This window comes from Caloenas nicobarica, chromosome 1 (assembly GCF_036013445.1).
Source record: "Caloenas nicobarica isolate bCalNic1 chromosome 1, bCalNic1.hap1, whole genome shotgun sequence".
In the NCBI taxonomy this organism is placed as follows: domain Eukaryota; kingdom Metazoa; phylum Chordata; class Aves; order Columbiformes; family Columbidae; genus Caloenas; species Caloenas nicobarica.
In genome coordinates, this window is record NC_088245.1 from 116,695,726 (window position 1) to 116,817,621 (window position 121,896).

At 42.2% G+C, this 121,896-nt stretch overlaps 2 protein-coding genes across 3 annotated transcripts; one reads left to right on the forward strand and one right to left on the reverse strand.

Moving 5' to 3' along the window:
- Positions 1-43,979: 43,979 nt before the first annotated feature.
- ATP6AP2 (ATPase H+ transporting accessory protein 2) lies at positions 43,980-57,205 on the forward strand. The gene is made up of 9 exons (XM_065637715.1): positions 43,980-44,148; positions 46,868-46,998; positions 49,041-49,169; positions 51,482-51,577; positions 51,775-51,912; positions 52,250-52,303; positions 53,707-53,856; positions 54,926-55,042; positions 55,852-57,205. The coding sequence occupies exons 1-9, from the start codon at positions 44,079-44,081 to the stop codon at positions 56,044-56,046; spliced, it is 1,080 nt and encodes a 359-aa protein (XP_065493787.1). The 5' UTR covers positions 43,980-44,078; the 3' UTR covers positions 56,047-57,205.
- A 23,914-nt stretch (positions 57,206-81,119) lies between these two features.
- Positions 81,120-120,834, reverse strand: MED14 (mediator complex subunit 14). Of its 2 annotated transcripts, XM_065646174.1 has the most exons (31): positions 120,439-120,834; positions 118,533-118,559; positions 111,055-111,160; positions 110,211-110,384; positions 109,314-109,443; positions 107,481-107,609; positions 107,009-107,116; positions 106,006-106,138; positions 105,302-105,452; positions 102,224-102,335; positions 101,465-101,590; positions 100,525-100,603; positions 98,806-98,965; positions 98,218-98,412; positions 97,502-97,636; positions 96,998-97,074; positions 94,902-95,062; positions 94,478-94,624; positions 94,300-94,391; positions 93,013-93,165; positions 92,525-92,794; positions 91,060-91,215; positions 90,385-90,496; positions 89,607-89,738; positions 88,385-88,567; positions 87,475-87,710; positions 86,822-87,001; positions 86,514-86,621; positions 85,946-86,071; positions 85,148-85,337; positions 81,120-81,631 (listed from the first exon to the last, which is right to left on the reverse strand). In XM_065646174.1, exons 1-31 carry the CDS (start codon positions 120,618-120,620, stop codon positions 81,558-81,560), a joined length of 4,344 nt encoding a protein of 1,447 aa, XP_065502246.1. In that variant the 5' UTR covers positions 120,621-120,834; the 3' UTR covers positions 81,120-81,557. The 2 variants fall into 2 exon arrangements, with proteins under 2 accessions (XP_065502246.1, XP_065502254.1); XM_065646182.1 differs by lacking the exon at positions 110,211-110,384.
- Between the last annotated feature and the right edge of the window lie 1,062 nt (positions 120,835-121,896).

Consider the following 121,896-nt stretch of genomic DNA (forward strand, 5'->3'; position numbering starts at 1 on the left):
GCCTGGTGTATTTACAAGTAGATGACAGCAACAGAGCAAGAGGTGCAAACCTCAAACGAAAAAGGTAAAGAGGAGTTGTTACTTCTTTAACAGTTACCAAAACGCATAGTGAAATACAGAAAAAGAAACAATTTCCCTGCTGATGCGGGTTTTGCCATTAAATCTACATGAGATCCAAAGGCAACCATAAGGAGTTTCTTCAGAGGATCATTGTCCATGTTTCCAACACAACAACAATGTCATGAAACTCAAGATGAGTCCACCATTGAGCATGTGGAAACCATTTGGCATATTAGTGCCGGTTTGTTTTTTGTTTGTTTGTTTTGTTTTTAAAATGAAAATTTTTCATTTACAAGATCTCCTCTGTGTACGAGTCCACTGTGAAAGTGTGATATAAAAAAATTAAACAAGGTACTACTGGACTTCCAAATGGGTGATGGATAACATGTCTCTGCGCTTGCAGAAGATTTTAACTACAGATCAGTACAAAATTTCTAATTTTCTCAGAGTCCACCAGACATTGCTTTTTATGAACATCCTATGTAAAAATGTGGTAATGGGGTTTGGTTGTGCACGGCATCATCAACAGCAACAGTCTGTCTACTTCAGTTTGGGGGACCATGGACTTACATAAAAACTGCTGGTATCTGAGACAAATTCTTGTAAGATATGTGTCCAATATCTCTTCCATGAGAATTCAGCTTCCCTCCTGCATATGTAACTTCTCTGGCTTCACTTTCCCTTCTGCTGTAGGCTGTAGCAGTATCAGAGAAGTCATATGAAGATTTTGAAATCCCCAAGAGTGTTTTTAAATGCATTGAGCTGGTGGAGGTGGGAGACTGGATCATCATGCAGGCAATTATGTGCAGCCAGCTGCCAAAGAACAGCATTCCCAGAGACCTGGTGGCCTGCAGCCCCTCCACAGGAGTGGCACAAGGCACTGGACAGGGAACATTTTGTCTTATGATCTCTCTGCAATATACAGCACCCAATAGTGAGCCAGATCCAGGCTGTCAGAGCCTGGCTTGGAACCTCTGCCAAAAAAGACAGTGAGCCATGCTGTTCTCCTAGATCAGCCTACAAATTGGAAGGAAAAAAAAAAAAATTGATCTGAGGATTGTCAGCTCAGACAGGCAAGCAATTGGACTGGAGAGAACAACACTGGGCAACTCTTTCCAGTGTGCTGGGAACAAGAAAGAACCATTTTTCCAAATCCTTTTCAAAATAAGGTAGACCTGGTGTCTGCTTTTCACTCTTGCTTAGCAGGTATCTGCATCACTCATCTTCTACCCCAGCATGGGACTTTGGAGGTGGTTCAGAGCATGTCTGCAACACTTTTTCCAGCACCCATCTGTGCGTAACTAGCCTCCTCTGAATTCTTTTTGACATGTGTTTGGATCAAGCCAGTCAATCTCTGGTCTGGGAGTGAGTCAGCTCTGCTGTTTTGTTCCTTTGAGGAGCACTGCTCTCAGCTCAGGGACAAGGGGGATGCCTGCAGACACTACACCTCAGATGAAATAAGCAGTCTCTGTGCAGCCCACAGAATATTCTGTATCAAATACAAAATATGTTTAACTTTTCTGAGCTTTATGACTAGATCGATATATGCTAGCTATAGACAGTGTTGTTGCATCATCAGAAATGGTTTAACAGACTGAGATGTGTTCTGCTGGTTGGTGAGGAAGAATCACAGAATCACAGAATCACAGAATGTTAGGGATTGGAAGGGACCTCAAAAGATCATCTAGTCCAATCCCCCTGCCAGAGCAGGAAAACTTAGGTGAGGTTACACAGGAAGGCGTCCAGGCGGGTTTTGAATGTCTCCAGAGAAGGAGAATCCACAACCCCCCTGGGCAGCCTGTTCCAGTGTTCTGTCACCCTCACTGAGAAGAAGTTTCTTCTCACATTTAAGTGGAACCTCTTGTGTTCCAGCTTGAACCCATTACCCCTTGTCTTACTGTTGGTTGTCACCGAGAAGAGCCTAGCTCCATCCTCGTGACACCCACCCTTTATATATTTATAAACATTAATGAGGTCACCCCTCAGTCTCCTCTTCTCCAAGCTAAAGAGACCCAGCTCCCTCAGCCTTTCCTCATAAGGGAGATGCTCCACTCCCTTAATCATCTTTGTGGCCCTGCGCTGGACTCTCTCCAGCAGTTCCCTGTCCTTTTTGAACTGAGGGGCCCAGAACTGGACACAATATTCCAGATGAGGTCTCACCAGGGCAGAGTAGAGGGGAAGGAGAACCTCTCTGGACCTACTAACCACCCCCCTTCTAATACACCCCAGGATGCCATTGGCCTTCTTGGCCACAAGGGCACAGTGCTGGCTCATGGTCATCCTGCTGTCCACCAGGACCCCCAGGTCTCTTTCCCCTACACTGCTCTCTAATAGGTCATTCCCCAACCTGTACTGGAACCTGGGGTTGTTCCTGCCCAGATGCAAGACTCTACATTTCCCCTTGTTATATTTCATTAAATTTTTCCCCGCCCAACTCTCTAGCCTGTCCAGATCTCGCTGGATGGCAGCACAGCCTTCTGGCGTGTCAGCCACTCCTCCCAGCTTGGTGTCATCAGCAAACTTGCTGATGGTACACTCAATTCCCTCATCCAAGTCATTGATGAATATATTGAACAGTATTGGTCCCAGAACTGACCCTTGAGGCACTCCACTAGATACAGGCCTCCAACCAGACTCCGCCCCATTGACCACGACTCTCTGGCTTCTCTCCTTCAGCCAGTTTGCAGTCCACCTCACTACCCGATCATCCAGTCCACACTTCCTCAGTTTTGCCGTGAGGATGCTGTGGGAGACGGTGTCAAACGCTTTGCTGAAGTCAAGGTAGACCACATCCACTGCTCTGCCATCGTCAATCCACCTTGTTACGTCTTCATAAAAGGCTATGAGGTTGGTCAAACACGACTTCCCCTTGGTGAAGAAGAGGGTGTGAGCACCAGTTATGGCCTGTTAATGGTAGCTGCTGGGGCCATATTGTCATTGGGATTATATACGTATGGGGCTAGTTGTCAAGGTACATTATGATTGGTCCTGAGTTCGGAGGTGGCTGGTTGCTGAGCATATTTTGGTTGCCTAGTGGTCCCAGTTGCAATGTTTTCCAGTAAATAACAGAGCAGGATTTCCAGGGGAATGGAGGACACACTGACTGCGAACACCAAGTAGCCAAGCACTGGTGCAAGTGCTATGGTTAGATCCCTTCCCCCTTCGAGGACTATAGTGGGCCTGGGGCAAGCCCTGTCTCCATAGGAGGGCAGCTGCAGTTTCCCACAAGTAGGAATTTGTTGGATTCCTCTCTGGTTCTGCATCCTGACAGCTGGTGGGACAACAGGGTCTGATCACAGCATGAGAGAGCCAGAGGCCCTGTGCGTGCTGCAGAGCTCTGCAAAGGTGCACTGTGGCTTGGGGAATGAGAACGTGGGCCACGTGGAAGCCCACGTTGTGCTTGCAGGTCCTGTAGATGAATGTCAAGGGCATCCTACAAGATCTGGACAGCCTGAACATTTTGGTCTTGGCACTCTCCTATTACTGAGGATGCCTAAGGTACTACCCATGGCCACTGGCTGAGAAGGTACTGAGGGCATCAGCAGAGTGCTTTTAACCTCACAGAGTAGGTCTAGCCAGCAAGCATGAAATGGACAAAATATCTCAAAAGGCCACATGTGTCTTCAGGCTGCTGTACTGTTTTCCTCTTTATCCTTTTCACACACTGGCATTCTCATTTAACCCGAATGATAAGGTAATATAAATTAACATTGACTTCCACTAGCAACAACCCTTTGCTTTGACATAATTCCCATTTGAGGTTGTCTAAACCAGCCCTGAAAGCTGGGCTTACTAGGACCCATCCACACAAGGATGGGTACAGACCCAGCTAGAACCTAGCTTCTTACAAATAAGAGTGATGGGGACAAAAATTTTGATTTTTGCACTGTTTGTGGCTAGTATAAAATCAGAGCTCTTCCATAGCAACATTATGGAATTTAATCTCACAGTGAGTTATATGCAGAATCTGTGCATGCCAAAATTAGAATATGCACATGTAAGGTTTTGAATCCAGCTTACCTCAGGCAGAAGAGACTAGATTTTACAGTGGAGTTCAGGGTGTGTTGTGTCTATCAGCTGCAATGCACCACTCAAAATTGTGATAAATAAATGACAGGTGAAGAGCCAAAATACGAAGTGTTTTTCCAACAAAGATGTAGCATGTCCTTTTCTTCTACCTATATATTGTCTGCTCTACAAACAACTCAGTCTTGATTAAACCTGTTCAGATCATCTCCTTTCTTTCAGCAAAGACACTTGTTCAGAGAGGCACATCACTCCTCATCTTCCTTTTGACTTGTCTCAAAGGAGTTTTCTGCTCATGTTGTAATGCTTCCAGGCCCATCCAACAGCGAAGCAGACAGATGGTATAAGTGGGAATCTTGCTCAGCAACCCCTGTCTAGAACATAATAGCTGCCTGCTAAGTGACTTTCTACTAGTCAATGTGAAGAACTGTCCATGTTCTCATATCCAGTTAGGAAGAGGTGTAAAACAACCTGCAAATGGGTGGAAAAGGTAAAGCGAAAAAACCTTGGAGTGAAGAGGTGAGCCACTTCATCTGTACCCTGCCAGCCTCTTTACTGATGAAGAAGCCTTTCTCAGTACATTTGATCAATGCTAAGATGGAGAAATAAAGGTTTCTAGATGCAAATACAGCAGATTTTCATAATAAAAGCACATTTATTACCTTTCATTCTTGTCTTAAACACCTAGAGCAGATGCAGAATACTGTTGATTCATACTACCCACTTAAGCAATAACAACTGAGTCACAGGACATTTCCTAGGGATTAATGAGTAGCTGGGAGAGTTGACGGCCCAGAGCAAACTGGAGGGCCATTGATCCCAGCCAACCATTAATTCCCTGGGAAATGCCCTGTGCCTCAACTGTTATTTGCTGCTATGATCTCCACCCTCTTCTTTATACTGTTATACAGAGGAGAAACAGATCTTGAGCAGGGGCAATGCCAGATGCCGCTCCTGCCGGAGACGGGTATTTCTTAGCTTGGGGAATTCCTGGCCTGGCCAGGAGATACTAGTGGCACATTGTGCTGAGTTTTGTTCATGTGCTGTAGCTTCCAGTAGTGAAATACTTCTCTAGATCTTTGCTGAAAAAGTGCTTGTCTGTCCAAAATACACAGATAGCAATGGAGTAAATTCTTCTGTTTTGAAAGATAAGCTTATGTGGTACAAGGAGTGCAGCGGCTAGTGCTCTAACAGCTGGGCAAAGACTCCAGAGCCCACCTCATCAGAAGGGCAACAACGAGCTTTCCAGAAGAGAGCCCTTAGAATTAGTTCTTGTTTTTCCTTTTTGGAGGTGCCATGTATGCGTCCCACATTTGGAGTCTGAGAAGGAGCAAGGAGATGGGGACACCTTCCTGCTCCAAAGCTGAATGCAGCAGCAATGGCAGCAGAAGAGATGCACAGCATCTTCCCTGTTGTGTGGTACAGAATACACACCACACTAGGTAATATGAGCTGGAAGACAACTGCTCCTATAGGGCATGTAATGCTATGGATCATATGGTAGCCTGCTGCACATTGCATTAATTCAGAGCAGAGCAGCTTCTGCCCTCCCCTTTAAGCCCCGTGCTCCTCCTGAAACACCACTCTGGAACAGAAAAATCCTTAGGCTGAAAATCTCTCAGAGCAGCTGTAGCTGGTTCCCTTCCCCTGTAAGTGCTGGAGCACAAAGTACCCTCCTCCTTCTGGAGAATGAGGTTTCCAGGTCATTTTAATGCAGATTGTTGTTTTGCAGAGCACAAACTTTGTGCCAATTCACAATGTGCATAACTTGAGTTAACTTAGTGAAGCTACCCAGAACACAAGCCACTGCCTTTTCTACCCTCCCTGGTAGCTGACACAGCAGGCAAAAAACCTCATCATTTAAAAACTAAACAACATTACGTGAAATAAACACTTAAAAAAATAAACTTATTTAAATGAAATGTGAAATTCACATCAAGGCATAAAATGGTATCATTTATTAAAATAACATTCAGCAACATATTGCTGCTGCTGAAGTTCTGGTCAGTTGAACTAGGTGGGTTTCTTGGGACAAACATTTGCTGAAGTAGAAAACCAGATTTGGAAGCAGTAGCCTCTTTGCACATATGGAGTGTTTAATCACTTCTTTTTATTCTGTTAGTTCCATTCATCAGGTTGAGAAACAATAGAGAAGTTAAAAAGAGGGGAGGACTTGTTTTTTCCTTCTCCAATCTATAAATAAAAATCTGTGTAATAAGTCTGGAATTTTTCTGGCTGTGATTTACTTCAATGACTAATAACTTAATTATTAATAGTGATAAACCAGCTAGTTACTTTCAACTTAGAAAAGCATATATTTGTGTGCATGTGGGGTTTTTTTTAAGTTTCTTGGGAGATACCACTTAAGGTAGTTTATTTAAGTAACAAAGGGAGTATTAGGCTATTTTTGGAAATTCTGATTGAATTCTAGTTTTCATTCAAACATAGATTCATAAAAACAAGAAAAAAAATCTGTAAATAAATGAACCATGCTTCATTTTCCAATTAAAACTATGACAAAATTATGAATCTGCTAAAGTGATTCTTAACTTATCATCATAATAAATGTGTGTAGAAAAATACTTGCGGTTAACAAGAAGAAAGACCTTACTAGGTACTATCTCTTGTTCTAAAACAAGGTACTCTAACGGTTATCAATCCATGAAATGTAACTTTTCTTTAAAAAAATAACTAGCATAACTTACAAGTGCAAAACCAGATAAAATGTATTGCTTAACCAAGATTTCCTGCTTTGTGAATTAAATCTTGATTTAAAGCAGTTCACTGTGGGTGTTGGAATTGTCTTACAGCCTTCAAATAATTGTAGGGAAGAAAGGAAACTCTGCTTAAACACATGCTATAAATGTAATATTTTCTGGTATCTGAGACTGCAGTGACTTCTTTACATTCTGAAACTCTGCATTATTGGCATTAGAAGACTGGGTGATGCCTTCGAATTGTACTAAAATAAGTGATTGAGGCTAAGGAAAGCCACAGCAATCGATACTTGACTATTTTAACATTGATCCAAAATGGTACATATAGCTTTTGAACACTGTTTAACAATTAATCTGTTGGCCAGTTACTTTCCAAATTCATCTTTCAGTATAGGACAGATCCTGTGATCCTGAAGTTTCACGGGCAGCAGATGTAATCTCAAATCATAGGACCAGCACACATTAGAATTGCTGCAGGGCAGCAAGATGAAAAGAAGCAGAACCATATACCATAAAAGAAAAATATGGCTACAGGCACAGACAGAGAAACCTGCAAAGTGACAGCTCATAAACCATATATATAGGGACTGAAAACTGGCACTGGTAAAGTAAGGTGGTGTAATCTGTGCCTTCCCATTTTCTTCAGTTCCTGTTGAGCTGACTCCAGAGAACAGTATTTGCTTCTCTCTTGGCCATGTCAGCGGTCTCCAAGTCCATACAGACAGCACCATGCCTACCGTTGGTGTGCATGCTCAGAAACAGCTTCTCAGTTTATCCACTTGCTTGAGTGCTTAGCCTAATGCTTTGGGCACTCACTTTTAAGTGGTGTAAGACCAGCTGCGATTTACCACTTGCATGGGTTTAAAAGGGATACAACATCAATACTACCAGTGTAGTGCTTAATATCAGTCTTGTGATGGTGAAAGGCTTTGCCACTGCACAATGCTTCCCCTTGCTTCCCAGTTTCCCCCAGTTAATGTAAGAGACCTGTCAATCTTGTTGGTAGTCAGATGTGGTTTGTTCTGGTAGAGATGTTCCCTTAGGGGATGAGGAACAACTATGCCACTTATTATTTAACTACAACTACATCTACAATGGTATTTTTTACAGATACGACAGCGCCGGTGAAAAGTCACCCTCACAACTGACACAGTTACTTCTGTGCAACTTTTTAGCTCTGATGAGGGCGAAAAAATGACCACATGCAGTCAAATACTAATTTAAACTAAAAAGTTAAATCAGTAATTTCAGGGGAAATGGAGAGAAAGATTTGGGCACTTTTGAGCGAAGTCCCTCCAATGAAGCAACCCTTTCCTCCTCCAGTAGTCTCCTGATCACTTAGGAAAAAACCTAGAGGAGTACGATGCTTGGATCGCAGTTTGTAAGCCAATAGTCAATAACAGGTGGGGAATACGGTATCTGTCAGAGAGCACTCTGTCTCACAAAACTAAATCCGCTTTTCTCAAAATTAGATGGCAATCTGACTGTGGCATGACCGAATGCCAGCCATATAGTAAGATTTGTATAGCTCCATTCACCATGGAAGGAGAGATAAACTCTTTCAGCCTTGCCATTATATTGAAGCTTTGACAACTGTGGCACAGAAGTGATAGCTTTTTTTGTGTAAAGAACTGGAATAACTATTGATACGCAGTTTAATCAAGAAAAGAACATTCTTTCTTTTTAAAGGTTCTTCGCTGCTTGTAGACATTTTATCAGTCCCACAAAACCATTCTCTGACGTGACTAAATATTATCCGTTTCACGAATGGGCACGCTCTGATACAGGAGGAGACTCAGTCACACAGTCGCTGGTGCTAGTCGACCTAAGAAACACTTCAGCTTTGACATGTGGGTATTACTATAGCCATTTGACAAGGCTACCATATTAGGAATGCAGAGCTACATTTGCAAAGGGTTTTGAAATTACAGCACTCACTTGACATCACAGCTGAAGCCAATGGGATTTCATTAAGGTCAATAAACCCCAGAGCATCTCTCAGGCTTCAGCCCATATTCATTGCTCTAGAGGTCCTAAGAAATGCAGGTGGACTGTGCGTGAGGAACAGATCTCACTTTTCATGTTTGCAGGAGGACTCAGTGGAATGGCCAAACATGCTACCGTTCGCTGGGATCCATTTGGCTTGAAAAGACTCCCTTTTCCCAAAGGAAAATGCTCCTTTCCTCTTTATAGCAATCTGCCTTGGCTCCGAACGTCTGGAGGAGGCTGCCTATGGAGCTTCTCTATGCTGCTTCTTGAGTGCTGCACAGTGAAGGAAGCTTTCCAAGCCTTAGAGAACCATGCTGGGCAAAAGTCCTTTACCAGACACTCAGAGGCCAGGTGGCAGTGCTAACCCTCTGGGCCAGCTCTACAGCTTACCTGTTATTAAATTTCAGTTCCTCATTGTTTGTGATAAGATAGAAGCCAGAGAGTGGACGCACATTTCTGAGAGCCGTACTTGTGAGATAGTTTACTCTGTGGTGGCTTAATATCAGATCAGAATGAATGCTTAAATCAAAGCACAAACTTCTTTGTCCTCCGGGTAAGAAAAGCATTTTAAACATTGCTGGCCTCAAGGTACAAAACCAAATATTTGCTAAACTTGCAGACTTCAAAGAGCTGGCTTTTCTGAGGCAATGCCTTATTGCTGCTTCTCTGGGAGGCTTTTCCCTTTCTCCGCTTCCTGCCCTTCAGGAAGAACATAGACAAGGACTAGGAGCAGAGCCTCTGTCTCCAGCTCCCTCTGCTCCTGTGGGATGATCATCTCAGCTCCACAGGTGTCAGCCAACACTGAGAAGCAAAAGGAAAGCAAGATGAGAGAAATACCGTCCTCTGCCGATGGTTCAGAAATGGCTTGCGTTTTTCTCATGAACTACACAGACCTCAAGGAAACACTGATTTCATCACACCTACTGCAGGATCAGGAATCTTGCTGACAATATATGTACATTTTTCTGTGCTTGGCACAGCACGCCCTTGGTGTGCTCACACTTGGCGAGAGGGAATGTGTCTTTCAAGGTGTCAAGAGTGTAAAAATGTAATGAAACAAAGACCACCACCACCTTTCCTAGTTCCTAGGTCCAGTCAAACATGGGATGGGATTAGTCATGACACAGAAGTTGTCATTTTTTTTTTTTGGTCACCTTTTAGAACTTACTCTAGCCTTTCAAGTTAACCTCCCTCCATCCCCCTACATATTACACAAATGACCTGCTGGGAACTTACCCTGCCAGTGCAGTGTCAGGTCTTATTCTTGACAGCCACCTGGGCATGGTTTTAGGCATAAACTTAGCAGCAGACTGCCCATTAACTCACCATTTGACCCAGTCCCCTCATGGTTGGCAGTAAAGTCAGGGAGAAAAGGAAGCCCCTGCCATGGTTTGATGACCATTTCTTTCGGACTCAGTGCCAATGCAGGCAGCCTCCACACCTCGCTGCTCGCTCCTACATCTTGACTGTGCCAGAACAGCTGCTCATGGAGCCATGCTGTGAACCAGACCAAAGAACTGGTATGAGTTAAAAATAGCCAATGCAACAACAAAAAAATAGTAATTTTTAACCTACAATGGTTCCGTGACCCAGCTGGGCCACCACACATCAAACTGTTACAGGTTGGCCAGGCTACACCTTCCACATGGTAATGTGAGATGTGGTGTTGATTTTGCTCTGCAACAGAGAACAAGGCACTGCAAGGAGGTACAGACTGTCCCGCCAAGAGCCAAGCGGTTAACAGAGAATTCAAGCATCTGATACCTGAGACATGTCCCACTGGGCGCCACAGCTTTGCCACACACACTGAGATTAATGTCACAGTGAACCAAGTGGCAATGGGTCCTCTTCCTTTACCATGTGCAAACTCAGCATTTCAGATCAGGAATATCCAGACTTTTTGAGAGGAAGTTTTGAAAGTAAACACTTCACACTGAAATATTTTAGGACATTCTGTCCCACTGAGAAATTAATTTCAGTTCAGTTTTCATCCTGAGCCCAAGTGAAAACAGATTTTAAACATCTGAATAAAATGGAGCAAAGATTCTTATTTTCAGTGAAGTAAGGATTATATTTATACCAACTACAAATGACAACAGAGACAAGCAGGGTTTGCACAATATGTAATTCACAAAGAGGAAGAAAATCCAACAATTAAATAGGTATTATAATTTTTACACAAACCCTCTGTAAATATAATAAAATAACATAGCAAAATATAATAGGTTTAATAATTGTTATACAATATAATATGTCAGCATACCATATTGTCATACAGTACTGTTATACAAAGTACACATAACAATTTAAAAATTGCACATATGCATAAAGTGTTTACAACTTGCTCCTCTGATACTTCAGTATAATTCTATATTACTTTAACCATAGACATTCTGAAGTAGATTTAGAAGAAGTCTCCAGAATATTAGCAATGTTGAAGCAATAACTTAATTTCAAGAAAAGTATATGTTAAGGGATTGATTCTTTCAGTGGAAGGTAAAAAAGGATTTTGTTAATTTAGACTTTTAAATTTTTTTTTAACAGACAAGTGGATTAGAATTTTATTGTCAGTGATGGAAAATCTCAAATATTTTATTAAAAAAAAAAAAATCTCCACCAAAAGAAACACTTCCTTCTTCTGTAACACATCTTGCTATTGTATTAATCAAAGATCTTCTGCTCACAGATAGAAATGGTTTGTATCACAAGTATTAGTGCTATACAAGGTTTTCTAAAAATAAATCCATATCACTGTACAGATACAGTCACTATGCCAGTCAACAAGGTATTGGGGAAAATATAGGGAAAAAAGAAGTTACAACAGGTGAGAAGAAATTGAGAAGAATTTCTGTATTAATTATGGATTTTTAAAAAATAGGGCTGAGGAAAAGACCATGTGAGATCTCTACTTGGATCAGGAGGCAAAATTACCAACATTTCTGACATGTTTGTTTATTCTCTCTTTAAGACCTGCCTCCCTAAGTAATCTATTGTAATGCTTGCTGTTCTGACCTCTTACCATGTGACTGAGAGGTAGTCTGCTGCTACAATTTAAAACCCTTTCCTCCTGCCCACCCCAGCCCAGATTTGCTGAGCAAACTATTCCTTTTTCTTTTTGCAACAGACTTTTCCACAGGATTCAGGGAGTCATTTAAAGCTGAAAAGGAGGAAGTTATCATGGAGAGAAAAAAAGTTAAATGAGACAGAGCTTCGGGGAGAGACTAGCTGAATGTTATTTACCCAAAATAAACAAACTGACCTTGGAGGAAAAGCACTGTGAGTTACTGGAGAAATGAGCAGGGGGAAATAGCAAAGAATCAGAAAGAAATAAGATCCAAGATTTCATGAAACAACTTAAAAATGGATTATGCAAGGGCAGGTGAAGCAAGTACCTCCTGAGCGAGAACAGAGACACGATGCCATGTCGAAGCCTTTGCTGGAAGCGAGCTGTCCTTTACAACATTAATAACTGTTTTTCTCTTCAGTGTGCCTAGAATAAAAAAGACCTCAGATACATGCACGGCATCTTCTTCCCTCCGTTGTGCTCAGATGCAAAGGGAGAGCAAAGATTAACAAAAATCGATGCAAATGAGAGGCAAACACCTTAAAAGAACTCTGCCCACAGGCCTGGGTTTGGAAATCTCTGCACTTACTAGATCTGTGGGAATGATTCATTTTCATGGTAACTACTCAGCAATGTTCACTGGACAGTTTCTTACCTAAAACACACATGCCCAGAAAAACACTTTTTAATTAAAAAAACCTGCTTTAGCAGAGCCTGCAATAGGTAGGACTGCAATAAACTAAGTTAACAGTATACAGTCTCAGTAATAAATACTGACTTATGAAGGAGATGCCACACGTCTTATTTCTCAAGTTCTCTGAATTATGGATTTCTCTGTACTGTTTATAGAACTCCTGGAAACCAATTCTTGCATGGGAAGGACAATGTGAGGAACTCACACAGCACAGCTTTTTCACGCAGTCTTTTGCACTGGGAGGGTAATCCTTGCAAACTCTGAAGCTCAGAGCCTACAATCAATAACTTGCCACTGTTATTACTACCTTTTTATGATCTGCTCTGGGGAAACAGTGGTTCCTGCAGCACAGCTCCAGTGGTGCCCAAGTTTAGGTATACACAGGACTGTGGAGGCAAATAGAGAGATCGAACCCTGTCCAGGGCTCAGGACTGTTATTTTCAGTTGCCCGTTCTTCTCTTCACAGAGGTGTTTAATTCTCATAGAAGCTAAAAAAACTGAACTTGAGGAAACTACACCTCCACATTTGCCTGGATTTCCTCCTCTCTTCCTCTCTGTGGGCCTCACAAAAAGCTTAAAATAGCTTGTGACTTGCAGCACTTTTCCTATGCTATCTATTGCAGTTATCTGAAAAGAGAGGGAGGCTGAGATCTGTAATAGTATTTGTAAGTCTAGGGAAATCATTACAACAGTGCTAACCTAGCTCAGGACCAGCCACCTCTTGGACCCAGAGGCCGGAGTTGTAATTCCACAGCTTCTTGTGATTTTGCTGTTTCAGAAATGCATGTTGTGTTAAGAAATTAGGAAACTGGGTCTCCTTCTGTCTCAGTGATTTGGCTTTGTTCACCATTCTGGTAGCCCTCTGTGTTCTTCAAAGAATAGAACCCTCTCGTACCTGCCACTATTTTCAGTGTGTGTTTTTGAAGGAAGAACTCTATATCGAACAGATCCCTGTAGACAATCTCCAGAGCAGGCACATAGTGACATACAAAAATGAATGTAATGATCTGAATGTCGTGCCTCTGCTTCATAGGCAAATTCTTCAAACCTACCACGATTTGTTAGTCGTGAATGTTTACCTCGTCCTTAGACAGAGAACTGCAATTCCCCACTTTCCTGTGTCGACCCAGTGAAACACTAATTCTTAAGGAACATAATGTATCTTTGCTGATGTAAAAGGCTCCTGGCATGAAAAAAAAGCAGCTTTTCCTCTACCGCCATGCAGTGGGAAGCAGACTTTGCACAGCAAGGTGAGAAGTATTATTATACTTAGAGAAATCCACAAAATTCCTTCATGAGATTGAAATAAATTCTGTTTCATTTGTAACCATGTTCGCTGTTTTTGTTAAACTGCCCCTTCACAGGTCCTATCCCAAGAAGAAATCCTGTCAAGAGGATTATTTTTGGCCAATTGTCCTTCAAAGAGTCACGATCAATAATCTCTCTTACAGAATGCAACCTTCGGGAGCACAGTAAGGGATGTTAATGTTAGTTCCTGTGGACATCTCACTTTCTCTAAAGGCAACAAATGAAATATTAAAAACTAAGTAGCATTTAAACGAGTCACTCACCATGGAGTCTGTCTCAAAGCACACAGAGTAATCAAAACCAGAGCAACACAAGGGACCCTGGCTTTATAAAAATAATCTTTCCTCCTATATCATCAATTTCATAAAAGGCCTTCAAAATCCACAAGAGTAAAACTGATTCTCACTTAGAGAGAGGAAAAAAAAGAGTGTGCAAGCATTTCAGGCTTTTTAAAGGAAGTAATGTAGCAAATTGTAGCCGTATGTAATGCAGTTTAAGTAAGCCAAGTTAAATACATATGGACTACAAGGTTGTGAGGTGGGAATTTTGTACGCTCTAGAAATTCAGAAACATCGTAATCTACTTACTATCACCTGCAAGCAGGATATCACTCCATATTTTTTCAGCACTAAGTGGCTTATCAATACAGACTCTCAAAGAAGAGCTTCAGATTTTGTTACCTTGAAAACCTTCACTTTGAAACAACACGTGCTGCCTATCAGTGAGCACCATAACTATATATACAAATGCATGTATGTTTTTGTCGAGAAAGCATAAACTGAAACATCTGATAATATCTTTCTTGCCAATATCTGCCTATAAAATTATTATGAACCTTGCACAAATTCGGGTAGGTCTGTGATCTGTCAGGTACTAGAGGTGATAGTTGGGGTAGTTCGCCTCTGCAGCTGTAAGCAGATACAGAAGGAGGTGCTGGCGATGCTGGTTCTTGATAGTAAGGCCATATATAAGACCTGCTGCAGTAAAATGCCTTCTCCTCTCCTCATTCTCCCCTCACTACAGAGGGAAAATGCTGAGCTTCACTGAACCAGGAGCAAGCCTGCCTCTTCACTGCAGGAGTGAAGGCAAGATCTTTCCCGTTACAGTTGGTGCAGCATTGGCAGTCACACAATGCAGATCAACCAGAGCCAAATCTTGTTTCTCACTTGACAGTGAGGTACCACAGATCCTCCCCTCTTCTATCTCAAAGAGATGGTAATGCCTTTTCCTTCTTTCTCTTCCCCTTTGCTCCTGGCTGCCCTGTGTAGGTTTCTCTGCATATGACCTCTGTACTGGCCATGTTGTGTTGAGCTCACTAAAACTGCAGGGAGAAAAGCAAAGAACCACCCAAACAAGCAAAAATGATGGCAGTCTTCAGCAAAAGCCCCTCCCGTGCAGAACATCAAGTGCATCAAGTGCCAGAGAGACAGTGTTGCACTGCATTCATCAGCCAGAACAGGACTTTAAATACTCCAGACAGATTAACTCACACTACAGCAAGATACCGTTTCACTATAATGAGTGTTATATACATATATTCTGCAGTGCCATAGTTGTGAAAATTGTTCCTACGCCATGGTACTCTGGCACCTTTGTTTAGCTTGTTATTGTGCTTCTAGCTTTTTCATTGCAAGGACAGCTTAAAACCCATCAGCTGAACACAAACTGAGGCAGCATTGCTGCCAGAACCTGCAGGAAACGGCAGCCATCAGTCTGCAAGGCCTGACCTGCCCTACTCTCTGCCTTGGGGACTGTAGGACTGTGGCCCTTGGTGGCTGCCCTGGAGTCCAGCCCTGGGCAGAGCATGCTCTGCCTGCCTCTAGCTCTCCCCGTGTGTGGCTGCTTCTCAGGCAAGCCACAGAAGATGTGCAGAGCGCTGCAGGCAGCCCAAAGGCAGCCTGTTCAGGTGTGTGCACCTGGGGTTCCAGGATTCCAGCACCTGGGGGCATGGTACGGCAGGGCATGCTCCCACCCCTACAGGGGCTATGCTTCCAGCTTCACCTCAGTACTAACATGTGAGCCTGCACAGGGTCGCTTTCAAGAGGCAGCAAAGATACAGCCAGTGAGGCCAGAGGCCACGCAATGTGCAGCTTTCACAGTTTGGCACAGAGCTCACCACCCTGCTGGAGCTCCCTGCTGGGAGGCACTGGGGCTCTCTCTCTCCCTGCCCTGTCAGGCCCGCCTCGCAGCTCCCTCTCCGCCTCTGTTTGCGGGCACTGACTGCTTTGTGGCACATCCACTGCAAGGCTGTGCGGCCTCAAGCAAAAGAGTAGGGGTCCACTTTGCCACAAAGACCAAGAGCAGCCAAAAGCACGGGATGGCAAACTTTCTTGTCTTGAGGTTGGTGTGACAGCTCGCTGCCACTTGGAGAGCAGGGGAGACCGTTTCCTAAAGATGGCTGTGAGCTCCCCACTTTCCCAGCGTATGCGAGGAATTTGTGGAGAACATTTGACAAGCCCAAACCTGAAAGTCAGGGAGATGCATTGGTGAGAACAGGTACACATTCTCCCTTTTCAAGGCAGGGAGTTCTTCAGACAGGCACAGAGAACGAGTCCTCAGCCTCTCTACTGTTCCTGAAGGAGGGAAAGGGAAGCTTCTTCCCCCACACTCCAGCAAACAAACTAAATTACTGGACTCCTCTGTCACCTGTTGGAACTAGGAAAGAATTATTTGCCTAGGACACTCGACTGCAGAACTTCTATCCCTTTTAAACCTAAGCATGAAAATATCACGTTAATGTTCAAAGCAAAACTAATCAGCAGCAAATTCTTTGACATCAGCTCCTCGCTGACAAATTGTGACCAAGAGTTATTCACAGGAATCCTTCTGTTGGGACATTTTAATCAGAAACACTTCATATTTGATTATTTGACTTGAATGGAAGCAGACCTCATCCTTTCCATCCAACTAATTAAACAGGCCAAGAATGTATCAATCCTATCAAGAGCATGGGCACAAGGTTGGTTTTTAAAAAAAATTTTAAATAAACTCATCACTAGTAAGGATGTGGAAACAAAATGTTCTGTTAATACAAACATCAGAACATCAGAAGGAAATACAGAGTTAACATACAGCAAATATTCTAGTATAGCTTTCCAGGTCTAGTTTGAATGAGGTTGGAGATGATAGCAAATGGGCTGTGTCCCCCACGTATTTGTATATGTGTTCAAACAGTAAAGAAAGCAAGCAATTTGACTATATATTCTTTGATGGTACTAGACAGACTGGTTAATCATGGTAAAAACTCATTCATAGTCAGACATTTGAGTTGGTCTCAAGTCACTGCCTGCTGCAGAGATGTGCATGGCTCTTTAAGCATATATTGACCTTACTGCATACCTAACATTATGCACATTCTTAACTTTAAGCATGGGCATAATTCCTTTAATATGAAGTATTTCTGTGAGCATTTGCAGGATTGGATCCTAACTCTGAGCTGGTCTTCACAAAGATATTCAGACAAATTAATCCAAATTAGCTAAAGGCTTAATTTAAAGCAGATTAGTTAAAGTGCATTTAACCCTGTAAAGACTTTTCAAAATTAAAGTAGTCTTAATTCAGCTTTGTATAAAGCTTAATCCTTTTCAATTTATACTTTAAGTGAATTTGGACTAATTAAGTTGAATGTCCTATGTAAATGAGCCCAAGGCCCTAATTCACAACTGTGTCCAAACACTGGCATAAAACTATCTCTATTCAGAAAAGCATATCCTTGAAATGAGCTATTTTCAATAAGATGCATACAGGTACTTAAGTATTTCCCTGAATCACATGCTTAACTATTTTATATTCTTAAACCATTTGAAAATTATAGGTTGATGGTATGGAAAAATTATAGTGCAAATGGCCGAGAGGCAGATAAATATATTTAATTTACTGTCCTCCAGATGATACTAGTTTCTCCAGTGTGTGTACAAAAAAAATCTTCAATCATTGTTTTCCGTAAAAAATCTCTGATTGACACGAAATTAAAAACTGTTTCTTTGGGCTAGAATTTTTTTTTTCCTTAGAAGGGGAAAAGAAGATTTACCCTTAATTTTCTGGGAAGACTTAATAATGGGGTGCTGTTTTCTCAACCCAAACTAATAAAGTACCAAATCCATTCCCAATGGAAAAGGTGAATTTCAGCAATTATATTTATCTAGGATTTTACAGCTTAGATTTTGCAAACCTTTCAAAGCTCCCTTCCATGGAAGTGTACTTGAAGTGTTTGAATCTAGATTACTTTCTTACTGGACATGCAGCAGGAAAACGAGACAAAAAAAGTTTATAACAAGGTCTGAATAAGTACCCTACTTCACATGTAAGTTTAAATATTGAATATCAATTACACATGTGCTTAACTACTTCACTGAAGAGAGGTAAAACTGTACAATAGCATTATTGCTAGCAATGTATCATCAAAGGTGTAGTAAGTGGCAAGATTTCTGCTGGCTACCAGAAGTGAACTAAGAAAAAAACACCACCTCCAGAATAAAATTTGCCAGCTAAATTAGGCATGGAGCCAGAAAGGCTATTTACAGTCATGAAGCACAGGCAGACAGACGATGTCTGCTTACTCAGAGTGGGCTGGAGAAGTCAGCTCACATGTGATACAGCTCAGCTCCTGATCCATCCAACTTGTTGCCTAAAAGCAAATTCCCTCAGCTCTCCCTGGTACTTGAATAGTCATATTCACATAGCGCAACAGAGCATAGGATAGTAATCTCCAATATGCTAAACATGTTATGATGTTATGATGTATATATGATGTGCTATATCCTAACATAGATAGGATACGAAAGGCAGGTCCTGCTTGACTAACCTGATATCCTTCTATGACAGGGTGACCTGCTTGGTGGATGAGGGAAAGGCTGTAGATGCTGTGTTCTTAGACTTCAGTAAAGCCTTTGACATTATTTTCCACAGCATTCTCCTGGAGAAACTGGCAGCTTATGGCCTGGATGGGTATACTCTTTGATGGATAAAGAACTGCTGGATGGCGGGGCCCGAAGAGTTGTGGTGAATGGAGGCAAATCCAGTTGGTGGCCAGTCACAAGTGGTGTTTCCCAGGGCTCAGTATTGGGGCCAGTTCTGTTTAATCTCTTTATCAGTGATCTGGATGAGGGGATTGAGTGCAGCCTTAGTAAGTTTGCAGATGACACCTAGTTGGGTGGGAGTGTTGATCTGCTGGAGAGTAGAAAAGCCATACAGAGGGATCTGGACCAGCTGGATCACTGGGCTGAGGCCAGTTGTATGAGGTTTAACAAGGCCAAGTGCCATTTCCTGCCCTGGGGTCACAACAACCCCAGGCAGTGCTACAGGCTTGCGGAAGAATGGCTGGAAAGATGCCCAGAAGAAAAGGACCTGGCGGTGTTGATTGACATCCGGCTGAATATGAGCCAGCAGTGTGCCCAGGTGGCCAAGAAGGCCAACAGCATCCTGGCTTGTATCAGGAATAGTGTGGCCAGCAGGACTAGGGAAGTGATTGTGCCACTGTACTTTGCTCTGGTGAGGCTGCACCTTGGATCCTGTGTTCAGTTTTGGGCCCCTCATTATAAGAAAGACACTGAGGTGCTGGAGAGAGTTCAGAGGAGGGTGACAAGGCTGGTGAGGGGTCTGGAGCACAAGTCTGATGAGGAGCAGCTGAGGGATCTGGGGCTGTTCAGCCTGGAGAAAAGGAGGCTGAGGGGAGACCTGATCGCTGTCTGCAACTGCCTGAAAGGAGGTTGTAGCATGGAGGGGGTTGGTCTCTTCTCCTGAGCAGCAAATGACAGCACAAGAGGAAATAGCCTCAAGTTGTGCCAGGGAAGGTTTAGATTGGATATTAGGAAACTTTTCCTCATGGAAAGAGGGGGGCATTACTTGTAAATGGGGCTTCCTTTTAATTTCACTATCACCTTTTCCAGAATTTCCATGGCTCACTTTTAGTTGAAGAGATCTTTCTGCGGCACTGAGCTAAAAGTGCTTTTTAGACGTGTTTGAAGGCTGCTAGCCACCATCACATGCCAGCCATTGTCTCCTTGCCTTCTGTAGCTGCTTCACATCAAGCACTCAGTAGTCTCTGCACTTGCTGCTATCTCTTCTTGAACCAAAAGCTTTTACTATTCTTTGGTTTGTAGATGTGGTCCAGATGAGGACCAGTGCCTAGCTGAGGTGTGTACAATAAAATAATCACTCCAGACACAGAAAAGCAACTTCTCCCATGCACACATTAAGCTGGCAGCATTTAATTGGCACCTAGATAATAAGGACATCTACTTTACTTCAAAACATGGCCAGGACTCACTGATATGCAATGGACTTGATAGCCTTTAAATCCTCTTTTTCTGTGCTGGCTTACAGAGATGGCTTGGAGCCAATGTGGCAGCTCATTAACACTCAGTTAACACTTCTCTATATAGCACAGCATTGACTTTTACATTTTCTTATTTTCGGGGGAGCAATGCCTGTGGAATTAAAGAGAGGGGTAGTAGCTTAAGACACACAAAATACTAAGAAGAAATCAGTTTTCAAACCATTGAAATAAAAAAGCTACAACGTACTGAACATGCTATTTGTGAATATAGAGTCCAGGAGAAGCACTACTTTTACTTCACCAAGTTTCCAATGCATGTGATTTCTGAGAACCCCAACTTCAGGTACCAAAGACAGACACCTACAGAGGAGCAGTTCATTATCTGAGGAAGCATGCATCTAAATCAGCTTCTGTTTTCAACCTTACAGTAGCATCTGTTTTATTTAAAAAACCCTATAACTCACTTTTAACTGTTAGGCTGCAAAACCGGGTAGAGTGCAACTCACTTTCTTTGATGCTGCAGCCTTCAGCTCTGAAAGCCAGAATGATCTCTTCTTGCAAATAAAGCAGTAAAAGAGGAAGTGAAAATGTCAGACTGCATTTGATTGCCAGAAAACCGACTGCTTCGCATGATAAAAGAGAGTAATTCCCATGCGAAATGGGGATCTTGTCTACCAGTTGTCTCAGACCTCAGGCAGCGCAGTGATAGCCTGCGGGAGATTAATAGGCAGATTATCTTCCAGCCCTCTCCACTGCAATATCTGTCTGTGCTAACGACTGGCCTTGCACAGAATGTGCTGAAATCCCACTTAGGTTGCTCTCCATCCACATGAACCCTGGTCTAGCAGCCACCCAGAGTCTAACAAAAGGTCAGGAAGGAACAACCTGCAAAGCAACTGATGCCAGCTGAGGAGGAGGAGGGCATGCCCAAGGTGGCCAGTAGATACACTGACAGCCTCCACAGCTCCCCAGAGAAGCCCCCCTCTCCCTGCTGCAATGACTTTCATCCGACAACCTCTCCTGGAGTCCTCAGCAGAAACAAAAGCTGCTTCTCTCTGCACAGGACTTTGGCAGGCAGCATTTCCACTCTCCCTCCTGCCAGGTCGAGCCTTCCAGGAGAGAACTGAACTTTTCTGACAGAAGGAGGTATCCTTCATGTTCCTCATTACATGCAGAAGGTCATGGATCTTTTAAAGGTCCCTTTCTTGCTAATCCAGGCACTCTGTGGACACCAGGGCCCTGAGTGTGCTGCACAACACGATGCCCCACACAGCTACCAAACTAGTTTTAAGAGAGCTAGTGTGGCAGTAGGGACAGTACAGCTGCGTTGCTGCGAAGCTCCACCTGGTCCAATTAGCCCCACTGGAAACCACTTTGGGTGTCTCCGTGTGGCCTTATGCTGTGCCAAGTAAACAAATCCATCCAGCACATTTGCAAAGACAGTCTTTACAACTACGCCAGAAACGTTCGTGCACAGATTGAGTCATTAAGCAGATTTCAGCTGGATGGCCGCGCATGAACTCTGGTGTTTTGCACATGGAAGATGGCAAGCAACCACTGAAGAAGCAGCTCCTGGCCTCTGACAGGGGCCTGTCTCACAATGAAGAAGCAGTCCTACCCCTCGAAGCTAAAAGGCACTGAGCCTTCTTTTGGAAATGTGCTTGCCAATGGAGATGGAAAGCAGTAGAAGCAGCAGTGGGAGATGATGTATTCAGATAGAAATCTCTTATTTGGTACAATGCCCAAAAGGAGTGCCTCCATGTAATGCAACAAATTCTCTTTGGTGAGGGGGCAGATGGGACAAAGGCAAGCCTGATGCAACCCAGAGTTTGGCTCATATTTGCAAACAAAGCAGCTACAGTGTAAAGAGGACTTCTAACGACGTCCGGTCTTCCCTTTTCCTTTCTCCCCAGATCACCCTAAAAACATTCAGCTGCAGTCATCTTTCTAGTTGATCAGTCAATGCTGGGTCTCCTGAAGGTTTTCTTCCCATATATTTGATAAACTGCAATTCATCGTAATACCAACTTTAGTTTTATTTTTTCAGATCTATCACTAGTTCTGTGGGGTATATTCCATCCTTGAAACGCAGTAGAATCCTTCCTATTTTTAAACAATAAATATTAAACGACATCTTATTTTCAAATATTACATATATTCAAACACTCATTTAAAGTACTGATCCTTCTGTAAGTTAAAAATTTGACATCTCTATATTCTACATTCTCCTCTAATTCTCATCTACCTTATCTCCTGGACATTGGAAATGCAGAGTTTCCAGCAGAAAGAAAAAACATTTTACTTCCTCTAACCACAGAAAAGGCAAAGCAATTTCACAGAACATTTTACATGAAAAATTCAGCTTTGCATCTACTTTCACACTCCAGAACACCCCACATCAGAAATACAAACTATTGAGGGGCTCATAAGTTGGCCAGATATGACTCTCTGTTACAGCAAAATAAAAAAGTGAATCTTGCCACAGGAAGGATCTCTCCCATTTAATACTGTGTCCCTGTTATGGATGCACGGAGGCACTGAATTTCTTATATAAACTGAACATAAACTGTTTGACATGGGAAAAACAAGGTTTTATAGTCAGTCCCATTTTGAAAAATGGCTAAATTATTGTATATGAAACCTCATCATCCCTGTCTCCCTCCCACAAATAATTATAATCAGTGTAGGATATGTAGAATGGAATATTGTAGCCCCAACAGCTAAAGTTTGGTAAAAGGTCTGAAAAAAAGAGTTACAGTGGGAAGCGTTAGGTGATCTTAAGTGAAGGACTTACTACCTGCGTCACCTGTAATGTCTTCATTACTGGGGCCTTGGATATTATGGTGATAGCTGCTACTAAAACACCTCAGACAAATATCCCTATATTAATCTCTTTTGATGACATTGGAAAAACGCCTGTGAGGTAATAAGTGCTTAGCACATAGGAAGATCAGGTTTGATATAAGTGAACTATTTTTTCTGGGGCTTTGGCACTTAGCTACATACATAAGCAGAAAATAGGACAAAACTGACAAAGTAATAGGAAAGCACGTGATGGTGGTTTATTAAAAGACTTAGAGCTGAAGAATATGAATGCCGCCTTTTGTCTCTATACGTGATGTACCAGCTCCTCTCCCATAGCTCTTTGAAGGCAGAGAATCCAGAAGTAACAGCTGAATTTTCAAATCAAAAAGCCAATGAGCTGGAATATTCCCCCCAAAAGAGATGATGGTGGTCTTATTGAATTGACTCTCCAAGAAGTGGCTGGCTCCCAGAGTGTGGCTGGGGAGCCAGCAATCTTTTGGAATGGATCTGGCATAAATGAGGAATAATCCAAGGCAGTATCCATGCCAGGCCTCTTGTCAGCAGCTGACGGTGCTGCTGGGATGTTTGGTCTCAGGATCCCCAGCTCCAGGAACACAGGCTTTCCCTCAGCCAGTGGCTTCACTCGGTCTCATTCAGAATAAGGAATCAACAGTAGCACAACCAGGATTTTCAAGAAGGTACTTGGTGGGGCATAATGAAACAGAGCCTGAGCCTCAGGGAAGAGACTACAAGGCAGCATTTGCCAACTACTTCTGCTAGAAACAAAGCTCTTGTGATAGTATCTCCTCTGCCGGGAAGGAGCATGGATACCAGCCAAGCCTACATTCCAGTAGACTGCAAGGGTGTTTGAGCAAAAAAGCCATCAGATACCCTGAATGTAAGATCATTTTGCTCTTGCCAATTTGCCCTGACATAGGTGAGATGCTGTATTTACAGATGCCTTGGTTTGTAGAAAAATGAAATAACTACGAGTAACTGCAAAAGCCTCACCCCATTTACCCACTATAAATAAACTTGTAACAAAAGAAAAAAGAGCACTAGAAGAACCACATGTTTGTTTCCCCATACAGTATATACAACACAAACTTTGCATCCAAATCTAGCAATAAGTCTTTACTGCTTTCCGTCATGCAAATTGCCGGGTTGCACATCAACGATAGCTTTAGTTTCAGAAAAAGTTGCACACAAGAGGTGGAATTATTTGCAAAATAAGATGAAGTGTTGATGATCCTGTCCTCACCATACAATAAAAGGATATTTCACTAAGCTTCAGGATGCAGAGTAGCAGCATGGTCCCTCCTGTGATCTCACTCAGGGAAAGGTGAGGTAGCTAGAGAAATTATATTTACTTTTGGAGCATTCAGCTACATAAGGTACCAGCTGGGGAAAAAGCGTTGAATGACTCAGAGGGAGATGCTTCTACACTTCCAACATGAATTGAAGTTATGAAGTGTTAACAATGAGAAATGGTGGAAAATGGTTCAATCAACTGATCTGTTCCCCCTGTTCCAAAAAAGAAAGCCCAAATGTTCCCAAAGTATGGAGGATTCTCCAAAGCATTTAAAGCCATTCTCTATTTCACAGATGAAAAAGCGCATACATATCCATGCTACCATGGAGAAAACTATATCTTTGCTATCCTCTACATGCGGATTTCAGGCTTTGAACTTTAGATTAATACAGGTCATTTTTTACCTTCATCTGCCCTTCACCACAACACAGATGGTCCTGAAACTGGAAAGTAAAACCATTTACTAATGGACCCATAGGGTTTTATCCAAACCCCAAACATTACCCTACAATTCTCAAACCTTTGGTATATTTAAACCTAGCACTGCATTTTGCATGGTACATATTTTTCTAACACGTTTGATCAAATTCTGAAGCCTGACCACTTGGGCCAGATTCTGATATCTTTCACAATTAGCATTTTTTCCCTTGAAGACCCACAAACTAATAGAATTTGTATGAATAGAGACAGGAATGTGACACTTTCTAGCATTCAAAATCTGGATTCAAATTCATATTTTACAGGTTGGGTCTAGCCCACAATCCAACTCATTTGGCAACACTTATTCTCCTAATTTAGATATACAGTTCAGCATGAATGAAATACCTCCACAGTTAAAGACGACACTAAAAAGCCTTTTTCCAACAGTTTACTGAAATTAATTTCAAACTAGTAAAAGTCTGATTATAGAATGATGTCATTTGCATGGACTAACTCCACTCTAACACTAGGATAAGTCAAACGAACAAAGCTAATGAAGGTGACAAGAGTAGCAGTGTTTTTAGCCGAAATTAATACTTTCAGCACTCTATGTTAAAACAGGTAATAATCTCCTAATCTTTACTTTGATATGTGCTTTATTTCCACATACGCATTAGTGCCAGGAGATCAATTAATTAGTAAAATAAAAAGAAGGATCTCTAAGGCAATATTAATATTTAAAAATTCAAACATCATTGTTCCTGATGCTGTTCTCTTTAGTCTTAAGTTTCGCTCTTGGAAACTGAACCTAACTTCTCCAATGCATATATTGCTCAGGGTCCCCTGATGCTAATCTGACTGCTGTTCTGTATGGGTTTCAAAAAAGTGAGAACACTTCAAATATAAAAGTAGTACAGAAAAGAGACTAAGCAAAGATGATACTTTCTCACTCCTCATGCACCACAACGACAGAGCAAGGGAGCTTCACAGCTGAAGTGTCTACTGTGATTTCCCAGCTGCTCCCAAGAGACCTCTTGGAGAACACCATGAGTACATCCCTGCTCCATCACCCATGGAAGCCTGTGCTCACGCAGAGCTTAGGGAGGGAGGTAAGCTTCCATATCTCCCCTCCACATGTAGTCAAGCCATCACCAGGGTGCTCACTGAGAGCCAGAATTTAGGACTCACCCTTGGACTCACCCAGTTTGGATGTAGCCTTTATCTTATCCACCTTATAGACAGGAGCAGCTGTTCACCACTGCACCCCCAGCCCACTTGAGAAAACTCAGATCCGAGAAAATGAGCTAACTCCTATCCTGAGTCCTGCTTTATCAAGAACACGTTTTGTTAATAACATAAGGGCAGACAAGATCTCATGGGTCATTGAATTTGAGGTCCTTTATAATAGAAACTACATCACAAAATCTCTTTCATAAAATAATCAAGCACAGTCTAATAATAAGCTAAATTGTTTGCCACCACGACTCTTCCTGGGACACTTTTCCAGAACCTCACTATTTGGATGACTCGAAATCTCCCTCTATTTTCTAGCCTTAATTTATATACTCCTGGGGATTTTTACTATTAGCAATGATAAGCAAGCCAAAAAGAGCTTAGTTTAATTCTCAAAACCAGCATGAGCAAAGAAGGAAAGTCATTAGGAGAAGGTGCCTCTTGGGAAATAAGCAAGTTAAAATTCAAAGGCATAAGAGAAAATAAGCATCCACTGTTCTCATATTCACCACTGACAGCTCATAACTGAATTTTCTGGACCTACACAAACTTTCGTCTGGTTTGGTTTTATTACCAGGAACATGGCCCTGTTATTTAGAACTAGGGGAAGTTGTACCTCCAACTCTCCTCTCATTACGTAGCCAAGAACACACACTTCAGTGTTATGGATACCAAAGAACTAAATGATGTTTATGAGAACTATTACAGAAAATGTTAGATATAATCTAGCCTAGAAAATGTTTTGATTTAAAAAGTTTATTATTTATTTACAATAGAAAGGGGCACATGCTTTCATAGATGAAAACTGCCCTTTTCTAGCCAATTCTAGTTGCAAGCAGGAGAGGATATAAAATCTTGAATTTAAGTTTAATTTCTGAGTTTACAAGTGACTCAGCCTGTATTCTCACACCAGTCCCTGATCCTCTTTCTGTCTCCATTTCCTCATCTTTAAAATATGGGTAATAATACTGCTGCATCCCTTGAGTGTTTCTTAAGCTTAATTAATTCAATGCTTTACAAAGTGCTTTCTGATCCAGAGATGGGAGTGCTATGCATATCCAAAGGATTCTATTTTAGACCATTTGTAAATAAATAAAACTGTTCTTTCTAGATCTTATTTTTAATACAGAATAGGCATGACGTGGCTTCAAGCGATCTTCTCTCATGGAAAAGGCATTGGCCGCCAGGTCTGCAGCCAGCAGTCTCTCCCAGGTCAGTAGTCCTCCCTTGCCTGGGGAATGTGAGAACGTGGCTGCTGGCCAGGCCTCTTGTGCACAGAGGGAGGGAATTGGAGCACCAGGCCTCTGGTCAGCGCTTGCCAACCAAAGCTGCACTTTTCTCACAGAAAGAGAATGGGAAAATGCATCTGCACCCCAACGGGTCTTGCTTGGTTGAGAGCTCTGCAGCTGTCCTGCTAGGAAACGATGTGACATTGTACAAGAGCTCTGGGGCCCCTCGTACCTTGGAGGAAGGGGAAGCAGAGGTCAAAAACTTGGGCTAGTCTTGTACTTCGTTAGGACTACAGCTCCGCAAATCAGATTACTTAAGGTAGAACATGATTTTTGGAGCTGACACTCCACTGCAAGGCCAAAGATGGGAAGCCCAAGATGAGACCAAGGTTTGTCAACTAGGGTTAAAGTGTTTATGTGTATTTGGCTGCAAATGTGTATGGAGTAGGGAAGAACCAAGAATTATTTGCTTATTACTTCTTAGTCAGGTCTATTGTTCTTTAAACTGAAAGTAACCAGGTCAACTAGGATGCTTTACCTGCAATACATCTGTTAATGTTGATTTCGCTCCTACACATTATGGTGAAAGATAATCAGAAGGTGGCTTCTGGCTAGCTGTGATGTTTCTTCAAAGTGAATGAATGGCTTGTCATGGAAAAAGCATGGTCAAGTGGTTAAGCAGCAAGTTCGGACTCGGGGAGCCCAGGGCCCATTCCTTATCCTACCAGAGGCACGAGAGCGGTACTTGTATTTTCTGCAGATCTCCTCACTGGGGATGCAAAGTGCCTCGCACTATTTTAAGTCATCCCATCTCTGTGTCTCAGTCCCCCATGTGTAAAATGGGAGACAATAACAAAGAAGTCTCACAGGGACTGTGAGATGCTCAGATGCTAAAGAAAGAGAGGCCATATGTGTTCCTAAAATAAGTAACAGCGTGGATAGGGCTATTTTGGGATAATAGAGCTGTGCTAGCTTTGCGTGCAACTGCCTCCATCACAGCAGAAATCTATAGGAGTTTAAATAAAACCCATGTATACACATATACACACTCCTGTATGTCATGTTTCTAAGGTAAATGATTTTGGGTTTTAGACTGCTCAGGTGATAGCATTCAGAAATTCTGGCAGCTACTGAAGTCCACTTTTAAGTGGCATAGATAACACTGTGAGCTGGTGTCAGCTAGCTCAAGAGTCAGAGCATTACCAGTCAGTACTTTTAAGGGTGATGTCCAGGGAAGGGGTCAGTGGTTTGGTGACTGCCTGGTGTGTGCGATGTACCCTGGCTGCCCACACAGGCAGGGAGAGTGAGGAGAGTGGTGTGGTGAAGAAGCAGTGATGGTGGTAACACTGCCTCATTTCAGTAAGTCTCTGGCTGAGGCTTTAAATATCGGACTTAGTCAGCTAACATGCCTAGTGGTGGCTTATGCTCTCCTGCAGGTCTAACTTCTTATACCTGCCTCAGAATGATAAAAGATAAAAGTTTTGAAATAGCCATTAAATAAAGAGCATGTGGGGCACATATATAGCTTATGGCTGTTTGCCATAATTAAGGTCTACACAAACTCGCTTTTCCTTGTCAGGTACAGCCATGCCCCAGACTGTGCCACAATCCAAGTAGCAGGGAGAAAAGAGGAGACCAGATAGCCTCACTTGAACTTGTAAACAGACTTTCAGCAACTGGAGATGAGAGCAGGTCACAAGGGTTCCTGAGTGTACGTCTGGCACCAAGGTACCTCATCACTTAGAAATAGTTTAGGTATTTAATTAGATATGGACCTAGCAATTTGGCTTGTGTTCCACATAGAGAGTGAAGTCTGATTTGATCAAATATCCCAGAGTTTCACCTTATAAAGTGGTCTTTTATGTGTGTGTATTAACACATATACCCATATGATACATTTCTCATTGTTTTTAAATTAGAAATGTCACAGTGATTTTCACTGCCTTTTAAATCCAGGAACAGATGCAAAAACTAGAGGACTGTGAAAAATCAATGTTGAAAATTAGCCATGTTTGGCTAAATCTCAAAAATATTCACGTTTGTGTTAAACTGCTTTACATATTCTAATTTATTTGCTCTTATTTATAGGTAGTTCCCAGGCTTCTTTGCCAGTAAATAAAGTGCATAGATATGTGTACATGCAAGACAAATTATGAGACCAAATTGCTACAATCATCACAATTTTCTCTCAGGGCTTAGCCTCGAAGGGTGCTGAGCACCATAGCCAGACACACTTGAAGTCAAGAGAATGAATGCGCTCACAGAGATCAGCGTAATACACATTAAAGACAGAGATAATTGGGATGACTTGCTATATTGGGCATAATTGCAAGGTTTTGGTAGGAGATGGGGCTGCAGGGGAGACCTGTGTAGGAGGAGATGAGGGGCTGCCCTGTGCTGGTCACGGCCATTTCCAGCTGGCTCCGCGATGGACAACACTGACCCACTTGCGCACCAAGACCGAACCAATGAGAGCAGCATATGGTGCCTCTGCAAATACATATCTAAAAAAGGCAGTAAGCACTAAACAAGAAGAGATGCCATAGAAGGAGGGCTGCCAGAGCAGGCACAGAACAAGAAGAGGGGCACAAGCAGGGGCAAGAGAGACCACAGAGCAGGGGAGATGCTGAAGAAAAAGGAGGGACAAGAGGAGCCTGATCCAGGGCAAAGTAGGGGCAGAGCAAGAGGAGAGGCTCAAGCAGGGGTGACAAGTTGCCAGAGCAAGTACGCCTCAGAGGGGGACTGTGGCCTGTGGGGGAACCTCATCAGAGCATTTGAGTAAGAAACAAGGAGCAGTGAAAGAAAAGGAAAAACCATGCACTGACCACCTTCCCCTGGGATGCCCATCGTCTCATCAAAGGGACGAAGCATGATGTGCAGTGATGGGACTGGGGATGGGGAAGGAGAGGTTTCGCAGAGGGAAGTGGTATTTTCCCTAAGTGTTTGTCTTCTTTGTTTCTCAATACTGGAATAAAGAATTCAAAGTTTATATTAATTGCAATAAACTAAATTCTGTGCAATTCCCCTACTCAAGACTGCTTTTTTGTCCGTGACACTCAGATAACAAAAGTATCAACCAAAACTTCTCTTCCAAACCTGAAATAACTACCTACAGCTTAGCAAACACAAGAACCTTTTCCCTCTGCTGTATTTCTTCATGTTTTCACCATACTTAGCCCAGATCCAAACAGACCTGCATTTTATGAATTGGACAATGCCCAATAACTATGGGAATTAAAAGATAATAATGTGCTAAAGCACTGACTGCCAGAGCTAGGCAGACACAAGGGACAAGAAGAAATGTTTTTTCCTGAGTATCCAGCTGCTTTGAATTCAGCTGAAACATGGTCTTTCTCTGAGAAACCAAGGAAAAATGGCTTACACTCTGCAAAGCTGACCCGCCTGCTCACTCGGGAGGGACTCAGCCAACCCAGGACATGGAAGAAGTGACATGAGCTTTCTGAGGAGGGGGCCAGATTGCTCCCCGTGCCAAGATATGTTGAGCCCTGGAGAAAGGCTGGGATGCTAGGAAGCCTGTGCTGATTCTCGAACGATGCTGGCCCGCGCCCAGCCTCTCTCATCACGGGGCGCTTGAACTTGTGAGAACTGGACAGGGTCCCTACAGGGCTGGAGCCAGATAAGCGTCAAGATCTCCCTCTCTCCAGCTTCATTTCCCTTGGTGCGTTGACAATCCCCCATTGCCAGACTGACCAGCCCAAAAATGATGAGGAGTTTGAGAATGAGCCCCGATTGTCGTTTAGCACTCGCAACAGCTAGATAGACCTTGGAGTTTCCCACTTTTTCCATCCTAAATGCAGGAGTACTGCAAATGCTGAAGTTAAGGTAAACTCATATTTTAACCGCAGCCCCTGCAATTCTTGCCTACATACCCCATTTCTACCAAACAGGTTCAAACTTAAGTATTTTGTGGACAAAAAGGGCCAGGAACTTTGCAGAAAGCTCCTATGGATGATTTATAGGCAAACCATTGCTAATTCACAAAGGGTGTCCAATTTCTAAGTATGATTGCTTTTTCAGTCACTCCACACAGCTCCAGACAGAACAAAGGCTGGGATTAGCACTTTAGGGGATGCATAATCAACAATCAGCAAGGCTGAGGTATGCAGATACTATTTATCTCAATGAAACTCTTTTTCTGTTATGATGACCTGAATTTAATCCATCAGCTTCATCCATCAGATGACATGCAGTCTCTCCAGTTAGATTGTCTCTGAGAGCATTGAACATGCAGCATAACCAAAAAGACATCAGCCCTTAAATCATCTTCTCTAAAGCAGGGAAACACACTAGTTCTTTTAGGTAACAAAATATTTTTCTTTCTTTAGCAGAGCCTCTTTGTTAGGCATGTTGAGTCTAGTATACCCATGCCCTGTAAAACTTTACTGGCATATTTGTTTTGTGTAGAGTAGCACAACACAGCTGCTCTTTATGGACTGAAACTCTTACCTGGCAATGAAATGATCCTTGGCTTCATTTTATAAAGTTGTGGAAAACCTCAACCTGTGATTATTTTGTTAGCTTTAAAAATGACTTCTGTTTTCAAATGCCTTTAGTACTCTCTAATTGTGTTGGGGACTTAGTTGCATAATTTCCCTGTGTTGATTTGGAAACTATTCTTTCTGCCATAAGATCCATGTGTGTGTTTGTAGCATGGAAAGTTCCAGTTTGTGATTCAAAAGCTGCCATTCAATTAGATATGGACATTTCAACTTCAGTCTGGCAAAAACACTACAGTGATTTCCCAACATCACAGATGCTTTATCTGCACACAAACCCTCCAGATGCTCATGCTGTCACATACGTACTGTTGAAGGCTGTCCAACAATGCTCCAAGATCTTAAAAGCATTTACAAAATCAAGCTCAACTGCACTCACCAATGGAGAAATCACATTGAAATATCATGACAGGGAGAATATTGCAGTGAAAGCAACAACTACAATCAGCAGGCACCAGCAGGAGCTGAGCACCTCTGGACAATCAGCTCAGTGTGGAAAGGGACATCCAAAAGTCCCAGTTGTTATGTTCTTCTTCTTGACAACCAATCCATCACCTGAATTTAAAGGCAGGAAAGAACAGGTTCAAAGCATTTAGGGCCTGACTCAAAGGCTCCTGTCTTCAGAAAGAAAATGCTGTTGCTGTAGGGGTTGGTGGAATAGGTCTGTGATGCGTCTTTGCGAAAACATCAATTGAAAAATTATAGAACACAATAAATTGCCAAAGTTCATGTGGAAAACTGTTTTCTGAAGCTTTATTTTTCATATAAGGTTTAATTTTGCTTGTAGCCCTTTCTGTCCCTTAGAAATTTTGCTGCTTATAGCCATGACCTACACCTTACAGAATGGAGCACAATTATGCTCAGCTGCAAGGAACTTCTACCACAGACCCCAGCCTTGCCCAAATCCAACTCTGTGTTCCTCAAGCCCCTCAGAGAAAGACTGCAGCATCATCCTCATAAAGGAAGAAAGTGCTTGCCATCACGGTGACAAGGAAGATACAAGGAAGGAAAAAAAAAATTGCCTGAACCCATCCATGGGGAACAGGCAGTTTCTACTGGGGTTTCTCTGCAAGGAAAGTCACCACCGGTGCAGGATTTGCCCTGCAGCAACAGAAATAGCCCCCCAGTTCCCCCATTGAGACTGCACTGCTGTTAAAGTCATCTCCCAGCGGAGGAATGGAGCAGCCCATTGCCCCACTCAATACAGCTAGAGGGAGAGAAGAATTTTCACTCCTTATTTTCTGTTTCTGTCAGAGGAAAGGGCTCTGGAGCACTCTCCAAGCCATCACCAGGGGAAGGTGGGGTTTGCTGTGAAAAGGAAGTGCTGGGCAATCAAAAGCAGTCAAATCACATAAGAGCAGTCTTTGGAGGAGTTTGGGGAATAATGAGGGGTTTGTCTCAAAATTCATTTCAATACAATATGTTGAGAGAAATAATATCTGATGGAAACACCAGTTCAGCAAAACATTAAGTGGGTACTTACTGTAAAGTTAAATATAAAATCAACTGAAGGTAAGTATAATCCAAAAACTTCCCAAAAGTCTTTTCAGCTACTTTGCATGGATTTGATTACTTGACCCAAGAAACCACCATACTCAATTTATTTGCATTTTTCTCTTCTAGGAGTAGGCCAAAATACTTTTTTTCTTTCTCCCCCAGAAAATTACTTTAGTATAAAAGAAAGATTCCCCACCCTCTTGCTTATGGAGAAACTGTTGTGAAGTTATACCACAGACTTCAACAGATGCTCATAATTACACAAGTGTTTTCCTGAATCAGAGTTTGGAAGAGAAAACGGTATACAGCAGAATGCTAATTATAGCCTACTGAAGTCCCTGGAGAAGGCCTGGCACTACTGTGGCTGAATTTGGTTGGGCATGCACATATGTCAAGGGTTTGGTTTAAAAGCACAAGATTGCAGAATGTCAGAAGAACAAAATTAGTACACTCAGATATATTCTTGTCTCAGAACGCTGTGTGCAGGTTCTGCAGTAATGAGTTGATAAAATCCCTCAGGTTAATCTGTACCATCTCGTACTCTTTAGAGGCACAGGGGGAAATATCTTCCAAAGCAAGAGTAATACATTTTGGATCTGAAAAATATTTAGCTTCCAGGACAGTACCTGTGCATGCAGATATGAAGTAGAACTGAGAAGCGTTTAATCTGACCAACTTCATGTTAGTCCAAGGGTGGGAAACCCTTTCCTTGCTGAGGGTCAAAGAGACTCGTTTAGCCCCATTACCACTCACCTTATCTAAAAATGAAGAATCCCACAACATGAAATCAAGTCACAGGTCACAGCCAGCCAACAGCCAATATTTCCCATCCTTGCCCTAGACGAAGCTTTGTGGAGCATGAACCTTATCTTCTTATCTGTAACTGTAAAGCATAATGCACATATATATCACACTGTAAAAATTGCAGTTTCCATAGTGGAACACTATAGGTTCTGAAATGGCCCACACTTTGGTAAGTAGTGTTCTGTTCATAGCTTTGTTTATGGAATGTAATATGTAAAGGCTTTCTGCAGACTTAGAAACTAAAAAGAAAAAGCATGTCTTAAAGACTTAACTACTATACGCATTTCAGAATGAGGAAAGAATTGTTCCAGTCTTCTTGATGTAATTCCTTTATTTGCCTGATTTACAAAATAGGAAAAATAGTGCTCACTATTCCTTTCTACTTCAGTAGGCTGCTATGAAGACCATACATACAGTACACCGAATATGCAAAATAGTATTTAGCTGTGACATTTGATTTTGCATTCGGTAATCAGAAAAACATGTTTCTTTATATTCTATCTAGTTTTATTGGAAAATTATTTGCTTCAGAAAATTTGTTTCTGGCACTTTCAAAAACTGTATTGTACGATAACTTTGTTTTATTCTCATTTATTGGCTTGTTAAGCCATTTCATTTAGTGTTAATGATGCAAACCATCTTGTTTAATGCTTTGATGCTGCCCAGCATATTATTGCTTTGGTCTGCAGAATAGGGCACTTTTAATACCTCTCTTTTAAAAACCATTATCATTATTTAATTTTTATTACATAAGTTTTACAAAAAAGCCACCTCAGAACGAGTAATTTATAGATTAACTAATACCACAACAGCTTTAAAAAAAACGCTGCAGTGTTCCAGAGCATTGGCCTAAGACATCATCACAAGAATTTTATGAGCTCTTGTGTTTGGGACAAGTACTATGATTTATCCACACTACAAAGCCCCTTTTCAACAGCTGAACACAGTACAGTGCAATGCAGTGTCACCGCAGCATCAGTATGCTGGAATGCCATGTTTATTGACATGAGAATGTTCTAGACAGAAGTTTTCCAATGAAAGAGACAGTGTAGCTTTGGACGCAACCTTCACTTGAACAGAATTCCTTGTTCAATGTCAAAAGAAAGTGACTTTTCTGATTGTTAAGAGGCTGTTGACAGTAAAACACAGGCTGGAGCAAGCAGTAGTGGCAAGCTGAGCTGCTGCTTCAGGAAATAATGTGAAGCTCTTTTACAACTAGTACCAACCTGCTGGTGGGACATCAGTGGGACTACACTGAGATTTCAGCAACAGAATTGCTGAAGAATACAGCTCTCTTATTTGTTACTAGAGGCAAGACTAAGCTCTTGCAACCTTCCATGGGAGAAAGAAATGGGAATAGGTAGAAAATCTGGAATTCTTGCATGGTGGCATAGAAACAAAGCAGAGGTACTTTGCTTCCCTCTGTCCCCCAGCCACCCCTCACAACATCACCACTACCTGTATGTGAACTTTAACTAGAAATTTATTGTTACTTGAGTAGTTCTTCAACTTCAGCAGGTAACAGTAAAACCCCTTTGGCACAAGAATTGCTGTGATGTGCTTCAGACCCATTGTTCTGACCTCACTTATTCCTTTCAGGTAGGTGTCTGTGGCATCATGGACCGCCTGCCCTGGCTTAACATTGCTGCTGACATGTCCACCCTGTTCCTAATGGATGTAGCAGTACTTTGGGCTTCATTTATGTTTTGAACCATTTATAAGAACGTAAATATTTTACTGTCCTCCATGAACAGACAGCATAGCAATTCAAGAAAAAGAAAAAAAGACACTGAATTCTGCAAATGTACAACAGACATTCTCTGTTACGAGATTAGTATATATAAAAATAGTATCCAGTGCCTGTGTAGTAGGGTCCCCAGAAAAGTAACTTTCCATCAGCAAGGTCCTTGTTTTTATAGGTCTGACTGTGTCATTGTTTTTAAGAAACAGAATAAGCAAAATTTGATCAGAGTCAGTCTAAAGCATCTTTTACCCACCCCCAAAGTAGGTTGTATTTTTTTTATCTCTTTCCCCACTATTCGAGGTTACAACTTTTTCTTTTCCATTCCAATTGTTCCAGTAACTGAATTTTTACTTCAAGGCTCTATTTATTTCTGTACAATTCTCAGCTTCTGTTGCACCATTATATGAAAGGCATTTTTGTTTGACATTTCATAGAGCCTTATGAGAATAATATACTTCATGCATCACCTGTGTATTTCATTTCAAGCCCCTAGAAGGTAAACTTCATTCAACTCTGTTGAGGTTATCTGTCTTATCCCAAGTCCACACTGGCTAGAAGAGTTCTTTCACACAACTGCTCAGGCAAAGCCCTGAATATTCCATTGCTAAGGCTGCTTCCTCACCCACAGCTCAGAGCCCTTTTTATCTGTTTCCCTCTTTCGCTTTATGAACAGATATTTTTTCCTTTTTTAAACACAGGTGACCGCCACAACAGTTATTTTAAATGTGGCAACGGCTCTTCAATAACCCAATGACAGATAGAAAAACCATGAGATGGAAATCAGCTAAACAAGTCTACAATCAGTTAGGGAGACCACTAGCGAAAGCACCCCAAGCAAGCACCAAAACTTACTTATAGAAATTGTTAAATGAGACAAAGATATTGCAAGCTAGAAAAGCCTTTCTGTGGCTTGCAGTTGAAATACTGAATCCTTCTTTACCTTCCCAAATGTGTATGTAGCTACACCATGGTTTTAAATTCCAAGAGGTAAGATGCAACAGGAAAAGGATCATTTTCTCATATGCTATATTACCAAAACAATTCTCATCATCTCCCTTAAGTTCACTGTTTGGCCTTATGGTGTCAACCATCCCTTCAGCTCTCAAGCATGCTGTCTCCTCCCATGACAAGTATCAGCAACAAATGAGACCCAGGATGCAGCACAACTGTGTATGAGTAGAACTGGTATGATTTTCCCAAACATGAAGTTACTACTAAAGAAAGTGTGATTAACAGAAGAATGGTCAGCATGTCTGTGTTTAGGTGGCTCATTTGGAAACCTGATTTGAAGGGCACAGAAAAGAAAAATCTGGCTTAAAGCCATGGATTCATAGTCAATTCAGGTATGAATCCATACTGGTGCTTAGACAGTCCCACCTCCAGCCAGTGGCTCTTGCCTCACTACTTGCAGCAAAGCTGACGTCCATATGGCCACACCATGACCTAGCTGACAGACCTGATCTCACTGAGGAGTGACCCATCCCAGAGGAAGAAAAGCCCCCTCGACTTGGGCTCTAGCACAGGGCGACAACACAAACAAGGGGAGGGAACTGGGAATTTTTCTGGCAACTGCAGAGACTGGATTAAAATGACTGTTCAATCATGGTCCCTGAACTTAGATGTAAAGCCAAGAGGCACAATGCAGCTGGCACTAATCAAATGCTAATGGGGCACTGAAACAGGGAGGACTCCACTTCCCCCACTACTATCCATGTGCTCCTGCCTCTTCCCTTTGCCCTAGCTTTGATACTCATGTCGCTTCTCAACAAGGCAGCTCAGCTTCCTGAAGTTTAAGAAAACCAACTCCACAAAAGAGCTGGTGCAGAATGACCACACCATAAACCGAGACGAGACCCACAGTCAATGCGATACATAGCAGAGGATAACCAGACTTGAGGGAGAATAGAAACATCGCCCTTTTCAAAAGCAAGAAGTTATAAGCTTAGCTCAGCAATTTTCACACTAATGGTTGCAACGATTACCTTCAAAATATAGGACATCTCTAAAGCACCTGACTCTTCAACAAGAGCTTCTATTGAGCTCAGGAGATATCATGGAGATAACATAAAAGCTTAACGACAACAAATTATATTTTAAGTCTAAACTACTCCATCGTTAACCATTTTAGTAGAAACAGCAAGCTAAGGTGTTTATCTGCTAGTAGTGACTTCTCCCCTGGGTGAACTTCAATTAAATCTCTTCAAGCATAGGGAGAAGAATGTAAAATTTAACTCTGTCTCACCACATACTAAATCTTCTCAAACTGGAAGAAGAGGTGCATTTCCACAAAGGCTGAGCAGTCACAACAGGATATTAGGTTTGTGAGGCTGCAAAACATGAGGAGTCAGAGCAGAGAGGCCTCATTAACCAAAAGTATAAAAGACTGCATTTGTCCTTCTCAGTTGGAGAAGTGATAAAGGCAGATTTCAGAAGCCAGCTCTTACAACTGCTAGCTATGGAGAAAGTGTAAATTAGCTTTATTCTTCACCAAAACGGATCCAAAGCACTCTGCCCTGCTGCCACAGCTGTGTATGAGTACGCGCACAGGCAGCTACTGCTGACCTGCTGGAGAATCGCTCCCTATCTGTGTGACGAGTGGCTGACATGCCTACACCCACAAGCTCAGATTGGGTTTTGATGCTAATATTGGGTAGTTGGGTCAGAGAAAAGATAATGCCCTTGGTACTTTGTGTATATATATTCTGCATTTAGGACAGGATGGAGGAATGCCATTTTGTAGTATCTAAACCAGTCACTCAATGCCACAATGTCTCCTCCTTAGCCGGTTAGCCTTGAGGGTTTCTTGGAAATTGGGGGAAATTGTAGGAACAAAACCAAATATCAAAGTTGCAGGTGGGAGATCAAGTAGAGAAAGAAGTGGAGTAGGAGAGAGGCTTTTGGAGAGGACTGGCAGTGTGTCCCTATTGTGTATGACCAAGGCCTTTCTCTTGCTTTGTGGCTTTTCTCTCCAGAGCTCAGAGCCATGATTGAAAGGATGTAGGAAGAATTTAAGGCCTTTCTAGAAGGTGCTCAAGACCTCTAAAAATGGCTGTATGTCAAATAAAAACACAGTCTGACTTATTCTTCTAGCTTTGACCAAGGTACCAGCTTCAGTCTTTAACAAGAATTAGGAACAAAGATGATTTAAGTGTTGTCATCTAAAATGTGCTAAGCTCCCCGTGGTGCAGCTTATGAGATTTTGCAGATTGTAAAATTTATCCTGGCACTACTGAAGGCAAGTTCCTCTTAATGAGCTAATAAATCGTTGTGAATTACTTTCTTACCTCTTCAGAAAGCATGTAAGTTCAAACAGGTGGGTTAGAATAACTTAAATTCTCCGCTGATCTGGAAGGAAACAGTGAATGCCTATTTCACCCCAGTTCCCACAAAATTTTTGTGTTTTCTTGTTCTGACCCAATTTCTGTCATCCACTTCAGCGATGCTCTTAGGCACTGTTTACTAGAAAGGCTGGGTAGTGAGACAGAACAGGAACCTATAGAGAGAACACCAAATGAAGCGCCCCCGAGAGGCAACTTTTCATTTAACTTTCGGTTTGAGCGTGAGAATACACACCCAGGGAGGCTGCAGTCGTATTTTCAACCACCAGATGGTACCAAAAGTGCTCACAATCTAGGGATGCTCATTCAAAACACCTATCAAAGGCAGCTGTCAAGTCTTTGCTTTAAGTCCCTACTGCTAAAATTATCAAGAAAAGTTGAATAAAAATGTAATTAACAAATCAACGACAATTCATACGCATCACACACACACATATCTTAATTTCTCTCCACAACTTCAGGAAAAGACTGTGTTTCTTTCCCCTGGGCTTCACTCCTCAACACACAGAAATTACAAACCTTTAGTTATATCAAACATCCTTAAAATCATACTCTCCCCCTACTTTCAAGGCCATTAAAATAGCACATTAAAATTTTGTTTTGATTAAGCTGACTTAATTAAAAGATAGCGATTAATGTGACTTTGCAACTACTAAAATTAAGTGGATTACAGATGACCATCTTCCTTGGAACTGTTACATCAAAATGATATTCTTACCAGACTGCAGTGCCGTATACAGGGACAAAATGTTTGTAAAATACATTTCTAAAAGTCAGCTATGATCACTGAGGGCAGAGAGATCCCTCAGGGGCTGAGAGGGAAGGATCGGCTGAAGTGCAGACAAGAGGGGCAAGGTCCTCATCTGTTCCATTAATGTGTCACAGTCAGAAAGCACCACAAAAAATAGTGTCTTATCCTCTCAATTTTATTTTAAAAGCTTATGCTTAGCTTCTGTACATAAATTTTCCATGAGACTGTAAAGCCTGGTACCAAAGGGGATATTGCTCACCCCATGTGCTTCTGGACCTGATAACTCCAAATGGCACCTGGCACTGGGATCTCATTTTTTCCCATAGGATATGACTGGCCTGGTGTTTGCAGCAGCTAGGCAAATATTGTCCAGTTAAAGTGCCACTTTGGAAACAATGGTTGAGATAATTACTTCTGCTAACAACTACACTAGATTTAGTAGTGATACAATGAAACACACCAGTCCAGTACAGACAACTGGCTGGCTCTTTGATTTCGCCTTTTCCTCATATTCCCTCTTCCATCATAATTTCATCTTCAACGCTGTGAGCTCATAGAAGGCTCCAGGCATAGGCAGCATCCACACACCACATGAGCAATTCCTGCCGAAGACATTTTTGCATGGTACCTGACTAAAAGAGCCAGCGAATACTGGTATTTTGCCTAGAGCTGGCACTTCGATTTTGTGACTGCTACTAGCAATATATGGCTTCATAAAAATTATTTCTGACCTAATGTACATGTTGTTTCGGTTTTTTACTTGCTCTGAGTAGAAGCTCAGAATGAAATCAGCTTAATAGAATAATTTTACTGCGTGTAGATTTTGTCACAAGTATTGCTTACAGCTGGGATCTAAATTAAGCCTAGAGAAAATAGCTAGAACTCTGCCAGCCTGTAAAGTGATGGCATTATTCTCTTTTTCTGGGCTTCACTGACATACAGATATACCTAGTGGGCACTGAAAACCAGTGTACAGAGTTAGTGAGACTTGACTGTTTCATAATAAAATTTATTGCTTCTATTTATTATTTTCCCAAAGAAGAAACCAAGGTGAGAAAAGGAAAACATAAGATAAAAGACAAAATTCTTCACAAACCATATTTCTGTTGTGATTCAAGAAGAAAAGCAATTCAAGTAGCAGAGAAGGAATGTAAGAATATTCAAATGCAGAACTCTGATTTCTCTTCTATTTCTAGAATTAAATTATAATATTGCTAGCACCAGGAGTTCAGAAAAAAAGGGGAATGTGAACCCTAAAGTCTCAAAAATACAATTCCTTCTGCAAATACAAAAAACCAAGATGACACTCTATGGTTGTATCATGTCTTCCAGAGTGAACACTTTATGGAAAACAGTGTCAAGATAATAACAACAAAATTTGGAATGATTGCTAACATGCACGGGTATGAAACACAGAGATAGTAACTGGTGTAAGAGAAATGATGTCTTTAAAACAGACTTATTCACACTGCCCCCTTCTTTTACACATCATATTTGTAAGAAATCCTTGATTTAGATGAAGGGATAAACTTCTTCCTTCACATACTCCTTTGCCTGCTCTGCACTTTCTGTCACATTCCCATCTAAAACACCACCACACCCACCTAATGTCCTCTAGTAGTTTTGCAAACTTACTGCTTTGAGCCACAGTTCTTGCCTTATTTCTATGAACATTTTGGGTGTAGACCAAATCTGAAGGTGGCGGGGGAAGAATAAAGGGGATGATGATGCTAATGTGACAAGGCACCCAGTGTATACCCTTATTTGATGTCCTGTGATCACCTACTTCAGACTACAAGTACCTTGGTGCAGCAACCATATTTTCCCAGATAGGTAAAACTTTATGAAATGATGCTCAAATATACATAGTAAATAAGAGCCCACTCCACTTCCAAGCTGAAGCACCCAAGAACCAGTAAATGCCAAAAATAAGGTAACCCATATAACCTTAATCCAGAACTCATGGGAATACACGTTGTGATGTCATTGTCATTTTACAGCATAGCATATTTTTTAATATCAAGCTGCCTTGCTCAGTGCACAGAACAGGCTGGGCTCATTAAAAAAGCAATCATTCTGTACCTTTGTTGTTCAGTGATCCATACCTTGTCTCCTGTATACTCTTCTAATCCTATTCTGAAGGCAGAAGAGCCCATAAGGAAACAAATATTTTGATCATATTTTTGATCATATTTTGATCATATTTTGCTACAGTATCCAGGTAATCTCGCAAACATTCATTTTCATTTATTTTACAAAAGCTGTTACGTGGTGCTGTTTTTGTGATGCATGATACAGAGTAAAGAATAAATTAGTATTAATTTGAAGTGCTTATAACTTGCCCAGCTGCTGAGTTTGAGAGTACTCTACGCATTTGGCATGCTTTTCATATTCAAAGTATAGTTTCCCCCTGACAACAGCGGGAGCATTAGCTCCTCTTCAGTTACACAAATAACCTCACAGAGAAGGAATAGACTATTATTGCCACCTATGAAAAACAGGGTTTAAGTGATTTGCCCATTGTCATACACTATCACGTAGCAGATGCAGGGATACAGCTTTACTCTCTTAAATAGTGTTCAATTGTCGTACACACACTTTCCTTTTACTATCTGCCATTCCCCAAGTCATTCACCGATTCTTCTAGATATAGCCTCATTTTTGGTACAGAAATGTTGCTCGGGCAGATTTTCAAAGTATTTCTCTATTTGGCTGAAATTTCTAAAAACATATCAGAATAGCTCTGGTCAGATAGCTGTATGGCCAGTAATCTCTGGCATGTTCAGCACGTACAGACAGTCTTACCATGCGGATGTGACACCACCGCTATGTACCAGCAAAGCAGATAAAATACTCCCTAGCACTGATGGATTTCCTGTGAACATACACACATTGCTTTCCCAGGAATCCAGGAGAGAAATAAGACAATCTTTCTTACAGGATGTTCGCGACAATGAAACGGAGGTCTTAACCTCCTCAACTACATGACGATTCACCCTCAAAGCCTGGTTTTCTCTGCCTCACCCAGCAGAGAGTCTCATCACGACCTCTGAGCCTAATAGCGTACAAAGACCCCAAGAAATACTCACAAATTGATTGCTCATGGCCTATTGCTGTAATACTACCCATACACTGAACAGCATGTACCCAGCTGCCTGCTTCTATACGTAAGCACAGCTGAAGTGAGATAGCAGGGTTGGGGCAGCAAGTTCATGTTACTGTAACTGTTCTCAACAACAAACTTCCAGGGAGGGAAGCGGGCAGGGATTTTCCAGACACGCTTCATGTTGGCCCCGCGCCTTCATCGGCTTAATGGGCCAAATAAAGGCCTTGAAGGCAGCTTCACCCCTAAATATCCAAACCACAAACTATACATAGGCACCCACCTCACTGATTCAGCTCCTTTTCTTGCCTTTCAGGGGTGAAGTGCTGAGGCAGGTGGCAGGCATAAACACACAAACTTATTTATTGTTACTTCAAACGTCATTGAAGAGAGAAACAGAAAATAAAACCAAGAACTGCCACCATTCCTCCTACTGAAACAAGACCTCTCATTGAGAGACTAGCTCCCCACTTAACATGGATGCTTGTTCTCCCCTCTGTGCCTCCTCAGGTACACCAGGTGCACAGCCAGAGGGGCACAGGAGAAGAACAGGTAACACCCACCGCCAGAGCCCCCGCCTGCCCTCACACTCAAGGCCTCACAGCCACACAGTCCGCCCGACGCAGGACATCAGGCGCCCTTGCTCTCTGAATGGTGCATTTAAATGTCAATCAAAGCTCCCTCCCCCCGCGTCGAGGCAACCCGATCCAACCGCGGCTTCCCTCGCCGTTGTACCGATATGAGGTGGGAGGGGCGAGGCCCCGATCCCTCGCAATACGATTGGTCAAATCAGCCGTCAACTTATGCCGGCGGGGCTCCGCCTCCTCACCGTTCTCCTCTCGATTTACGGTGAGGGAAGGGAAGCGGTGCAGAGATCTCTCGCGATCTGATTAGACAAGTGGGAACGCCACTCAAGTTAAGACTCCGCCTCCCCGGCGGGACAGCGTCTCAGCTGATCGGTCAACCCCGTGACAGGGTGGGGGTGGGCGTCACTGGTGAATGGTCAGTTCCGTCAGTCACTCCTGGAGAATCCCGCCCAGCCGCCCCGAATCTCACCTCCAGATTGGCTGCGGCGGTAGTCCGCCAGCTTTCCCTAGGGGGCGGGGCGCTCGGCGTTTTCTGTCCGCCGGTGCGGCCTGGTGTCTTCCTACCGGCGCCTCGCTAGCGCGGCAGCCGACACCGCGGCGGACATGGCGCGGCGCGGCGGGGCTCCCTGGGCCCTGGAGGTGGCGTTACTGGTGACATCCGCTTTTTTCGCCGGTGAGCCAGCGGGGTCGAGCCAGCGTGCGGTAGCGCTGTCCCCGGCCAGCTGCCGCCGGGGGCGGGGAGGGCTGCGGAGCCGCTGCGGGGGTTGCGGGCGTTGCGGGGGAAGGGGCGTCCGCGCGCCTCAACGAGACCGGCCGCAACGGTTGGGAAAAGGGCGCGCGAGCGGTTGGGGAGGGGGAAGGGAGGCCGCGGGCCTTGTGGGGCGGGGGGGTGACCCGGGGAACCCGCGGCCCTGTGCCGCCTGGCGCACCCCGGCGGGGGAAGCCCCGCCCGGCCCGGGCCCCGCACACAACCCGTGGCTTGTCCCACCCGTGGGGCAGCGCTCGTGGGGTGTGTGTGTGTGTGCGTACGCCCACCAGCTTCGGGACTGAGAGGTGTGGGCGGAGGGCTGCTCCCCCGCCCCGAGCAGCGGCTGTCCCCTCGCTGCAGCTCCGTGCTCCGCTCCCCCCGCCCCGCCCAGCTCCGCTAGGGACTTTGCTGGGGCACTTCCCCCTCCCTTCCCAGCAAAGGGCCCTGCGGAGCGTTTTAGGGGTACCCATCGTTTTGTTACCTCGTGCGGATTTTCATGTTTCGCCGAGCTGTTTTTGTGGTCATTGGAGGTGGTCGTTCGTTGTGAGTCGGGCATGTGATGTGCGCTTAAGGCTTCCAGGCCCTGTAAATAGTTTTCACGCAGTACACCTTAGTTCCCCAGTCCAGGTTCACAAAGGCTTTTGAGAACTGAAGTTCAGCTGAGGTGCAACTTCTCTAAGGTAGAAGTTTAAGTTTTCTGTAGGTGGGTGAATAACAGTACACAGAATGAATTGTACCTTGGAATTCACTCTATAGACTTCACTGCATATGTGGCCCAGTGGGGTGTCATGGTCAAGCAATTACAGCACGTCTGAGGAAAAGGCTTATGTTCCCAAGTTTAAATTCACTTTTGCTCATTGAGACCTTGAACAAGTGTAGCAAGGCAAATTATGTTAAAGAGGGTAATGCTTTAATTTTATCCACCTAAGCAACCTTGTCCCAAGTAAGCCACCTTATCCTAATAACCTATGTGACTATTGTATAGTCTTGTGGAAAATTAAAGCAACATGCGAAATCCTGCACACAGAGCAAAAATGTTTGTAGCAATTTTGTAAATTCCTTCCTAAGCAAATTGGTCTGGAAACATTTCTTTTCTTCCAAATATGGGTTGATACACTGTTAAAATTGATAGCAGGTCATCCAATGAACACGTATCAATTTAAAACAAAAAATGCTTTCATCTGCTCCATGTACATCTGTTGGTTTGGCTTGTTTCCTTTCTTTTGCCACCCTTCCCCGACTTGCATCACAGTACTTTGTTCCTTTAGTATGTTTATCATAACATAGCTCAGATTTACTGTCAACATTTGTATGCATGGTCATGATCCAGGCTTTAAAACAGCATCTTCAAGGTCAGATTGGTTAAATTAATGTTAAGAAAGATTGTAGCTGTACAACACATCAATTTACTATTGCACTATTTTTGTAAATAGCCTTTAGATTTGCAGATGCTCTGCGAAACTATTTTATATAACTGCTTGGATTGGTAACTAATTTTCAGTGATCACATGAGTAAATATTTCTATTTATTTTTAAAGGTTATCTTATTCACGTAATTTTGGAGTCTGTAGTCAGACTGATTATATAATTACAACTCAAACTCAGATGGCCTACAAATATTAATTGTTCTCCTACTTGATTTTTCTCAAGTCTTGTGTCGGATGAGTTTTTTGGTAGAAACATATACAGATTGCTCTTGGGGCAATATGTCTGAATTTTTGCATTGGGCATGTTACTGTTTATATACAGTAAATACACAAACATTTATCTAAATAAATTTTTAAATGTACGCAGTATTGCAGTTATGCTTAAGTGACTTTAAAATAGGAAGCTAGGCTGAAATAAGGCCATCTCTTATTTCATGGAGCCCTCTTTGACTTTATTACACAATAAATTACTATCATCATACAACAGATTAGAAATAATGGTTTTAGCCAACTTTGCTATTCAAGGTAATGGGGAAGAGAGTGAAGAGGGGATCACAAATAAGTGAAAACCCAACGTGAGAAGCAGTGCAGATTGTGGCTTCACACAATCACCCTAGGTCCAGTACCTCATATGAGGAAGAAAAATGTCTCACGATGTCATGTGGCTGAGAAGGCAGAGCAGGGACACTGGAGCTGTTCTGCAGAAGCCAGGTTGTTCCTGGCAGTGCTCTGTTTAAGCCAGCACTGACTCTGCTGATCCTCCTGGCTCTGGGTTCAGTGGCTCAGGCTGTTGCCTGTGTGAAAAGAGGTGTTATGCCAAGCAGTGCTGGAAGCAAATAGAGCCCTGTTGTTGCATAGCTGCTTGTGAACTAGCAGGATTTTGGAGTCTACCTGGTTCTTCTGGGAGCTAACTCTACCAGGTCTGAGCTGTGACACTGCTCACAACCTGCCAGTGAGTATGCAGAAATATACTGTGCTGTTGTTTGAATAATTGTCCTACTTTTTTTAATGTGGATTTGTCCATCCTTAGTCATTGCTGTATAGAAACTTTATTTCGTATTCCAGAGCATTAAAATGATCGGTTCTTATTAGTCATCTTACATAAATTGATAGGTATGAGAACAAGGAATAAGGAATCTTATTAAGCTCCAATATGTTCTTTTTTTCTGTGATGTAAAGGAAAGATTGTATAAACTGACAGCTTTTTTTGGTTTTAGGTGTATGTGGTGATGAATTTAGCATCTTACGATCACCTCAATCAGTTGTTTTTCGAAATGGAAGTTGGCCCATTCCTGGTGAGCGGATCCCAGATGTAGCTGCATTATCCATGGGTTTTTCTGTTGAAGAGGTATGTTTAAGGTCTTGATTTTGGAATGCCTCCGAAACTACAGACCTGCTCACTTAACATGCAAATCTTCCTGTCATGTGCTGGCATATATAAAATATCATCGTGTTTGTCTTGAGGAATGTATGACCTGTCAGTGTGGTTTCCAAGCACAGAGCTACATCAGTCATATGAGCAGCAAAAGGCTGTGCTAGCTGGCTGATTTGAGTCATCAGCTACAGGAGGAAGCAAGCCCGTGGAGTCTTTACTGTGGTGTTCTTCAGTTCCTCTGAGACCCAACTACATGCTGTATCCCCCATCCGCAGTCACATACTGAGAATCTGTGGAAACGACTGTTACTTGCCTACAAGCTCTCCATAGCGCTCTGCTCTTGGATACTCTGAAGATTGTGAGAAACGTCTTGGCTAGGCAGGTGTGTTTTGTCAGGTCAGCAAGCTTGTCTGCTGGGCATAGTTAATAAGAACAAACAAACCAAACAGTTAGGAAGTAACCAAAAGACTCGAAAACCTAATTGGTGGTAGTGTTTCCCAAATTAGGTTTTTGAACACACTTTTACTCATGTTTAAAGTGAGGCACATGAATAGGAGCCCTTGAATTTTTTCCATCTTGCCTACTGGAGACTGTTTCCCATTTCTTCCATACTGCAGCTATGCAAGAGGTCTGATAAGGCTGGTTCTAGTGCAGGTCTGTTTAGCGTGTGTTTTGGAATTTATCTAAAAATATCTTGCTGTCAATTACTTACTTTTTTTGTCACTAAGCTAGTAACATATATAATACATCAGATGGTATTGTGTGCATTGCACATAAAGACACCCAGAAAAACAGTGGGGTTTTGCTCATTTTGAACACTTAACTGTTGGCATATTGGTTATCTGGAGGTGTAACGTGGTTATCATGGAAAAAAGTGGTTTAGTACTCACTCTGTGCCTTTGCCAAAGCTTGGAATTCATCTGCTGTGATGGGTCCGTAGCATCCTTTAGAAATAGTTCTCTATTAGTATTATGTCAAATCCTAAAAGCAGGCAGGGAAGGAAATATTTGCATTTCCCTATTCAGTTAAACCCTGAAACTGAAAGTTGTCAGCATTGTCACTAAGGCAGAAAGAACCCTGAGGCAGCTTCCAGCCGTGATGTGGAGTATAGTGCAGGGCCCAAACACTTGTTCTGCAGTTTACATCAAGGATATAGTCCAGGAACATAAACTGGCAGTGCAGTAGGCGCACTGTAGAGAATTTAGAATTCTTACTATTCTCAACAGCAGTGATTCAATATTCCTCTCCTGTTAAGGCAAGATAAAACTGAACCCCCTTTTTGTCCCTGATGATGCTTTAAAGTTTTTTCTTTTGTTTCTTTGAGGAGATACAGGCCATAACGTCGATGACATTTAATTATAAAATCCAAATTCCAAATAGATGAATTTGTATTTTGTACCTGAATAAACCAACCAGGTAGCCTTCACTGTGGTCTTACTGATACATAATTGTAGTAAACCACTAAAGAATCTTTTAATCTTTCTATGCAAATTTGTAAGTTTTAGATTAATAGGCTGTTGGTAGATTGACACCTGCTGCCCCCTTTTTCTCCTCCCCCGCCTCATTTCTTTCTGGTACTGAAAATATTAGGGTTTTGATATGCCTAAACCTGCTTCTCTGGTGTTTTGTGAAAGGGTTGTGGGGTTTTTGTTTTGTTTTGTTTTTTAATTTCATTTCAGCCTCCACCTATTAAATACAGACTATAATGTTTCTAATTTAATTATGGGAAATAGCTCCTGATATATGCAATGTGTATAATGCTTTCTCAGTGTGGACTTTACTTTGAAATTACTGGCAGCTAACAGTTCAAACTAACAGTTTCTTCATGGTTAACTTGCAACAGCATTATTCAAGATGAAAGCATTCTAGTGTTAACTTAGTTCCCCATGAAATTTCCAATAGGCTGTCCTGCACAGAGATATTAACGTGATAGTAAGTTATTTTGCTGTACTGGTGGGACAGGGCTCCTCTCTTTCTCCCTGTGAAATACAGGTTTTTTTACCATTTTGTAATAGGACCTTTCCTGGCCTGGTCTTGCTGTGGGTGATCTGTTTCACAGACCACGAGCTACTGTGCTGGTAACAGTGAAAGGTGTAGACCAACTGATGTTGCCTGCGAAAGGGATTTCTTACCCTATTGAGAATGTGAGTATCCACGTTAGGAACTGTTGCATGATTTCTGTGACTCTTGTGATTTAATGAGAATTACGTGACTCTCTACTGTAGTCCTTGACTTGTTTGTTACTTCACTTGAAGTTCACATACTCCCCTAGAGTGATGAATCAGGCTGTATAGATAAATAATCCAGTCAGGCTCCTGTACAATGTGAAAGGCCTTTAAGATCACCCAGGGCCTCCTCCTGTGTTGAGTTCAGTAACTTGTTTGACCGAAGCGTATTTTCCTCAAAAGGCATCTAGTTTTCATGTTTGTACTAAGAGGCAGAGAATCCACTGCTTCTCATGTTAACTTATTGATTCGTACTCAGAATTATTAACATTTTTTGCTTCTGCTGAGTGTATGTGAAATATAGCACTCTGAGACACAATTTGATTATACTGTATCAAAAAGAAAACAAATGTTACATTTACTTGTCACTATCTGTTTTTGCTGAGGTTCTTCTCAAAATTGTCATATTATCATAGGATCATTTAGGTTGGGAGGGACATCTTGAAATCATCTAGTCCGACTCCCTGATCAAGCATGGTCAACTAAAGCAGCCTGTCCAGAACTGCGTCCAGTTGGGTTTTGAATATGTCTACAGATGGAAACTCCACAACCTCACTGGGCAACCTGTTTTCTTGTGTTCAGATAGAATTTCCTGTTTTTAAATTTATGCCCATTGCCTCTTCTCCTGTCAAATGACTTTGTCCACGCACATCTTAACAGGAATACAGTAACTTATAAAATATTGATAACTGTACGGTGTCTACTCACTCCCCTTTATAAATACATTGTCTGCTTTTATCCATTTTGCTGCAGTATTGGACCAGTTCTTCATGTTGAGCTATTGCTTGTCCAGCCCACAAACTGGTTTCAAATAAGTTGGTTTTTTAGATTATTTCTAGTTAGTTAATTTTGCCTCTGCCTATCTTGGAAAACTTTGGTTTGCAGCAGTTTACCATGCATTTTGGCTCTGTGTGACTGCTGTGCTCCTGTTAATTATTACTGGTCATTTTATTATTTGGGTCAAACTGTGGAATCATCAGTGACAGTGTTAAACAGTGTTTTGTTTAATATTGACACCCTGTCACACACCCCAAGATGAGATGATGATTTACTTATTAAATTACTTTTACAGCTATCAGGCAGTCTTTTAATCTATTTTGAGATATCAGCATTTAATCGGAATATTATGTGGCTTTACATTGAAGTCAGGTCAAATTCTGCTTGGCATGGATCTGCTTTCACATCAGCTTTCAAATACAGCTCACTACTTCAGGCACAATTACATTTTGACATTGCTGAAATGGTATCTGGATCAAAGGTAATTTAGGGTTGTCTGCACCTGACTGTGTAGGTATTGCTAACTTGCAGAAACCTTAAATATACTTGAAGAAGTCTTCAGTTGTATTTGCACTTGTAACTTTTATAAAGTTCTGATGTGTACATAGTGCATATTTTCTTTATTTCCCATTAATAGCAATTAATATTCCTGAGCTTTAATTGTTTAACTTCTGCCATGGCTTCAAATAAGCTGCCCCAAATGTATGCTGGCGAAGTAGTGGTTCTCCAGTATTCAAGAATAGTTTCAAATGATCATCACTGAGTCCATGTTCAAGACCGCTGGGTACAAATTATCCTAGCTTACAGACTTACTGAAATTTATTAGAAAAAATGTTTTATGCTCTTTAACTAGTGATTGGCAATGTGCCATTCTGTTTCTTTTCAGTTGAAAGCCAGAAGTAAGTGTTTAGAAAAACTTAACAGTTTTATTAGCTTGCCAGTTATGGCACTATACCATGCTAGGATTTATTTTATTCTTTGTGATTTTTTTTTTTAATATGGCTCTTTTCTTTGGTGTTTCAGCAGTTGGTCTTTCTGCTGCTTTATTTTCATTCATCAGTTTCCTGTGGTTCATCATTTTCCATTTGCACTAAGATTGATTTCCCCTTTAGTATTGCTTCTATATTTGTTGGTCTCGCTTTACTGATAAACAAGGCTAAACTCTTAGCTTAAGTAAGCCTCTTAATTACGCAGTCATGGCCCCTTGGATTTCTTAAACATGTATTGTGTCTGCTGTATATACAAATAAATTGTCTGTTCATAGATAGACAGTTGGTGTTTCGTTTTGCATGGCGGCTCCTATTACTTGTTATTATTACTTTGGAAATATTCATACTTTTTGATCAAAAAGAGGTTGTCCTATTTTTCCAGACTTCTGTAGTTAAGCAAATTATCTCCTTTTATATTGTTAGGGTCTGTTTTACCCAAAAATCTAACTAGACTTTGTCTTACAGGCTGTTCCTATCAGTCTTGACAGTGTTGCGAATGCTATTCACACTTTGTTCTCTGAGGAAACTCCTGTGGTCTTGCAGCTGGCACCCAGTGAGGAAGTGAGTATTGCTTCACTTGCGTTCCAGATGTTCTAAATAGTAAACCTCTTTCCACTTGTGCAGTTGGAACAAAACCAATTGATTAAATTAAATATTTTGCATTGGAGAGAACTTGCAAGTATGATTGATTATTAATGCGTGACTGGAAAAACTAAAAACCAACCTCTGTTGTTATTAAACAATGGCTGTTCCTGCAGAGAGTGTACATGGTGGGCAAGGCAAACTCCGTATTTGAAGACCTTTCTGTCACACTGCGCCAACTGCGAAACCGCTTATTCCAGGACAACTCCATTCTCAGCTCCCTTCCTCTCAACTCCCTCAGCAGAAACAATGAGGTAAAAACCTTAAATCAGTGGGAACTTTTACGATTTTTTTTCTATTATTCTTAGTTAGCTTGTGCTTTTCCTTTTTTTTCTTTCTTCTTTTTTTCCTCGCCTTCCTTTGCCTTGGAGAGCCCACTCTAATTTTTTTCTAACTGTATTCTAAGAACTAGGTTTCAAGATTTTTTTGCAAGTAACTTTATTGAAAGAGTAATTTCCTTCTAGCATGTTCTGATGCTGTAACAGACATAACCTGTTATAAAATACTGAGACTCGCAACAAAATGAGACTTCCTTAACTTTGGTTTCATTAAAGGAAATACCTGTCTCTTTCTTTCTGCCTATTCCCCCAGGTTGACTTGCTTTTTCTGTCAGAACTACAAGTCCTACATGATATTGCAAGCCTGGTAAGACTTTTTAAAATGCTTTCCCCATCTTATGTCACTAACTTCAGAGAGCTCATTTAAAGGTAGAGAAGCTGTAGCCAGGATACTTGGCAACCAGTGATATAAATTCAAGTGTGTCATCGGTTGGTTGCATCAGTTTAAATAATGCAATCTCAAGCTGTTTGTACCAGCCTTGTCACTGGCGGAAGAAAACGAGAAACTTTATCATCTGTAGTTTCTTTTGTATTGAGTTTGGTGAGAACGGAGGAATTCTGAGCTGCTATTTCTCCATACTGAAAGACACACAAAGTACTCAATGAAGGATTTGCTGGGGCTTTCCTTGTTTTCTTACCTGAGAAGTATAACGGTAGTTAAGAACACGTTCTTTGCCATGTCCACCATTTTACTTTGAAATATCACCATAACATTTTATCTGAAAAGACTGGAGTGACTTTTGTAGTGTGAATAGTGGTGGTGATAGATATGTTCTGATGGAGGAGTGAACTTTTCATGCTGACCTTTTTAAGCAAAAACTTTCTTATGATCTCTTTACTAAGAAGCTACTATCTTGTTGCTGGGGTTTGTGTTGGGATTTTGGGGGTATTTTTGTCTTTTAAGCTGCAGCCCTCAGCTACTTAAAGTGAAAGAAAAAGTCATGAAGAACTCAAGTTCACATTAGGTGAAGGGCGGTGGAGGGAAATGGGGCCAGTAGAGAGAAATGGGGCCCTTGAGAAAATGGAGTAGAACAACTTGGTTTTGTCTTGCAGACTAGCAATGCTGTAGTTAAAGTAGATTGGAAGATAGGAACAGATTAAGTTCTTTGCTTTCAGAGACTGCTCTCTTGTGCAGGCAAATGTCGGTGCTGCAGCTTCACACTTGTAGAAGTGCAAGAATATCACTACTCTCCTTTGAGATAATTTGAATTCTTTCGGTTGGATTTTAATGACAATGGGATAATACTCCTTAAGTAAACTACTTTTGTACTTGAGCAACAGCAAGGCAGAAGATGGAACTTACTCAATATTGCAAGGGCCAGCTTCAGTGGAGGGAGTAGTAGTTAGTATCCAAGTGTTGTAGTTATGTATATTTTTTTCGTCCAAGTTTTATTTTTATGGCAATTACTAAACAAGGATTCTGATGTGTAAGTATAATGTTTCTTTTTAGCAGAGCTCTATATTACATGTATATAACATCATGTTAGGAATAGAAGCTACATGATGATAATCTGCTTTCTTCTGTAGAATAAGAAACAATTGTGGACATCTTGTAGTTACTTGGGAAGCAATTCTGCTTCCTAATCAATATGGAATATGACTGCGGAAAGTGAGGCTGAATTAGTCCCAGCAAACTTATTTTGTGAAATATGTTTTTAAAGTAACCTGTGTATTAATTGATTTCTTTCTCCCCTTCATGGTGTGCCAAAGCTGTCTCGACACAAGCACTTAGCCAAAGATCATTCTCCAGACCTGTATGCTCTGGAACTGGCTGGTTTGGAAGAGGTTGGAAAACGATATGGGGAAGACTCTCAGCAGTTCAGGGATGCTTCTCAAATCCTTGTAGACTCTTTACAAAAGGTATGCTTTCTACCTAATGAACAAAACACACAGGAAATATTTTTTGTGTTAACTACAAGGGAGTTAACTGATGGACTGTCCTCTGCTTTGAATCGTCACTTCATTAGCGATGGCTTGACTCGTCCTTGGTTTTGTTGTTTGGTCTTTAAGATGCAGTGGCTTAGTTAGAAAATTGAATGTTACAATTTATTACTCTGTGGAAAGTGTTGACTTGGTTCTACAATGTGTTAGATATTTTGCATAAAGGAGTAGGAATATATCGAAACCATATATCAACATGACTTGATATGTTTGTTTTTCTGAAATAAATATCTTGCACTTAAAACACTGGATGTCTCACAAAAACTGGCTCTCAGAAATGGGGAAATATCTATCCCAGGGTACAGTGGTTAGTTTCCCTTTGCCCACAAAGCTGTATAAATCTAAATTTCCAAGCCTCTGAAGACAACTGCTGTTCATCTATCAATGTCCTCAAGAAAGAAATTCTTTAGCGGGTCTTATGCAGTCATTAGCTAAAATCTTTATTAAGACCAGTCACTTTTGGGTGTTTCAAAAGCATGATGGAAAAATGTAAAAAGTGTGAATTTGCTAAGCCAATTAACTTTTATCTGTAAACATTACTCTTTGGCCTCTTCGCATTTAAGTAAATATATTTAAATACTAGACATATTAGTCTTTGGACCAGATCAAAATATTCAGGTTCATAATTTCCCAGTGGAAGCTTGAGAACCTAAATATTTTGTTGAAGCTGACAGATGTACAATTGGGAAGCTATATGGTGATGGGGCTTTTGTAAAAGGGATGGAAGAATGAGTTTCAGCCCAGAAAGCTGTCATAAGCTACAGTCTGCTGAACAGTGGTCAGGGGATTTTAAGATGATGTAAACCAGGTGAAAGTTGACACTTCTAGTGGAATTCTAAAATAGTACAATTTTTTTACAACTTCCCCTAAGGTTCTTATTCCTGAACCTGACATCTTGCTTGCTTGTTTAGTACATCTTGCTGACAAAACTCTCCTTAATTCCCTGCTACAGTGTAGTTTTAAAATCTAATTATTTTTGCTTTTCCAGTTTGCAGATGAGATGTTTAATCTGTATAGTGGGAATGCAGTAGTAGAAGTGGTGGCTGTAAAGGCCTTTAATTCTCCCCTCATGAGGAAGACTCGCTCCATTCTCCAGTCTTCAGAGGTAGTATGTTTTTTCTATATATCATTTATTAAAAGTGATTCAAACTGTATCACTTCTTCACTTGAGCATAACTCTTCTTTTAAGAACTAGAATACTGACTATGATTTAGGCATGGGCGCGAAGAGGTCCTCTTATCTATCTTGATCTTCGCTTAATCATGTGGTAATTTGGGTTGAAGAGAGCGCCTCCAACCTCCTGCTCAAAGCAGGATTAATTTAGGAGTTAGGTCAGGCTGCTCAGGTCCTTGTCCAGCCAAGTTCTTGAAAAGTCCATAGCTGTAAGTCCCAGAGCCTCTCCAGACAGCTTGTTACAAAGTCTTTTGCTGTGAAAACTTTCTCCCTTGCGTCTTGTTAGAATGTGCATTTCTGCCATTTTCTCCCAGTACAGTAGTGCATGCAAGTCCTGCCTCATGGGTGGGGAAAAAATTGTTTTCCTTGACTTGCTGCCTGCGCTCCAGATGCAGCCCAGGATGCAGTTGCCCTTGGTCACTGCAGGGACATGCTGCTGACTCCTGTTCACCTTGTCCACCAGGACCTCCAGGTCCCTCTCCGCAGAGCTGCTGCCCAGCCTGTGCTGTCAGGTGGGGTTATTCTGTCCCAGGTGCAGGGCTTTGCAGTTGTCCTCACTGAGTTCCTTTGGATTCCATTAATGTCAGTCACATAGTCGCTTTTGCGTTTTGTGCCCTAGCGTCAGAATTGTCTAGGCAAAAATGCATCTCCTAGTCAGATTGCTTGGATTTTCGATGTAGTCAGAATGTATTTTGTATGCAAGCTAACCTTAAAGTAATACACTTAATTTCTTTATTACAGAGCGAAACAGATAATCCATATAACCTTGCTTATCAATATAATTACAACTACGCTGTGATCTTCAACATTATTCTGTGGATGATGATAGGTCTTGCTTTAGCTGTGATAGTTATCTCCTACAACCTCTGGAACATGGATCCTGGGTATGACAGCATTATTTATAGGATGACAAATCAGAAGATAAGAATGGATTGAACTGCCCTGTATATCAGCGCAAGGAAATGATGAAGACTAAGATCTCCTTTAAACTGTGTGGAAAACAAATACTCTGACATGGTTAATTGTGGAATTTTTTTAAGGGTGTATTAGTTTCTAAGTATTTTTTCCCTCTCAAGCCTATTTTAAATGTTAGTAGTAGCACCAGATAGGATTTAGACATTGAAATCTGCTAGTTTAAAAAAAAAACAACTCCAAACTAATTGTTATTAAAGTAACATCATTCCATTTTTTTTATTATGTAACATGAGTTTTTGAAATGCCCTGTACTGCCTGTGACTGTGTGCAAAACAGAGAAATTGAAATAATGGTAGCAACACGTTGTTTGACACTTTTACACTGGAAGGTTAGAAATTACAGCTAAATTGTTTTGTTGTATATTATGAACCAGTTGTAAATGTTTGATGTAAATATTTATAATGGCTGTATGTTAACTTCAGAGAGGATAGTAATTATTCTTTAGTATACTAAATATAGAAGTATTTCTACAAGACTACGATTCTAGTGGCACAGACAGCATTTTGATGCATGTTGATGGCTCCGATGTGAGCAGTAGACAGGAGGATCCTTTACCTAGAACTTTAATGACTTGGAGGTAAATAACACTAGTGTGGCTGGTCTATATGATGGAGAGTCTATAAATACTGAAGTAGCACCAGTCCCATCATGGTCTAGCATCTGTACAGTTGGAAGTTCCCATTATGATGCTTCGTATTCCTTCCATTTGTGTTAATGTTATTATAAAAAAACCTAAATCAAATCTTTTTGATGATAAGAGTGGACCAACACTTGATTTGAATATACCTGGATTATAGTCCTGCTTCAACCATTCAATAAAACAAAGAACAGTTGTTCTGGAATGCATTTGTTCCTTGTGGCTTCATAGGTGTGCCTACTTCTATAACAGTTTAGTTTTAACTGTGTTTCAAAAGCAGATGTCAGAAGATCACCTTGCATGGATTAACTTTCCTAAACCAAATACTGAGTATTGTTAAAAGACGCTGTTAATCCCTGTCTTGAATCTTTTTTAGAACTACCCGCTTTTTAGAAACTGTCATTTGCTCTTGTGGTAAAATGAATGGAAACTACTTTTTCATCTTTTTGTCCTCTTAATATGCTCAACTTTCCCTATTGTGAGGAGAGATCTGTTCCACTTCCAGAAAAGATCTGCTCAGTGAATTAATTTGTCTTGTTTACTGGGAATGTCAGATTTGGAGGGGTTGAAGTTGTTCACGTCTTGGGCATCCTGGACAATACTCTGTGTTCAATTGAGTAACGTGCTGCAGCTTTGCCCAGGTCTAGGAAATCCGGTTTAATATATTTTACAATCATTGGAAATTACTTTTGATGGCACTTGGTTTTAATCACCCAGTTTAAGATCAATAGATAGAAAGGAAGAGTTGCACGGCCAGTTTTTCTGGACAATTTTTACCAGACAAGAACGTGTAGTCTAATTACTGAACATTTGTAGTGTTTTGATAGGAATCAAATATATCTGATGAAGCTGTACAAAACTATATTATGAAAACAAGTAAAATACAGCTCTGTCATCCCGTTTGATAGGCATGAACCCCGATGTTTTAAGTAAACTATTACATGCTAGTCTTTATGTTGTTTTAAATTTATTTGTCTGTTTTGAGGTTGCTTAATATGGAAAACAATACCCCAGAACTTCAGCAGGAAGCATGATCTAGGGTAAGAAAGGAGTTAGTACACTAGTCATAGAATCTTTCCAACTAAACCATACCTTAAAAAAATTACCTACGTGCCAGGAGGAAGAACAACCACTGTCAGGTTGTCAGATTGCAGGGACCAGTTTGCAGTGAAAGGTTAGCAAAAACAAAGGTAAGGCAAAGGTAAATGCTGTGGGAATATTTAGAAGCTTGCATTGTTTTCAGCTGTCTTGGACATAAAGCAGTTGAAATAGAGTAAGGCCCTTTATGGGATTCTGCTTGTCCTAAACAATAGAGGCTTAAAATGTTAAAATACTCTTTAAAAAACAATGCCATAATAGGTTCCCTGATATTTCAAATCACTCTGAAATTTCTACTTACTGATTTACAGTTGTTAAGTTTTTTTAAATTATTATTAATTCCCTTGTTCCTTAAGGAGATCCTGAAGCTCCATTTCTGAGACTCGTTGCATAAACTTTCTGGTGAACATCTTTACTACTCTATATAGTGATTGCAAAATGTGCTAAGGTGACCCTGTGCACCATTAGAAATTAGGAGCTCAGCTCTGCCACAAGAGTGAAGCTGCTGTAATTCATTCAAAGTAGATGGGCAGTGTTATTGTGACAAACTTTTTCTGAAGAACCTTGCAGACAAGTTTTCCCATATGGAAGAATGGTATCTCTGGGGTAAAAATATGCTACGTTGTGATTCTGATAGGCCAAGTGCTGTAGTATCAGAAAGTTTGAGAGCGCCCATCTACTTTTATCAGCAATAAGCAACTGTAATTGCAGCTTTGTAGAGTGTTTCAGCAAGGCCTTTTAAGGAGGAGATGAAAAAAAAAATAAAAGGGATAAAACAAGTTGCACGTGTGTTATCTAGTGTTAGGACTCCCAATGTTTTTGCAGGATCAGGCTGTCACGGCTGTGGGTTCTTAATTTTAAACAAAGTGAAGCACTGATTGCCTGAAAATCAGTCATGCTGTGGACTTTTTGGTGAGGATTTCCTTCAACTTGAGCTTTTAACTCGTCTGTATTGAGTTAATGCATTTCTAGTTAATTCAGAGGTTTCATCAGATTAATAGTCCAGTTACTGGTGCAGAGTTTCACCGAAGCTAGTTGTTTAAAGTGGCCGTATAATTAATTGTTAAGTCTTTAACATCTGCATACCAGATACGCCTAGGTGGCTACATGGTAATCAGTCTGAGTTGGCAGTATAGAGTTTGTTAAAATGCAGGAGGACCACTGTTCCAGCTGCTTGCTGCTGCTGTAGGCTCTAACTTTAGTTTCTAAAGCCAATCTTAGACTGCTCCCACTTTCCACCATCTGTCTGAAGGGCACATTTGAATTCCCACTTCCCGCATTAGTACCACATTTGTTCATCTCTTGGCTGCAGGCCCCCAGCTGGCACTAAAGGTGCTTTTGAGGACTCTAATGTGTGCTGTTTCTTAAATACCAGTGGCTGTGTGCAGCACAAGCTACTTTTTGAACCATTCTAACGCCCCTGTGCTTTAGTTCGAGCTAGGTAAAGACACATTATATTGTACAACAGCGCCGGTCTTTAAATGCTAATCAAATAGTCAATTACAATACTGATCCCTGAGCCTGTGAAGCTCTGTGAAGGGAGACAACATAAGCCCACAGTTTGGTTTTCCAAAGGGAAGTTATCACTGTTCTTTGAGGTACTTCTGCAAGGTCAAGGGAGAGAGAGGGATGCCAGGAAAAGTGCAGCTGGCATAGGGATCCTGTCTGCGCAAAGCGAGAAGGGCAGGAGAGTCATGCAATATTCAGCAGCCAGGCTGAGAAAGGCTCGATATCCTACTGTCTGTAGGATTTAGGATGTAACTGCTGCAGGGAGTGGTGATCTGGTCACCAGAGAAGAGTTCTTCCTTCAGGAGCTTGGCCTCTGGCAAAAAGGGTGGGATGTATTTGATTGTGTGCTTTGGAGCTTAGTCATCTATCATCCAGTATTTGGATTGGGGAGTACCTGGGGTCCAGGTATTGGTTCTCATGAAGTGCTGACATTTCTGAAAAAGGAGAGAGTTCAGAGTCAGAATTGAAGCCTGAGTATCGCTTTTGATATCTAGATCGAAAAGAGAAAAAGAGATGTAAAATAAAGGGTTCTTTCAAGAGTCAGTCTGTTGCTTTTTCTAGATAATCCCCTGAAGTCTAAACTTGGCAGAAGGGAGGTGTAATCTAGGCTTTGTGTGTGCCTACATTTTCCAGACTTCTCTGTGGTAGGCAGGGCAACTTTCAGAGTTCTTCCAGCCAATGCACTGCTGTTGCAACACATGGGCAAGGGAAGCCTAACACACATCTGAAATATGTAAATATTATGTTCAAGTTGGGGGGAGGCAGGAGGGAGGGAAGTGAAAATGAAGAAACCATGTTGAAATACAAATGTTGAGCAACATTGCAAGTGATTGCTGGGATTTCTAGGTTAGCCTTAATGGAGATGACAAGGATGCTGCCAGAATCTAGTGTAAGGAGATAAGCATCTGTCTTAAAACAAAAAAACCCACAACAACAATAATGTTTTGAATCCTATGCTGACACTTTTTTTTTGCTATGGTGAAATGGGTGTTTTGAGCTAAAATTCACAAATGTTCTCTAGAAAGAAATACATTTCATGCTCACATAAGGGTTGGAGACCGTCCTGCTTTTTTTTTTTTTTTAAATTTTCTCTTCTGCAGGCCCTGAACCATATTCTTAAGAATTCTCACATTTGTAGAGAGGGGATCCACACAAATATTGCAGGATGGAAAAGGAGGCAGATCAAGGCAGACAGAGGTGGAACTATCAGATTTCAAATCCAGCAGAACAAAAGAAACAGGAACAAATGGGGAACCCCCAAGTTTATTTCCTGTCCTGTTCTGCCACTAACACAAAGTGTTGCTATGGAGGGGCTACAATTACTTGCAAGGCACTGAAGTATCGAGGGCTTCTACAGCTCATGGTGTGAAGGATGGAAGGAAAATGAGTAAAGGCAGCCAGCACACGCACAAACCCTATCTTCTGTAGTCAGTGGAGAACTAGCAGCCATTACACCGCTTCCCAGATACACGTGTCCTGGCACAAGGCAACTGCTGTGAAATCACCGTGCTGTTCTGTCTACACAGGCTTGTACAACGTGTCCTGTCTGACCGATGATGGGGTGCAGGGTATAGAAAGCCCAGGTGACCATGTTCCTCTCGAATAAACAGAGCAGAAACTAATGGATGGCATGAAGCCACGCATCCAAATAGCCCACTCCAGTGCACTCTCCTACCTGAACTGCTGGGAAATCAACCGCTACAGATGGTGTCCATCTAGGACAGGCAGGATTGCCGTCTGCTGAAAGGCTATCTAAAACCAGGAGCAGGTAGGCAGTGCTCTGAAACTGTAGAGATTCCGGTAGATGTCTATAACAAAATTATCAGGAATTTTTTTCTAGATTAAGTCAAAAAGGAGGCATGCTAGACTGCGTCTGTACTCAAGCGGTTGAGGACAGCTTTTAGAATACCAATCCAATCCTTAAATAGGGACTTACCTTGCCAGTGCACTTTCAGAGTTTAAAGAGATTCTATTGGTGAAGAACAGCTTCACGCTAAAGGACTCTGACAATTAACCTTAGTAACGCCATCGATGTCACCCAACATCACCAAAAATCCATAGCTAAGTTCTTGGCATGAATACACAGCATAAAATATTTAGAGTGCTTCATAAGGGAAACAACATTCATGGTTGCACTAAATGTTTTTATAAGGGCAGTCAAATTCCACTTTAATTAGGCTCCAGTGCATGAATTTATGATGACAAATTTAAATGCCCTTCAGCTAGTGAACATATGCTTTTCATTAGGCAACAGGGATAGAAGCAATATGGCTAAGACAAATGCATAGTAATTTAGCTGGTAGCTTATAGCCAACACTGTAAGGTTGCTGACTGGAAAGACTTCGGTGCTGCCTACCTACTTACCTGAACAACCCCCTTATTTTACGTACTTCCTTAAAATGCCATGGTCAAAGTACCCAAGGAATTGATTAAAAAGAACCCCAGTCTGTGCAATACCTGTGCAATCAATTACAGCATTTGGAACGTAGCAAAGCTAAATGGGAGCTCTAACTACATCCTAGAGTAGGTCATCAGTCAAAATCTTGACTAATGTGCAGCATCCGCTTGGAAAGAAAAAATCCTTTAAGTGACGAGACAGCTCTCAATGCCTATTTCTGTCACTCAGTCTCTGCTGAAAAAAAAAAAAAAGAGGAAAAAAACCATAGAACCAGCCGTACTAATTCTTTTTGACTGGCCTATCTTAAATGTTTCAGCTGGTTGACAGAGCCAAGAGGAGGCAGCTCGACTCCACTGCCGGCGCTCCCCATAGCTGAGCTGCCACCCCCACGGCTGCTGGAGCACTTCTCACTGGGGCAGCCAACCCCCAGAAAGTCATCAGCCTTGCAAACAGGTCAGTTAGTGTCACCTAAGCCATGACACTGTGTTCAGTTTTGGGCCCCTCACTGCAAGAAAGACACTGAGGTGCTGGAGAGAGTGCAGAGGAGGGTGATGAGGCTGGTGAGGGGTCTGGAGCACAAGTCTGATGAGGAGCAGCTGAGGGATCTGGGGCTGTTCAGCCTGGAGAAAAGGAGGCTGAGGGGAGACCTGATCGCTGTCTGCAACTGCCTGAAAGGAGGTTGTAGCATGGAGGGGGTTGGTCTCTTCTCCCAGGTAGCAAGTGACAGGACAAGAGGAAATGGCCTTAAGTTGTGCCAGGGAAGGTTCAGATTGGATATTAGGAAACGTTTCTTCACAGAAAGGGTTGTCAGGCATTGGAACAGGCTGCCCAGGGAAGTGGTGGAGTCACCATCCCTGGAGGGGTTTAAAAGATGTGTAGATGAGTTTCTTAGGGACATGGTTTAGTGCCAGTGTTAGGTTAATGGCTAAACTTTATGACCTTAAGGGTCTCTTCCAACCAAAATGATTCTGTGATTCTATTCTATGATGGTGAATGTGCAGCTCTGCCCTCTGGAAACCTTCGGGAGGTGTGCCCTAAGTTGTTCTGTATATCCTTGGGAGCACAGAGGCTCTTTTTTATAGCTGAATGTTGTCCAGAGTAGCTCTGGGTAAGCTGAAAGGACAGTGTGCTAGAACAAGGAAGTGTGATGAACTGTCAGTCATGCAGAGAAGCGGATGCATAACTGGGAAATGCAAAAACTAAGATAAGCACCCTTGCTATATGAATTGGTCTTGATCTCTTTGGGGCACATGTACATGTGCACACACACGTATTTATATTGGTCTTTATAAATGAAATGTTGGAAGAAGAGGTTTCCTACCCCTATTAAAATAATTACTTTTATTAAAAAGTAGAAATATTTTTACCTTCTTTCCACATTTTAAAGGAGATTTTAAAAAAAAAAAGTATGCGCAATATTTTGTAAAAACGAGGAATTATAAACTCAGAAAGCTAATAGGAGTACACCTACCTAAAAAGACGTACAGTAAAAACGTCTGCAGGAAAACTGCCCATGCCACTAACATCCCAAAGGTGAGGAGGCTGAATACCTGAAAATGGCTCTGATGTGTGTTACTTTTGGAGAAAAACAAAATAAACATACCGAAAATAAGCACAAGTGAATCAGGAAAATAAGCGTGCTGGGACACAAACAGTACAGTCAAAGCCTAATGGTCTCAGCACCAACCTGCAGCACAGTGGTCACTTTAATTTTGCCTTTGTCCCTTAACTGCTGCTGCTTATCCAAGGGAACACACGAGTCGGTACCGAAGCGAACACCGAGGGAGCCGCAGGGGCCAGGCACAGAACTGAAAGAAATGGTGTCTCCTGCAGGCAGCCGCTGCTGCTGTGGAACATGCGCCAAGCCTGGGGTCACCAGCCGCCTCCATCCTCATCCCTGGCTTTTAGGGAGCCCAGGGGCACGAGCTGGCAGCGTCCCCGCAGGGCCCCGTGCTGTGGGCACAGGCAGCCCCCAGCCCCTGACCTGTCCCCAGGTGTGTCCCCACAGCCCCTTGAGAAGAAACTTTGTCCCGACGGCAGCAGAAAGCCCGAAAGTTTAGAAAAGTCACCTCAGGGCAGCGCTCCCTCGAAGCCTGCCGTCCAGGCCGAGCCCCCCGTGCTCCCAGCGAGGAGCAAACCGCCCCGTGCCAGGAACCCCCCTGGGGAAAGCAGCCCCTGGCGAGTCGCAACAGGAGTCGTGATCGTCCTCATGACACCAGCTTCCTCGTCTTGAATGGGCAGCCTAGATTTAAACATCACAGACAACCATGCTGCATTTTAGTTCCTCCTCTGCTCCTCCCCCCCGCCCCCTTTTTTTTGTCTTTTTTTCTGTTATCCCAGAGGTTCCCAGGAGTTCATCCACACAGGAATCACCTTTATTTCTTCTTTTGTGGCCTAATGTTTGGCCACTTCCACACCACAGGCCTGACTCTTAAGAAATTCCACAGCTGCTGAAATATTTAGATTGTTGGCAATGGTAAAACAAGTCCCTGTTGCTAGCATTTCCAGCACTGTGTAGGAGTCATTAGCTGCCGAAACCTAAACGAACTATTTTTAGCAGAGGGGAAATAAAATCTAACCCCCTGAAGTCTTCAAATTGTATTGCCTGCCAAAAAACTTCATGAATTTCCCTGTAACATGCAATATAACCTTAGCTAGAAAATAAGTACATTTACACTCTTACTTTCATTTTTTTCCTCCTCAAGCTCTTCTTCTCCAGCCTCTGTTAAAACTTGGGTTTGGTCATTTTGTTGTTTGTTTGATTGATTTTGTTGTTTGTTTGTTTGTTTGTTTGTTTGTTTTCCCCCAAAGCATTGTAACCCCTGCACTACTGTCCCTCCAGAAGTTCTTTGTAACCTGCATCTCTCGCAAGCGTTGGAGGAGTACAAATAGAGAAAAATATTCTGATGGAACAAAGTATTATCATGTAAAGTACCTAATTTTCCTGATATCTGATGTCTACTGTGAACCCGCGTGTTCTCCAGCCACAAGTAAACATTTCTGATCCCGGACTTGCAAAACCCAACAGTGGTTAAAAATCGCTTTAAAAGCACAAAAATCAGGATCTAGAAAAGACCAAGATACAGGACACACCAGAAACAAGCAGGTTACGGTCATGGTGGGTTGTTTATCACCTCCCAGTGTTAGAATCCGCTCAGGCTGTGACCGCTCGGCTTCTGGGGCTTTTCCATGTGAAGAGCCGGCGTTTTACCACACGCTGCTGTGGAAGCAGAGGCTCGGTGAGACACAACATGTCATGCGAAAACTCCAGTTGTTTCTCAGCCTGTGGGAGTCAGAGCAGCCTCACGACGGTGCTTCGTGAAGACGCTTTGCTGCGACGCCGCCCCAGCCGCCCATGGCGCAGACCACTCATCCTCTCACCTTGTAATTTACACCCGTAACCGAGCGTATCGTTGCACGTGGAGCCCCCTCACCTGAACAGGAGGGCAACGTCATCTGCCCTGGCCCCATTTTCAGCCGTGTCCCTCAGCACTTGCCCCAGGATGGCCTGAGCCCCTCTGTGCAGCTCCGCTGCCTGCTCAGGCAGGGAAAGTGGGAGAAAAGCTGCCAAGGTCACCTGAACTTATTGCTTCTGCCCTGTTAGTGACAAGGGACTAGAGCAAACTAACATTTAATAAACTGCCGTCTGATGTGTCAAGCAAAAATAACTTCCTGAGGTGATCGCAAACTTTTCTTTTACTCTACAGCACTGAAAGAAAAAAAAAAAAAACAAATCAGTTTGCAGCCTTATAATCAAGTTGTCCTTGAAAGCAGGGAGACTGCTGGGGACGCCAGCTCTGAGGAATGCCTGCTTGCACCTGGCAACGCCACTGATGAGAAACTCCCAGCACCAGGGCAATTCCTGGGAGCAGCAATAAGCTTGTGCAGCGCATCCGTGCTGGGGGCGGCGCTGGACCACATCCCCATGCTCCAGGAATGTTCCAACAGAGAGACAGTGAGACTTCCGCCGTGTCCAACACTGAAATATCAGAAGGATCCTTTGGTGCTGAGAGTACAGGGAAAATGACTAGGTTTCCATGTTGGAAATTAATTTATGAAGACAATCTGTGAAGTGAAACAAGGTTCTCAGATTGAAGTCTATGAAATGCCAGATTTTGGCGACAGAGCATGGAGGGTCAGGACGGGGAGGGATGGAGGAAGGGGATCACACACAGGGTGGGCAGTCTTCCTCAAAGTGGACAAGGAGAACAGAAGCAGAAAACCCCTCTAATACAAAATCTTGGTTTTGAAATACTGAAAATATTCTATCTGAAGAGGTACTTCTGTGTCCCTACTGAGTATACAACAGAGCCAGATAGCAAATAACTGGAATATATCAAATAGTTAATGGGAAAAATATTTATTTTCATTTTCTTATAGATCCGGGTATGTCCCAAGTAACCATGAGGTTAAAAGTACTCATATAAATTGAAAACCTACTACAAATTTTAGGAAAAAATGTGGAACACAGAGAAAGCTAGGCTGGAGGATATTTGTCCCTAGAAAAATCAACATTTCCACTGTCATTATAAGAATTACTGTTTAAAACAACGACAAGGAAAAAAACAAACAAAAAAACCCAAACCAGCCAAATGAAAAACCAAAAAAACCCACCACCCACTTGCTATAGGTAAAATTAGATTTGTTCTATCAAATCATATGTGATAATAGAAGAGTGGAGGAGGAGGAAACACCACATTTGCTAAAAGCTTTATTTTAACTCCTGGTCTATGCAGGAAAACAACCAAGACCTGTGAAGGGAGGAGGGCTGGAGGAAGCTGTAGCCAGACAATAGCAGATGCTGTCAAAACCAATGTCTTATTTAGAGCAGGAAAAGGAGGTTCCGACAGAACCATTTTTGTAAGTGCATATCCAAAATTAAAGGTCATAAATTACCAACGTGGACAGCGGTTCACAGCAGAACCTCAGCTATTATTTGCTTTTTGTTCCCTGAGGCTGCAATGTCAGCTTCTGCCCAAAGACTTCAAGGCGCAAGAACGAAGTAGAGGTGTTACAGGGGCAAAAAAAAAAAAGATACAATTTCTCTGTGTAAAATTTTATCAAAGCAGCCAAACACAACCAAATCCGGGACAACGCTGCGATGTCCAGCAGGTGGGTTTACCTAAAGTAAAAATAGAGTGTGTGTGTGTAGATGTGCATCAAGCATCCTCCCACAGCCAGAAACTAAAGGGTTAAACAAATCTTCCTTTCAACCTAGGTCCAGAGCCACCTTTTTATTAAAAAAAAAAAAGAAAAGAAAAGAAAAATAAGTCTTTCCCACAGTGAAAGCGTTAATAGAGTTCAAAAAGGCTCCGTGCTGTCCCGGGTCCAGACTCGTCCCTGCTGAGAAAGGTCTCTCTCCTCTGGTGTGCTTGGGAGGTGCCCGCTGGCAGCAGGATCCTTGCGACTTCTCCCGTTCAAGAGGAAGATGCAATTTAATTCTCTGGGGCTGGCCTGTTCCCGCACAGCTTGTGTGATCTTCATTTCATCAGCTTTAACCTGTGCTGTGCCAATCCCCAAACCAGGCTACTCCTATGAGTTTTAGCACGTGGGGCACCCTGGCAAAGATTTGGGTTGGGATGTAGGAGGGTACTTTAAAAAATGTATTTGTTTATTTAAATGCCTGTGCAACTCAAATGAAGAGGAACATTTGGAAATTCAAAGGGAATCAGAGTAAGATTTTGCCATCCTTCCTTAAAAACTAAAGTAGGAAAAGCACTGAAGCAAAACAACAATACAGGCTGGTCAGCCTCACTTTCTATTTGTTGTTGTTGATTAGGACAACGTTGCTATATTCAGATTTGCAAAACCTCAGTGATGTTCACATCCAAAAAAACTCACCAACCAACCAAAAACAACCCAACAAAACCCAGCCCCCAAACTCAGTACCCTATCTCAGCTATCTCCACTGGAATTAGAATTTGCATAGAAGATTAATTTTGTAATAATTCCACTTTAAACTTCCTAAATGTTTAAAACTTTAAATGTCTTAAAATTTCCTCATAGCGTTAAGTTAAACTATGTAGACATAGAGAGTCTTTCAAACAATTACATTTGCTCCAAAGCCCAGTAATGACAGGTTGGCTTCATTATTTTAAAAACCATTTCCTTGTATAAACTTTGCTAACTGAAGTCCTCCAGAATCATAGCATGATGATGCGTGCAAAATCTTGACTGTAGGACAAAAAGCTCCAAGAAACTGTGGGATGGGGAAAAAAGGCAGAGAAAAATAAATTCCTTTCAAAATTCCTTTATTGGGAATTTGTTTTGGTTAGCTTGCTTAACTGAGGAGTCTTGCTGCTGGCAGAGGCAGGTAAGAAATGCCTGAGACCTGCATAACTGCACCGAGGAGCAAGAGGGCCGCTCACGAATGCCAACAACAGAGGCAAAGGCGAATGCACGAGGCCTTCCCTGCAAAATTGCCACACTGGACTGGAGCAAGAGAGTTGTGAGAAAAGGGAGAACATTTCTGGTACCTTTTGGAGAGACTCCAAGTTTGTCACGTGGCAACCTAAAAATCTGCCTTTGCTCATGCAGGTCTTCATCAGCAAATACTTTGGTCAAGGTCAAACAAGGAATCCTATAGAGTAATCTGCCTGCTGCTTTCCTAAAGCTAACCTCTATAAAACGAAAAAGTGAGCCCAATGGGGAGGGCTGAAGAAACTTGTCAGACAGTCTCTCCTGCTCTTCTAGATCTCCTGAAGTCTCTCCTTTATTAATTCCTGCTCCGTTTCATTTATTTGCACAGAAATCAAGCACCCTCCCATCTCTTCTTGCAGTCCACCTGATGGATCTGCCTCCTCCTGCTCATGGACAGCCCAGCCCAATGACTGGCCTGAAGCACGAAGAGAACAGAACAGGCAACACCAACCCAAGAGAGGCGTTCCGGCTCCCTTCCAGTTGCAGGGAGGGCGTCCCAGCCCCTGGGGCTGGGAGAGCAGCCATGGGGAGGGGGAAGGAGGGAAGCAGCCAGGGACAGTCACTCCACCCAGCCCGTGGTGGGTCCTCCCCAGGCTGATGAAAAATCACAGAATCGTAGAATCATTTTGGTTGGAAAAGACCTTTACGATTATCGAGTCCAACTGTTAACCCAACATTTCCAAGTCCACCTCTAAACCATGTCCCTAAGAACCTCATCTACACATCTGTTAAACACCTCCAGGGATGGTAACTCCACCACTTCCCTGGGCAGCCGGTTCCAATGCCTGACAACCCTTTCTGTGAAGAAATGTTTCCTAATATCCAATTTGAACCTCTCCTGGCAAAACTTGAGGCCATTTCCTCTTGGCCTGTGCTGCCCTCCTTTCTCCAGCTCCCTCCACTCTGCCCTAACTTTAAGCTAGGTCTTTAAGAGAGAGGTGTGGTCCAGTGCATTTTGTTGTTGTTCTTGCAGAAGAACAAATCAAGATGCTTCTAAAATCACAGTTTAACAGCTGCAGTCTGACTGCAGTCCTAACCCTGCCCAAAGGACTGGAGCTCAGAAACAAGATGGAAAAGGGGCAGTTTTTTTCATTGGACGCTTAAAAATATCAGCTCATACTTTCTGTGACTGACGTAATCTCTGTAGTGCACCACATGGCTCAGAGGCTCAGAGCAGTGAAGGTCTCCAGGAGCCTCTCCAGGGGATGCTGAGTAGACTTGTGAGTTTAGGCAAAAGCACGTGACTTCAAGTGGAGCCTGCCAAGTTTATAAAGAGCATTTTGCAGTGCATTTCCCTGCAATGGATCTGGATTTGGAGACACGGGAGGCCACTGCCAGCCCTATACTTCTCACTAGATGCAAAGCAGAACCTGTTGTTTTACCTTTTTTTTTTTTTTTTTAATAGCTGTACAAGCAGTCAGATCTCTGGTACCTTCTGCACTGCACACAGTGAATCTTGGGTTGCCCTCCCAAACCCCTTCAGCCAGGAGGAAGAAGAAAATAATTTCTGCAGAACATATCAGTTCATTGTGGCTTCCAGTGTCCCAAGGAGGAGGCGCAGAGCAGCAGCAGTGCCACCACCCAGCACTGGTACCACTGCCCACAAATACCCTGCACAACGTAGGGCTGTACAGTACTACATGTTATGAAAGAAAAGAGGACTCCTTGGAAATACTCTGGTCAGGATGACATCTGTGACTTTCTGCTGATGTACGTCTTACCTCTGAGGCAGTTGTAGCAGTTAAAGAGATGGAGAAGTGCTGCTGTGTCCCACCGATCTGGCCCCAAAATTTTATTCTGCCCACAAGCTGGATAAACCTGCACAACAAAACTCACGTCTGATGGATCACCTTGGGCTTTGTCGTGGTTTGATTGCGGGGTGACAATAAAACCATGGCAGATGTATTGTTAACCCTCTCTTCCCACACTTCCCCCTTCAGTCCCTCCCTCTCCCCACTTCCCACTAAGGACAGGCGATTGGGAGGGAAAGAAGGACAGAGAGAAGAGAGTTGGAAAAAATTAAAAATGCTTTACTAATGCTACCAATAAAAATAGAGAAAATAATACACAAAACATACAAAACCAATCTTGAAAGTCCCGGCAGCTGCTCCGGCAGATGTGGGGCCGGCACCCGAAGTCCTGGACTGGACTCTGCAGCCAACTGGAACTGGATTCAGTCTGTCACTAGGCCTCAGTTCGCAGGGACAACTCGCAAGGTCCTCTCCCAATGTTGGCCATAAGGAAAAGGATGAGATCCTCATGATCTCCCACTTTTATATGAAGTATCACCTGAATAGGATGGAATACTTTAGTTCGTCAGTTTTTTGGTCACCTGTTTCAGTTCACTGCTCTTGCCAGATGTGCATCCATCCTTATCAATGACGTTGCATTCCATTGCTATGTCTACCAAAACATGTATCTAGCTTTTCAGGAAACTGCAGCTATTTAGAAGGCTTTAGCTGACAGGGAAATTCACTAAAAGAGAAACTTGTTTTTAACAAAACCGGGACAGGCTTCAGCTGCATACTCTCCAGCATCACTGCCTGACCGTGAATGCCACTGATGTTTCAAGGTCATATCATGTGAAGTAAATGAAACAAACTGGAATAATTCTCTTCCAGGATGCTCAGAATGTGCTGTTTGCTAGTTAACAGCATGTTTGAATAAAAGGTTGATTCCTTCGGAGTTAAATCTTTCCCTATGTGAGCAGCTAACTCTTCAGTAAGAGTTGAATATGGATGGTACCACACTGCACCAAACTGTGCAGCAACCAAGAGGCAGAAGGTTGTATAGCCATATTTTTTTCTAAAGCACACATCTGCAACAAAACAACTGTACAAAAACAAATGCAGAAGTGTATAGAATAACGCAACTTAAAAATCTGGTTTCAGGCTCAACGAGTACATTTTCAAATCTAAGATGAATTCAAGTTGACTATGACCAACTATGTATAGACCTGGGCACCTGGAGCATAGAAAAGAATGAACTTATTTGTAAAGCTTACCATGTTCACCATTTGTGAAACGCTGTGAAAGAAAAGGCACTACCCAGGACAACAGTCGCTCCCAAGGTAAACTCCAGTCCATAGAAATCAAAAGGAATTTAACATTTCTGAGCATCCAGAGCTACTGCAAACACACATTATGCCCATGCATTCAGCATGGAGCTATGTGATGGTGAGGGACTGCACCTACACTGCCACATGAGAGGGACAGGACCCAGCCTGGGCCCTTGGGACAAGGGGTCCCAACTGACTCACACCCACATGTGTCCATACCCACCCATTTGAGCAAATTCAGCTTGTGGAGAATCATAGAATATCCTGAGGTAGAAGGGACCCACAAGGATCATCGAGCCCAACTCCCATCCCTGCACAGGACAACCCCGCAGGTCACACCATGTGTCTGAGGCCTTGTCCAGTCTCTGCTTGAACACTGTCAGGCTTGGGGCCGTGACACCTCCCTGGGGAGCCTGTTCCAGTGTCCACCACCCTCTGGGGGAAGAACCTTTTCCTCATGTCCAACCTAAACCTCCCCTGCCACATCTTCCTGCCATTCCCCCAGGTTCTGTGGTTGGTCACCAGAGAGGAGCTCAGCGCCTGCCCCTCCTCCTCCCCTTGTGAGGCAGCTGTAGCCCCGTGAGGTCTCCCCTCAGTCTCCTCTTCTCCAGGCTGAAAGGGAGCCAGCCAGGGTGGTCCCGCACGAAGCTGGGAAGCTTGCTAGCCAGCAGGCTCTGCAGGTCAGCATGGCAAGCCCGAGTTCACTCTCTGGCCCACTGTTATTTAGCAGGGGAAAACATGCTGGAATTGACCACAATCTTCAGAGACTCCTGCTAAGCAGAAAATTCAATAGTGTGACCGCTGCGTGTTCCCAGGAGCCTCCTGGCAAACGCTGAGGTCTGTGGTTTCGTTTCCCCCGGTGACTCCTGCATCCCTGCCGGTGCAGCGCGACAGGGTGGAGAACAGCAGAGGTTTGTCCATGGCGGCAGCTGCCAGGCGGGCACTGCTGGGGTGGCTGCTCATCAAACAGCTTCTCACATAGTGTCCTGACACGTTAACTGACAGCTGAACTGGAAAAGTTGAACCCAAGAGTGCACGGTGGGTGGAAAGGGTAGAGCCAAGTTCAAATAGGGGTTAGGTCTCAGCTGGTGGAAAAGCTGGCTGCTCTCCTCTGGGCACCGAGGTGACAGCTAAACAGCACTCATGACTAAGACGGGCTCAACTAGGCTGCTTCAGCGGGGGGGGAAAGATGTCCTAGTAGTATTTGAAGTTACGTTTCAGTTTCCACACAGTAATGTTACTAAAATACTTCTTTTAACATAGCTAAATCGTTATGAAATGTTCTGCTTTGAAGGCTGCCCGAATAGTTAAGGCATACAACCATTTTACCTTTATTTTTTTCAAGGTCATTTGTGCCACATGTATACAAACGCTTCTTTTCCTTGCAGCTTTTGATGGGAGAAGGGCACAGGATAAATTTAATTAAACAAGGTCTAGTCTGTCCTGCTGTTTTGCCAGTAGACAGGGTCAGCACAAAGGACACAGACAACAGGTGCAAAAGATAAACTTAGTTTAACTTCAGTTTAAAGCAGCAACAGAAAGAGTAAGCAAGGCAATGCACTTAACCACTACTACATAGAATTAAGTATAGTGATTAAAAAAGACACATCACCAATCGCCTTAATACTTTACCATCATCCAGATCCGTGCTTCAGCTGGGGAGCCCCTGTCACAGCAAAGAATCAGAGAATCTTTCCTGGAAATTGGGAGGTCCACTCGTAGGTGAGGTCTCCATCACCGCTGTGAGAGGGTCCTGCTCTTATACAGGTTGACAAACAAATCCATGTATCAAAACGCACAGAAATGTCTGGCAGATTGGCATCCTCACTCGGGGGCATTCTGGATCTGGTCAGGATCCTGGGCACGTCCAAAGAGTTCCAGTTTCGCTAATGTGTCTGTAGCTTTGACAACTTCTGAGGATGACTCCCATGGTCGTGTTTGTCTTTGACTACATGTTTCCAAACAAGGCCTGGTAGCTGGTTTCTTAGCATAAAAAAGGAAACACGAATTTCTTATGACATTTTATTTTTCTTAATGATTATATTTTATCTAAGCTACATCTTTTGCTACATCATACATATTTTACTAATGGTTATACATATTTCACTAACTATTAGATACTGTTATAACATTCGGTTGAGAGGTTCATCTAGAAGTCAAATTTGGTTCAGGGCCTATTGCTCAGGCATCAGTACTTCAGGAGACGAGGCTGGTGAGGGGTCTGGAGCACAAGTCTGATGAGGAGCAGCTGAGGGAGCTGGGGCTGTTCAGCCTGGAGAAAAGGAGGCTGAGGGGAGACCTGGTCGCTGTCTGCAACTGCCTGAAAGGAGGTTGTAGCGTGGAGGGGGTTGGTCTCTTCTCCCAGGTAGCAAGTGACAGGACAAGAGGAAATGGCCTCGAGTTGCACCAGGGATGGTTTAGTTTGGATAAATTTGGAAAAATTTATTCGTGGAAAGGGTTGTCAGGCATTGGAACAGGCTGCCCAGGGAAGTGGTGTTTAAAAGACACACAGACGAGGTTCTTAGGGACGTGGTTTAGTGCCTGCGTTAGGTTATGGTGGGACTCGATGGTCTCTTCCAAATAAAATAATTCTATGACTCTTGCTATGATCTTCCAGATATATTTGAGATTATAAGCCTTCGGTAATTACTCCAGTGTTTTTTGCCACGTTTTATAGCACGTAATGTTGTATGGCTCTGCTTAACGAATGGGGCTCCCCGAAAACACCCTGAGAGCAAGGTAATGTAAGAGAGACAAAAACTTTTAAAAAAAGTAATACAGATCAATCTATTTTAAAAACACATTTTTAAAAGGACTGCAGAGAGAAGTAAGCACTTTTGATAGATGTCCAGCGGCTAAAAGGCTTCTGAACTTCAGCTACTCGTTCGGATCAGCTTCTGAACCGAAAACAATATGAAAATGCAAAGCAATGCAATGCAAAGCAATGCAACGCAAAGCAGTGCCATGCAGTGCTTGAAGATCCAGAACAGATAAGGGGCCAAATGCAGGGAGGCCGGGGCAGAGCCCCAGGGTGGTGGGGCATGGTCACAGCGCGGGGGCGGAGCCTCGGGCCGTTGGGGGCGGAGCCTCGGGCCGTTGGGGGCGTGGTCACAGGCCCGGGGGCGTGGCCACAGGCCCGGGGGCGTGGCAGGCGCGAGCCACAGGGCGGGAGCAGCAGCGCCGGCCGCGGCCACAGGGCACAGCTGGACGGCAGCGGCAGGGCCAGAAGGGCAGGGCTTTTCCGCAGGGTCGGGGCCGCAGGGGGTGCAGGGTTATGGGGAAAGGGGCAGAACCAAAGGCCAGGGCTACAGGCAAGACCACAGGGCAGGCCAGTGCAGGCTTTTCTGGAAGGCACCAAAGGGGTTGGTTCTTTTCAGCCTCTTGTGAAAAGCTGAAAAACACACTCCAACGTGGGACACTCTGCACCCTGTCACCCGCTTCCTCCCTTTAGCCCCAGGTACCCTCATGTTCCCAGCAATACTGAGTACATGGGGAGGTCGAGAGAGCCTCCCCAAAAGAACTTCTAAGATTCTGGACCACGTCGCGGCAATCACACTGGAAGGAGGAGCAACAGCACTTGCTCACAGGCTTTACTCAGGGGATTTCATGAGACACGTCATCCCAGGCAGGAACGCTCGTACAGCTCAAGGCCTCGGGCCACATCCTGTTCTTCCCTCTCTTCTCCTGTTCCATCCACAGATGCCCCCTCGCCATCTCTTCTTTCCAAAGTCTCCTCCCGTTCTCCAGCCCATCAGCGCTCCGGCACTTCCCGGCGCTCGGGAAACTCTCTTCCGGGCCCTCCTTTGCCGAGCCGCCAGCCTCGGGGGAGCGATGCCGGGGCCTCGGCAGACAGACCTCGGTGCGGGAGAAGGCCTCGCCCGGCTTCCAGCTGCCAGGCGCTTGGTACAAAAGTAAGCGCGGCCTTGGGCCGTGCATTTTCAACCATGACAACTAGGCTCAAACGTATCTTTATTCATCAAAATAGGAACCATTACAACCAACACAGTTTGGCCAACGAAGAGCAACTTTGTTTATGCCTGTACAGTAAAAATCCCTGCTTCGGGATTGAACCAGCTCTTGCAAACTATTTTCTGCATCCTGCTGGTTGCGGAAGGGTTTTTCCTGCAAAAGGTTGCTGAGATGCTCAAAGAAGTGGCAGGCAGCTGGCAAGAGCTCATGTGAATATGGCACATGAGGCAAAATCCATAGCCCGAGGCGGTCACCTTTTGAAGCGTTGGACGCGCAATGTGCGGTTGCGCATTGTCACGGAGAAGAACGGGGCCCTTTCTGTTGGCGGATGCCAGCTGAAGGTGTTGCAGATTTATTTCGGTGCATCTCATCTGTTCACCGAGCACCCTTCTGGGATGCCACGGCTTTGCCGGCATTCAGAAAGCTGTGGTGGATCAGACCGGCAGCAGACCACCAAACAGGGACCGTGACCTTTTTTTGGTGCAAGTTTGGCTTTGGGAAGTGCTTTGGAGTTCAGTGTGTTGCACATTACACTGCATTTTAATAAAGGACTAAGAAAAGAACCACTATACCTTGTGCAAGTTGCAAGTCAAACGTGTACCGCACCTCCTGCGCCTCCATGTTTGGTGCGATGCCTTTCAGCTGATCCCTTAAGTCTTTCAGCTTTCTTATGTAATAAGGAACTTTCTCTCGTGCACGAGGAAACCGAGCACATCTTGCACTGGACGATGGCATAACGTAGCAGAGCTCGAGACAAAGAGCAAGAAAAATCGCGTTACTGGTCCCTGAACTATGAGCTAATATTTAGCGCATTGAGAATAACTTACACAGTTCAGCTCACTGTTTTAACCCTTTGTACAAACCTCACCTAATGGCACGAGTGGTTGTGGGAGAGGAGAAAAGGAGCCTTTTGTTTTCCTCCATCGGCTAGATGCCTTGCCCCAAAGAGAGGGGCTGATGATCAGCTGCTGAAACCAGGACAATTTTCACCGGGTGTTGAAGTCCTGCAGGAGCAGCAGCACCAGTGTGTGGTACAAGAAGTACCATTTACAACCGTATGGCAGAAAGTCAAGCGCGCTCTAGAGCTCCCTGAGCAGGAAGGAGTCACGGCCCGCCAATAATTTTACTAGGACCACTCTGCTGTTAGGAAAAAAAAGCAAAAAACCAAAAAAACCCAAAACTGGAAATAGCGTGACCAGTCTCTCAACGTCTCTGTCGCGGCTCCCTGCAGACTGACAGCTTCCCACGGCGTTACTCTATCCAGTCGCACGAACATCTGCTTTCTTGTTTCCTCACCAACAGACAGCGAGGGCTCGACACCCAGAGCAAAGCCGGCGCGCCAAGCGATTTCTCCTCCCGGCCCGCACCTCGGCCCGGGGCAGCTGTTCCCCGCCGCTCCGCACGGACCTGACGGGAGCCGCGGCGCGTCGCTCGTAGCGCTTGGGAGCCGGGCGAGAGACCCTCTCAGCTCTCTGAACACGCGGGCTTTGCCGCGATCTCAGGAAAGCGCTCGGTGAAGATCCCCCGTTTCTCCGACAGTTCCCCTATGGGCAGGAAAACGGAGCCGGGTTGTGTTTCCCGCAGCCTCTCCGAGCTTCTCTCTCGTCGTGCAGCTCCGAGCGGGAGAATTCCCAGCTTCTCGCAGGTGTTTATTCCCGAGGACGGGATCCCGCCGCTGCTCCGGGATCCCGCCGCTGCTCCGGAACCCCGCCGCTGCTCCGGAACCCCGCAGCGCCCGGGGAAGCCCCGGGGACCCCCGGCCCCCCTGCCTGGGCGCCCGGTACTTGGGAGCGGCCGCCGCCCCCGCCCAGCGCAGCCGGATTGGCTGTTGCGTGCGCCACGGGCCTGCCTGCCGCCTCCTCATTGGTCGGCGGCTCAGTCCGTTCCCTGGGGGCTGGCCAGTGGGCTGAGGGAGAGGGCGGGGAGAGGGCGGGCGGCGTTGCCGCGGTAACGGCCGCGCCGGGGCTGGCGGCGGGCGAGGGAACGGGTGTGGAGGTGGCGTCGGTTGAGGCCCGTCGTGCTGGGCGAAAGGATGTGAGGCTGCGGGGAATGTGCGGGGAGGGGGGGAGCCGTGTTGCAGGTGGCTGGGAGGCCAGAAAGGGCTGTTGGCAGAGGGGCTTTGCGGGGAGGGGGTGCGTGAGGGGCCAGGGAAGGGGCTGAGTGGGCTGCTGGGGTGGGTCTCGTGTGAGATCAGCCATCGAGGCTGGACATGAGGAGAAGGTTCTTGAGGCAGAGGGTGGTGCAGCAGTGGCGCCGGCTCCGCAGGGAGCTGTCACGGCCCCAAGCCTCTCAGTGTTCAGGAAGAGGAATGCAATGCAATGCAATGCAATGACATGCAAATGTCTGAGCCCCAGAACAGCACAAGGCCCGCACCTAGGGAGCCACGGAGCCACGAGGCCAGAGGGGGCACGGCCCAGGCTGAGCCACAAGTCAGTAGGGCCAGGGACACCCAGCACTGTCAGCCAGCGGGGGCAGGGGGCAGGGCACAGGGCAGGGGCAGCCCAGGCTTTTCTGGAAAACACTGGAAGGCTTGGTTCTTTCCAGCCTTGGTTCAAAATACAGAAACTGGACTGAAACGTGGGACACTCTGCACCCTTTCACCCACTTCCTCCCTTTAGCCCCAGATAGCATCATGTTCCCATCAGTGCTGAGCAGATGGGGAGATCAATAAAGCCTAAAAAAATCACTTGTTAAGAATCTGGACCACATCAAGGCAATCATGGTGGAAGCATGAGCAAGAACAGCAGTCAGGATCACGCTTCAGTTGGGCTGTTTCAGGAGCAATGTCCTCCAAAAGAGCAACGCTCTTGCAATTCACAGTGTTGGACCAGATCGTGTTTTTCCCTCTCTTCTTCCATTGCACACATGCACCCTGGCCATCTCTTCTCTCACCAGCCTCCTCCCATTCTGAAGATGCTCACCACTCCAGCACCAGGGTCCTAACCCAGAGCACTTGGGAAACTCTCTTCTGGGCCCTCCTGTTCTAAGCCACCAGCCTCAGGAGAGCAACTCCCGTGCCTTGACAGACAGACCTCATCAGAGGAGGAGATCTTGCCTGGCTTCCAACTACTATTTGGTTGGTGCAAAAGTAAGGGCTGTTTTGGACCTTCCATTTTAAATCTTTACAACTAGGCTCACATCCATCTTTATTTGTCAAAATAAGAAACGTTACAATCAACACAGTTTTGCCAACGAGAAACAAGTTTGTTTCTTCCTGTAGCCTAAAAATCTGACCTTCAGGATCTGATGAATTCTTGGAAAGCATTTTCTGCATCCTGCTGGTTGTGGAAGCGTTTTCCCTACAAAAAGTTGTGAAGATGCTTGAAGAAGTGGTAGTCTGTTGACAAGAGGTCAGGTGAATACAGCGCATGAGGCAAAACTTCGTAGCGCAATGTGTTCAACTTTTGGAGTGTTGTTTGTGGGACGCATGGTCAGGCATTGTCATGGAGAAGAATCGGACCCTTTCTATTGACTGATGGCAGCTGCAGGCGTTGCAGTTTTTGGTGCATGTCATTGATTTGCTGAGCAGACTTCTCAGATGTAATGGTTGTACCAGGATTCAGAAAGCAGTAGTAGATCAGACTGGCAGCAGACCAGCAAACAGTGACCGTGACCTTTTTTTGGTGCAAGCTGGGCTTTGGGAAGTGCCTTGGAGGTTCTTCTCGGTCCAGCTGCTGAGCTGGTCATCGCCGCTTGTCATATAGAATCCACTTATCCCACATCATAATCCAATCAAAAAATGGTTTGTTGCTGTTGCGTAGAATTAGAAGAGAAGGTGACACTTCAAAACAACATTTTTAAAAATTTTCGGTCAGCTCACGAGGCCCTCACTTACTGAGCTTTTTCACCTAATTTGCTTCAAATGCTGAACAACCATATAATGGTCGATGTTGAGTTCTTCAGCAATTTCTTGTGTAGTTGTAAGAGGCTCAGCTTTGACGATTGCTCTCACTTGGTCATCGTCAACTCCTGATGACTGGCTGCTACGCTCCTCATCTTCAAGGCTCTCTTTTGCAAAACTTCTTGAGCCAGATACATACTCAGATTTGGTTTTTGTCTAACATAATTTCCATAGTCTAAAATAAATATAAGCAGCAAGTAATAAGTCAGTAGCAAAAAAAAAAAAAAAAAAAAAAAAAAAAAAAAAATCAAGCAAGTGCAGCGCATTAAGATGATGTATAACGTAACCACATTTACTTCAGAATGTACTCCAATATCAAACAGCAAATGTCAACAATGCAAAAACCACAATCCCTTTTGCACCAACCTAATAGTTTTATGGAGCTTTGTTTTATCTCAGCTACTTAAAATTAGAACTTGTTTTCTGCAATCTTTGTAAACTCAAACAGTCTCAAAGGTAACCTGCAGGACGCTCAAATGTGTGAGGAGAGCAAGTAATTTAAACTTAGTTTCAAGTAAAAAAATCCCCCAAACCCTCACCTTGATTTTTGCAGGGCTCAAAAAAGCCTCTTCCCCTCTTTTCTGTATTAAGAAAACCTTTAACACGGTCAGTATTTGTTATCTGGAGAGCCAGAAAGTCTATTGCAGTCATTTGGGATGGCTTTTTGGATAGTTGAAAAGTTGTGTTCCCATTTGATGCTGGCTAACATTGCTATGACAGATCTGTGGATCGGTTCAGAACGGCCTTTTCTCTTTTCTTTTTTCTTTTCGTGTAATTCAATTTCTCTCATGCTTGTCCCACAGGCAGGTTTAGCAGAAACAATCCAAGGATTCTGTAGGGTGTGGAGTCACTGCAGCACTTTTAATGAAATAAATGGACAACCAAATCTTCTGCAACGATGAAAATCTACAAATAGCACCAATGCAGCAGGTGGATGTGACATCTGGCTACCAGAAAACAAGACTGAACACATGAAAAACGAAATTTAAAACTGCACTTGTGAATACAGTCATTTATTTGAAAGGAACAAGTGTCACTGGTCAGTGGGAAATGCCTCCTTTCACTAGTAGCATTTTCCCTAAGAATTTAAGTATTTAGGAGAGGCTTAGGACATGGTGGGTGGTAAGAGGAGTGATGTGCATAGTACAAAATAAAATTCGATCTTCCCATAATCTCAGATTGGGAATGTCAGTTCATAACCATCTGTCACTAGTTCATGTATTTTGTTTTCTCTGCCCCGCAGGGAGAGACCTTCCTCCTTCCCACCCCAGCTTTTACCTTCAAGTGCTGCAGCTCTCACGGTGGGGGAGGCTTTGCCACCAGCACTCGCCTGCCCCCGAGCACAATGAATATAAAGCTTCTTTTAGGCATGGGAATACTCAGACCTTGAATCCAGACTAGTAGCCAGCAAAATAGCCAGTCTTTTTCAGACATACTCATGTCACCTCTCAATTTTAAAACATCTGTTAAGTTGTTAAAAGACAGAAATAGAAAAATCCTTCCAACTGAGTTACAGAGGTGTCTCTAACTACGAACTCCATGACGGATGAAAAAAGGTGCCTTCTTCCACTAAACTTTGCTTTTGGGACAGAACAGATGTAGTTCTTTATGACCATAAGAAATGAAGCATCATTTTAAGTAATTACTGGTTATTTACACAATGAGGAAAGTGAACAAACTCCGGTTTCCTACGACTTGGAACAAATCAAACCCGCAGAATAAATTAAAAAAAACCCCAAAACACAGGAACAACCACAACATTTTTGTTTGGTTGACTGGTTGCTTTTTGTGGTTTTTGTTTGTTTGGTTTTTTTTGTTTTTTTTCTTAAATTAGCAGCACATGCACGCATGTGTGTGCGGGTGTGTGTGTGGAAACAAGGTCGCATACAGACAAAGCCAAGTAAGTGTGAATACAAGAGATTTGGCCAGTGGCTACAGTGGAGAGGAATAATATTTAAGATTATACAACACCCAGGTTAAGATTTTTTTAATACAGTTTATTAAATATTGCTTTTTGGGGACATGTTTACAACAAGCCCAAATAAATTGTCTAAGGATTCAAAGCAGTCATATTAAAATACAGCTTCAATATAAAGTTTGTCACAGTTTTACAGTATTCAAAAATGACAGACCTGCCTTAAAAAAAGACTATTACACCAAAACATAAGAAAAACAGAAAAACAAACAAGTTTGGCATTTTCATAATCTTTATAGTATAAAACAGAATATTAAATCTATTACCAGCAAGCTGATACTTCAATCTGTTACCTAGTCTGAAGTGTCTCCCGTTAAAACACACTATACAACAGCACTATACAAAAGTCGTGGTGATACTCATTTGATGAAAGTGCATCCCTGAAAGTTTGCCAGTTTATTATAGTTAGCTCTTAAAAAACGTAAAATTAAAACGTCCTCTTTTAATTGAAGGCTTTATAATTTTTTTTTCTGTTTTGTCTCACTTTCAGCCTTCTTTTAAAAGTGTCTAGGGACGCCCACCAGGGGGCAGCGTAAGATTAACCATCAAATCACGAACGGCTGCAAATATTGTGCATTCACCTGGAACAGGGAAAAGAGACAGGTTAGCATCGCTCCCCGACAGGCCCTCACGCCAACCACCTCCCCAAGCAGCGCCCAACACTGGCTCCGACCGCGCTGGCGACCCCGGACAGGCACGGGCTGACCGTACGCACGGTGACCGCCACCCGCAAATCCCAGTGACCTCCAAGGACGTTGGGATTTGCAACTTATTTTATACTGAAGTAACTCGGGCTTTCCCAGCAGGACAGCTCTTGTGGGCCGTGACATTGCAAGAGGCTCTTAATGTTTAATTCCTTTTGAACGTCATGTTGAATCTATACGAGAATTTATCATACGTGGCACTGCAATCTGAATTTTTCTGTATGTTATTAATTAAAAGCACTATATCTTACAGAGAAAAAACCCCAACTTTTTCAAGTTCTATCTGTATTAATTAAAATCAGAAACTAAACATTTCAAAAGACTCATGTCTGAAACAGCTGGAAGATGTTTTCTGTCCTAAGTCTAGTTCTGGAAACATTTCTAATTCCAACACTGGGTTAAATCTGTTTCTTCCAACCAAATTGCTCTGGCTCTGCCCTTGACATCTAAAATGCAAAATAAAATACAGAGCAAATGGACTTTTATTTCAACCAGCTGAGATCTGATACACAGAGAAAAAACCAGCCACAGCCATCTCAAGATTTGAATACCAGAATTTTTTTATAAAAACACACACACATATTCAGAAATAGCTTAAAAAAAGTTAAAACCAATAGCATCAAAAAGGTTTAATTAGAACAACAAAAGGTGAAGTGTTAGGCAGCTGTGACTTTCATTTGCTGTTTCCTGATGAGAGAATACAGTTAATAGCCATTGTCATACCCTGGTCACTGTGGGCTGAATTTTTCCTGTGTATTTCAAGAAACATCAATTAGAAGACACTGAATTTAGTTGCTGAAGGAGCAACAGTGTGAGCAAAGAGATCTGAGTAGAGCCTGTTGGGATGCATCAATCCTAACTGCCAAACTAGGGATTCTTGAGATTATTTTGGGCAAGTCATTATCATATCAAAGCTACAACTCTGGGCTAAATACCATTCACTGCATCACTGAAAATCAGACATTGAAAAATGCTTAGTCATGAAGTGCTTTAAGAAATATCATGAGTCACTCGAGCTCCTCTCTAGGGGTCACCTCCAGTGTCTGTAGGGACTTTCATTTCCTTACCAGATTGATGTCCACTACATAATACAGGTTGCAGACTTACAGCTCAAGTTTAACCCTATTATTCCAGGGCTTGATTCCACCTCAGTTCCTACAATTATTTCCCCAAATAAAATATTTTTTCCCATGGAGGCACAGGTGAAGTGATCTCAGAAAGACAGCATACTCACAATGAGTCAACATTTTACTATTAAACTGCCCACAGATCAGAAAAGAAAACTCTTCCAAAAGAACTTACTTTTCAGGCACTACCATTTTATTAAGAGGAAAATTAAGCTGGATACAAAATACTTTCTCACAAGGAGAGAAAGGTAAAAAAAGATACAGCCAAAACCGGGCAACACTGATTACGGGTTACAATGAAAGTGCCAGTAATATCATACGTGCATGATGGGAAGCCCTGGTCCTTTCTGGCTGAAACAGTGAAAAATTCACTTAACCAAGCAAATTTCAATTAGTGCAGCAGAAGAGCTAACACAGGTAGGAAAATCCTGGGAACAGCACAATAGCATCAGGAGAGAAAGGATATGCATCTGGGATCTCCCATGTACTCCTGTTGTAAAAGAAGTCTCCCAACTATCTACTTTGATCTGTTGGCTCTGCTATCACCTTTCAAAGGCAAAGAAGGTATCTTGTTCTCTTTTATCAGATATAACAACATACATTTTGACAGTAAGAACACAGGAAATTGCATTTCAAGTGTCCTCAGGGAAGATCCTACTTCAGCTGGTGGTGTAAATAAATAAATAAATAAATAGATAAATAAATAGATAAATAAATCCAGACAGACTCAAGCTTTATTTCAGAAGTCAGAGGAAAGACTACTAGAAATGTCTTCTGCTCAGCTAGGTACACTCTTCCTTGCCTGGATAAGGTCCTGCTTGGGGCTACAAGCTCTTTTTATACACTTTTTCCCCCCCGTCTCTACTCTGCTTCTTGTACCACACTCTGAAACTACATCAAAACTCGTGTGACAAACAAAAATTGTCTATCCTGATCTATCTAACGATCATCAGAAGACACCTCACCTGGGGTACTCAAAAGCAGCTTTGACAATTACTCTCTATGCTGCAGCTCTTTTACCTTAAAACATAACTTAGTGCAATAACAAACAGCAAAACAAATTATTTACCCTTCCCCACAATAGGGGAACTCAATGGGGAAGCATCTTCCAAAAGAAACACCTGGAGCTTAGTTAACATATCTTGAAAGAGAAGTGCTACACAAACAACAGTTCTGTACCACATACAGAACTCTTACAGGTTACCCCACATGCCTTCAAGGCTATTCTCTCTCTCCTATTTACCTATGCTATTACTATATGTAAAACAGAAAATGCATGTTAATTTAAATCTCACCATTTTCAGAAACGTATGTGTGTCCACACCAATTTAAGATAAACATTGCTCATGTTCTAGCAATCGAAATAAACCATCAAGCATAGTTAAAATTACTGCGTAACAATGAATAATTACACAGAATAGAAGTAGAATTCAACTTCCAGATTCGCAACTTCAATCTATTCACTGGGTTATTGAAAAAAGGCTTTGTTCTTCAGCATGTCACTACAGCAGAACTGAAAGGTATTGTTCCTACGAGCCATCTATGTATTAGGACCCCACACCATTGCTTACAGACAACATGCTGCCCAAAGAACCTGCCACCATTGTTTAATGTTTCAGATATTAAAAAAAGATAATTAAAAAGCATGACAAACAAGAGGGAAAGCAAAGCACACCATCACTCACAGCACACTACCTACAGGCCAATGAACATTCAGAACAACCTATTTAGATCAAACACTTCACAGCACGTTTGGTGGACACAACTGCATGCGCCTCTGTTAGTGTACACACCGACAAAGGAGTATACAATCGCTCCAACTACTTTTTAATCATTCACAGCACGTGGACAAGTTCTGATAACTATTTTAACATCCCTTCATATTCTACTGTTAAGCTCAATAAATTAATAATTAACCATGAAAACTGACACTTGACCATAGCATATTTCTTGTGACTCATTTTGGGCCCATTTGTTAAAAAGTATGACTCCTACTGTACAGCAAGAGCTGGGCCAACAAGAGGTGCATTCTATCACTTGGGCAGAACAGCAAAATCCAGCCTGAATCATCAGTATAACCTTCTGCTGCGTTGCCAGTACTTGCTATTAACTTATGTATTGCCTGTTGCATCAGGAGTTTGTAATCACTAAAGACATATGATAGAAACCGAGAAGAATTCAGACTTAAGAGAGGTTTAGTTTTACACTGGAGATTTGTCACAGATGTCTGGGTGAAGAGAATATATCTACTGGACATGTACAGTACCTGGTCGTGATGAATTCAGTTCAGCAAACCTCTTTAGAATATTGCTAACCATCATTGGAGCAGCAACAGAAGAGTTCTGCTGCCTGGGAATGTCAGCCTGTTGCGTTGTACCTGAAGCCATATCATAAATAATTGGGACAATAATACTAACAGCTTCCTGTGGAACTGTTGTTTTCTGTGTTAGCTGGAGCTGTGAGAAACAAAAAGTGTGTTAAATTGAAAGACCATGTACTGCAGCGCAACTTCAGATAAACATTCTAGGCCTACAGACAGCATGAACTTCCACCCCCTCAGTTTTCACACATCAATTCTGTAACAGAGAAGTTATCAATCAGGTGTAGACTATTTTCTTCTCAAAAGCACCCTACAGCAACCATTGCCTCAGGGAAGACACTAATATAGATTTGTTCTAAACATCTCATTCCTGCTGTCCCTTCCCAGCACCACTAATGTGTGTATCACTTACTCTAGGTGGTTAGTGCCTCAAAGAAGAACAAAAGACCCAGAGGGTGAGCATCTGAAGATATCCGCAGCCCAGAGGGAACTGAATTTATATATTGGCAACTTCTCTCCAAGAACACAAAACATGAAGAGCTGCTGGGCTTTTATAGGAGGGAGAACAGGAATACTAACTGAACTCATTACAAAAGAGATGAACGCAAATCTAGGCTTCCAAACAGCAGAACAGTTTTAGCTATTACAGTTGTCAGATACAGCCTGCTTATGTTTTGCTACTAACTTGTGATTATTTCAAAGACATGCAGCCCACAAAATTTTAAAACAGATAGCTCTACTTACAAAAAACAACATTTTGGATTTCAGCACAACAGCAGGTGTTCCTGGAGGCGCAATTGGTGGTGCACTGGGAGGAATTGTTAAACAAAACTGCACATTCCATTTCAGCTGACTTGCCTGATCAGGGAACTGTTTAGAAAGAGCAGCACAGAGAAAGAGCAGCAAAGGTCTCATGTCAGTGACATACACGGATATGAAGTAGGGAAGCATTAAAAAGTAGCATGTACCTCCCTAGCTAACCTGCAGATGTTGCCTAGTTTAGCATAAGTCAAAATAACTCTGAAAGAATTGAGCATAGGATAAACAAGAACACAATCGGAATGATTCAAGCCAGCCCATGCATGTGCCTATAGTGCAGCAATGTGCCTGCAGTTTCTCAAAATCATCAGTTTAAAGGAGAAATTTTGAGAGTTTCCAGGAGAACTAGCAGTAAAATGAAATCTTCTGTATTAACACCACAGAACTTATATAAATTTAGAGCAATTTAAGTGTTTATAGATAAAGATACAGTACCTTTCTTAAAAAACATAATAACCAAAGTTGGGTGAACCAAATAAAACGGTTAACTTACCAACTCAAGTTTCATGATGTGGACACAGTCCCTGAGGATGTGTGTTGGAGCCCCTAGTAATTTCGTGAAGGCTATAAGGGTGTTTGCTTTAAAAGGTGGTCCTGCAACCTAAAAAAAGACATTATTTAGTACTGCCTACTTAGCTAATAACTATGTAATTTAATATGGTAACCAACATGCATAGGTGTTAATTTTATATTTTGCAGTCCTTGCACAGGCCAATGACAGTCAGCAGTTACCACTCACAACACCACCAGAGATTAAAAGCAATGCACAAAAATGTAAGCATTACTGATCTGAGTACATACCCTTGTCTCAAAGAACTTCTCCAAAACCTGTAACTCTTCTGATTTCCACTGTCCTGTATTTTCAGGTGTTACTTTCAGCTGTAAGGTCTGGTTGGTTTTGGGATTGAGAGCAACTCTGCACTTCAGTGCCTCCGTCTTAAACATAATTACACCTGGTTCATTGGAGTTTATTAACTGTAGCTGCATAAAAAGAAGTATCACATTCAGTCAATCATTCACTAAATAGCATGAACACACACACACACATTCACTCCCAAGACTGTAGTGGTTAATCTGCCCTCTTTCCAGAAAGAAAGCACGCAATGTTTGTAGACAGGTAAACTTGCCTTGAGAATGAAGCTTATGCAACATTTGGCTTATTTCTCAGTCACTGAATCAATGCCAAAGAAGTGAAGAGGCACACACTGTCTGTCGCAAACCCTAAAGCAACATTCATGACTGAGTAGTTCAGTTATTGTCAGCTAGTAACTAATTTCTTGAACGCTCCTTGCCAAGTAGTGGCATCCATAGTAACCCTGTGGCTATTCTATTATAGTTCTTATATTTGAAGCACTTCAGTTTGTGCCTGATTTGAGAGACGTGGTACAGAAGCATGAAGAAGAATAGTTGTGAAGTCATACTTGCAGGTCAACATTAAACAACATAAACCATACCGTTTCTTGTTGTATGATCCTCTGAAGATGCCTCCTCATAATAACTGATCCAAGGAATCGCTCAAGAGGGGAGCAAAGATAGCTGCCAGCTAGTCCCGGCACAAGGCCAGGGGTAGGAGAGGGCAACAGCAGAATATTCAAGGCACTGTGGGTGAGGATTGTAGGTATGGATGCAGCCCAAGAGCGCTGAGGTAGTTTACGAGGTGGAGGCATGCTAGTCGGCATCGCTTGGGAACCTATTGATATGGAAGAAGTACTTGCAGTAAGGAAGGATTTAAGCAGAAACATAAGATGTGTTCACTTTATTTGTTGTCACTATACAAGCAATGAGTTCTCTGGGCCAAAGCTAATTCTTCTTATTTAAGAAATTTGGCTGCCTAGTGACAGGCAGACAGACAAAGTCAAAGAATTAGAATTTTGACCCTCCACCTGTGCAAAGACTCTCAGTAACATTAAAATCCTACTCTCTTCTCTTTTTGCAGCACACGAGCAGACAGCAGCTTTGTATAACGAACTCAATGAGATGCAAAGATGGCTAAATCAATCATGCAAGAGCAGCATTACAACTCTGTGATGCAAAAAGTTAGTTATTTGTGTAGGCAAATGTGCCTGTCATTGCTTTCATTCTGAAGAATTTTCTCTCATAGAGCTCCATAGCTTAAGACTAATTTCTGCAGTGCAACAAGAGGTATCAATCTTGATGATGTTTATGCTGTATGATCTAACTTGTTTTCCAATTTTTTATAGAAGATTTTAACTAGGGCAGAATAAAGGCTTCATTTCATTAGGTACTTTACTACACAGGGCAGTAATGACTGTTAAGGCTGATACACAAAACTACCAAAAGGCACAGAACTAGAAATGTTAAACATGAGTGTTTCACAGTCATAACACCGACAAAGAAGCCTACTTGTTCCAGCCCGTGGGGAATGAGAGGCATCTGGGACAGGTGAATGAAGGGAAGGGTTGGCTGGTGACATTCCAGGCATCCGTGCTGCTGGTGATGGACCAGAGACCTGGGGAGATCCTGGCCAGTTCCCTGCACGCTGACTGGGTGACATCATGGTATACGGCGAGCTTGGGTCTATGGTACCTACGGATGTTACAAAACCGTTACTATTTTTTAAATAAGTACAAGGTTTTCTAATCTGGAAATCTAAAAAGGGCTTACCAAAATCTGTAAAGCATGAAAGGGTCTGCAAGCTTTCAGACTACATTTTACAACCATACAGAAAACATAATTGGCGGGGGCAGGGTTTGGGCAGGAAATCAAGATACAGATTCAAGGGTTTTCTGGTTTCATTTTTTAAAAAGTAAAATAAAAGTGAAGGTTAAGGCGAACCAGCATGTTCAGTACATAATGGGGTCTAAACTAAAAAGAGCTCTTGCCTATAGACCTGGACTTTACTGCTCCTTAGCAAATGAAAGCCTCAGCCGGACTGTTCCTCATCTATTCAGTATCTTGCTGTTATTTCTGCTATAAAGACTGATCAGAACAAGCTTCTTAAAAGTCTGTTGTATATCTGTCTCACTTTGTTAATTCTGACAGTTAAACTCGTGTGCTAAAATTACAATCTGAACTGTTCATTTATTGTGATCTATGGAATGGTTTCCAATGCACTGTGATCACAACAAACAATAGTTTTGGCAGATTTCCAAAAAGACTTAAAGGAAGCAACTGAAAGCCATGTTGCTTGGATATAGGTATGTCAAACCAGCAAGACTTTGACAATGTTTTCAAATTGCAAGTATTTGAATTTCTAATCTGTTCCAGCTATTTTTCCAGGAAATGTAGGCAGTGAAAAATCATTCCCTAATCTTACAAGAGACAATGCTCATTAAAAGCCACAGCTGTTGTTCTGTTACAAGACCACACAGAATTTCCCCACATTAGTGAGCATGAAACAGTGACTGACAGTCAATTTTTAAAATGTTAGGAACATCTCAATGTGCCATGTAGCTACTTTTGGCTACTGTTAAGAGTTACAGCCACAGGTACGAAAACACCTACTTAAGCCAATCACAAAACACCAATTTGAGTTCTCAGTTAACTTAGGTCTGTTCTGGAAGACTTCAAGAAGCAAATGTACTCTCCCTACCACTACTTATACACCTGCCAGTAAAGAACTCACCATGTGGGCTGGCGAAGTTAGCTGTTTGTCCCATTGTGATTCCAAGAGAGGAAGGTGAGGGAGTTGGACCAAAGGACGCTGGTGATGGTGCTCTTAGAGCTCCGCTAGGTGAGCTTGCAGCATGCAAATTTCCTAATCAGAGACATCACGTCATTCAACATACGCATTTCCCATTTTTCTCTGATATCTTTTTCAATCAACTGCTATAGCTATCTCCTTTATAGGGAGACAGCAAACAAGATTCCTGAGAACTTGGTTTTGCACTCAAAGGCTTTATTTTATGCACACATGAGCATTATATTTTCCAGATTGATCCACCACACAAAGGAAACTCTCCAAGATATTTGGCTTGAAGAATGGCATTTCCCCCCTGCCCAGCCCTTCCTCAAATGTAAATATTTTTCAGCTGTTGCTCTGTAACAGCTGTGAGCAGAAAGCAGAGCTTTGGTGATTGAAAGCTTTTCTGAAGAAGCAGGTATTTAAAATTAACAGGTTTTGGTCTGAGCAAGTTGTAAGCTGTAAGAATGAAAACAGTCCCAAATATTACACAGCTAAAGATGACAGTTCCATTGAATTAGGCTTTTTTTAGCTTCAAAATGTACTTTCCAAAACATGCATGGCATGACTTTGCTTTGCTATTTCTCCACAATATAAGGTGCATTCTCTTGGCTAACCTGGAGTGAAACACAGCTCAAATAACAGAAAAAAACATCCACGCACATAGAGCTGCGTGCACATTTCCAGCACATGATCAGTACACAAGCTCTCAGCCTCTTACCAGGTGACTGTGTGTGCATCATAGAGGGAGACGGTGTCACTGTGTTGTGATAGGAGGTGGGTGGGGAAGTGAGAGGGTAAGCTCCCGATGCTCCTGCCTGTTTTGCAAATGGCTGAAATTGGCAACACAGAACAACGAAAATTTTTGATCATTTTGTACTAAAACTAAAATTAAGTATGTGCACAAGAATACTAATGAGAGTTTGGTCATCAGGTATGAAATCTTACAGGTCCATCAACATGGTGGTTTGATTCTCTCTATCACGTTGTTCAATGCTCACTATTTTTTCAGTGACTTTTTGCAGTTTTTCCTTAAGATATAATATCTCTGCACCTCATTCTTTTTTATCTGCCATCCTATAACAACAAAGCCTCCTGACTCCCCTCCCCATCTTTTATCTTAACCAGTCGTTTTCCCTCCCTCAGTCCTTTGCTTCTAAGGCAGCAAGTCTCATGTGACCTTCCAAAGCTGCTGTTCATATGCCATGGGCTGTTTACACTGGAATGAGAAATGGCAAAATAAATTAATACATTTTGCCGCAAGGGGAATTCCACAGCAGAGCAGTTTTATAGTCTCCCTTCCCGTTTTTTACTGCTAATCCTTTTAGAACATAAGTTCTTCAAAACCTACAGGTGTGGAAGACAATAAACATTTCTTATTTTGCCTGGAGGGTACCTGTTGTTGTGGTTGCTGTGGTTGCTGCTGGGGTTGAAGCTGCGATATCAAAGAATCCATCATGTCTCCTCCAATAGGAGAAGGCGGGTTATCGTCCTCATTTACAGATCGTCTTCGTGCATCCTGATTGCTGTCAACAAACATGTTCAGGAATGTCTGTGGAAAAATCAGTTTTGTTAGCAATTTCCCCATTTAAATTTTATTACATAAATAAGTACAGTATTTGCTGAGCTGTAATACTAGCTTTATCAGCTACAACACATAAGAAACAGGCAGGTGTCTAGAACTGAATATTAGTGGGCATTCATTTTATACAGTATGAATAGTTTGCAAAATGTATCAATTCATAAACAGAGCTTCTCAGTGGATTTTCAATCGCCTTTTTCTTTTAGAAAGGAGTCTTGCATCACCACCAAACAAGAAACCTTGCTCATTGACATAAAATATCCCTATTTAATTGAAATACCAGCATTTTTCTTTTTCCAAAAAAAAAAAAAAAAAAAAAAAAAAGGAAAAGCCTACACTTGGAAATAGATTAGCTGTTCCAGAACAACTTATCAGTATCCAGAACCTACTGAGCTGTTGTATCACACCTACAACTGCTCTGTTTGGGTAAGAATGCCCAGGTCCCCTCCTCCATAGCATTCTCTTGTACTCAGAGGAATTTGCCAACCATCTTGAATTATTTCCTCCTCTACCTCCCCAATTTAATTCTCTTATACCTTCCGCTGGTATCTACAATCCCCTTTTTCTTCCCATTAGCCTTCCACTCGTTATTTGTGAAAGAGAGAGATGCTTAGGATCAGGTAAATGCAGTACCACAGAATCAAGTGTTCAGTTGCAACTGTCAGAAGAAAAAATTAGCAAACTATTCTGTTTTACAATGTGTGCAACTTTCCAGTATTTCAGTATAACTAGCACTGGTGCAAGCTGTCCTCAGCTAAAGTATTCTGTTAGTGTGCACAGATTCACTTTTCAGGCCAGCACTTTATTCAGAAGCAAAGCCACAGGCTCATGCCACACACCGATGGAAACTATTTTAAAGGAGAAGTTTCCATCTAGAATCATCTGACACGAAGCATTTCCTCATCTGCAACATAGGTGCACTGTCCTGCCACACAACATAGTTTGTGAGGAGCAGTTATTGTCAATCCTGAAGAATACATGTAGTCTGGTCACAAAGCTTCAGCAAGTTTTAACAAAAGGATGCCTGAAGTAGCCTCTATGTTATTTTACATAGATAAGAAAAAGACCCCTTACACTTGATGCTAGTTTTCTTGAAGTAAATATTTTAATTCAAACTAATTAACAAATCTACTGATAAATCAGAAAATTCCTTCTGTGCTCAGAATTTTGGAGGGACTGCAGCTCAAAAAAAGCTTCACAAAGCTCTTCGCATCAGATCTGTACTTCAAGTTAGAAGTTCATTTATTTACATCGTGCCAGAAAACACAGAAACGGTCACCTTTAATCCAGGCGCAGGGTAAAAACCTTCAACTATTTTGCTGTTGTCAAAGAGACTGTACGCCCCATCACGTATTGCTACGACGCCACGACTTCGGCAGTAGATGTCGATGCAGTACATATTCCTGAAAGCCAGCCTGATATGCGTAGGTGACTGTGGCAGAATTGAGAAACACTGATAGGCAGTGTTGGTACGTTGAGTCAGACCCAGCATGGGCACAGTTGGAAGTTTGTTGATGGCATTTAATGGAGCCTGAGTGTCAAACAAAACCTGAGAGAGAACAGATAGTGAGAGATCAGGTAGCTTCCTTTTAAGAAAAGGTCAAGGAAAAGCGGGCACGGGGGGAGACAATCTTCCCCAAGCCACCTTCTGCCAGTGAGATCTATAAACAATCATAGAATATACAAGTAATTTTGAAGACAACAGTTTAAACAGAATTCAGCTCTTAATTATCTTGTACTTCTCGAGAGAAGTTTTTAAAACGTTACCTGTAACAACTGCACCACATTTGGTGTTTTATTAAACATCTCTTGGAGCTGGTGCAGAATTGTGTTGTGACAGTTACTGCAACCTGAGTTTGGGCCAACAGTTCCCAGAGAAATATGGAACTTCTGGAGTATGGAGTTCCACTGAATGCTGATCTGCAAGATCAAGAACATAAAATGGTCTTGGAAACTAGAACAATTACGAAGTTATAACAAGAAAGCTGGTTGGCTGTCATTTTTAATCAAACCTCAACAGATTCCTAACTCATCCTCCTCAAAAGTTGTTGAGGTTCTGAAAAAAAGTGCTGCTAGCTTTAACATCCATTTAGCTAGCTGGATTGTTGGCAACCACAAAACTGGAAAATTATTTTAGCAAGTCAACCAGAAAGAACAAAAGCTTTTTCTGCCAAAGGTGAGAGAGAGAAGATTGAACTTCAGAGATTCATGCCACAGAGAACTGATTAATGAGTTGCTTGGAGTGGTCTGGTTTTCTCAGCTACAGCACACAAACCCAAGAACTGGACATGCTAATATGTAAGGAAGTGACCTCCAAAATCCACACTGCTACTCTTGCTACTTATTCGCTGTGCCAATAAAATGCACATAAAAATACTCTCAAAAATTCAGCTTAGAACATGATCACAAAAACCTTCCAGGAAGCAAATTTCAAGTGTATCAGCTACTTCACATCAGTTACACACAAAAATACATTATCAGTGTATAATAACTGTTCACGCGCTTTCTCCTCTACCTTGCATTTAATGCAAGGGTGCGAGCAAGCACACATTTCAAGTAATTAATAAGATGTAAATTCAAACACTAAAGAGTAAGCTAGAGTTCTGAACAAGGGAACAAGCACTGTTACAAAATAATTAAGGATCTCATTTCAAAGCACAGTACTGCATCTAAAACTTTAGAGTCTTTTCTTCTAAAGCAGTGTTAAGCACACAGCTTACATATATCCATATACCCCAGCATACAACAGTGACCAGTAGCAACACTTGCCATAAGTTTGTCAGAAAAAGACTGCCACACCAGCTTTCATCAATCAGCAGCACGCAACTGTTCTTCCTGCATTTTGAAGCATCTTATACAAATTCTCAAAAATTTCGAACATCTAATAACCTAGCAAATGAGTAATCTGGCACTCTCACTCATTTCTACATTTTTCAGTAGTAACTCCACAATAATGCAATACAAGGAAATACTTTGTAGTGCAACTCTGAGAGCTCTAAGCCTGCCCATTTTGTTTTCAAACATACATTTTAAGTGTGCTTAGGAGTTACTTACTGAGCTTCCCTTGGTAGTTCCATAACAAAGGATAAGTTTTCGGTAGTTGTAGATACGAACTTCTGAAAAAACGTTCAAGTGGTTGGGTATGTCTTCGAAGAGAGAGGGAAAAGAGAGTGAGAAAAACATAGTAATCTGTAAACACATCATTTCAATGAAAAGGAGATGATTTCTGTACCTGGTAAGGATCGTGCAAACTCCAGGACACATTCATACAGCCGAGCAATACTGTTCCAGTCATTAAGGAACATCTCGACAACTTTGCGACCTCCAACTGGTTCAGATAACTGGTTTTCATACGTCAGGTAAACATGACGGGTTGGTCCTGCAGTGTTAGGAGGTGGTAAATACTGATTAAACTAGCGGTTCCTAAACTGTGGTTTACAGACTATGAGTGAACTGTGGCAAGCGACCAAGAAGCATATTTTAATAATAAAAGTGCATCAACTCAGCAGTCAAAATTTTGATTCAGATGCATTGTGGTTTATTAAAATTTGAAGAGCAGATAGCTGTCCAGTAACACCAAAACATGAGAACTACTGGAACAGACAGTGTAGACCACAAAGAAACAAAATTCACCACTCTTCCTAAATAAAACTTACCTTGTTCCCTGGATGAAGTGCTATTAAGTGGACAGTTTGCAAACACCAGCTCAGCCACCCATGTGCGGTTATTTCTACCTTGTAATCGGAAAGTGCAATCAAGAAGAGATCGGTCCAGAGCCTTCTGTGTTTCCTCGTTTACACCTTTACAGGGAGGAATTCTATTCATGAAGAAAAACAGATCTCAGTTATACACAGTACAGTTCCAAAACTAAAAATTTTACCTTCTAACATTTCCTGAAGGACTTCCAAGTCTGGACATGAAAGAATGAACAAAACAACAACAAAGATAGCTGGAATGCACAGTGAGATATCCTGTTCCTCTTCAAGGACTGTAATAAGTGTGTTACAAAAGCACTCTGAGTTAAGACCAATTTTTATTTGGATTTAACAGCTGCAAATTACAAACTGTTAAGGGATCTGTTGAATTGCCTATATCTCCTGGTGAAAGAGCACAGCGATATAAAGCTTTTATACAGAGAAACAAATTTAAAAAAAGATGAAAATAGATTAGTTCTGTGGCAAGCTGAATTAACAAATCGGTTTGCTTCTAGAACAAGCTCACTCTAAATGCAATGAACCACCCGGTTGTTTAGTACCCACTAAATTTATTCATATCTCAAGGTGAGAACTGAGCTCAGGGGCACAGACTAAATAAAGCTTGAGTAAAAACATGCTGAACTTTTTCAAGTCCCTTGAGAGCCTATCCAGAAATTCTATGTATCACCTTTAACTTCAGCTCACAAGTTCTCAGTACTTCTCTGCTTATATGCAAAATTAAAAAGGTAGGTCCTGATGCACTTAGAGACTGATGCCTTTATATCACTGTACATTTCTGCAGCATAAAAGAAGAGGGTTTTACTCTAGAACATGTCTTTTTTGTTTTGGGGTTTGCTTTTCCTTGTGTTTTGGGGGTTTTTGTTTCTTTTTTTTTTTTTATGTTTTAAACTGATATAATCTGTTTTAGTTTGTAACGCAATCCCAAGTTTAACTGGTGAGGCTTGAAGTAGGCTCCAAGAAGTGTGAAAAACTGGCTGGACTGCCAGGTAGAAACCACTGTGGTCAATAGTTGCAGGTCCAATTAGCGGCTGGTTGTGGCTGGCATTCCCTGGGGTTAACACAGAGGCTAATACTGTTTAACAATTTTAATAACCTACATGATGCAAAGGAATAGCAAGTTTGCAGATGACACCAAACCGAAGGGAGCACTTAACACGCTGGAAGACAAGGCTGCTATTCAGAGAGAGTTCAGTGGGCAGGACGAACCTTGTGAAGTTCAATGAAAAATGCAAACTTGCACTTGGGCCCAAAGAACCTCACGCAACAGCACAGGGTGAGGACTGACTGGCTGGGGAGCAGCTCTGCAGAAAAAGAACTTGGGGGCCTGGGAGCCAGACTGAACAGGAGTCAGCAGTGAGCCGCTGCGGCAATGACGGATGCATCCTGCGCTGTACTAGCTCGGCAATCAAGTGGCTGCTTCTCTCTAGTCAGTATTTGAGATCGCTGTGCCCAAGGCGGGGACAAAAACCCTTGGAGACTGGAAATGCAGTTGATCAGCCCTGCTCTGAGCAGCAGGTTGGACCAGATGACCTCCACAGGTCCCTCCCACTCTTAAATTACTGTGCAATTCTCAGATGTTTCCTCTGCAAGTTTTTCACCATGCACTTGTCTTTTCTGGGATTCCTTACATTTTCCTCTGCAGTATTCCATACTAGTAATTGTCAAACAACATATGGAATATGTAGGCCTCTGATCTGATGTGAAATTGCAATTACATGTCTGTGAATCATCACCATATCTTCCTTAGCACTGCCTCGATTTTAGGATTGAGGACTGTCAGACTGTTTTCAGAGCTCCCCAGTTTAGGCTAATGACGGAAACAAATTATAGTTGGCTCTGTGTCTACTCTTATTTTCCTTTCTCCAGCACTGCTTCACATGAGAGTGCAAGACACACAATAATTCAAAAACAAACCAAAAATCCAAACCCCCAAATCCCCTGCCCTGATATTTTTCGTGTTATTCTCCCAACAATCATTTTTTTCTCTCAAGCGTATATAGAGTAATAAAATGAAACACAGGAGTATATTCTCTTACTTTAATAAACGTATTGAATGGCTGAAGCCATCTCCTTCTACTTGTACTCCTTGGTGGGGAATGTCCATATTAGATAACTAGGAAAGAACAAGAAAAATGTTATGCCAAGAAAAAAGTCCAGCAAAATAACTAACTTTTTCAAGGATTTTTTTTTCCCCTTAAGGGTGACAGATGTTTCACATCGTCAAGCATTGGAAAGCCAAAAAACAGTCTGTGCAAATCTGTTACAAAGTTGTCTCCCACCCCCTCCCACAAGTGTGCCTTTCATCCTCTCATTTTCCCTTTTCCCACAAATTTTCAAGCTTTTTGCAGTGCCTGGTATTAGAGAACCAGCTCTAACAAGACAAGAGCAACCCAGTGTGGAACATCAGTCATCACAGCTCAGCTGGCAGGGAAGCTCCAAAGCGAACACATGACCACAAGTTTGCCAAATAGTTGCATCCAGGCAAAAGAATCAGAAGTAGTAGAGGGGAAGAAGGGAACAAAATATTTTTTAATACATACCTCCAAACGAAGCCCTATAAATGGCATATTTGTATCACACATGGCTACAATATGAGCTAGCACTTTGTTGAAGGCACACATTTCTCCCGAGCGTTTTGGTTTCTTAGGTTCTATGGAACACGGATCACCAGACAACTAGAATTAAAATAGAGATAAATGTACTTGCACATTTGGAGTAAACGTTTTGAAAATATGTCAGAAAATCACCTCATTCATTCAAGTTTTAAATTAATCGCACCCTGAGCACAAACTCCTCACAGGATCTGGTTCGCTTCAGGACTGAAGCAATTCAGTTAAAGTAATTTTATGATCACCTCCTTCCTTAAAACAGTATTTACCTATCACTAAGCCATGTCAGCCTGACCCCAAGAAGTAATTTGTATCAGCCCCTGCAAGTCTTTCCAAGACTACACAAAGCAAATCACATAGATACCAGTGCTCTGTGTATACAAGCTACTCTGGCCACCTCTGCAGAGTGCTCTGCCCTGGGTCTTTAGAACAGCTGAGACAGCCTGGCATGAATTCAAAGACAACTGTTGCAAAATAGTTTCCCAACATCTCCCTGGGGAAGCAGTCAGAGAACCAAACCGCAATGTAAGAAAGATGTCAGCCATACAGACTTTTGAAACAACACTACTAAAGCTGGTATTGATGCTCAGAACATGCATTCAACTTTCATGCTCTATAACGAGCCCAGTTACTTTTGAAGCACGTACCTTGCGCTTGACACCACTTTTCATTTGTTTCCCACTTTTTGTGTCTAGTACCAGCTCTTCAATGTTTGGTTTGAACTGCTGTAGTAGAAGTGCAGTAGCGGGGCTGTCATCTCCTTCAGCATAGCTCACAGAGAGAAAATGGTATTTGTACTCTAGTTCTGTGGGGTTACCAGGAACATCAAACATCTCCACAACCTATATTTAAATGAAGCGATAAATTGAGAAGGCCTTCAAGCTAAGAATATATCTACATCAGTTCCTATTACCCCCCGTCAAAGAAAAGACATCAGTCTTCTTCAAGATACTAATACTGTGGCTAGGAAAAGGATCCAAGGAGAGAAGGAAGACTAAACTTTCAGGAAACATAAAGAGAATGAGAAGGTTGCCGAGTAATAAACCTTTAAGTCTCCTCCTCCCTACGAGCCTGACTGCTTAACGAACCCACTGAATGCGAGAAGGGAGGGAGAGAGGAGAGTCAAGGACAACATCAGTCCCTTGGTTCCCATGTTAGAGTTAACAGTACAACACACAAACTGTCTGGTATATCCATGCCTTGGAGTAAAAGAGAAGCATTTTTCAGTTACTTACAATGTAGTACTGTGGAAGGCGAGTGAGCTTGATAAACAATTTGTGTTTGGAAAGGTTTCCCACTGGATGACTAGCATAATTAGCTAGTTGAAGAGTTTCACTGCTCACTGTAGGCAGATGTTTTATAGACTGTTTGCAACGTTGCTGTCCAAGCCAGAACCTTACATTGAAACAAAGGCATTAGTACCCTGAGACTTTAAAAAATTATTCTAATATAGTGCTAGGTAGAGCATTACTGTCAAATTAAGAGTCAGTCATATTCTAAGTCAACATCTATCATTGCTGCACAAGTTATACACAGAAAATTTCAGTAGTTTATGTTTTGTTATTACTATCGTTACATAATGCCTTCAGCTTGACAGCTGTTAATTTCAGAAGAAAAGCTCTGCATTATTTGCTGAAGGAATACATATTTTTTATACACCACAGTATAAAATTACAATATAAAAGAGAAGGGACAAATAAAAACACATGCAGATTACAGTTATTTTACCATTTGGAATCTTTGATTAGTTTTTGGTATAGAAAATAAAATCTTTGCTCTTGTATGCTGGTAAGCAATATAGTGAAAAAAAAAGTCACCACAGCTGGATTAATGTCACTCTTGTTTATGTTATAAACAAACTCATTCACCTGAATAAGTTTGGACACAAAAAACCACATGAAGACACCAAATTCATTCTAATGTTTGGAATTAAACTTTTTCTACTCCAATAGATTTCAACTACAGTGGCAAGGCCAGAAAGCATAGCTAGGCTTGAAAGGGGCTCAGAAATGTGTGGCTTGGCTTTTCAGCTAAACTTCCACTGAAAAGAGCAGTAGAAAGCGTGGGTGCTTAGCATCTCTCCATCATGACACCCTGTTTATTCGTGTAGATACATATTAGATATAGCTGTCCTAAAACGACATTTTGTGAGACTGCTTAGCTTCCTCAAAACCTGCAGCGCTACCCAAGCCATTATATCGAGTACATTATTTATAACAAAGGGAGGTTGATTACTTTCTCCAGGGTGCCAGTGCTTCATGCGTCATCATGCTTCTTTTATGAGCAAATTCCTCAAACAGAGGTTTCACCCTGCCATTAGCTCAGAGTACAGGGAATTTCCAAAATGACAAAGCAAGTGGAACTTGGTTTTCATGCAGATGCAAATTGTATTTGTATTATTTGCTACAATCTCTTATGGGAGCCAAATGTATCTTGTGCCTTAATCTCAGAGCTTTATGGAAGGAAGATTAGAGGTTTAAACCAGTAAGGGCTGAAGTGTTAGAAGAAAAACAGATATTTAAATCATCCTAGGCCACTTCCTGGTTTTCCCTCTGTATTGTGAGAAGGGAGATCATTCTTGCTGAGAAACAAGCAGAGTTCAGCTGTAGAAACAGAGTGGAATAAAGGAGGTGAAAAGAACATGATCACAAAATGAGATCCTCAGTAAAGCAAGTGGTTTGCTGCTGACTTGAAGTGAAAAGACTTCATGCAGAGTGTGCACACAGCAATGCATGAGGCTCTGTGTAAGGAGGCAGATTTAAGGAGGACTATGGAATCAACTCCAGCATGACTTTCCCCACCCATTTAGAGGAGATGACAAATAAACTTGCTTAGAACAGGGAGAAAGTATATTCCCTACTGTAGTAAAACATAAAGCCATGCAGGTAGGATCATCCAAAAGAAATATGGTACTTCATTCCATGCAAACTAAGTGAATCATTCAAGTCACTTACTTGAGTTGCTGGAGCCATGGAATGATACGCTTCATATCATCATTAACAGACTTCTCTATTTCATCGAGTGTCGGTTGATCTGCAAGAACATGAGGTGAGTGAATGGTCTTAACACCTGCTCTTCACACAAAATTTTGACCTTTCCATCAAAGTGTCTCATCTAATTTAACAAACCACCACAAAATCATAGAACAGGCCAGATTGGAAGAGACCTCAAAAGAACATCTGGTCCAACGTTTTCTGGGAAAGGGAGCCTAGATTAGAATATCTAGCACCCTGTCAACTGCATCTTGGAAACTTCCAGTGATGAGGACTCCCCCAAAACCCTAGGGGGTTGTTCCAGTGATTGATTGTTTTCACTGTAAAAAATTTCTCTCATATTGATATTAAACCTCTCCTGTACAACTTGTAATTTTTGCCCCTTGTCTTCCCCATGTGGCTCATCATAGAGAGATTAAGACACATAATAAATTATCCATAATGCTTTAAAACCACAGCAGTATTAGGCAAATAAACTAAACTAACTCCTTTTCTTAAGTAATCTGAAACCTGAAGTTATACTTGAACAGTAACTCGTGATGTATAAGGTCATATAATACAATTTTCAACCACGCCCATAAGAAATGACTGCAGTCATTAATAGGACAATCCAGGAATCATAAGTCATAAAGAACACGCATTGCAATGATGCCTAACAATATTTAGCCTGTTGTCCTCTTAAAATACACCTAACTGAACTGTGACTCTGAAGCACAAAGATCCACTTCTCTGTTCCTCAAATGCAAATACCTAGATGATAACCCAAGTGTGGTGTTCATTTGCATTACCATTATTTACTTACAGAACTTCTCAGATTTGACAGAACTGTTCACATAAAATGACCTCCTAATGCAGGATTCTTGCAAAACATTAAATACAATGTAGTTTTGCACCTACTTACCAACACCATACAGCATTAGTTGAAACATTCCAGAGTGGAGGTCAACAAATACATGTAGGCACTCTGATCGCCCACATGGTTCCAAAATTGGAATTACAAGAGTTGGAAGAGCCGTCTCAATGAATGCTAAACAAAAAATAAATGTTAATAATTTGGCACAAAATTCAAGCTCATCATATTAAAACTTACCCCATTATAATCACAAAACCTGTTTGTTTTCATAGAAGCAATCTTCACTTGCACATTATTATACTGTTAACATCATAAAGAAGGAAGTGAATATGAGAATTTATCTGTGAAAACAGTGCTAGTAACAAATCAACGAGAAAAGACAGACTAAATTTGGAGGATGTTATTAATCCTTGAATATGTTTTAACTCACTGCTTCACAAGTATAAGCTCAATTTGAATCCAATAGCTTCAACAACAGCTTAAGCAAAGTCTTATCCAAGCTAGCTCAAGACAGTGAAGAATTTGCTTGCAATTCTGAACACATACAAGTTTTCCAGGAGACAACTTTTAACCCTTCAACTCAGACTATAACGTTCTACCAGCTTCATCTATTACACCGCATTTAGAGGTATGAGTATTTTACAGTTATCAATGCAGAATAATTTAAAGCTAAGTTGTATTAATTCTGAATGCACCTCCCTTTATTTTTTTTATTTATTTAAATGAAGGAAAACAAGAAATACCAGGAAAAAAGAAAATCATTCCTAGGCACAAATGGAAATTAACTTGAAAGTGGAAAGCACATACAATTGTCATTAGTGTTGTAGCTCTTTAGAATGGCTTTCAGCTCCTGGAGTTTTTGATGAGATCTTGCATGGACACTGTCTATTAGGAGTTTTTCTATTGATAGGTGGTCAATCTGTAAAAAAGGAATGTATTTGAGCAAGTTTAAATTCGATGTGTAGACTTTATGCATTAGCACACTAGAACAAAGCTACTTGACTTAATAAAACAATCACTTAAGAAAGAAATTGCATAGAATTGAGGTGACCTAAAGGAGCTATTAACATGAGTATTTAGATCACTATAAAATACAACAAATTAACATGAGATTCTGTCTGTGCAGCAGGCAGTGGGAGGGTTTTTCAGAGAAGACTAGAAGAAAATGTAAAAAAAAAAAAAAGTTTCACAAACTGTGCTGTTACCAGTCCCTGTGCAGATCTACTTGTTCTGGATCAAGGCCAGTGTATAATATTTTCCAGTTTAGCATCCACCTGTTTAGATCTACCCTAAGCTAAGGGACAAAAAAACCAACCAACCCATCCAAACAACAAAAAACCCCAACCAACCAACCACACCAAAAAAACCCACCACAAAATGACAACAAAAAACCAAAACAAACCAAAAAAACCACACCAAAAAAATCCCCAAACACAAAACAAACAAAACCCAAAAAAACCCCACACCACACCAAAACAAACGAATAAAACACCAAAGAACAAACCAACCAAACACAAAGCCCCCCAAAACGACACTCTATTAGAACACGATTGCATCTACACAAAACACATATGTAGCTATAGTGTGAAATACAACACGCTACTTCTAGTCCTGGTAATGGGGTGACAATGCAATGAAGATGCCGTGGCAGACAGTGAATATGAGCAACCCTACTGAACCCAGGAGTCTCTAGAGGCTTGTTGCGCTGTCAGCACTGAAGCTTATGCCACCACTTATATTAACTGTAGCTTACCTGTGCAATCTAAAATATTTGCGTTTATATCCCTTCACGTTACAGTCATATTATTTACATATTTTGCAGAAGCAAAACTACAGATTACTGCAACACCTTTTTCTAATCAACCTCACATTGCTTTGAAAACTGTTCAAGGTGAACTGAACTAAAATTTTATTCTAGCATAAGAGATAAATGTGGAAGAGGTTTATACCAGAATTTCAGCACATGCCATCGTGCATACCAGAATGACCTAAATAGTAGCTTTCCAAGACAAGGACTTAAAAATCAAGTGTTTATCCATCCACAAGAGCATTTAAACTCAGCAGCTGCTATGAGTTAAATCTTTCTCAAAAATAAGTGACTACAGGTTCTACAGCTACATCCAATTTTCAGTAGGTTAATGTATAATAACCTGCTTAGACAAACATATTTGTTCATGCCACTGTTTTATACAGTATCTTAAATAAACAGAAACATAGTGTGCTATCTACGTCATTACAGCTGAGATCATTATTCAAACACTAGAACACCAGTGTATATACCATAGCTGATAAATTTTTTAAGCTCAGAGCAAGTAATTACAAAAGGAGTCAGCATTAACTTTGATAAATTTCAAATTTACAGTGGCCTCATATCTTAATCTGCAGACTGTAGGCATGATTCATTGAGCTTAGATTGTGTCAGCTCCAGTGGAACTTCAGCAGACGTTCTAGATAAAGCACATTTTCCTAAATTTAGGCATAAATGCAGTATCTTCACTAAACTAACTGTATATTTAGTAGCCTAAACATGTTAATTTATGCTCTTAAATTAGTAAATTTAGTTAACACTAGAATTTTTACTCTAGAAATAGAGTAGAAGGCTACTATGCTCCACTAAGTTTCCCACATTCCTCTGTTGCCCAAACGGATGAAGTTCTTGACCTTCACCATACAGAGACTTGTCTGTCAGACATGGTAAACAAGATGGACCAAGAAGCTCAAATACAAAGTGTGTACAGTCAGTGACAGCTTCCATCAGTGGAAGGTTCTGTAAGACAGGTGAAGCACCTGAGCTGGAGAGTTTGCTCCTGTGGGAAAACTGTAGTGAAAGTTTGAAAACTACACGACTCGCTCCATTTTATTAACTCTTAAAAAACCCCAATACTGTAAGAAATAATGACAAACACACATCCTGATATATCCCAGCCAGACTTGCTGAGGAACTTACAGAAGACTTGTTATAAAACCTAAAATGCAATTTCTCTTAGATGTCATTAACCAAAGTCTAGAATTATCACCAGTGAAGCCTTATTCAAGTAGGAAGCTGACTGCATTGCTCATTTCAGATCATTTCAACAATTCCACCGTTAACATATGGGAATTTGATCAATACAGAGGCACATGCAAATAGGCCACACGACATAATCTGGTTAGTGATAATGTAAAATAATGAAGCTTCACCTAACACTTGTAACAAGCAAACCACACTAGCTCCTTTACACAAGATTTCCAAATCATAATGTAAGATTTTCTAAAGTGAATAGCACTGCTGGGTAGTGAACTCAAGCAACATTGGGAAGCTGATTTTCAGAGGAAGTTTGTACATCACCTTCAAGACAGGAAAGGGAAGAACTAGCTCTCTGTAAAGCATTTCAAGACAAACAGTAACCATAACTGAAACTTTGCTGTTGTTTCCTCCCAGCCTCAGCACTCTGTCTCATAAGTGATATATAATGCACTGTAAAGTAGGTGTAATTTTTAAGATGAAGTCAAGGCCAATAATTTCATGGAATCACAGAATGGTTGGGGTTGGAAGGGACCTCTGAAGATCATCTAGTCCAACCCACCTGCCAAAGCAGGTTCACCCAGAGCAGATCACACAGGAATGCGTCCAGGCAGGTTTTGAATGTCTCCAGAGATGGAGACTCCACAACCTCTCTGGGCAGCCTGTTCCAGTGCTCTGGCACCCTCAAAGTAAAGAAGTTTCGCCTCCTGTTGTTTGTAACAACAATATAAGGTCCAAATATAAACATACCACAACCTAGAGTAACTGCTGACTAGAAACGGCTCTTTAAATAGAATCAAAGTGAAACAAACCAAAAATGCAAAGCATTTTTAACTTTTTGATTTACAAAATTTGATGCCTACTGCAAAGCAAACCTCTACCTTCATGGCTCTTTCCATCAGTTTGGAATCACAGGCTGGCAGTGGAGGCTCATGAGAGATTTGTAAGGGTTTTGAGACATCAGTCTCATCAATCTTAATAGTGACCTTATGAACAGATGCAGTCCCCGTTTTCCTGCCAAGAACCTGTTGACTTAAAATAAAGAGAATAATTAAACCATGTAACTGGAATAGAAGAAAATATACTTTTCAGTAGCTGATCCTTGACTCTGAGTTATGCATAAAAATAAGATTATGTCAGCTAAACTGAAAAAAGCATTTGTTTTAGTCTACACTTTAATGCAGAACTGTAGGTCAACTATAACTACATGAGTAAGTTTTAGATGGCTGCAAATTCAACACAGAATCAGAAAAGCATTTGGATTGCTTTTTAAAGTTTTTTCTAGTGCAAGTCAAGCAGTAAATATAGTGAAAGAAGGGCAGAGAATTGTCTAATTCACTTATTAAGTTAGATATCCACAAAAATACGAGCTGATTTATGACAGTATCCACCATTCTCCTGTACATTAATGTACATCCCTCACCTCTTTGCACGCCAAGCAACATGTTTAGGTAGTTACAGGAATTTAGGAGTCTCACATCAAAAAGAAAGTGCAATTCTGAAAATTCTGTCTCAAGCTTAGTAAATGAAACTCTCCTACCATTTAATTTATTGTTTGTTAATAGCCCTTTTACAATTAACTTACTTCCAAACAGAGAGTGAGAGACATTTCCCTGCATGATATCGCTCCACTTGCACAAGGTCACCCCAGCGTTCTCGAATTAGCATTAGTGTTTGTGAATGCAAGACTTCCAACTGAAGTGCTAAGCAGAAGGAGTCTAATGAACGGAGTTAAGAAAATATAAGAGCTCCAAAGAGTCTGCACACTACACAAATCCACTTCTGTACACTAAATAAATCAATTTGTCACAAAAGTCAGATGAAATGCTGTCTGAAAACACACTAATGTGCTAATCCAGAGAAAAAGACATACAAACAGCACCAAATATTTCTCAGGTTTTTTTGCCCTTTTTTATTTAAACTCTTATCTAGGGCAGAATCTAAGACAAGAGTGGCACAATAGCTTTGTTTAATAGATTTTAACTCTGATCACCTTTTACAGAAAAGAAGATTACTAACGAAGAAATTCAATTCACCTGATAGTTACCACTAACCCCATCTTCCATGGTCACCCTAAAATAACATGATTCTGTTTGTTTCTGCTGAACCTGTTCCACTGAAAACCGTTTCACATCATCAAGCAATTTGCCTTTTGCACACAGAAAGTCACTGCACTACTTCCTGCACGTGCTATATCCCATTTTATTGTTCATATAGGTACAGTGCAGTTAACACACCACCATCACCTCACTGCCATTCTTGGCAGTAAGAATTGTCAGCTCCCGTACCTTCCAAGTCAGCATCGTGTTCTATCTCCAAAAATCAGCACATGCAGTCAGCTGCTGCTGCACTGACTTACCACACAACCTGCTGTCTTGAGTACCCCACCTTTACCTTCGCTGATTAAGTGCGTAGAATCAAATTTTACATACTGCCCCATGAGACTGTTTCCAAGGTCATCATGTTTACTCCACATCCAGACATTCCCCCCTATCTTAACAGGGAATACATCATACTTGACTTCCAGCTACTAGGAAGAGCAAGGCTACATTACACAGCTTATTCAGAAGCAACTTTCAGAAGGATACGCAGACAGTTGTACATGTCCTGAAGTGGCTTTTCATCAGCAAACAGCCGTGACTGGACCAACTGATGGATGAAGTTGATCTGCATACTGTGAACCAAGGCTCGGCCATCTTTCATCAATTACAAATAATTCATGTTAGACATCATGAAAATAGGTATTTAAAATAATTAAATAAGTTAATAGAATACAATGGAAAAAAGATACAACTGTTCTGAGCAATTTCCATACCAGAATTTCTAACAAAATAACAAACTCCTTGGTTTACTCTGGTTATTTCAGTCAGTCTACTACAGTGTCACAGTCTACCATTATTAAGATACCAAAAGTATATAAAGCAAAGTGAAAACAGGACAAGTATATACAGCTTCATTATCTTAAGTTGTGATATGAAACAGACCCTGTATGAAAAAAATCTTACACAGCATCCGAGATGGACATGATAAAAAGAAAGTGTAAAGGTTGGATTTTTTTACCACCAGTTTCCTTGTCTTCAACCAAAATTTCCAGTTTGAGAAGGCGCCAAGGAATGTCGGGGTCATCACCCATCACTGTCAAGGTGGCCTCAAACTCACCCTCAACTCGGAACTTCACACGGCCATTGGCTAAGGAAGAAAAAAAAGTTTTATTTCACTCACTCTCCAAAGGTGCTTCAAAACATCAGTGTGGTAGCTCCTGGCACTCACAATAGATTACTTCCCTACAGTTTCTGCTCTGTTGCATAAGTTCCTGTGCAACTCCGAAGATTCACAGTTGCTTCTGCAACAGAACCAGTGTCAATAAGCAGTATGGACAGATGTCCCAAACTGTCCTGAACAGCAGTACTTTAGTCAAGGTAAGTTGTTAACACTTGTGCTACTATAACATTGAGCTGAATAGCAGCCTGACAAGTTACACCAAAACCCCATCCAGCTTAATTTTTCCAATTCTTTGTTGTATCAACAATGAATACTTTAAGCAATACTCAAAAGAGGTTCAGAACGCATCTCAGCCTAAGCTGAAATCTAGCATGTTGGAAACATATCTCACTGCAAACCATTTATTTAACATTAAAATATTATAAGTCCTTTTGCATGTGAGGAAGATAATCTTTTGCCTAATTTATATATATGCACACAAGCAAAGGTTATGTACACTATTTATCTAATTGCCATCCATATCCTCACATCTTTGTGAACACCACTATCAGTTTCAAGAACTGGGAACAAAGACTTAAAACTACATAAGCAAGGTCATAAAGAGAATGAGCAGCAGAGCAAACAATTTACTATAAGTCCTTACTATAAACTGCGTGTCAACATTCTTCTCAGTCACTTAAAAAAATATGCCATACACCTTTACAATTATAGACATATGAAATATTCCTACAGAAATTTTAACCATTTAAACTCATGCAGTTTCATTTTCGAAAGAATCATAGATGTGCTCTTAAAACAAACCAAACGCCAAAACAGAAACTAATAGTCATTGAAATGCTTAGTTAACTGAAAAACCTGAAGAGCTCAGACACATATTCACTTACCCTTCTGTAAGCCAAAAATGGCTCCAACGCTGATACTGCAAGCATTCACATAGGGACCAGTGAAAACTACCACTAAGATTTTTCAAAAACATCTTTGATCTAGGTCTGTGGTGCATGGTTTACACATAGCTAACCTTGTCCTAGTTAAAAGCATGGACTATGTCCATTCCAGCGCTATTCTCTGCAATTCTGCAATAACCCAGTCCAGTTTATAGCCATACTTCCTGTAAAAAAAGGTCATCTGAATGTCTACCACTACCTGGTCTAAATGAAAACAGATTAAGAGCTCTGGCACTGTAGCGAGCCACAGAACAAAAGGCATGCATAAATATGAACAGATTCTGTGCATGAAGATGAATATCAAAACATATTTAAAAAGCAACAGAGTGATTTGTTTAAGCCAAAGTTCAAAGAGCTTCTACAGAAACACCTAAGAGTTTAACTAAATTGTATTTTTAAATTAACTTAAGATGCAGCTACATTGTTAGGCCTAAGACTCTTCCACAACACGTTTGCTAAAAGAGCAAGATAATGTCTACGACCTTTTGCCATTAGCTGCACAGAATTTCGTCTTGAACGTAAATAATATTTCAGCAATATTATCAGTGCCCTCACTTCTTAAAAGACATATTTTGATGTCATACAGAGACAGTATCCCAGTCTTAAGAGATTAAGTATGCCTAATCATCTCACTTAAGATATCTTTTAGTTTTGCTTTAGACCTAAAGCAACAATTTTCAATCAGCCTGCAATAACGTATTCTTCAAAAACTAATTCCACTTCTTACCAACTGTAAGATTTGCCAGCTGTGGAGGGAGATCTGTAGTCACTAGTCGATGTCGAAGAATCTGGTTTAGCTGATGAAGCGTGGTTTGCTTCTCACTCTTTGTTATTGGGTCAGGAGGGATTATTTTATCCTGTTAAAATAAAGACAAACAAGTCTATGTATCACAAACATGTATTGACAGTAGCAATGGTAAAAACTAACCAGACTAGAAACCTAAAAATATAAATACTACAGGCTATTAAAGACAAGCGAAGTTTTATATCTTACATTCAGATTTGTTTTCTAGTTGATTACATTTTACGTGAAACTGACCACTGAATAAAATTGCTCAGCTTGGATCAATTAAATAAATTCAGGGCCTTACATCAGGATAAACTTGTTTTAAAATACTAAGACTTGAAAGCCAATCCTTATTTGTAGCTATAGCTCTCAGTTGCAAATATTACTGTTTCTATCATTTCACAAAATCCTGTTATTCTGCATTTTATCAGTAAGAAAAGGCAGCAGCATTAAAGAGAGCTGTAAGTATTTCAGTACATTTCCAAATACAGGCAAAACCTCTTAGCACAACAGAAGTCAGTATCTCCTTTTCATACTTAACTTTTCTAGGACGGTAGCTTACCACATGCAAATACTTAAAGAACCAAGGAAGAAGAGTTGCTACTATACTCATCCTAGAGCAGAGCTAGTTTTAAATGGAGAGAATGTTTTACTGGGAGAGCATAACTTATTTAAATAGGAAGTGCCCTGCATGAGAAACTCACACTACAGAGACTTGGCACTAGGCCTGTGTTAAACTACAGTTGCATTTGCACATAGACAATTAATTTCGCTAACATGCATTTGATACTGTACAGGGGATTCCCTCCCACCCAGACACACAGTAGCATTATTTACCCTAATGCAGGTTGGCAGACGCGGGTATGATCCAGTTGTCAGAACATCAATAGCATATGGGATAGCAAAACTAGGCAGACGAGCATGAACCAAAGCATCTCTAGCTAGCGATGCCAGACGATCAGCAGTGTCCACAAACAGAATAGCTTGCTGATCTAAAAAACTTGATATCATCTGCAAAGGACAAGGAGGAAAAAAAAAAAAAAAGGATCCAAAGATGCACAAATCAATGCCCCTTTATATTCAGTTCATCTAGTGCACATGACTGAGATGATTTCATCTATCATTTCCAATTCGAGTAACCACATCTATAAAACAAATAAAGAATGAATATTCTGGCCATTTCTTATGTTTGTATGCAAGGACACTTTAAAACTACATGCCATTTCTGATGCTGTGGAGGATCTGTAAAGCCTCACAGCTCTTTATCTGATGACCGCCACTGGAATGCAACCGTACTTGTCTGTGATCACTCGGGGCCTCTTGTTTGCAACATTCTGGACTTTATTCTTAGTTAACCAAGAGCAGCATGAAAGTGATAGTAAGAGCTAACACACTGAGATCACGATCTTCTCGGTCCTATCACCTAACCCCCAAGCACTCCTGAAACTATGTGCAGACCATCCTTTCATTTTTTGCCAGTGATGAGTTTTTGGGAACAAGAACTGTTAAAAGACAAGATTATACAATGCCTAAATAGGAAGAAACTGTTTATAATCTAATATTCATTTGCATATGAAATAGTATTTTTTTGGTAAACTTCTAAAGCAAAGAGAAGCTTGAGTATACCAAAATCTCATATCACTTAGAGATTACTTCATACCAAAGTCTGTTGTTAACTTACCGCACATTTTTCCACCTTTCCAGCATTATTAGCCCATTTGACTAAGGCTAACAAACGAACAAAGAGTTGACGAGTGCGACTTGCAAACTGCACTATTTCTATTTTTCTGGAAAAAAAAATAAGTGTACATTAGGCCAGTCCTCAGATATATAATAAAGCTGCAATTCAACTCTGTGTCAATAAAAAAAGTTGTAATGATAACTCCCAATTGTGTTAACGGAGGCATCACTAATGTATGGTTTGTTTGATTAGAACATAAAAAAAAAAAGCTCACTGTTTTGAATACCTAAATGCTAACAACATACATGGATTCTAACCAACCAAGACTGTCTGGGGAAACAAACCCCCTGCATACTTACATGAATTAATCACTGATCTTAAGAGAAACAATTCCATAGTGAACTCAACCAAAATATTATTTACTTTTACAGGATTTCCCCAGGGCTTATGATTAAGTTTAAAGTAGACAAGGCAATATACCTAAGCGTTCCAGGACCTGGCAGTAACATTACACCAACATTCACAAAAACAAACAAACAAACAAATAAATAATGCTAAAAATATCACTCTAGTAATTTTGATATGTCTTTACACAGTATGTTACAACATGCTACCATTTTGCCAGGAAACAGGGTGTGGTGGGGAAGACCACAAAAAAATCCCCACCCTTTTACCTTCTTCTCTATCCCTGCCTTGCAAAGAAATTGGGATAACGAGAAACAACTGATAGCCAATTTTCCTCCCACTGTGCTTTGTATGAAATAGTCAAAATAGGCAGTGTCTGTTTGCATGTATTAAGACTTTTTTTTGTTAAAGAGAACATAATAGGGGCACACACAGCTTTTCCCCCTTCATTACAGTTCTACATTGTAGATGCATTAGACCAGACATGCAATGTACACATACAATGTAGATGTGTAATACCACACACTGTGAAATATGATTTCATCTACTGTTTATAGAGGTTTTCCTCCCTTTCTACATGTTCAATTCACTAACTTTGTCATGGTTTTCTAGTTACTTTGAAAAAAACAAAACCAAAAAAAACCCCAAGATGTTTTTCTGATATGGTTTTCTAAAGCAAAAAAAGCATTTGAACAAAAATAACATTAATCAGTACAATAAATATTGGCCTCTGCCAAAGAAAAGTTCCATCTCCTGATTCTAATCTGTAAAACACATATTCATAATATAGATAGAGCCTGTTTCTGCTGGAAACATCAGTGTAACGAGGTTAACTCTTTTGTGTAACATATAAAGCTTAACATGCTTGTAGCAGGTGAACATTTAGGCCAGAAGCACAATACCATCTGGTCCAGTTTCTTGCATTACAACCTACAAACCCCATCCAAAAACTTGGGCATCGAGCCAATAACTTCTCTACATTCTAAAGCATATGTTTTAGAATGACATTCAGCCCAATATTAAAATTTCAAGTGGTGGACAAGCTGCTATATGTACATACTGCTTTTATAAGTAACTACACTATGAAAACAAGATGTTGAGAATTTTGAAAGATTCAGGAAAACTGCAGGAGATTTGAAACATATCTACAGTGAGACTTTAGAAAGCCAGTAGTCACTCAGACAACGTCCATATAGAAGGTGCTAAAATCTAGAAGTAGTTATGTCAACCAAACTTCTGTGGTGAAAACAGCACAATAACAAGAAAAGCTCTAACTGATGTTCTGTGGCCAGAAATTAAAGGTAGAAAAAAACTAAAAAAACCCACCAAACCAGACCCACACAAAATAACCCCAAACCCCCCAAAAAACCACCACCAACAAACAAAAACCAACTACCACTACCACCACCCCAGAAAAAAGTATAGCAATTTAATAATGAAAGTTTTATTAATAAAACTAGACACAGGATTCCAATAACTGTTCCAGTAATACCACATATACGAATTTACAGACGACTTGTTACTTCTACTTGACAGAATCCTGCTTCCAGAACTACCACCATCACCCCCGAGTGACAATTGTGTTGGGAATTCACATCCATCTACTTCTCTACTACAATCCAAGTCTTTTGATTTTGCTGTGTTCCTTTGTCCTTCATTATAGATATAGGACCTTGTGCTGAGCTGCACAAAAAAAAAAAAAAAATTCAAGGAAGATGAAACTTAAGGAAAGAGCACATTTACAAGGCCTATAAAAGCAAAGCAGATTTAAAAGCTTTCTACAGACCACAGTACTCTGTGCATTCTTTACCTTGGTCTTTATTGCTAAGTTCTGATCTCGGGTGTTTCAGATCCTTCAGCCTAGTGGCTGAGTCTGGGGGAGTGAAGCAATAGCTACAGTAGAAGGATATCAAGTTAAGGACCACTTAAGCAAGCTTGACATGTAAAAAGTTCATCAGAGTAGATGAGATGCATCCAAGGGTGCTGAGGGAGCTGACCACTATGAAGATGCTCTCTCTAATTTTCAAAAGGCCATAGTGAGGACTGGAGGAAAGCAAATGTCACTCCAGTCTTCAAAAAGGACAACAAGGAGGACCCAGGTAACTATAGACTGGTCAGCCTCACCTCCATCCCTGGGAAAGTGATGGAACACCTTATCCTTGGTGCCATCTCAAGGCATATCAAGGATAAGAGGGTCACTAGGGGCAGTCAGCATGGCTTCACCAAGGGGAAGTCGTGCTTGACCAACCTCATAGCCTTTTATGAGGGCATGACGAGGTGGATAGATGATGGCAGAGTGGTGGATGTGGTCTATCTTGACTTCAGTAAAGCATTTGACACAGTCTCCCACAGCATCCTCATGGCTAAACTGAGGAACTGTGGTCTGGACAATCGGGTAGTGAGGTGGACTGCGAACTGGCTGAAGGAAAGAAGCCAGAGTTGTGGTCAATGGGATGGAGTCTAGCTGGAGGCCTGTATCTAGTGGAGTGCCTCAGGGGTCAGTACTGGGACCAGTATTATTCAATATATTCATCAACGACTTGGATGAGGGAATCGAGTGTACTATCAGCAAGTTTGCTGATGACACCAAACTGGGAGGAGTGGCTGACACGCCAGAAGGCTGTGCTGCCATCCAGCGAGACCTTGACAGGCTGGAGAGTTGGGCGGGGAAAAATTTGATGAAATATAACAAGGGCAAGTGTAGAGTCTTGCATCTGGGCAGGAACCACCCCAGGTTCCAGTATACGTTGGGGAATGACCTATTAGAGAGCAGTGTAGGAGAAAGGGACCTGGGGGTCCTGGTGGACAGCAGGATGACCATGAGCCAGCATTGTGCCCTTGTGGCCAAGAAGGCCAATGGCATCCTGGGGTGTATTAGAAGGGGAGTGGTTAGTAGGTCCAGAGAGGTTCTCCTTCCCCTCTACTCTGCCCTGGTGAGACCTCATCTGGAATATTGTGTCCAGTTCTGGGCCCCTCAGTTCAAGAAGGACAGGGAACTGCTGGAGAGAGTCCAGCACAGGGCCACAAAGATGATTAAGGGAGTGGAGCATCTCCCTTATGAGGAAAGGCTGAGGGAGCTGGGTCTCTTTAGCTTGGAGAAGAGGAGACTGAGGGGTGACCTCATCAATGTTTATAAATATATAAAGGGTGAGTGTCACGAGGATGGAGCCAGGCTCTTCTCGGTGACAACCAACAGTAAGACAAGGGGTAATGGGTTCAAGCTGGAACACAAGAGGTTCCACTTAAATATGAGAAGAAACTTCTTCTCAGTGAGGGTAACAGAACACTGGAACAGGCTGCCCAGGGAGGTTGTGGAGTCTCCTTCTCTGGAGACATTCAAAACCCACCTGGACGCCTTCCTGTGTAACCTCACCTAAGTGTTCCTGCTCTGGCAGGGGGACTGGACTAGATGATCTTTCGAGGTCCCTTCCAATCCCTAACATTCTGTGATTCTATGACCAGAGGAGACCATGATGCCTGAAAAAAGGCAAACATCACGCCCTTTCTCAAGGCCAAAAGACTTACAGGCCAGTTGGCCTAAGCTCAGTTAAGAAGAAAATGAATGGAAGACATATTTCCAGAAGCTATGCCCAGATAAATAATGAACATGAAAGTAGTCAGGAAACAGCCAGCACAGAGCTGCCAAGGGCAAACCGTCCCAAATCAATGAGATTGCCTTCTACAGGACAGAGAGCTGTGATCAACAGAAGAGCAGAAGCCACATTTACATTGACTTTTGCACAGCTTTTGATATGCTCTCCTGTAGCATCCTTGTAGCCAAACTGGTGAGATATGGCATGAATAAGTCAACTACAAGGTAGGTGAAAAACTGGCTGAGATTGGCAGGAATAAAAGACTGAGAGAGCTGGGTCTGTTCAGCCTGGAGAAGACAAGGCTGAGAGGGGATGTTATTTATGCTTATAAACATCTCAAGCATGGGTGTCAAGAGGATGGGACCATTCTCTTTTCAGTGGTGCCCAACAATAGGATGAGGGACAACACACACAGACTGAACCAGAGGAGGTTCCATCTGAATGTGAGGAGAAGCTTCTTTACTTTGGGAGTGCCAGAGCACTGGAACAGGCTGCCTAGAGAGGTTGTGGAGTCTCCTTCTCTGGAGACTTTCAAACTCCCCCGGACATATTCCTGTGTGATCTGCTCCAGGTGAACCTGCTTTAGCAAGCAGGTTGGACTAGACATAGGTCCCTTCCAACCCTAACCATTCCTGATTCTGTGAAAAGGTTGTAACTGGCTACCAGCTGGATTTCTGTAATGCTGGTTACTAGTGCTGTTTCTTAAGGGCCAATACCGGGGGAAATACAGTTTAACACCCCCATCAACAATCTGCGCGACGCAAAAGAACGCACTCTATGGAAGCCTCCAGGTGATGTCAAACTGGTGGCAGCAAGCTGAAGGACCTCAGTTGACTGGAGCAACTGGTTGAAAGGAATCCCATGAAGTTCAGCAAAATCACATGCAAAGTCCGGAACCAACCAACCTCATGTAACAGCATAGGCTGGATACTAAGCAGCAGCTGGGGAGCAGCTCTGCAGAAGTGGTCCTGGGGGTCCTGGTGGACCGGTGAACAGGCATCAGCAACGTGTCCTTGCAACAATGACAGCCTGTATAAGCACCAGTGCAGCCCAGGTCAGGGAACGTGACTGTTCACCTGGAGCCAGCATTTGTGAGACTACACCTGAAGCGCTACGTCCAGTTTTATACTCCCTAGGCAAGATACTGCCGTATAGAAGTGGGTTAAGAACATAAGACATGCAAGGGGGGACTGAGGAAGCTGTGTTTGCTTCTGCTGAAGAAAAGAAGGCTACGGTGAGATCCTACAGCCACCTTCAAATATCTAAAGGGGTATTATGGTGAAAACAAAGAAACACACAGTTGGGCAGTCAAATACTGGAGTAGGTTGCCCAGAAAGGTTGCAGGATTTCCATCCTCAAAGATATTTAAAACTCACCTGGATATGACCCTGAGCAACCTGAACCAACCTGGAAACCACCTTTTACTTCAAGCAGAGGGTTGGACTAGGTATCTCCAAAGTACCATTCCAACCAAAAATATTATCTGTGTCTATGAAAGTAGTGAAATAACAGTCATTTTGTAATTAGAAGAGAATGGAACTCAGTGTTGCACGAAAATTAGGTGTGCAATTGCACTGCTGTTGAAGTCACAAATAAAATATTTTTACATGCAAAGTCATTACAATCCAAGATCCAGTTAAATTTTATACGGCCATTACTGTATTTAGATACAAGTTTCTCGCATATTATACTTTATTGGAGTGTATTATAAAAAGGAAAAGATAAAGAATACTGAACGACAACAACAAGGTCTCCATTATCAAGCAAGCCCTTGGATTTCCCCCAAAACTCAGCACTATTAATTTTAAACCAAAGTACTAATTTTTTTTAACCCAACCACTTCTTTCTTGCTGCAAAAGTTATTTATTCCCATCATTGATAACTAATAAATGACCTTTTACAAAGAAAAGCCATATTATACTATGATGAATAATTTCCTATCAGTTTTTCTTACCACGTCATCTTTTAGCTAGGCACTGTAGGAATGAATGTAGATTTTATGTGAACTTTATCAGAGGATAGTATTATCACATCTTCACCAAAGTATGTGAGCCATCTCACCAGGCTAGCTTCAAGAAACAGAGCTTTAAGCCCAGCTACTGCTGCCAGCACAGCTGTCGAAGTTAGGAAAAAAGAGAATAATCTGGATAATTAAACTACGTTTCTTACAGATTTCTTCCAAGAGCTGGAAAGTCACTTCAACAAGAAGTGTTATAAGTCAAAGCTAACAAGGATGTGAACAATTAATTTCAAGACAATTTCATTGCAGGATATTCTTTGTAACCATTGAAGGCTGTCTTAGTTTCTTTTATCTGTAAACCATTAGGACTTCAGTTGCTGCTCCAGACCTTTATGCCCCACAAAGCAGATCCCAGCTTTACCAAGAAATGCTAAACATCTAGATGGGAGAGTCCCACCACCAGTACGAGGGAGCTCTGGACCTCAGTTAAATGTAAATTTCTCAGCAAATAGAGTGAAAATTTAAAACCCAAACAAACACCACCAAAACCAGCCAAACAAAAAAACTCAACAATGACAAAAACCCCCAAACCCAGACCGTTTCTCTTCATAAAATATTATGCATAGGGAAAAGGTGCACAAGGAATCATCCCAGGTTATGATTACCTGAGAATGTGATTAATTCTACAACATGTTATGACAGTTTTGGAAGATCTGAGATAACTGAATTAATTATCATCCCGGTACACAGAATTCTTTATTAACATTCTTAGGAATATCATAGCTGCTGTTTGTTTCTAAAGAAAATTAGGTCAATTAGCATGTCAAGACAAATAAAGGAAACAATTTTCTGACAACTTCCATAAAATTTCTTCAAAGAAACAAAAAAGTAAATCAAGTTCTTTCATCCTGGGAGGGTGGGGTTGGAGTGGGGTAAAAAAAAAAACCAAACCAAACAAAAAAACTAACCAAACAAAAAACCCCCCCTGCCTGGTCTCTTACATTTGTTCTCTAATAATCTTCATACTTCGAAAACCCATAGGACAGAAGCAGAAAACACTGCTCATGACAAGATAGATCAGGTAATATGGAAAAAAGCAGAAAATAGCTTTTTACCTTGTTCTCATTGCTGAACTGATTCTTCTGGACAAAAAGTTTCTTTATCACACTAATTAGAGTCTAAATTCTCCAGTACCCTTTCACATCAACTTTACTGTCACTTCATTGCTTCAAGATTCATGAAGAGAAAAATACCTTTAACAGAGTTCACCCACTATAGCAGCAACAGTATGTTACTGAAAAATGCACCCAAAAAAAGCCCAAACAACAAAACCAAAACCCAACAAAAACTAATACTGCCATTGAGGCTGAGAAAAATCTTGAAACTATGTAGTGACAGCAAGACAGACAAGGCTTATTTTCTTACATAAAATCTAAAATTAGGAGAAAAACACTTTATTTAAACAGTTCTATATTAATCTTAACATCCTAAACAAAGTGTTATGTCTTTTTGTAACTCACCTTTCCATATCAGTCTTTCTTGGTAATCTACATTAAAAAGGAAAAAAAGAAAAAAGAAGAAAAATGCATATTATGTATTGTTCTATTATATTTCAGACTATCAGAAATTTTATTACTAACCTTCAACTACATACAAGAACTCCTACATACATATAAAGAGCATTTCAAAATTCCTACGATTGTAACTGTTTCCTAAATACAGCAAAATTACATGTTTGATAAAGGAAGTACTTTGACAGCTCTAGAAAGCAGCCTAGTTAAAGGGGAAAAAAAATCAATACAGTCAGGCGTATAACAGCACCACAGGACACCTAACACTACCCTGTACCAGGTAAGATGGAGCTGGTCAAATTAATTTAAAAGCCTGATGAAGGGTGCTGAAATCCCAACATTTCTGCTAATCTAGTGAGCCTTATAGTATCAGTGCCTTTGCTTTGTGATTGATTCTCACTAAGCATCCATGACTAGAGTTAATTAATTCATAGTAGCAGTCCCAGAATATCTGCAGCAAGTGTTAATATTGGTTGTTTCCTGACTTGCCTGAAATGAGTTTCTCTTCCCTTTTAAATCAACCTAAAAGTGGAGAAATGCCATACTCCAAACTTTATCAGTGACCTGTGTGACAGATACTACTGCAGAGAGGGGACTGTATTTCTATAATGTTCTACAGGTATCACAGGTATCTCATTTAAAAAGTTATTTTTTGTATTCTAGGACCAGGCTTGTGCTGGTAAAAAAAATTAGAAATCATTCTGTTGAAGGGGAGGCGAATACTTTCCAGCTGGGCTTTCTACTAGCCAAATCCATACTTTATGGGGAAAATGGAAAAATCTAGCTCACTCTGCTTTTGGTGGGGACATCATATAGCTTATAAACTACTTGGTGAATAAAGTGCCCAAAGTATTCTTCATGTGTTGTTCACAGCAACAATTTTCTTTTGTACCTTAATTATGTACTTAAGTCAAAAGGAACTGTTCTACACCTGAAAACAAGAATAAAGGACATCACAGGCACGTGCTCCTACAAGAACACATACAGTATCAATTACTGTCTACATATACCATAAACTACACATACCAAAGACTTCTTGACTGGCATTTTAGAAGCTCTTCCAAAGCAAACTAAAATCCTAAAACTCCCAGAGTTTGAACACTCTTTACCCCAAGTAAAGCAAAACTCTGTTTGCAGACTCACCAGATATGGTGTTTTACAAGAACTATCCCTATTTTTTTTCCATTTGTGCTGTATGTCAATTCTTAAAACATACAGGTTCCCCACAAGAACCTCTAAGGTTAAACAAAGCGAAAGGAAAACAGGTTTCTTCAGAGTCCAGATGCTTTCAGGAAGGTTTTTCTTGCCCCAAAAACATTCCTTTGTTTTGCCACTTCAAACACAACAACATCAGCAGAGCAGATCATAATGTAAGTGTAAATAATTTACTTTATTTCCCCAAAATAATCAAACAGTATTTTACAAAGCACACAGGTAACTCAAGGAGCATCTGAAAATACCCGTGTTTCACGCATTTCAGTTTCATGTATTTTGATATCAGTGCACACACTACAATTCGGTTTTTTTGACAGTAACTTGGGGGCAAACTTCAGCACTGAACCAGACAGCCTGCACTCAGCTGCTCTGCGCTCCTCACAATCCTTTTCTCTCTTTATGACAGATCCCTCAGCATCTTTCGCTAGGCCCCCGCAGAGACAAACTTGCATGAACAGGGCATTTATTTCCACAGGGTGGGAGAAGGAGAAAAAGCAACCCCTTGCCCCCACCGCAGCCCCGGCCGGAGTCCGGCACTGATCCCTGGCGAGGCCGCCTCATCCTGCCGGGATAAGGGGAGGCGGCCTCGCCAGCCCTGGCTGCCGGGCAGGGAGAGGCCGGGGGAACGCGGGGCACTCACAGGTCGGCCAGCACGGTGAGCTCGGCGTAGGTTCGGTGCAGGAGGAAGTCGATGAGGGTGCTGAGCCGGTAGCCGGGGCTGGCGGCGGCTGTCACGGCGCCGGGGGCCGGCGGGGCCGGGGCTGACGCGGGGCCCCCGCCGGCCGGCACCAGCTGGTTGCTCTCCAGCTGCACCGGCGCCATGGCGGCAGCGGCGCCTCAAGCCCGGGCAGGAACCGCTCGGCAGCCCGGGGCGGCCGGCGCTCCCAGCGCCACCAGCACCCGGCCCGGCTCACCTCCTGCGGAGGGAGCGGAGAGGCCAGTGGCGGGGGTGGGCGCGGGCCCCGGCGCTGGGGCGGCGGCACCGAGGGAACTCCGCAGTGCTCAGAGCCTGCTTGGCGCAGGGGCCGCCGCCATGTTGGGGGCACGGAACCGGAAGCGAACAGCTGTGGCGGACCGGAAAGAGAACCTTTCCGGGAAAGCCTCGCTGGGGTGGGGAGGAGGAGCTGGCGGGAGGCAGAGGGGGGCGGGGATTCGGGACGGCGCTTGAGCGGGGGGGGCTTGTAGGTGGCGGCGGTGCGGGGCGCGCGCCAGACGCGGAGCCGTTGGGGCGGAGCCGTTGGGGCGGGGCGGAGCCGTTGGGGCGGGGCGTGGCCGCCGCCTGAGGGGCAGCGCGCGGGTCTGGGTGCCGGGGCCGCCTCCTGACTCGGCACCGCCGCGCCCGGGGGCCCGGCCCGGGCGGGAACGGAAGGCGGCCCGTACGCGGGAGGCCGCGCTTTGCGTTTCGTGCGCCGGTGGCGGTGGGGAGGCTGGCGGGGCTGAGCCCGGCGGGGCTGAGCCCGTCCGCTTCGTCGTGCGGCCCTGCGGGGGGGGGGCGGGAAATGGCGGAGCTCTCGGGTGAAGGGCTGGAGCCGGCCGCCTGCTCTGAAGTGCTTCGCGGCGGAGCCGCGATTGAAACCTGTAAAAGATAATGGAGGGAAACAAGGGGTGACTCCGCCATTGTTTATCTGCCCGCGCTAATGAAATAGGGAGTGCGGGAGAACCAGTTTCCAGATTTGGCGCCTCGAAGAGCGGTTCTTTGGGCTGTGAAGGAAACAACGGTCTGTGTTAGGCGCTGGGCTGGCTAATCCCTTTCTAATGACTTGGGAAATGCGAAGCATTTGCGAAGGGTGCAAAGCGATGCCGGGCAGTTGAGACTAGAGGTATCTACCTGTACATGTTCTGTGAAAGCTCGGGAAAGGAGCAATGAGCAGCAGGGTGGTCCGTGGGGTCTGGTGATAAACAAAACTATGGGAACAGTTGTCTGTTTCCATCTTCCAGATTAACCAACACTTCTGAAGGGAGAGAGAAGATCTGTAAACAATTGAACGTGTTTGGATTTTTTTTTGTGTTTGTGTGTGTACTTGTTACCAAAGTGGACTGTGTAAGGGAACCACAGTATACATCCTGAGTGCTTTGTATCATGATTCACTCAAGTGTT

What these genes read in the sequence shown, in the direction of transcription:
- ATP6AP2 (XM_065637715.1), top strand. Translation starts at nt 44,079, where the DNA reads ATGGCGCGGCGCGGCGGGGCTCCCTGGGCCCTGGAGGTGGCGTTACTG. An exon ending in TGGGTTTTTCTGTTGAAGAG is followed by an intron (nt 46,999 to 49,040) that starts GTATGTTTAAGG and finishes ATTTTGTAATAG; the next exon opens with GACCTTTCCTGGCCTGGTCT. An exon ending in AGCTGGCACCCAGTGAGGAA is followed by an intron (nt 51,578 to 51,774) that starts GTGAGTATTGCT and finishes CTGTTCCTGCAG; the next exon opens with AGAGTGTACATGGTGGGCAA.
- MED14 (XM_065646174.1), bottom strand. Translation starts at nt 120,620, where the DNA reads ATGGCGCCGGTGCAGCTGGAGAGCAACCAGCTGGTGCCGGCCGGCGGG. An exon ending in TGAAGACAAGGAAACTGGTG is followed by an intron (nt 107,117 to 107,480) that starts GTAAAAAAATCC and finishes AATTGATGAAAG; the next exon opens with ATGGCCGAGCCTTGGTTCAC. An exon ending in TTATAGGGCTTCGTTTGGAG is followed by an intron (nt 97,075 to 97,501) that starts GTATGTATTAAA and finishes GTTCTTTCCTAG; the next exon opens with TTATCTAATATGGACATTCC.